General features: G+C 32.0%; 18 protein-coding genes, 1 long non-coding RNA gene and 4 pseudogenes across 31 annotated transcripts in view; 8 read left to right on the top strand and 15 right to left on the bottom strand.

Moving 5' to 3' along the window:
* Positions 1-5713: 5713 nt before the first annotated feature.
* LOC114383243 (xyloglucan endotransglucosylase/hydrolase protein A) lies at positions 5714-7486 on the top strand. The gene is made up of 4 exons (XM_028342872.1): positions 5714-5937; positions 6045-6145; positions 6249-6442; positions 6718-7486. The coding sequence occupies exons 1-4, from the start codon at positions 5754-5756 to the stop codon at positions 7115-7117; spliced, it is 879 nt and encodes a 292-aa protein (XP_028198673.1). The 5' UTR covers positions 5714-5753; the 3' UTR covers positions 7118-7486.
* A 4120-nt stretch (positions 7487-11606) lies between these two features.
* LOC114383237 lies at positions 11607-16669 on the bottom strand. The gene is made up of 5 exons (XR_003660435.1): positions 16466-16669; positions 16174-16296; positions 14926-15232; positions 14156-14382; positions 11607-11957 (listed from the first exon to the last, which is right to left on the bottom strand). It is a non-coding gene; the product is annotated as an uncharacterized LOC114383237 (long non-coding RNA).
* Positions 16670-19450: 2781 nt separating this feature from the next.
* On the top strand, positions 19451-20357 carry LOC114369902 (heavy metal-associated isoprenylated plant protein 29-like). The gene is made up of 3 exons (XM_028327181.1): positions 19451-19474; positions 19601-19664; positions 19768-20357. The coding sequence occupies exons 1-3, from the start codon at positions 19451-19453 to the stop codon at positions 20355-20357; spliced, it is 678 nt and encodes a 225-aa protein (XP_028182982.1).
* Positions 20358-24941: 4584 nt separating this feature from the next.
* On the bottom strand, positions 24942-27902 carry LOC114383227 (INO80 complex subunit D-like). Its single transcript, XM_028342855.1, has 2 exons — positions 27373-27902; positions 24942-25434 (listed from the first exon to the last, which is right to left on the bottom strand). Exons 1-2 carry the CDS (start codon positions 27795-27797, stop codon positions 25158-25160), a joined length of 702 nt encoding a protein of 233 aa, XP_028198656.1. The 5' UTR covers positions 27798-27902; the 3' UTR covers positions 24942-25157.
* A 983-nt stretch (positions 27903-28885) lies between these two features.
* Positions 28886-33205, top strand: LOC114383212 (eukaryotic peptide chain release factor subunit 1-3). 2 transcript variants are annotated; one of them, XM_028342845.1, is made up of 3 exons: positions 28932-29042; positions 29554-29582; positions 31532-33205. In XM_028342845.1, the coding sequence occupies exon 3, from the start codon at positions 31557-31559 to the stop codon at positions 32868-32870; it is 1314 nt and encodes a 437-aa protein (XP_028198646.1). In that variant the 5' UTR covers positions 28932-29042; positions 29554-29582; positions 31532-31556; the 3' UTR covers positions 32871-33205. The 2 variants fall into 2 exon arrangements, with proteins under 2 accessions (XP_028198641.1, XP_028198646.1); XM_028342840.1 differs by lacking the exon at positions 29554-29582 and having other exon boundaries at positions 28886-29042.
* A 3534-nt stretch (positions 33206-36739) lies between these two features.
* LOC114383202 (INO80 complex subunit D-like) lies at positions 36740-39652 on the top strand. Its single transcript, XM_028342829.1, has 2 exons — positions 36740-37265; positions 39164-39652. The coding sequence occupies exons 1-2, from the start codon at positions 36841-36843 to the stop codon at positions 39438-39440; spliced, it is 702 nt and encodes a 233-aa protein (XP_028198630.1). The 5' UTR covers positions 36740-36840; the 3' UTR covers positions 39441-39652.
* Positions 39653-42301: 2649 nt separating this feature from the next.
* On the bottom strand, positions 42302-45373 carry LOC114383189 (DEAD-box ATP-dependent RNA helicase 41-like). 2 transcript variants are annotated; one of them, XM_028342817.1, is made up of 3 exons: positions 45134-45187; positions 44432-44485; positions 42302-44358 (listed from the first exon to the last, which is right to left on the bottom strand). In XM_028342817.1, exon 3 carries the CDS (start codon positions 44229-44231, stop codon positions 42963-42965), a length of 1269 nt encoding a protein of 422 aa, XP_028198618.1. In that variant the 5' UTR covers positions 44232-44358; positions 44432-44485; positions 45134-45187; the 3' UTR covers positions 42302-42962. The 2 variants fall into 2 exon arrangements, with proteins under 2 accessions (XP_028198618.1, XP_028198610.1); XM_028342809.1 differs by having other exon boundaries at positions 42302-44485; positions 45134-45373.
* A 3620-nt stretch (positions 45374-48993) lies between these two features.
* LOC114383181 (nonsense-mediated mRNA decay protein 2-like) lies at positions 48994-50701 on the bottom strand. Its single transcript, XM_028342797.1, has one exon. It carries the CDS (start codon positions 50096-50098, stop codon positions 49343-49345), a length of 756 nt encoding a protein of 251 aa, XP_028198598.1. The 5' UTR covers positions 50099-50701; the 3' UTR covers positions 48994-49342.
* A 6199-nt stretch (positions 50702-56900) lies between these two features.
* LOC114383173 lies at positions 56901-58083 on the top strand. The gene has a single exon (XM_028342786.1). The coding sequence runs from the start codon at positions 57165-57167 to the stop codon at positions 57804-57806; it is 642 nt and encodes a 213-aa protein (XP_028198587.1). The 5' UTR covers positions 56901-57164; the 3' UTR covers positions 57807-58083.
* Positions 58084-61963: 3880 nt separating this feature from the next.
* LOC114383157 (probable magnesium transporter NIPA8) lies at positions 61964-68131 on the bottom strand. Of its 2 annotated transcripts, none has more exons than XM_028342769.1 (15): positions 67987-68131; positions 67820-67878; positions 67187-67448; positions 66665-66749; positions 66507-66568; positions 66225-66310; positions 66050-66123; positions 65604-65706; positions 65396-65524; positions 65220-65319; positions 64969-65088; positions 63087-63177; positions 62927-62999; positions 62523-62619; positions 61964-62424 (listed from the first exon to the last, which is right to left on the bottom strand). In XM_028342769.1, exons 3-15 carry the CDS (start codon positions 67277-67279, stop codon positions 62206-62208), a joined length of 1332 nt encoding a protein of 443 aa, XP_028198570.1. In that variant the 5' UTR covers positions 67280-67448; positions 67820-67878; positions 67987-68131; the 3' UTR covers positions 61964-62205. The 2 variants fall into 2 exon arrangements, with proteins under 2 accessions (XP_028198570.1, XP_028198575.1); XM_028342774.1 differs by having other exon boundaries at positions 62927-62993.
* Positions 68132-69414: 1283 nt separating this feature from the next.
* Positions 69415-71976, top strand: LOC114369894 (annotated as a pseudogene).
* A 471-nt stretch (positions 71977-72447) lies between these two features.
* On the bottom strand, positions 72448-73995 carry LOC114369886 (annotated as a pseudogene).
* LOC114369876 lies at positions 72966-75149 on the bottom strand (annotated as a pseudogene).
* Positions 75150-77431: 2282 nt separating this feature from the next.
* On the bottom strand, positions 77432-81908 carry LOC114369869 (annotated as a pseudogene).
* A 1069-nt stretch (positions 81909-82977) lies between these two features.
* LOC114383152 (ethylene-responsive transcription factor LEP-like) lies at positions 82978-84190 on the bottom strand. Its single transcript, XM_028342755.1, has one exon. It carries the CDS (start codon positions 84004-84006, stop codon positions 83182-83184), a length of 825 nt encoding a protein of 274 aa, XP_028198556.1. The 5' UTR covers positions 84007-84190; the 3' UTR covers positions 82978-83181.
* Positions 84191-91402: 7212 nt separating this feature from the next.
* Positions 91403-95656, bottom strand: LOC114383135 (nudix hydrolase 12, mitochondrial-like). 2 transcript variants are annotated; one of them, XM_028342739.1, is made up of 7 exons: positions 95497-95656; positions 95331-95373; positions 95117-95191; positions 93100-93214; positions 92918-93001; positions 92016-92165; positions 91403-91865 (listed from the first exon to the last, which is right to left on the bottom strand). In XM_028342739.1, the coding sequence occupies exons 1-7, from the start codon at positions 95540-95542 to the stop codon at positions 91590-91592; spliced, it is 789 nt and encodes a 262-aa protein (XP_028198540.1). In that variant the 5' UTR covers positions 95543-95656; the 3' UTR covers positions 91403-91589. The 2 variants fall into 2 exon arrangements, with proteins under 2 accessions (XP_028198540.1, XP_028198546.1); XM_028342745.1 differs by having other exon boundaries at positions 95331-95378; positions 95497-95650.
* A 5115-nt stretch (positions 95657-100771) lies between these two features.
* LOC114383125 (40S ribosomal protein S27-2) lies at positions 100772-101920 on the bottom strand. Its single transcript, XM_028342728.1, has 4 exons — positions 101801-101920; positions 101385-101486; positions 101237-101265; positions 100772-101138 (listed from the first exon to the last, which is right to left on the bottom strand). The coding sequence occupies exons 1-4, from the start codon at positions 101801-101803 to the stop codon at positions 101012-101014; spliced, it is 261 nt and encodes an 86-aa protein (XP_028198529.1). The 5' UTR covers positions 101804-101920; the 3' UTR covers positions 100772-101011.
* Positions 101921-103883: 1963 nt separating this feature from the next.
* LOC114383119 (40S ribosomal protein S27-2) lies at positions 103884-104873 on the bottom strand. Its single transcript, XM_028342716.1, has 4 exons — positions 104792-104873; positions 104500-104601; positions 104386-104414; positions 103884-104281 (listed from the first exon to the last, which is right to left on the bottom strand). The coding sequence occupies exons 1-4, from the start codon at positions 104792-104794 to the stop codon at positions 104155-104157; spliced, it is 261 nt and encodes an 86-aa protein (XP_028198517.1). The 5' UTR covers positions 104795-104873; the 3' UTR covers positions 103884-104154.
* A 1316-nt stretch (positions 104874-106189) lies between these two features.
* On the top strand, positions 106190-107539 carry LOC114369859 (spermidine hydroxycinnamoyl transferase-like). The gene is made up of 2 exons (XM_028327130.1): positions 106190-106469; positions 106971-107539. Exons 1-2 carry the CDS (start codon positions 106190-106192, stop codon positions 107537-107539), a joined length of 849 nt encoding a protein of 282 aa, XP_028182931.1.
* A 2030-nt stretch (positions 107540-109569) lies between these two features.
* LOC114383103 (calcium-binding mitochondrial carrier protein SCaMC-3-like) lies at positions 109570-113205 on the bottom strand. 2 transcript variants are annotated; one of them, XM_028342698.1, is made up of 4 exons: positions 112342-113203; positions 110368-111156; positions 110199-110289; positions 109570-110098 (listed from the first exon to the last, which is right to left on the bottom strand). In XM_028342698.1, exons 1-4 carry the CDS (start codon positions 112733-112735, stop codon positions 109921-109923), a joined length of 1452 nt encoding a protein of 483 aa, XP_028198499.1. In that variant the 5' UTR covers positions 112736-113203; the 3' UTR covers positions 109570-109920. The 2 variants fall into 2 exon arrangements, with proteins under 2 accessions (XP_028198499.1, XP_028198506.1); XM_028342705.1 differs by having other exon boundaries at positions 109916-110091; positions 112342-113205.
* Positions 113206-115513: 2308 nt separating this feature from the next.
* Positions 115514-120209, top strand: LOC114383080. Of its 3 annotated transcripts, none has more exons than XM_028342684.1 (7): positions 115514-115640; positions 116155-116402; positions 117020-117347; positions 118878-118962; positions 119148-119234; positions 119332-119577; positions 119960-120209. In XM_028342684.1, exons 2-7 carry the CDS (start codon positions 116227-116229, stop codon positions 120019-120021), a joined length of 984 nt encoding a protein of 327 aa, XP_028198485.1. In that variant the 5' UTR covers positions 115514-115640; positions 116155-116226; the 3' UTR covers positions 120022-120209. The 3 variants fall into 3 exon arrangements, with proteins under 3 accessions (XP_028198485.1, XP_028198477.1, XP_028198492.1); XM_028342676.1 differs by having other exon boundaries at positions 115518-115640; positions 116150-116402; XM_028342691.1 differs by having other exon boundaries at positions 115522-115640; positions 116181-116402.
* A 5650-nt stretch (positions 120210-125859) lies between these two features.
* Positions 125860-133384, bottom strand: LOC114383060. Of its 3 annotated transcripts, none has more exons than XM_028342651.1 (16): positions 133196-133384; positions 132751-133057; positions 132063-132157; positions 131859-131972; positions 130785-130889; positions 130580-130651; positions 130147-130259; positions 129747-129884; positions 129105-129173; positions 128603-128690; positions 128424-128495; positions 128232-128332; positions 127411-127528; positions 126954-127013; positions 126718-126828; positions 125860-126160 (listed from the first exon to the last, which is right to left on the bottom strand). In XM_028342651.1, exons 2-16 carry the CDS (start codon positions 132872-132874, stop codon positions 126047-126049), a joined length of 1494 nt encoding a protein of 497 aa, XP_028198452.1. In that variant the 5' UTR covers positions 132875-133057; positions 133196-133384; the 3' UTR covers positions 125860-126046. The 3 variants fall into 3 exon arrangements, with proteins under 3 accessions (XP_028198452.1, XP_028198467.1, XP_028198460.1); XM_028342666.1 differs by having other exon boundaries at positions 133214-133384; XM_028342659.1 differs by having other exon boundaries at positions 132751-133384.
* Positions 133385-134963: 1579 nt separating this feature from the next.
* Positions 134964-142524, bottom strand: part of LOC114383041 (intracellular protein transport protein USO1-like) — a 9755-nt gene continuing 2194 nt past the window's right edge. For 2 of the 4 annotated variants that reach the window (XM_028342623.1, XM_028342630.1), the window contains 9 exons: positions 141996-142409; positions 141624-141760; positions 140572-140685; positions 140411-140494; positions 139434-139607; positions 138011-138167; positions 137422-137582; positions 137188-137314; positions 134964-137011 (listed from right to left, as the gene is read on the bottom strand). In XM_028342623.1, the coding sequence (XP_028198424.1) occupies positions 135401-137011; positions 137188-137314; positions 137422-137582; positions 138011-138167; positions 139434-139607; positions 140411-140494; positions 140572-140685; positions 141624-141760; positions 141996-142313 (2883 nt within the window). In that variant the 5' untranslated portion in view covers positions 142314-142409 and the 3' untranslated portion in view covers positions 134964-135400. The remainder of the gene's footprint in view (positions 137012-137187; positions 137315-137421; positions 137583-138010; positions 138168-139433; positions 139608-140410; positions 140495-140571; positions 140686-141623; positions 141761-141995; positions 142410-142524) is intronic. The other 2 variants (XM_028342634.1, XM_028342642.1) reach the window with 2 other exon arrangements.

Raw genomic sequence — 142524 nt, 5'->3', positions numbered from 1 at the left:
GAGTTTTTTTAGAGTAAGAATATTGAGTTCTATTTTTCAATATTTAGGTAATTAGGCATGAAAAGAGAAAGACCAACAAAGAAACTCACGGATTGCAACTTTAATTCAAGGCTAAGGGCTTTCCTGTATCATGCTAGTTGGAAAGGTAATTTACTTTCTATAATGGGGAGAGTGCAGCTAGTCAAGTTGGTTATCTCAGGAATGGATGCTTAGAGATTTAGTGTTTATTGTTGGCCAAAGAATATGTTGAAAGATCTTGACACTTGGATTAAAAAAATTATCTCAGGAAAATAGTAACGGTCCCTTGGAATGTGGTTTGTATGCCGTTGAAGCTTGGCTTAAAGATCTTTCAGCATCTGTTTTGCTTGGAAAGTTTTATCTTTGAACGCTCCCTGAAAAATAGGTTAACCAGGAACCTTTGGGAGCCAATTTATAGGAACTTTGCCATGCATCTATCTTGGTATTCCTTCATCTCTTGCATCGGCTAATGGCTTGAAACAGATTCAGAGTTGGTCACTAAAGCTTTCAAAAGTAGCCAAATATTCTGAGACAGTTTAATTTCAAGGTCATTCACATATATATACAGAGAAGGTAATCAATGTAGATTTACGTACGTGCTAATTTTGCTGTTACCCCCCATATTTTGCGCTCAGATTCATCTCTCATTAGCATGGGTTTTGGTTTTGTCTCCCCCTAGCCTTTTTATTATCAATGAATTTTGGCGGGTCAGTGGGTCCCTACATAGTTGGGATGCTCCACCATTCCTTGATGCCTCTTTCTCTGCCTTTCATAAAAAATAAAAAAATTTGATCTTTCTATCATTCATGTTTGAATCACTTAAGACAAATATGAATAATAAAATTATTTTTCTCAATACTTAAACTTTAAATTTAAAATCGGTTATTAAACTAAAACAACTAATCTTAGACCAATTTAATTATCTACAAACTTTGTGATTGAGTTGTATTATTATAATGCAATAACAAATCTCGCAAACCTTGACACGTATCGTAACTTCATATATTCTGGATTTGATTCCTGATTTAGTATTTCCCCACAAGAGGGTCTTATCAGAGCACAGCCCTACACCCCCACGATCATTAACGAAAAAGGTGAGGGTTGGTCCTTTCAATTTGTATAACAACTAATAATTCGTATAATTATTGCATAAACATGGCTTATCTTATACCAAATAATCATGTGATCTTGTTTTTCTACGTTCCACCAACTAGCTATTCCCGAATAACTGAGTCGCATCTTTGTATCCAACTTATGCAGCCACATGCAGTGCTTTTTCAGTTTCAATTTTGTTTTTTTGAGACGTTAGATATGATTTATCTGTCAGGTTTCAAATACCATGCATATGGACAACCTAAGGACTTGTTATGCTGGCGATGAGTAATCTTACTCCTAAGTACAATTCTTCGATTCACAAATGAATTGTACGAATTCTATTTCATTAGATAAGAGTTGGTTTATATATATATATATATATATAGAGAGAGAGAGAGAGAGAGAGAGAGGTGTGCTCTAAAATGACAAAGTTTTTAATTAAGAGAATAAAATTACATGTATTATTGGCTTAAATTAAAGTACCTTGTAATCTTAACTAATTTTAAATTATTGATAAATAATTTTATTTTTGCTGAACTAATGCGGCTAGCCAGCCCAAAAAACAAAACTACAAAGATTAGCCAATAAATTTGTATCTTCTTACTTTAAAGGTTTATTTATTTTAGGAAAACAAAACTTAGAAGTTTAAATTGATATATCTCAAATATTAAAACTTCAGGTAATAATTTAAATAAAGTTTTAAGTATAATCGAGTAGCTTATGACTTGACGTTTATTAAATGATAATGATAATTTAGTTAAATATTTGTATAATTGAATCAACTTTATAGTCTTTATGCATACCTTATGCATAATAAATAGTTCATATCTTAAAATTTTATGATAAACATTACATGTAAAGGAACTATTAGCAGCTTTAATCAGGTTGAAATATATATATTTTATTTAATTAAACATGGTGGTGACCTCGTCAAAATGAACGAACGTCTTGAAATGGAAGAAAACCAGGCTTGCTCGATTAGACTGATTTGAATTGGGTCCGTTCGGTGTGACATTCATTGGTCATATCAAACCTATGCAGAGTGGGGTCTATAAAATGTCAATCCAAATTGAAAATTATTTTGAGTCTGAAAAACAAGCCCTACCATATAAAAGTGCATGCAATGTTAATTTTAATAATCCACGAAAATGTTACAAATTGTTGAATAGGAGATGAAAATGAAAAATCATCTACATAAATGTTACAAATTGTTGCATGGGAGATGAGAATGAAAAATCATCTACATAAATGTTACAAAATTGTTGCGCAGGTGATGAGAATGCTAATAAGGCTTTTAATTTATTTAACAAAATAAATAGTACTTTGTTTAATTGAAATTAGTTTAGAACTATTTTTTCTAACATTTTTAATTGATAATATCATCAATAAATTTAACATTTCTAGAAACATTGCTATTTTCTAATATATTAATGTTAATTTTATGTCAGTCAAAGTAATAATACAATTTTTTAAAATGATTTATAGGTAATATACGTACTTTTTTTTTTACCATTATATAACTTTTATTTAGACCAAAAGTATATCCATTAGAGTCAAAGTCAAGTTAAAATTAAAAGTAATAAATTTTTTGGGATATGAAGCTAAGACTTCGATGGCTTACGCTTTTGCCAGCCTTGCGAAAAACGGCCCCATGTTTCCAGTAAGCTATAAATATATATGCATGCTGTATTATCTTTTTTTGGTACAAATATGCATATTTTGTATTGAAAAATTGCATTTATTAACAGAAAAAGTTTTAAATATTAAGATCTGTTATTATATCTTATTTAAAATAAGATAAATTATTAATACGAAAATTGTGGGTTTATATTAATAATACAATATATTAATTAATATTCGACGTATTATATACTAAGCCAACTTCCTAAATCAATTCATCTTATTGTGTTAGGGATTGAAATCTGGATGTTATATTAAATTTTCAGACTAAAATGGATGTGATATTAAATAGATGGGATTAATATCTTACAAAGAGGTAAATTATGATTTGTATCTTTTAGAAAGTGATACCTTTATTTAATATGCAATTTCATGCGTATATTCATCAAAACATTTTGTACCATTTGGTTCTTCTGGTTTTGTTGAAGGATTTATAATTGTTTCATAATATTTATCAATATAATTATGTTTGGATAAATCTATGACTTTATGCCTATTACTCCAACTCTCCACTATTACTATTAAATTAACCGTAACGGGTTAAAAAAATCAATTTACTATACTCTCTTATTTTCTTTTTAATATAAAATTTAAAAAGATTATCCAATAAAACCAACGTTTGTTTACACAACCACTATACAACTATTATTTAGACCAAAGTTATATCCATTAGAGTTAAAGATAAGTTGGTCTGAATCATATATAATTATTATAATATTTTTTATTCAAATATCTAAATTGGAACAATATCACGCAATTGATACATACATTCGATAATATATATATATATATATATATATATATATATATATATATATATATATATGTTTTTTTATAAAAGGTTTTAATATTGTTTATTTAACTATTTTATTTTAATGGGATTGCCGTTGAAATCAAGTATATGTGGATTTAATAGTAAGTGAAACCTAAAATGAAACTTAAAAAAAATACTTCTTTTACTTTAAATATAAATCTAAAGTTTAAATTTTAATTGTTTTATAACTGGGGATGAGGAGCGATAGGGCGAATTACTATATAAAGAAGAGTCCTAAACTATAGGACTTGTTGTTGATTAGGAAGATTTTGATAGACGATTTGATTAAAATAGGAGAAATGATTCTTTGTAGTGACATTATAACTGCATAAGATTCTGGTCATTAAAAGAAATTTCATAGCATAATACATATTTATTTTAAAATTGAGCTTTGAGAAATGGTTAGATCTTAACACTTTAGATCTTGTTGAAATGGTGAACACGTACATTACTTATCCGTTCTAGAGACATAAATCCGTAGTAAGCACTTGGCAAACAGTGTCTCCTAATTTTGAAATACCATTTAATATTTTTTTACAAAGGACATATTGTGTGTCATGTTAATAGCCAAAGCCAAACCAAACACCACGCACGGGGCCCTTGTACTGACAATTGCTACCTCCCAATCCCACCTTATATATTCTCTAATATTTTTCGCTGCAAATTATATTTGATCCCTAAATGGAAATAGTAACTTCAATAGCTAGCTGTTATAAAAAAAAAAAAAAAAATCTGTCTTGAGTTTGAGGAATACAATTCCAAAACTGAATATAATATTGTGAGCTTGTTTTCTTTTTCCGACATATATATATACACTCGTTCCTATGGAATATTAAAAACACTTCTAAAACTTCTTGATACTTGCTATGTGGCAACTAGCATGATGAGTTTACTTTTAATGTGGAAATGTATAAAACACTTGTTGATGTTGAAAACTTTTTTTCCTATGTGGAGAATGATCCGTCCTCTAATGGTGTGCCAAGTTAATTTTTCCTAAACAGGGAAGCAATGTTTCGCAATGAGGAAGTATATCCAAAATCAACTCTCAAAGTTACAATTTTGATCCTGATAACCAGTATCCTGAGATATAAAGATTTCGTTGGGAATTATATGGGAGAACATTTTAAATTCATAGGAATGCATATTTTTCTGTATCTCAATAAAAAAATTGTTTATTCTTTTTTAATCGATGTCATTAAGATACTAATTAATATTTGCCTTACTATTTTTCCGATTAATATGCAAAAGGATTTCAGAAACTCGTAAAAGAAAATAATGTTAGAAACATCATTTTCTTTAATTGCACGGTAAGGATAATCTTCCACTCTATTGGGAGATGATACGTTGGCCTAATACATTTATGAGAAATAATTCTCATGTGTGTTAGCTCAATTTCTGCAACCTTATCGCTAAACAAGCTAACAAGAATTATGTCGTATACTAATCCGTCTCAAAATAAATATTGTATTTAAAAGAAAAAAATTTCATATAAGTATCGTATTTAATATTTTAATATAACATTAATTACTCTTTTTTATTAATACTTCTAATCAATATCACTTTAATTTTTTGAATTTAATATAAATAATACTATTTTATTTCATCTATTTAATAAAATTATTACTCTTTTATTTATTTATTTATTAATTCTTGTTTATTTTGTAAAGTAAATTAAGATTACACTTATTTCAGGACACACTTTCAGACAAAAGAAAAATAAAAAATCAGGCCTCAAATACAATGAATATTATAATAATTTAAATAAAAGTCATTGATGACAAGCCTGCAGCGAATGCTAGCCATAAGCGCGTTATGTATTACAAATTATTAAAATTAATCTGTCATTATTAATATCAACCAAGTAAAATAATACGCAACAATAACTGATTAATCTTATATTGTTAAAACAATAAATACATTAATATAAATTTATTTTATCTATAAGAAAAAGAGGAATACATAAAATTTATAGTAACTCATGCATAATTATGATTTTGATACTAATAATTACAAATTAATCTAATAATCTGTAGTATTATGTCCTTACATTAAAGAGGTCCAAGCAGGGTCTTTGTGCCTATATATACCCGTTGGAATGCACAAGAAGGACGTATCACAACACAAGTTGAAACACAAAGAAGAAAAAATGGGTTCCTCTTTGTGGACTTGTCTGATTTTGTTATCACTTGCTTCTGCTTCCTTCGCCGCCAACCCAAGAACACCAATTGATGTGCCATTTGGCAGAAACTATGTGCCTACTTGGGCCTTTGATCACATCAAATACCTCAATGGTGGTTCTGAGATTCAGCTTCATCTTGATAAGTACACTGGTATGTAACTATATATGTGTGCTAATGCTATGCTAATATGATATGATATATAAAGTAATTGAGACTGTTATAAAAAAAAATCATAATACTCATGCAATTTTGAGCAGGTACTGGCTTCCAATCCAAAGGATCCTACCTGTTTGGTCACTTCAGCATGTACATAAAATTGGTTCCTGGTGATTCAGCTGGCACAGTCACTGCTTTCTATGTAAGAAAAACAATTCTCTATTTTGTTTTCAAGTTTCTCTACCAATTTGTTTTCCCAGTTTTGTTATGTGACCCTTTCTTTGGCTGTGATTGGCACTATGCAGTTATCATCCACAAACTCAGAACATGATGAAATAGACTTTGAGTTCTTGGGAAACAGAACCGGGCAACCTTACATTTTGCAAACTAATGTGTTCACTGGTGGCAAGGGTGACAGAGAACAAAGAATCTACCTTTGGTTTGACCCTACAAGAGAATACCACAGATACTCAGTGCTATGGAACATGTACCAGATTGTGTAAGTATATATTGACTTCTTCACTCAACAAGTAACAAACTCACCTTCCTTTTTCACCACCATCTTGTTCCCCCAATACACAGAAATCATATTCAAGAAAAATTCAAATAAGTAATGAAACAATTTATATATAACTACTAAAATTCGTTACTAAATTTTTGTGGTATCAATGAAGATATTTTTACCACTAAATTTGAGTCTCTTTTTATTTTTGGAAATTTGTCTACATAACATTATTATTACTACTAAAAGAAATCCAAATGTGGGGTGTGCAGTTTCTATGTGGATGACTACCCAATAAGGGTATTCAAGAACAGCAATGACTTGGGAGTGAAGTTCCCATTTAACCAACCAATGAAGATATACAACAGTTTGTGGAATGCTGATGACTGGGCCACAAGGGGTGGTTTGGAGAAAACAGATTGGTCCAAAGCCCCCTTCGTAGCCTCCTACAAGGGCTTCCACATTGATGGTTGTGAGGCCTCAGTGAATGCCAAGTTCTGTGACACACAAGGCAAGAGGTGGTGGGATCAACCAGAGTTCCGTGACCTTGATGCTGCTCAGTGGCAAAAACTCACCTGGGTTCGCCAGAAATACACCATCTACAACTACTGCTCCGACCGCAAACGCTACCCTCAAGTCTCTCCAGAGTGCGCCAGAGACCGAGACATTTAATTTGGCTCATCAAGATATTGGTGGTGTCAATTATCCACTGACTTTGCTCATGAGTAATCTTTCTGTCCCCATACATATAATTTAATATAAGCTTCCATATCCTATTTTTATTACCACTACCATAAAGTTCCCATCTACTTGATTTCATGAAGGCCACACCTAAGTGCTGATACAAAATTCAATTTGGGTTTATTGCTTGTATTGCTGATAATTTATATCATCATTTATTGCTGCTGCTAATGCTATGGTATGTATACCTGTTTGAGCTATGTAACAAAAGAAATGGCAATGTGCCTTAATTTGTATCTGTAATTCAATCAAAATATACCACTGTTACTAGCAAGTATATGTGTTATGTTATTATTGTTATTCTTGCTCTATCATTTTTGTTCTGTGCTAGCATGGGGCCTTTTCTGGCTAATGAGTTGTAATGCATTTGCATATATATCCGTATTCGTGTTCTCATCCTGTAAGGAAAAGACACCGACAAGGGTATTAAATGGAAAAAATATTGAAAAAAGTGGAAAGTGTGGTGGTGATACTGAAAACAGAGACAAAAACATTGAACGAGTCTTGTAGTACGTGGCTCCAGTGAACACTTCCGCACGTGACAGTAGAGAGGTTGCAGTGGATAATAACAAATTGAAAACTGTGCTTTGGACCATTAAAATTTTAACATGCTTTGGCATGACTCAAAATCTCAAATTAGGAAACTTAGTTCATAAACACTAACATGTAGTTCATTGTTTGATCGTATAATTAGTCTACATGTTATTTTTCCAATAATTGCATTCAAATTTTATTTTTGTTTTTATAGTTTTAAATCTATCAATTTGATTCTTATACTTTAAAAAGCTAGATATATTTAGTCACGATACACTGAAAATTGACAGGTTAATGTTATGTTGGGTAATATATTTTTGTTAATTTTTAATATGTTTTACTAGTTGAGAAGCTTAATTAGTTGTTCCATAAATAATTTTTTAGAAATTTTTAATTTTTTTTAAAATGATACTTGAATTAATATTTTTTAAATGTCAGTTCCTATTTTTTTTTTACTTTTATTTTTGATATATTTATTTATTTTCTTTATTATATTTTTAAATAAATCAATATCATATACTTTTTAGTTACTTCAACCATTAGTCTTATTGAATATTTTTAATTTAATAAGATAACTTTTTAACTTTTAACTTCTAACTAATTTTTTAACTTTCAACTAACCTTTTCATATAGTTTTGTTAAATATATAATATATAAAGACTAAATCTAATAATTTACCTATATTTTAAATTAAAGTATAGGATTTAAAACTTGTTAAACATATAGTATATAAAGACTAAATCTAATAGTTTACTTATATTTTAAATTAAAGTATAGGATTTTTTTTTTCAGTCATAGTACTAGTTGATATGCAATCTTTCACACATGTTTATATAAAAGTTAAATAACAATAAAATTAATATGTCCCATATTGTCAATTATTTGAATTTAATTAGATTAAAATCCAAGACCTGCTTGGACAATGGACCACCTTTTGACATGCATGTCTACGTAGTGATGAGACGATAAGCCAAAGAGGTAGTAATGCAGAATTAGAAAGGGATGAATCGTGATGGTCTCATTGATCACTTACTTACTCCATCGTTGAACTTTCCACATAACCAGGTCATCAACGTTGGGTTGATTGAGAAATATGGATTCAGTAAGATGTCAAATAACACGTGCCTTGATGAGGTACATGGTTGGTTGCATTATTTCAATGTGGAAAATAACACTATTTGGATTTTACGCGGTTAAATTACTAGAGCAACATGATCATTTTTTTTTGGTAGAGTACTCCTTTGGAAAGTAAAGACTAGGTCTTCGACCAGTTAGTGAGACCACACTGAGACTTTTTAAGAAATTGACTTCTTCTAACACTTATACATAAGTTTAAAAATATTAAAGTCTTAATTATATATTTCAAGAACAAAGTTCTTTACTGTGACATGCATGAATCATTAAACAAATGAATATAGAATTGGAAAATACATTCGAGTAAGTTGTGATCTCTCTTTTCTTTCTGTTATAAAAGGAAGCATTATGGGAGCTAGGGGTGGTCAAACTAGATTAATCAAACCTAAACATTATAGAAATGGACTGAATTGTAAAAGCGGTTTGGTTGAACCCAACCGAATTCGTAAAAATTCGAGTAAATTGAAATTGTGTAACGGTTTAAGCGAAACAAACTTTGCCTGTAACAATTCACTGATTCAAATGAATTGAGTTGAACCATGCTGCTGCTTACTACTAAATGAATCATTCAACAAAGAATCAATGACATTGAGATGACATCGAAAATCATTGAGAAAAAGAAAAGATGACATTAATGCACTAAAAAAAACTTAACAGTGAAGAAATAACTTACATGTGATTTTTTAAAAATTGTCGCTGAAATTTTAATTATGTAAGTGTTAGTGACAAACATTGTTATTAATTAGTATAAAAAATTTAAAACCTTATTACTAATGCATTGATTTCCTGTAGTGATGCAACATCTACGATCATGGAGATCACACTCAACAAAGTTGTCTTTTAATATTTTTTTTCCAAGTACAGAGAGTTACTAGCTAGCTAGTATTAACTTGTTTTTTTATTCAAAAATAGCTAGTATCATTTTAAGTCTTAATATTCAGGGAGTTGCTTTGTGTGGAGGATCATTGCTCACGCAGTAATATTACATCTTCTTATAAATCTTTTTGAATTTTTATTATTTCGTAAAAAAAATATTAAAAAATAAATACATTTAACATATTAGTTTAAAAATATAAAATAAATTCAAATACTTAAAGAAATATTATAAAATGATTTAATATTGTTCTTACTCTATTTGCCCATGTTACGTTATCCTATTTTCCAGGCAAAAACAAGCAGTGTGGACCATTGTTTGACTCCATAATCAATCATAATCTATGCCGCCATAACTTTTTTGACTTTTATTGGAAAAAATAATTAAACAATAAAGTATGAAAATATGGTGGGTCACCAAAAAAAAAATGTATATGGTTCCATCATCCACGAGGTAAATTATGTGATTTTCGTTGAAGTTATTTAGTCTGTCGGCGCATTATTTTTGCTGTGTATATGCTTTAACTTTGAAGAGAATTGCTGTGGTTATTTTTTGCTATTCTGTCTGGTGTACTTGTGTGTTTGTGTAAGTGCGTGTAAGTAGATTTTATTTTTATGTAGTAATTTCTTTGTCTCGATTTAGAGACTTGAATGTTCTAGGACGTGTGTGAAGCACTATCATCCATTATTCCATGGTAAAGCTATGCTACAAGGCTCTAATTAACTCCTTCAGCTCTGATGTTTGCAAAGACAGATTTTGAGACTTACATAATGCTATAGAGTAATATTTAAAAGGAACGTGCATGTAACATTTTTTTAATAAAAAATGAAGATATCATTGAGCTTTATAAATTTTTTGGAGTAGCTATTAGGAAGAAGCTTTGGCCACTAAGATTACTTTCGAATTATCATCGAACCTAGCTACAATATTTTAAAGAGTAATTAAACTCAATAAAGCTTTTGATGGAACCTATGCATCATATTTAATTATAAGATATTGACATAATAAAACAAAAAGCATTAATACAATAAAGTATTTTTTTACTGGAACAGACTAATTTTATTTCCTTCAACAAAAGGTCAACAATACAATCAGGAATACTAGTAAGAGGTTACAAGGGTCAGCTTGGAATTCAGTTGCCCTAGAGTGTTAACTACTGAATTCTCTTGTCTTTACAAAATAAATTTTATAGTTTGATAGATCCAAACAAACTTTGCTTGCTTCCTTCGTCTCGAACACAAGGTTCCCGAAGGAGGGGGAGACCATTGAAAGGTTGTTTGTAAGTCTAGCACATTGGCCTATCTATTTATAATATATAAATTTTAAAGTGTGAATCGTAACATCACCATTTAAGCAATATTTAACAACATAATTTTACCAAAGTCTTAAAAATTAAACACATTCCGAAAAATACTTTTTGATAAGAAAGGATGAACAAAACACTTGGGGGACCAAACCAAACCCAAGAAGAACTTAAACTATTTGAATTTGTAAGAAGGTAAACCCTTTATATACCTAAGAAGATCCAGAGATATAAAAGCAGGTGGTGAATCCCACCAAAAGTAATCTAAGTTATGTGCACCAAAGTTTATCCAAGGACTAACCGGAAGAGACCATCAAACCTGCTTTATGTTATCAGCCTTTCTCGGATGACCAATAATTGAAAATTGCTTTAAAGTATTGAAATCTGAAAGCGAGTAATTTCTTCTTGACCATATGCGGTAGAAGGAGAAAGTGATTGCTGCAATGATAACGTCTTGAACTTGAGAATCTCCATTTAGATCAGAAATAGAGATGAGACTATGCAAAGACGAATAATCAATAGCGCAATTGAGCTTACTAAATAGCCAATTCCAGATTTGCCTGGCAAAGGGACAATGAAGAAACAAATGCTCAATTGTCTCATTGATTTCCACAATTATTACAAACAGAAACAACAATGATCCCTCTCTTTCTCAGGGGGAATGCATTTGTTCCATATCAACTTTCACCATTTTATAACCACAAAACTAGGGAACATAAAAAGATAAGAATCCTTTAGGGAGAGGTCCCCAGAGATGGACTCTTTCCAAACTAGTTTATCGCAATTGTGCACAACAGGGATAGAGATTTCTTCAATCAAAGCAACAATGTGGGGGAAATTATAAACCAGAAACAGTGGAGGACTCCATTTACCACTCACCACTGCTTGAAGCTTAGGACGAATGTGATCAAGAATGTGCAAACGATCTGCAATGTTAGGAAAAATCCAGTTATCTCTCTAGAAACTGACTTTTCCACTGTCAAGAACAAGATTAAAGCAAACAAAATTTCTTATCCACTTGTCAATTGTACGTTTTGAGTACAGATTTAGGCCATAGGTAGACATGGAAGTTGTAGGCTAACATGCTATGAATGATATTAATTTAATATTCCAAGACCCCAATTTCAGCTTTATTCTATCCGCTATAGACTGCAAATGAATTCTTCTTGGTTTCCCTTGAAAAAGCGGAACACCAAGGTAAGTAAAAGGTAAAGAACCATGCCGAAAGCCAATGAGTGTCCCTGTGCCCTTAAAGGCAATTGGTGTCCCTGTGCTCCCTTTTCTTGAAAATTGGCTTTTGGAAAATACTTTCTCCAAATGTGTTAAAATTTTAACTCATTTTGAAAATTCATTTCTAATATATATATATATATATATATATATATATATATATATATATATATATATATATATATATATATATATATATATAAATAAATAAAGCTAGGAGGTATAGATAACAATTTGCCTTGATTTTATTACTTTGAAGGGCCTAATACTAAATTCAAACAAAAATTATATTCTACAATCGACATGTTAGTTTGTTTTCTATATTTTTTATATTATATATAGATAAAAAAAAAAGTCCCCTAGATGAAATTTGGATTGGTAGATTTTGTAATAGATCCCTTGGTTATATTTTTAGGATATATTTCCTCTATTTCTTTTCAGTTATCAGATTTTAAGAAAAAAATTATTCTTATTTATAGATCACATTAATTATATTTTTTTTATTTTCTTATTTTTAATTAATTTACACATATATTTATTATAAAAAGAGAAATGAGTGAAATAAAAATTTCACAATTATTTTATTGAAATCAAGAAAATTTATTGTATTTCTTGATTTTTACAAAATAACCTTAAAAACAGATAAAAGGAACGAAGGTAGTACTTGCTTGGATTTTTTTCCATCAATATATTATTACTTGGATTGAAAGTCAACAAGTGAAACATATGATGATAAAATTTAACTCTTATTTTTCATCAATATTCCGTAGAATTTTTCAATTTCAGTTCTGTTACAAAAGTGTGTTTGGAACTAGTAGCTGTAATCAGTACATATGTTGACTTATACATCTGGGAAAGAAAACCGGGTCACCTGCGCGAGGCACCTCAAATTTGGATGTCCATTCCACGATTTTACTATAGCTAAAGCTCAAGAACAATTTAGTTTGCAAGATGCATTTCTGGAGGCCTAGTATCCACATTCATATTTAATGTCATCATTGCACATCAATGAGAAGCAAGGAAAGTGATTGTTCTATCTCTCGGTACAAGTATAGAAAGAAAAACGAAAACGAGGCAAGAAATGTTGTAATTAGATAAAACTATACTATATAATAGCATCATAGTTATAAAAAAAAAATGGGGTAGGCTCACTTCCAATTGTTGGCAAGAATGTCAGCCAAATCCACAATCCTTAACCCCACTCATTGTCCTACCATGTCATCTCCCATGACCACGGTCAACGATGAGTCAACAGTTGATGACACATCAGAGCATCTAAAATCTACAGAGACAAGGGGCTCATCAAACACAGAGAGAATGCCCTTGAGCTCATTCTCTGCACTTTCTCTGAAAGCAGCGTTTACTTCCTCAGCAAAGGTCTTTTTTGTGACTTGAACAACGAGGTCCCTTGAGGGTTGGGAGGACAAGGGCCACAGCCTTTGCTGCTCCTGATGAGGTTGGCACTATGTTAAGGACGGCTGCCCTTGCGTGCCTTAGGTTACGGTGGCTCACATCAAGAAGCCGTTGGTCACCGTAGGAGTGGGTTGTGTTAGGAAGTCTCATATCTCTTGTCTCAATTCTTGGGACACAACTTATATATCCAATGTACAACTTCACTTGATAGCAATTGATTTTAAGTTAAAATCTAACATGATATGAGTCTATAACCTAGTTCTCGCCTGTTCTAGTAGGCTTTTCTATAGTCCAACTTATATATCAGTTGTCATGGTACCCTTGATAATACCAGTCATGTGGTGGCTCAGTGAGAATATGGACCATATAATAATTTTGCACGCAAATTTGAGACCAAAGTTTCCTTAATAAAATAATGACACATGAATGTAGAGATGGGTAATAAGTTTGATTAAAAAAATGTAGGGATAAGATGAATTACCGAATTTCTGATCAAGGACCTTGACGAAGGGTACTAGAAGCATTGCTGATGATGGGTTCATCTGGGTCGTAAATACCAGCATTGACACCAACCACGTAGGTAGGAATATCTCCCTTGCCAGGAGCTGTGATCAAAATCTTCTTTGCTCCGGCTTGAATGTGCTTTCCTGCACCGTCTCTGTCCACAAATACTCCAGTTCCTTCAATCAAAAGTCGATTTCCAAGTCCCTGTAAAGAGATAATATTGTTTCATTTCATCAAATTGCTTCAGAAATCAAGAAGACATTGATTATTTTTTAGTTAAATGACAAGTTTTGTTGCTTTGTTTCTTGAAAGCTTTTGTTCTTAAGAATCTTCTTTTAACATATGAAATTGTTTACATTTACAAATTGACTATTTGGTAGGTTAAATTTGTAAGTAAGCTAGCACTTGGGGCACCAAGTACTTACTTTGAAGAAACAAGGCAGTGTTACACTTTGAAGGCCTAAACAGTCTATTCATTTATCTTTTCCATTTTTTTTCCTTTTTCTCTCAGTATTTCTGGATCATAGAACATCAAGATGAAATAATTGTGTTAAAATGTGTTAGAGAATATGCTGCTAACACTCTTTTTGTGTTTATTTTGAAATGGGGTGAGCATTTAGTTTCTTCAAACCACAGCAAACTAGTACAGCTAAATGACATTAGATAGGTTCAAACTTATGTGTGGTAACTTATAGAAGAGGGAGAAAAAAGTTACAAAGTAGCAATGATGAAGAAGAATGAGCATACTTCCAAGGAAGGTTGATAGGGTTGCGGTCAGAGACAACCCTGATGACCTTTCCATTGTCACCAACAGGCTTGACATCAGCATCAAAGATTCCAAGGGTGGAATCATACTTGAGAAAGTGAGGCTTGAGAGGCTTGTTTGACACCTCCAGTAGTGTCGTTGATCGCAATGATGTGTAAAGGAGAGTCTTTGCGACCGTTCCAGCATCTCAAGAAGTTTCTTCCAATCCTCCCAAATCCGTTTATGGCTACCTTTAGTTTTGCTTCTACTACGCCTTTTGTGTTTCCTTCTCTGCCTCCAACCTTCAAACTAAAGTAAATACATTAACACAATGTTGTAAAACATGTCTAATTGGGTTTTATTTTCCTCTTATTTGAGCTTCTTGAATGTCATCAAGTGCAATTGCCAACTCAGTTGTTGGCTGTTCACCCTTCTGGTGTCTCCTCCTTTGTATATTCATTAGATAAAACTTGAATCATATTTATCAATGATACCTAATATAATAAAATGCTGCAATGTTTTATTTAAGTGGGCCTATACTTGATAAGAAACAATTGCTTGGGTGAGCAATAACTGCTTTCTGATTACATACAAATTAACTCACTCTAGTGATGCAATTGGTTAAGATACACTGAAGCTACTGCCTTCAAAACATCTCTTAGATCAAGTTGTTATATCCTAATGATCAAGTTTTCCAATGACGACATGTAAATGTATTTTAAAATTCTATAACACATAATTAATGAAAGTTATTTAATATTTAAAAAATCCTCATATTATATCATTGGAGAACTTAATGACAAGGATATAACAAACTATTAAGTTCTGTTTTACATTTATTCACATGGCATGGGTTGGTTTCAACTATGATACAATGCCATAGCCATAGGAGAAAAACACACCTACGAGCGTGCAAATACACAAAATATGTACAAAGGGTGCATTTTTGTTCAGACACATGATCTGACATTTCTTAGTGCGTATAAAAACTATTTGATGAATCAAAATATGAATCTTATAGGGCATAATTCTAGTGTTGAAAGAATATTGAACAACCATATATCATATATGCATGGCAAATGTGAATCATGGCAAAGATAGCTCATAGAGTCCGAGAGAAGCTTTTAACTAGTTAGCCATTGAATTCGGTGATTATAATAACTTATTGTATGTACATTTTCTACTTAGCAAGTGTCATTATTTATTTTACAATAAAGTTGCCACACACATTGCGTGCAAATTATACTTACTGCTGAAGTCTGGAAGGCAATGACTGAATGGAAGTCCTCAGAACTTTTTCTAGAAGAAAAGGAAAGGTAACCTATTGATGAGTTGCGAAGGCCAGAGAATTCAGAGAAGCCCTTCCCATTTGCCTGCATAGACCAAGTAACAATGATCAAGTTACATCATAGTAATTTATAGACATCTAGTTCTAGTTTTTGAATAAAATGACACTAGTCACACTACTATTATGGCTTTCATAATGTAATATTCATGCAAATTAATTAATGTTACATAGTAAAAAACAATAACTTGATGAACCTGAAGAAAGAGTGGCCGAAGTCATTATTCAGCAAACAATGGAGAGTGACATTTTCTTATGAAGCAGAGGAGTGGACTTTTTAGAGCAAGCAAAAAAGGTTTGAATCAAAAGTATTTTTCAGGTTCAATAATATGTCTCATTAATTTTAATATGATATGATGCAACGGTGGATGGATGTGTGGTTGTGATTCATGAAGCCAAGTGAGGATGAGATTACAGATAGCTTGTTGTGCTTGTGAATCATCTGGCTTCTCCCACTGTTGACAGTCTTAATTGATGATTGGGCTTCAGCATCAGATCTTCAGTGGGCCCTTTTATGTGTTCTTCATTTGTATTGGTGGATGATAAAAAGTGAAAAATGTTATTAAGATGCTTTTTAACGCACAATTTTTTATTTTATTATTAGTTGAAATTTATTAAAAATCATAGGAAGTTTTACTTATTATTTAATGAACCTCTTGCAATTTTTAAGAAATTTTAATTAATAATAAAATATGATTAAAGAGGGCATTGCTAGTCCACTTCTTTAAAATTTTAGCATATATTACACTTTTTTTTTCCGGATTCAGCCAAAAAAAAATTAAAAACAGATGAAAGAGAAGTTAGGATAGAATTTTACTCAGAAGCAACAAAATTTTACTTAATTTAAATATTTTTAAAATAAATTATGAATAATTAATAATAAAAATGTATTATAATATAAATTATTTCTCATAATCTAAAATAAAATTTATATTTTAAAAGTATTTGTCTATTACAAATTATAATTATAATTATAATATAATTTATATATTATAAATTATAAATTTTAGTTGTATAAAATAAATATATATTATGTGTAACACACAAGCTAAAGTACTAGTAAAATATCAAGATACACATACTAGTTTAGTTGGTTAAATGAAATGTGGGAATTATTTTAATTTAAATATTTTGATACTTGTTTTTGTGTTGGATTCTTAGGAATAAAAAAATAATAATAAAATATAATTTAGTATAAAAATGAAATCTTTTGAAAGGTTGAGATTTATGGAGAAACTCAATCTACACTTAAAAGATGGACTTAAAATTTTCGTTATGGAAGATTTTGATTACATGCTTATTTATTTAGTTAGTTAAAAACAAAATTGGTTCATCACAAGACACAAAGCACTACCCTATATTAATAATTAGTTACAGTGGAGTCCTCTGGACGAAGAATGTCATTTAGTGGGCAATGAGAAAGCAACGCAAACGTCACATACTGGACCTGATACTGCTAATCGACAAATGGTGAAGCTTGTGGCCATTCTTTACTTTGTGTTCAATATTTGGCCACAAATCCAAATGATGGTACGGTTTCTTCATAAGACAATCAATGCCCCTTTCAAGAAGCTAATAAAGGCTTGTGATTGATCAGATTTGATGGGAGTTCAAAGCCATTGTAGGGATGCCTAGAACATTTGTGCCGAGACCCTTGATGGACATGTGGAATAAATCTAAATCCCCTTTTGTTTAGCTTTGGTGGTTATTATTGCTAATCTTTCTATGCCTATGCTCACCCACACCCACCTCAATTCATTCTAGATTTACTTAACCCTAAAATCCTTAATAATTTAATCAATATTATATCATAATCAAACTAGTTTTGACAGGAGAATGGGGTTGGAGACTTGGAGTGCATCTTTGCTTTCTCTGCTCACTTTAAACTATCAATCCAGTCCACGTGTACGGTCCTCAATGTTTTCTAATATGGTAAAGAGACTGTCTAGTTGTTTCAAAAGTTGTGTTTTTATATTAGCAACGAAAAGAAAGGAGATGTGTGTATTTTGATACGTGAGAGGTGACTTGATGATACTAATTAAAAAATTTGTAAAGCTAAAAGGAGCAATTAAAAGCATATATTATGGTGCATGAAGCCTTAACCTGTTTTCCGAGTACTGGGTCCTTGTTGGCATCATCCCAAGTGTTCAATCAAACAGAATAAAACAAATAGAGTAAAGCAAATTAAGGTGCCCTACAAAGATTGGCTTTATTCTTAGGGGAGATGCATTTTTTTTATATTGGTGCTGCTCTTGCTCATGAATTCAGCCTATGATCTAGTTTAGTTAGTTGCCTTTTTCAGTTTAGCTTATTGAGTTATCTTAATTTTATTTTTGTTGTACTCCTAATAAATTTTTACTATTTCTAAACCGTTTCTTTACAACTTTGTTTAAACATTTGGATCAATTTCCTCTGAATCAGCATTATCTGCTTTTCCTTTCTCACTATTGAGCATCTCAATAACTTCATCTACAGGTGGATCTCCACTCTCCAGGTCTCCGAAAAAATTCCTTCAACTGATGACATGATATGAGTATGACACCATATCAACAGAAAGCATCATAAACTAATGCACACAAAATTTATTATGTTCATGTTAGAACAAAAAAGAATTTTCGCTAATAAACTTGTAACGCCTTCATATGGAACAAAATAGACTTCTCACTCTTAACAGTGAAAACGTCTCTCATAATCATTTTTTGAGTTTGAAATCTACAAAATATATCTATATTTAGAATTTCAAAAATAATTTTATTTTACCATTCAGATAAAGTTAATTCTTTCAAAATTATATTTTATTTACAATTATACTTTTGTTGATGAATCCACAAAATCATGTTTGTAAAAAATATTTCTTAGAAACCTCCAAAAAAAATGTTTCTTAGAGAGTTAAATTATGCGGCGAATTGCGCAAAAGCAACGGCTTAGAAGGGAGATTGTGAAAGCTGTCGCCAAATGCTTTTTCGTTGTAACAGCAATAAGAGTTACATTGACATTACCATATAATATTAGATTTTTTTTTAAAAAAAAAAAAACAGAGACGCATAATATAGATGTAATGTATTGCAATATTCTTTCTCTATATATAGAGGCCACAAGTTCAACAATTGGGCTGCAAAAAAGAACTGTTTCATACATTTGACATTTCTCACTTTCAATTTGCGTCCTTCTAGACCAGATACATGGCAAATGAAGTGGACTTCAAGGTCCTTCTATATGATTTTCACTTTTGTTTTTTCTTTGTGATTTTCTTTTCTTTCATTTTGACACCATAATGGTTGAACTGAGATGAAATTCCATTTATTTATTTTTTCTACAAGATTGAATTGAAGGTGTCAGCTAATTGCTGCGAAGGATGCAAGAGGAAAGTCAAGAAGGCTTTAAGAAACCTTGAAGGTACTAAATACTACTACAAAACAACCCTTTCGAAAAAAAATTCACTTTTTATTTCTTTCTTGATCTTCTACTACTAATGACCATGGTTGGATCACCTTGTTAGGTGTTTTGAGCATAGACATAGACCCCATGGAGCCCAAAATAACAGTATTAGGAAACGTGAATCCACACATTTTGATTAAAAAGCTTCACAAGGTCGGAAAGCGAGCCGTACTGTGGAGCTATGAGGAAGTTGAAGAAGAAACAACAAAACAGGACACAATGTGGGAACAAGAGAAACAGCCTCATCCATGTGACATTAAAATTGAGAAAACTAAGGATGTCACAAGAAAGAAAAAAACTTCAAAAGAAGACAAGAAGATGAGTTACAATTCTTGTAGTACTCAAGAAATGAAGAAAGAAGAACATTATGTGCCTCATCAAGAAGGGAATTTCATGGTTCATGGTCATCCTAGCATGATGAACCCATATTATAGTAACAGCATCAAAACTCATCCTCAGTGTTGTTACATTGCTCAGCCTTGTGCAGTTGCAGTACCCTATTATGCAATTCCTTCTTCATATTCAGCTCCTCCTCAAGCTTGTGTTGAAGACCACATTCCAAGATTTTTTCAGCCTCCATTCTTGAGACCAACAGAGCGAGTAGGGGACTATTTCAGTGATGAAAACACCATGGGATGCCTTGTCATGTGATGTGAACCTAATTAAGATAGGCTTAACATAGAACAAGAGGAAATTAACAGTACCAAATATATATCCTACTAGCCAGTTCCAAATTTTGTCACATTGTTCTCGTAGGAAACTGGATTAATATCAGAGAAATGCTAAAAACTATTGCAAATTTTTTTATGTCTCATTTGTTAGTACTAACCTCAGATAATATGTTAAGAGGAGCGTACCCTTCCATGTCTTGAATATAAGTAAAAAAAACATAATAATTCACCCTGATTAAAAAATTGGTTAACATCATTTAATTGTATCAAGAATCAACATTATTTAAAAATAGTTCTTTTCTTTTTTTTACGGTTTAGGGTTGATTATTTGCTTAATATCTTTGGTTCAAACTTAATATCAACAATAAAAAAAAGTCAATAGAAATAAAATATTAATTTAATGAATAATATTTTAAGGATAATTTTATTAAATAAAATAAAATCATTTGAAATTTGCTTTTTATGGTATAGTCGAATGGATTCTTTTTATTTCAAAACCATGATGGACTCTTTTTATTTATATTTGGAAAAGAAATGAGTATTAGACTCTTAACACTCCTCTTAATCTTTCTAGTAGGTATTACAAGTGATAAATTGTAGCTTTCCGGACACAAAGTCGAATGGCTTATCATAATTTTGTTATTTTATCCTTGGTTATTTATTTGGTTTTAACTCTAGATTCATTAGGGAAAAGAGATCTAGACTAATTTAAAATTTGATCGGAATGTAATTAAAATTTGATAAATAATTATTTTCTCCAAAAAATAAAATCAAATATTATCTAAATGATTCAACTTTAATTTCAATATATTAATCATTTATGTTTAATTACTTAATTACGTTCTATTTTCTCGTTTAACTCAAACTAGTGCCCATATGAGAATAGAGGTATCTATCAAAAGTGAATACCATGGTTTTTGATAAGTTTATTTAGTTTTCATGGGTTCAAAGAACCCATCTAATCGAATATCTTATGAAAGTGATTGATAAGAAGATTGTTTCATGCTTTTTTTAAAAAAAGTTTGGAATGCTAATTTCTCTCGTCTGCTGGTTTTTTTAAAATCACTTATAAAAAATTAACATTCTCAAGCATTTTTTTACTATATTTCTCAACTAAATATTGCTATGAGAAACATGATAAAATTCTCAAGAATATTTTAAATATACCAAATGCATTTGTAACATTTTGAAAAATTTATGATTCTCGCACAGCATATTCTTGATAAACATAATTAATTATCATAAATAAAAAGAATTCTACGTATTAAATACATGATAAACTCAATACTATAAAACAATACCACTACACTTAATTTGGTGCAAATAGATACATATTTCCTTTAAAATAAGTCAAAATTTATATATTTTGATTAATAACGTTTACATAATTTATATATTTTTTTTTCCCGACGCGAGTATTTCTCAATCGACAACTAGGAATCAATTTTTCAAGATATGAAGATTTATTTAAAAGACTAATATCTTTTTTTGGGTAAAAGACTAATATATAGCAAATGTTCTTCTAAACAAATAAATTTGACAAATAAATTCCTAAACATATGCTTAAGGAGTTTGCTTATTTGTCAACTATATACGACACCATTTTGGTATTTGTTTATTGATTTAACTCTTACGATTAAGTTTTTATTTTACAAGACACATAATACGTACGAAGGCCAGCTCTATGCGATGTATACAACTAAATGGCTATAACCATTTACGTATGATTTTTTTTCATTTTCGTGTGGATGCTACTCTCTGCACATGATCCAATTTGTTGCCTAATTTTTAAATTGGCTTACGTCTACATTTTAGGTAATAAACTAAAAAATTAGATATATTATAGATACATATTTAAGACAATATTATTTGACTTGTTTTTGTCTTGAACTTTAATTTATTGAAATTTTAAGCCTCTAATATCCACAAAGATTCACCATTTGCCTCCGTATAGTGTATTTGTGAAAGCGTTGAAGCGAACGCAATGCAGAACCCGAATTGCTTTGCCTTTTTTGCATCGGAATGTCAAATTTTTCCATTGAACATGGTTGCAATGTGTTTCCAAACACAGATATAGTAAGGAATTACCGAATTAATGATGGGGTTTAACCATATAGCTAGCCTCTTTAAATTTTTGTCTATACCTACCGATCTTTACTTCTTATTTTCAAAGGAAATAAAAACCTCTTATCCAATATATTGTTAAATGAATGACTCTTTTAAAATTAAAAATCCGCTTAGAAAAGGTGAAAGGTTATAATCAAGCATTATTAACAGAAAAATTATAAGATGTATAATAAATTATAAAATTATTTGTCATTTTTTTATCCAGTCCTCGACTCCTTTAAAATGCAATAGTAACTGTTAATTGAGAAATTAATTGTTGAAATTATATTAAATATATGCACATGTAAAATCACCCATAGATTTATTAAAATCTCGAGCATTGATATTCTACCCATTTTTATTATCAAAAGTATATAATAAGTACAACTTACCACTCTTGCTTTTCTTTATAAAGTAAGAATTCACTTAGTCGAGTCAAAATCCTTACCTGAATAGGTAGCCTCTTGAATTGTATGTCATCTTTTACAAATAGGTGCGATTAATTTAGGTCAATAAAATATTATAGAAAAAATCTATAATTTCAGTGTATTTTTTAGGATGGACCCGGTCCATACAATTTTTAGTTTCTTCGAACGAAAAACCTAGATCATGATCTACTTTTATGGACTGATGATACAAACTTACAATCCACTTAAATAACTAGAATTTATTTTCTCTCCACGAATGACTGGAAATAACCTTTGAGATACTTTTGAAAGGCGAACAAAATGACAATGTAATCTTTAATTTAATAAAGTCATGTAACATCATGTAACAGAAGAAGTTACATGACAACGAGTATATTTGAATCATTTTATGTTGTTAAATAACATGATATATGATCAATTGGTCATCCTAGAGAGACACAATTTTTTTATCAAATATAATTAGTGTCTTTTGTCTCTCCAACATGACAATGTCATGTCACTCAACAACATATTCACAATGAATAACTTGCACAAATCAATATCGGTTCAAAATCAACATCTGAAAATACATGACTGATTGAGATACATAGCTGTTAGGAGTTAGGGTTGGGTCCCTTGGCAATGCAAGAAAATAAAAACTAGCGTGTCCATAACATGCAGTTAGTCAAAAAAGAGTTTTGATAATTCTAATTCCCAATTCTATTGGTATTTTCACTTTAATCAAAATCTTCTTACATGTGTGAGCAAATAAATATTGCGAAAACAGACAAAATTAAAATAGATTATATATAATTTGTATATTCATTCCTTTATACAAACCAATAATCCTAAGTAAGATTTAGTGAGTTATGTTGGAAAATTAAGTTTTAAAGAGGGGGTGAATTAAGTGGTCTCAATAACTTAAAGAGGGCTGAATTAAGTTTTAAAATTTTTCTACTAACAAATTTTAACTCCCTTTTAAATTATATATGATAGACTCAGACTCAGACTCAGACTCAGACTGCAAAAGAAGAATAAACAATCAATTTAATAATGTTCTTTTAAAAGTGCAAGACAAAGGTAAATTGCAATAAAACAACTGTGATAAAAGAAGAGAGAAATGCAAACTCGATTTATACTAATTCGGCCACTTCCCGTACCTACGTTCAGTCCTCAAGCAATCAACTTGAGATTTTCTACTATTTCTATAAATCTTTATGGTCATTGAACACACCTTGAGATCCCTCACCCTTGTGTGTGTTCAAGATTCTCACAAGCGAAGAGACAAATAGTCTCTTGATTACAACTAAGTATATGAGATGAATAGAAAGATTTTTCTCATTTAGAGTAAATGATACAAATTGAAGTTCCTAAAAGAATTCTTATTATATTTGGACCAATAGTTGTTTAGAGAGAATTTGACAATTAAGTTCTATGAATCATTTCTCTTTTTCTTTTCGAAATCAGACACACTATAGACCCATTGTACCTTTTCAAAATAATTTGAATAGATGTATCTTTTCAAAAAGTTTTTCCTGAAATTTTCTCATTGATAATCGATTACACAGTTATATTTTGAAGGGTCATATGATCTTTCAAAGTATTTTTTTAAAGTGTCGTTACAGGTAATCAATTACAGACATTTGGTAATTGATTACAAGATTTAAAATTCAAATTTCAAAACCTTTTTGAAAAATCCATCAGTGTGAGATTCTTTTAACAAATAAACTAAGGCCTTATTTTTTTTCTTGATCTTGTTTGTTTGACTTTGAATTAATCTTGAAGCAATATTTGTTTGCTTAACCTTGAATGTTTTTTGAAACAATCTTGTTTGCTTATACTTTGGCATCATCAAAAATCTTTATACATTCATTCACATTCTCTCCATTTTTTATGATGATAATCATTATCAAGTAAATTCTTTTTTTACATCATCAAAATATCTATGATTCACAAGTTAGGCATGATATGATCTCCAAAATCAAAATTTTACCATCAAGACTCCATGCAAAAAGGCTATTGAAGTATATACAAATTCTTACTCGAAGAACAAAACAAAAATTGAATATATTGTGATGCTGCTCATTGAATATGACTAAGAAAGCGATAGTGACAAAAGAATTACAAACATGCATGTGTAGAAGGTACTGTTTTTTCCTTGGCATCTAATAATGCTTCAATTAAATCATAATCCTATTTTTCAGATTATGAAAATATTCATTCTATATACTGCAAAATCTTTAGGAATTCAATATTATATTCTAAAATCAGCAGATAAGTTTTGTTTCTTGTTCAGTCTCAACTTTAGGAGCAGTTTTCTTCAATGCAAGCTTTCGTTTATTTTGAATTTGGCGGACAAATTCAGAAGCTATTACATGTAGCTTCACATTAGGCTTACGAGTAGTGGCGATAGCAGTCCCTAACCCTGCCCTTCTCAATGCACGAGCTAAACACCTTTCACCAAATTGAAAATGAGAGGGGCATGCAGGAGGAACCATGGACCTCAATACTGGCTTATTACAAAAAGAAGGTCCTGTTGGCAAACTGAATAAAGCCAAGAACTTTGTCAGTGAAGTTGTCTATTCTATATAGATATTGTAAGTATTGCACATAAAAAAATAAAATGTAAGAAATGTCTCGTGTGTGATAAATATATATGATTCAAATAATTAAATGAAGGTACAAAGCTCTAATAATTGAACAAAGGAGCATGCCTTCTGACAAGAATCTCTTAAGTTAATTTCTTATTAAAAGGCAATGATCCATATTGAAAGAAAATGAGTAAGTCACTGTCTCCATAGGTAAAGTATGTACCTTGATTTCCATCAAATATAGAGAGCAAGACACAAAAAAACAAAGAGATATAAGAGATTATATTCTTCACAACAATTTCTAGTTTTTTACAAGTTTTAAGGCATCACTCTTTTACAATGGATACTGGTTAGTATTCCTACTCATTCTTATTTCTGAGAACTATGAATTCTCAAGATCCATATTCTAGATGTTTGAAACATGAATAGGTTTACATTAAATGGAAACAAACAGAAAGATTGATTTACTTACCCGTTGAGGGTATGAAGACTAGTATTCAGTACGGAACACGTATTCAATAGCTTAAACCGGAAAAATAGGCTAAAAAATCCAAGTTTTTATTTACAAGAAAGATCTTCCATATAGAACCTAAAAATGATATACTGCAACATGATTTATTGATTTAGTAAGTGTTGAAATGAACACTATTTCACAAGCACACTACTATGGTAGCATTCCTGTAAGTAATATAACATGCCAATCTCTAAAAGACATGTTGATTGGTAAAGTGCAGTGTGCTGAAAACTCAAGAATTTGAATCAAATTACTCTTTAAGACAACAAAATCTGACCAGTTCTGAATCATCCTTGAACTCGAAATGGATTCATTCTTTGTAAAACATAAGCAACTTTCATTTGACATCATTAGTCACAAGCCTTTTCTAATAATTAGATTTTGAGCAACTAAATTATGTACGCATTTTCAAACAGGAGGAACCACTCATTCTAAATTTTCAGAAACCACAACCTTTAAGTTGCAATTTGCATGAAGGCTCTCTTGCAATAACAAAATGGATTCACTGTTGCCATTCTTCTGCTTCATAGACTCAAGAAAGGTTTGAGTTGGCCATAAAAGGATTAATGTCACACATAAAGATGAATAGTGAGCCTCAAAAGAGCACAGAAGTTGAAAGTTTAAACACAAATTACATGGTTGTTATTTCTCTTAAAAATTCAATTAGAAAAGCATAGAAACGATCCAGAAGCAACACTGACTCTACAATCCATAGTTCTATACACATTACACGCTGGATCAAATTAGAATTAACCAAGCTTTTAACATAGGGAACATTATACAGTAAACCGAAGCACAATAAAGTGGTCAATTTTTCCACAGCCAAACAACCAATTTTGAGAAACAAAGAAAATCACGCCCTTTTTCTTCTTCCAGGAACATAATTAACCCCAGAAGCACACTATTCGAGCAAACAACCGAACCAATCTATACACATTTAATCGTTAAATTAGTCTTAGTGCGTGTTTGGCTTCACATCGGAGAAGTAATTCCGAATTCATAATTGATTTTGGATAAATTTTCACATGTTATGTTTCACCTTGGAAAAAAGTTCAAAAATTGGTTTTTGGGTAGGATAAAAAAATTTGTCGTGAGCTGTACACTTAACTTGGTTTTATAATAAACACATTCAAACATAGATCACACCACATCACTTCAAAATCAATTTCACCATTGCAGATCCAGACACGCACTTAAACAGTAGAATTAGTATTCGAAAAAAATTTGCAAGACAAGACTAACATTTGGGACTAAAAAAAAGAAGAAAATAGGACAACAAACTGAAAAGGTGTAATTTTCATCATTCACTTCACACTATCTTCAATTTCAATTTCAACAAGCACAAACCTACTTTCAATTGAAAAGAAAAAAACTTACTTTTTGGCAACGGCTTTGCATCCCTGGTAAAGCTTCTGTTTTGAATCGCCCAATATATGCGCATGACAGTAATTCGTCAAAGCCATGGCCTTGGTCTTGCAACCGCTAAAACGACACCGGACGATATCGTCACCACCAGAAACGACGCCGTTTTGGTCGTTGTTGTTGTTGTTGTCATCGTGATCCTCCTTGAAGGGGCTTTTGCCATAGGTCCAGCAGTAGTCTCTGTACTTTGACCTCAGCTCCTCCATCAGGGCCCAGTAGTGGGCCCGGTAGCACCGCCCCAGCTGCCTCACTCGCCGGAGCCGCCGCCGGAGCACCTCCTCCCGCGTCAGCACCCGCGACTTCGACAACGCCGCGTCGCACTCGCCGCCCTCGATTGTCACCGGCCGCGTTGGAGAGGAGGCTGAACCCGACTCGTCCATCGGTGCTGAGTCGCCCAACTCGGAACTCGGAAGGAAGAGTTCGTTACGGTTTTTGATTTTTTTGAGTTTGCTTTGACACTGCCAGCTATCGATTGCGACTCAAAGGAACAAATAGGAGTAGTGTTTGTTTTGTTAGTCTTCTAAAATATTAACTTTTTTTTTCTGCCTCTCAAAAATAAATATTAATTTTTTGCAATGTGCATAAAATTGTCATTGAAAGAGAATTAGAAAATCATTTAAGAAAGATAACCTTAATTTGCGCTCTTGGAAATAATTTAAAATATTATACAAATAAGTTTTTTTTATAACAATTATACAAATAAGTTAAGAAGTTGACTAAATATATTTTAATATTTTCCAAAAGAGTTTTTTTACCAGAAAATAAATTTATAATAGTATAAAGTTTTTTTTATTTTATTATCTCATTATATTATTTTTTTAATAATTGCTTTAAAAATAAACTAAATTGTAATTTTGTTATTCCTATAATTTTAATTTTCTTATTTTTAAATTAATCATTATGATTTCTTTTTAAAATTATACAATTTAAGTCCCTGGTTAGAATCGAAGTTTCTTTTATTTTCCTTTATCACTTAAACTAGTAAATTATTCTATTGTTTGAGTATGTTACATATATACCTTACTGTATGAATTAGATATTCTTAAAATATTTATTTGATGTCAAATATTATTTATACATAATAAAATTATTTTAAATAACTATATATAAATTTTTTTCACTTACCGATATGTAATTTGTTTACACTCAATATTTTTCAGTTTTTGAACTCTACATTAAAAACTCTTTAATTTTAGAATTTTGTTACATGGATCCTCTCTCAGGGATAAATGGTTACATTCACCTCCTTTTAAGTGTGAAAAGTGTTGTTACAGCGACCTCCTTAGGAGACGAAATCAAAGTAATGTTAAAAATGAAGACTTATGAAGTCAGTGTAATTTACTGTAAACTAAACTATATTACATATATATTTAACTTTTTAATATATAAAATAAAAAAAAAAACAAGGGGAAGTGAAAAAAGATTAAAAAATTGTGGAGACGGAGCATCACCGTTTCAATACAACATGCCGGTGGTGGGTCCACACAACGCTATTATTATTATTCAAAAAAACAATAAAAAAAAATAGAGGTTGAAGAAGCAACACAAGCACCAGTGTGAATACCCTAAATCGGAGTTTCAGTTTCACCCCTCTTTTCTCATCTCTAACATCATAGTCCTCAGAGGTACGGTCCCTTCCTCTAACCCCCCTTTTTTTCCTCGTAAATCTGAAATCTCACTTGTTGGATTCAAGTCCTTAGATGGAACCATCTGTTTTCGATTTGCAATATGTTTGTTGTTTTCTTGTTTCTCTTCTTTTCGGGTTTGGTTTGGTAAGTGGGTTTTGGTTACTCACTCCAAAAGTTTCCATCTTGGGTTGATTTGATTTGTAAACTGCATCTGGGTGTGTTAGTTGGTTGATGTGTTAATTTGCTATTTGAGTTGGGTTCTTTCATTTCATGTGTTGACTAGAAAGTTGAATCTGTGTTGACTGTTATTGACATGTTACTTTTTTTTTCTTTCTGATTTTGAAGCACTTTTCAATTACGGGTCTAACAAATTTTCGATTTCCAGAATAAAATGATTTTTTTTTTGGCGAGAATTTGTGTGGTTACTTATTGAATTCGTTTCTATCCTTTGGATTGATTCGTTTCCACTTAAATCTCATTTTTTGTTGTTGTGGAATTTGCATTTCAGGCTGATTGGTGCATACTAATTGTAGACAGGTTAAACTTTTCCTTTCTTATCATTGCTGTATTTTCAGTTTTGAGTCTAGATTTTTTAAACAAAAAAAAATAATTTGAATGGACTTATACTATGATCCAATTACAGATTATCATTTATGAAATGTATATTAACTTTTATAATAGTTTATTTTTTTTATAGGAGCTTTTATAATAGTTAAGTCATACTTGAGATGATTTTTTATTGGTTGAGAGTGTAAAAATCTTTACACTGACCATACTGGAAAATTATTTTTTTTTTCATCGAAAAGATATATTTTTCAGATTCTTTTTATTTACTGAATGCATGCTTATTGTAGTATTTTTTTTAAAAAAAAATATTATGATATGAAGGAACAACCTTTATTATAATGTTTTGGGAAATGCTTTTGGAGCTGTTGTTAAACATTTGATTTTCTGCATTGTGTATGGTTACAATTTTGGAATTTTGCAAACTTTCCCCTGCAGCACATATTGCAAACACTGTGTGTGGAATGCTTGCTTATTCACTTTACTCATGAAACATTGCATGATGGAAATTTTATTTATGTAAGAAAATGAAAAACTAACCACTGTTTCTTTTTCTTTTCTTTCTTTTTTCCATAGTCCAGAAATTCAACTTTGTTTGAGCCATTGTATGCAAATAAAATCTTTCAGTGTTATTCCATCAGTCTCTCTCGTGCATGTCTTGCGCAGTTTTTTGCTTGCCGCTTCTTTGTTATTTTATTTTTCATTACCAAATATGATGCCATCTTAGCTTGTGGGGATCTCAAGAATAATACTATAATTCTATGATTGTCTACCAACTCTGGGAAGACATTGCATATATAAGGACGCCAGCTACCAAGGTGTTATTTATAATGCACTGATATCTCTAAACATTGTTCAAGATGTGCCATTTATATGTAAAGTATAACCGTTAACAAGTAGTTTCACTCTCCATGTATGGCACACCACCATCATCTATTCATCTGTGTATTGATTTTAATGGGCTAAGTTTACTATTCCGATTCCATCATTGGTTCAGTAGGGGATCACCAGACATATCCAGTAAGATTTAACATGAAATCATGAATCGAATCCTCAACTACTCACTGTGCCTCCTTCATAGCCTAAACCCTGCCACTATTGTCTAAGTTCTGAACATTTCCCTCTCTTCCCATTTGCACTTGTCATTGTTGCCATTATCAATGTTTGTTACTCCTTGCTGCCCTTTCCCAATTTTTCTGCTGCACTCCACCATCAATCTCCTTCTTGGTAGATTTGTTTTCCTATCCTGTAAATAGTTTTTGAGTTTTCACACTTATTATTGTTGATTGAATGCCCATAAACTTGGGAGACTTTTGGGTTGGTGTTATTTCCTTGTTTGATGAAATCATCCATGGTGAAGTTTACCTCTTTGTGTTCTTAAACTTTGCTGTTATATAACTGAGCTGTTATCAATTTGTGGACACATAGGCTTCTTCTTTCTTAATCAACCTGGGTTAGTGGGTACTATAGTTGTGTTTTTTAATAGTGACAGGGGAGGAGAGTGAGTGTGCATCTGAAAAACAAAGGATGATAAAACTACGAACAGATATGTTGGATATCATTCATAAAAAAATGTTAATGGATGAATTGAATATTTATCAATTTAAGCAGGTCATGGCCTCATGGGTAGACTGGATATTTGAAAATTTACTTGATGGATCTTAAATGGGCTTTTCCCCGTCACTATAATCCAATCCAAAATACATCCACTCCATTTGTTTGCCACCACTAAACACCACCAATAGGCTTTGTTATTTTTAAGTCATGTCTTTTGTTTTAACAGATGCATCATTGCATATTAACTTGTTTATAAAAAAAGAATTCAATCACGATTCAATACCCATTAGAGGCTAAAATAGATTAAGATCTATATGGTGGCTAACTGGTTAAGTTGCTGTTTGCTGAATTTGTTATGTTTATAGGCTAGTCTTCCTATTATCACAAACAATGTCTGACAGTCAAGAATCTGACAAGAACATTGAGATATGGAAGATCAAGAAATTGATCAAGGCTCTGGAAGCTGCTCGAGGTAATGGTACCAGCATGATTTCTCTGATAATGCCTCCACGCGATCAAATTTCCCGGGTCACTAAGATGTTGGGAGATGAATTTGGAACTGCTTCAAACATCAAAAGTAGGGTGAACCGACAGTCTGTGTTGGGAGCCATTACTTCTGCTCAGCAGAGGTTGAAACTATATAACAAGGTCCCTCCAAATGGTTTGGTTCTTTACACTGGAACCATCGTCACTGAAGATGGCAAGGAAAAGAAGGTGACAATTGATTTTGAGCCTTTCAAACCTATCAATGCATCACTGTACCTCTGTGATAACAAGTTTCACACAGAAGCACTGAATGAACTTTTAGAATCTGATGACAAGTTTGGTTTCATTGTGATGGATGGAAATGGCACCCTTTTTGGGACTTTAAGTGGAAACACTCGTGAGGTGCTTCACAAATTTACTGTTGATCTACCAAAGAAGCATGGTAGAGGAGGTCAATCAGCTTTGCGTTTTGCTCGACTTAGGATGGAAAAGCGGCACAACTATGTTAGGAAAACTGCAGAACTTGCTACTCAGTTTTTCATCAATCCTGCCACCAGTCAACCTAATGTTTCTGGACTTATACTTGCTGGTTCTGCTGACTTCAAGACTGAGTTGAGTCAGTCAGATATGTTTGACCCTCGATTGCAAGCAAAAATATTGAATGTGGTAGATGTTTCTTATGGTGGGGAAAATGGATTCAATCAAGCTATTGAGCTATCTGCAGAGATTTTATCAAATGTGAAGTTCATTCAAGAGAAACGCTTGATAGGGAAATATTTTGAAGAGATCAGCCAGGACACTGGGAAATATGTCTTTGGGGTTGAGGACACTTTGAAGGCACTGGAGATGGGTGCTGTGGAAACACTCATTGTATGGGAAAATTTGGATATTAATAGGTATGTGCTGAAAAATGGTATCACTGGTGAGATTGTCATTAAGCACTTGAACAAGGAACAAGAGGCTAATCAAAGCAACTTCCGTGATTTGGCCACTTCTGCAGAGTTGGAAGTTCAGGAGAAGATGCCCTTGCTCGAGTGGTTTGCCAATGAGTACAAAAAATTTGGATGCTCCCTGGAATTTGTGACCAACAAATCTCAAGAGGGCTCCCAATTCTGCAGAGGGTTTGGTGGCATTGGTGGAATTCTTCGTTACCAGCTTGACATCAGATCATTTGATGAGTTATCTGATGATGGAGAAGTGTATGAGGATTCTGATTAAGTTCCTGTTACTGCAGAACCCTTACTTTGTTTTGGAAGATTGGGGCCTTCAAAAATGATTTGGATATTATTGATTATGGTTCTAAGACTTAGACTTTGCCCTTTGGTTTTTGATCCATAAGATGTGTATCATTCACTTTTTCCCTTTCCTATGCTTCATACATTTTGCATTTTTGCTATTAGTCCATGTATGCATATGGCAACTCTGCCAGATTGTGCGCTGATTCTTCAAGAAATAGCTCTCAGGAGGTCATGATTCGAAGTGTTTTATTCTAGATGAAGGTGGCATCTGGATTTTATACTATTTCTTGGTTACATGATTGATGATTCAAATAACTCGTGTTGCAGTCTTGTTAAGAGTTTTTAAAAAGTAATTATTTACTAATGTTTCTTCGCTTGTTGTGTAGTGTCAGTTGCATAATGAAGGGGAAACTAATATTTTCAATATACAACCAGAGGGAGTATTTGGACGTTGGAAGACTTCATTAAATAAATGTTTTATTAAGCTATTTATTTAAGTGCATCATTAATCTCGAAAGCTAACAATAATGAATTAACATTTCCCCTCTTATCTCTTTTGCTTGGTCACCAAAATTTGTAGCTTGTAGGAAATTTAATTAACCTTTTGCTACATTTGGTTAGCGAGCAAATGTTGAGGAAATTTAGAAGAGTAAACTTTTCGGGATTTAGGTATGTTAGGTTAACCAAGTAAAGGATAATTAAAAAATATATAAAAAGAAACATTTTTTTGCCTTCTTTCATTGTAATTTTTTCTCCCTCTTCATTACTCTTTTACCATTTCATGAGGTTAGGATTTTCCCTTATTTATACACTCTTTTCACGCGTTTAATACTTTTTGGACATATCTTTTTAGAAGTTGAGTTTAGACCTAACTCAACCCTAAAAGATAACTCATGAGTTGAAGGTTGTCCCTCCCTTATATATTTTATATTGGCTTTATCTCTAGTCGATGTGGAACTTAAATTTTTTTCAATTTAGTGAAACTATCCTTAAAATATTTTTTTATTTAATTAAAGATGAGTTTTAATCAAACTATCTCAAATGTAACAACACTGAGGATGAGTTTTGATGCTGTTACTATAATATGAGTTCATCATGCTTGGATAACCATGAAATTCACTTCTTGATGAGGCACGTAATGTTCTTCTTTCTTCATTTCTTGACTACTACAAGCATTGTAACTCATCCTTTTGTCATCTTTTGAAGCTTTTGTGACATCCTTAGTTTTCTCAATTTTGAAGTCATGTGAATGAGGCTGTTTCTCTTGCTCCCATAGTGTCCTGTTTTGTTATTTCTTCTTCTTTCTCTTCAACTTGAATTTCTTTGAATATAGTCATATTTTTATCCATAGAAATAAAGTATAGGGATCAAAAAGTTTTTTAATAATTTACTTAGCATGTCAATCAATTGAGTTAAACTTCCTTAATATTATTAAATAGTCATCTAATCAAACATTAGTATATATAATATTAATTTCACTTAAAAAACAAATTTATTCATTTTTATAATTTTTTTTTTAAAATAATTTATGATTAATTGATAATGTAATCTTCTTTGCATATGTATAAAAATTAAATGCTTATTTTTACAATAATTTTGTCAATCATTGTTCTCAATAAATAAAATATTTTTATAAAAAGTTAAATTAATTTACAAGTTCTTGAACTATGTGACAATTTTTAATTAGGTCCATGCATTTCCTTTTTTTTCAATTAATTAAGTCTCTAAACTTGTATTGAGTTTTTAATAACAGGATAACTTTTTCATATTATAAATATAATAATAATATTTTTAACCTTATGATATTTTTAATAATATTAATTTATACATAAATTATAATACAACTATTTTACATTCATTAATAGAAATAGAACATTTTCAAAAAGTGTCCATAAAGTTATCGAATTTTACATGGACTTTATTTAATTTCAAGAGAAAAGATTTTTAAGAATTGTTTTCTTTCTTATTAAACTGCACAATCTTTGTTATAATAAGTATTCATGTTTAATCATACATTTTTATTCTTTTAAAAAATATTACTTATTATTTAACTAATTACAAACAACATCTGGAAGCCTAAAACAACCAATAACATAAGAGGAGATAGTCTGAACAACAACTTTGATCAAGGTTTTCCTACCAGCCAAAGATAAACTTCTCCTTCCATCCTTTAAATTTCTTCCACACCCTATCCTTATCCACTTGAGATTTGGGTCTTCCAATAATAATAGGAAGACCCAAATAAATTGTGTTACTTTCCATAGCCTTTAAATCAAGGAGGCTTTGGAGCTATCTCTGTCAGGAACTAGAAACATTTTAGTTACAAGAAAGTTCTGGCTTGTTTAGGTTATCTTTCTGACCCGAAGCCTTCTCATACTTCATTAGGATATGGGCAGAATATGAAATTTCCTCAACAAAAATGATGTGGGAAATAACAGGTCCTCTTGGAGAAATCTTTAAACTACAGTTGAAAGAGTTTCAGCACACAATATGAATAAATAGAGAAAGAAAGCGTCTCCCTGTCTCAAGTCTCTTTGAGAACATGAGGTGACACAGTTAAGAAAAGCCATATCAAGCTTGAGAGCCATAAAGCCCTTCTTGTCCCTTTTCTTTTTTGATATCCGTAGTGAAAAGCGTCAAAAGCTACTTGAATTGTTTCATTCTATTGGCAATGGCTTTTGTGATAATTTTGAACACCACATTACATAAACTTATGGGTCTAAACTTAGTAGCTTGAGTTAGCATTTTGCACTTAGGAATGGAGACAATAAAAGTTTTGTTCATACCAATACTTTTGCTTAACTTGCTCAACTTCTAGTTCTTGTTTCGCTTGAGGGTTTCACTCTACCTTGAACAAGGTTAGCCACTTATTCCATATCTACTGGATTGGAAGTAGAGAAGAGGTTTTGAAAGTAGCTTGTCAAGACCATTCCCTATCCTTTCTTTCCCTCTGCCAAGATCGTCAACAATATGCTGTATAGAAATACTACTAATTGAAACTAATTCTATTCGCTTTGTGCAAAATCTATTCTCCTATCTTTCATACCAAAATATATTCGTAACCAGAATTACCTTAAAAATTGTTACAGAAAAGTATATTTTTAATTAAATAATAATTTATAATATTAAAATAAGTTATATAAATTAGTGACGAGGTTAAATATAGAAAAAATAAGATAAAAAATATACGAAAGACAAAAAGTGATTGTATGAAAACTATAAATAAATAGTAAATTATATAATTTATTTATTAAATATTTTAATTTTTATATTTATTAGATAAATTTATTGTGTATAAATAAAATTTAATATTAAATAAATATATTTTTTTAAAATTAACTCATACGGTAATGTATATATGTAATATACTCAAACAAATAGAATAATTTATTAGTTTAAGTGGTAAAAAAAAATAAAAGAAACTTTGGTTCTAACGACTAACGAGGAACCATATTTGCATAATTGAGAAATCAAAATTATGAGAAATATAGAAGTATCAAAATTATAATTGGATTTAATTTTAAATTAATAATTAAAAAATTATTTGAACCAAACAAAAAATTATAATGAGATAATAATATATAAAAAAAATTTATATTATAAATATATTTTATGGTAAAAAACAACTCATTTGTATAATTGTTGAAAAAAAAATTTATTTGTATAATATTTTAAATTATTTCCAAGAGCGCAAATTAAGGTTATCTTTCTTAAATGATTTTCTAATTCTCTTTCAATGACAATTTTATGCACATTGCAAAAAATTAATATTTATTTTTGAGAGGCAGAAAAAAAAAGTTAATATTTTAGAAGACTAACAAAACAAACACTACTCCTATTTGTTCCTTTGAGTCGCAATCGATAGCTGGCAGTGTCAAAGCAAACTCAAAAAAATCAAAAACCGTAACGAACTCTTCCTTCCGAGTTCCGAGTTGGGCGACTCAGCACCGATGGACGAGTCGGGTTCAGCCTCCTCTCCAACGCGGCCGGTGACAATCGAGGGCGGCGAGTGCGACGCGGCGTTGGCGAAGTCGCGGGTGCTGACGCGGGAGGAGGTGCTCCGGCGGCGGCTCCGGCGAGTGAGGCAGCTGGGGCGGTGCTACCGGGCCCACTACTGGGCCCTGATGGAGGAGCTGAGGTCAAAGTACAGAGACTACTGCTGGACCTATGGCAAAAGCCCCTTCAAGGAGGATCACGATGACAACAACAACAACAACGACCAAAACGGCGTCGTTTCTGGTGGTGACGATATCGTCCGGTGTCGTTTTAGCGGTTGCAAGACCAAGGCCATGGCTTTGACGAATTACTGTCATGCGCATATATTGGGCGATTCAAAACAGAAGCTTTACCAGGGATGCAAAGCCGTTGCCAAAAAGTAAGTTTTTTTCTTTTCAATTGAAAGTAGGTTTGTGCTTGTTGAAATTGAAATTGAAGATAGTGTGAAGTGAATGATGAAAATTACACCTTTTCAGTTTGTTGTCCTATTTTTTTCTTTTTTTTAGTCCCAAATGTTAGTCTTGTCTTGCAATTTTTTTTAGAATACTAATTCTACTGTTTAAGTGCGTGTCTGGATCTGCAATGGTGAAATTGATTTTGAAGTGATGTGGTGTGATCTATGTTTGAATGTATTTATTATAAAACCAGGTTAAGTGTACAGCTCACGACAAATTTTTTTATCCTACCCAAAAACCAATTTTTGAACTTTTTTCCAAGGTGAAACATAACATGTGAAAATTTATCCGAAATCAATTATGAATTCGGAATTACTTCTCCGATGTGAAGCCAAACACGCACTAAGACTAATTTAACGATTAAATGTGTATAGATTGGTTCGGTTGTTTGCTCGAATAGTGTGCTTCTGGGGTTAATTATATTCCTAGAAGAAGAAAAAGGGCGTGATTTTCTTTGTTTCTCAAAATTGGTTGTTTGGCTGTGGAAAAATTGACCACTTTATTGTGCTTCACTTTACTGTATAATGTTCCCTATGTTAAAAGCTTGGTTAATTCTAATTTGATCCAGCGTGTAATGTGTATAGAACTATGGATTCTAGAGTCAGTGTTGCTTCTGGGTCGTTTCTATGCTTTTCTAATTGAATTTTTAAGAGAAATAACAAGCATGTAATATGTGTTTAAACTTTCAACTTCTGTGCTCTTTTGAGGCTCACTATTCATCTTTATGTGTGACATTAATCCTTTTATGGCCAACTCAAACCTTTCTTGAGTCTATGAAGCAGAAGAATGGCAACAGTGAATCCATTTTGTTATTGCAAGAGAGCCTTCATGCAAATTGCAACTTAAAGGTTGTGGGTTCTGAAAATTTAGAATGAGTGGTTCCTCCTGTTTGAAAATGCGTACATAATTTAGTTGCTCAAAATCTAATTATTAGAAAAGGCTTGTGACTAATGATGTCAAATGAAAGATGCTTATGTTTTACAAAGAATGAATCCATTTCGAGTTCAAGGATGATTCAGAACTGGTCAGATTTTGTTGTCTTAAAGAGTAATTTGATTCAAATTCTTGTGTTTTCAGCACACTGCACTTTACCAATCAACATATCTTTTAGAGATTGACATGTTATGTTATTCACAGGAATGCTACCATAGTAGTGTGCTTGTGAAATAGTGTTCATTTCAACACTTACTAAATCATAAATCATGTTATCATTTTTAGGTTCCATATGGAAGATCTTTCTTGTGAATAAAAACTTAAATTTTTTAGCCTATTTTGCCAGATTAAGCTATTGAATACATGTTCTGTACTGAATACTAGTCTTCATATCCACAACTGGTAAATCAATCTCTCTGTCTGTTTCCATCATCTAGAATAAGCATCATGAGAATTCATAGTTCTCAGTAATAAGAATGAGTAGCAATACTAACCATTATCCATTGTAAAAGAGTGATACCTTAAAACTTGTAGAAAACTAGAAATTGCTACGAAGAATATAATCATATCTCTTTGCTTTTTTTTATGTCTTGCTCTCTATATTTGATGGAAATCAAGATACATTCTTTACCAGTGGAGACAGTGACTTACTCATTTTCTTTCAATATGGATCATTGCCTTTTAACAAGCAATTAACTTAAGAGATTCTTTCTCAGAAGGCATGCTCCTTTGTTCAATTATTAGAGCTTTGTCCCTTCATTTAGTTATTTGAATCATATATATTTGTCACACACGAGACATTTCTTACATTTTATTTTTTTATTTGTAATACTTACAATATCTAGATAGAGTAGACAACTTCACTGACAAAGTTCTTGGCTTTATTCAGTTTGCCAACAGGACCTTCTTTTTGTAATAAGCCAGTATTGAGGTCCATGGTTCCTCCTGCATGCCCCTCTCATTTTCAATTTGGTGAAAGGTGTTTAGCTCGTGCATTGAGAAGGGCAGGGTTAGGGACTGCTATCGCCACTACTCGTAAGCCTAATGTGAAGCTACATGTAATAGCTTCTGAATTTGTCCGCCAAATTCAAAATAAACGAAAGCTTGCATTGAAGAAAACTGCTCCTAAAGTTGAGACTGAACAAGAAACAAAACTTATCTGCTGATTTTAGAATATAATATTGAATTCCTAAAGATTTTGCAGTGTATAGAATGAATATTTTCATAATCTGAAAAATAGGATTATGATTTTATTGAAGCATTAGATGCTAAGAAAAAAAAAGTACCTCCTACACATGTATGTTTGTAAAAAAAATTGTCGTTATCACTTTCTTAGTCATTCAATGAGCAGCATCACAATATTTTCAATTGTTGTTTTGTTCTTCGAGTAAGAATTTGTATATACTTCAATAGCCTTTTTGCATGGAGTCTCGATCCTTTAACAATATGTTGGATAAGGCGTTTTTATTTCCCTTGAAAATAAGAAGTAAAGCCTGGATAAAATAATGTTAAACCTGGCGAGTATTTTCAGCTGGCCTTGACCTGGCAAGTTTACGTTTCCATCCCTAAGGTTTACTTTGAAAGGTGCGAAGTAAAATATATATCTCTAGCCTCTAAGCTGTCCATTGCCAAGCCTTGGACCTTTTGCGAGACAAACTTCATACAACGTTTTTTGAATGAAATGAGTGGTGCCCTGAAGACACGGGGGAAAGAGTACTGACGACAGATTTAGATGATTAAGAGCGTGTTTGAATTGTTGGTATTAACCTCCATTTTCAAGAAGTATCATCTTCCTTGCTTCTATGTTAAAGTTGTCTCTTACCTTTTGCTGTAGCAAAATTGCTAAAGATGCAAACACGTACTAAGTTACCTTGGTATAAACTGTCTAAGTAAAAAACACGTCAAAGACTAGTAAGTATAGCCAAAAATTTAAAGAGGCTGCATGGTTAAACCACATCATTAATTCTTTAATATATCTGTGTTTAGAAACACGTTGCAACTGTGTTCAACGGAAAAAATTGACATTCTGATGCAAAAAAGTCAAAGCATTTTGGTTGTTGCTTCTGCATTATGTTCGCTTCAACTCTTTCACAAACACACAATATGTAGCCAAATGATGAATCTTTGTGGATGTTAGAGGCTTAGAATTTCAATAGATTAAAGTTCAAGACAAAAAAAGTCATATAATATGAGTTACTCATGTTTAAATATCTTCGCTCTTTTACTTTTATAATTTTGATACTCTAATTTATTAGTAAAGTTTTATTTGATAGTATCAAAGATAAGATACTCAGCCTACTTAACATCTATTTGAAGATATGATTAAATTATCTCTCTATGTAAAAATATAAGGTTGACTTGATGATAAAGAGTGGAAGGAGAGAGATATATATATATCATGAATTTGAATTCTCCTGCTAACAAAAATAAATTAATTAACGACTAATATTTATTGATAAAAAAAAACTCTATGTAATTATTGATGGATCTAATGCAATACTCAACGTACGATTTCATTTTCGTCTTTAAATTCTCTATTGTGAATATGATCTTTTGGATTCTCATTTTACACATCTTGATTAGTTGTTAATCGGAAGTTTAAATTTCAATTCATTTTTTAAATTAGAATACTAATTTTGAAGAAGAGAAGTTTGATAGACAAGTATGAGATGAATATACAAATTTGTTGGAGATGCCTGAGAATTAGTCATACAAAAAGCAAAATCCAATTGCCTTATAAATGGATCATTGAGGTTTAATGTATTTGCCTATAGCCGTTACTCCAAGGAACAAACATCAAATTGAAACGACTTTATAAGTCACACTTAACTTATAATTGTGTGTATTAGTATTAACGCCATAATTCTATCAAAAACTTTCATTAAGAACTCTAGGTCAAAATATATTGTCATTGGCTATTATTTAATTTGGGATCATGTAACCTTAACAAATGTAAGCATAAAGTGATTGATGTTGACCGTCATTAATGGACTACAATAGTGTGCATAGACCCAAAACTCAGACTATCAAAATAAAACTAATAAAGCCGGATAAAGCTAAAAGAAAATATAAGAAATAATATCATAAATAAGTTTGAATATATGACATCCATTAGTTGTTATAGTATATAAAAGCTGGAATTTAAATTATATATAGTGTGGATACCTTAACAGTGATTTTTTGGTGGCGGATCTAGGATACTAACTTAGTGGAAACAATTTATTTTCAAAAAATAAATTAAAATAATAATAAATATTATTATCACGGAATGGAATAAAATTTGTAGCTAAATAAATTGTATAGTATACATAGTGCTAAAAATGGAACGAAACATAAGAAATAAGTTAGTCAATAAATTAACTTTAAAAAAAAGTTAGTCAATAAAAAATAAAAATTTACAAGAAAGTGAGAAATTGGAGATAATGGGTTCAAAAATATAAAAATAAGGGGCAAAATACAAAAACTTTAGATATTTATTTATAATTTTCTCAAAGTGAGGGAGTGTATTTGTACAACCTCACTTCTACATAATTATGTTACCATTGATGCCTTTTTTCCATTTTAGTACCTTTGATATATTGTTAACTTCGAAATTAATCTTCACTTTGACACTACCAAGATTGTATGTCGTGTTTGAGAGGATAACTAGCCAAGTTTTCTATAATTTATATCATTAATTGAAATCCGAGCTTTGAAAGAATGTATATTATAATCGACTAATTTAATCAAATTTCTTAATATTTACGAATTAGTTAATTAAATCTTATATTTTCTTTATCTTAAAATAAGTATCGTTTTAGTTTGTTTTACATATAACAAGAAACACTAATAAATAAATGAAAAAAATAATAATTTTACAAAATTAAAATTAATCTCATTAAATAGATAAAATAAATAGTATTAATATTAGATTTAAAAACTAAAGTGATTGGTAAAAAAACAATTAATATTACATTAAAAAGATAAATGCAATACTTATTTCGACAAATTTTTTTCTCAATTACGAGACTTATTTTAAAACGTGAAGTAATAAGGAACGAAGGAAGTAGTACTCCGTTCATCTATCTCATGTTTATATACATTTAATGAGCATGAGCATTAGCATCTAGGAAGTTGTACTTAATTAATAGTAGCTTAGGGAATGATCTCCTCCAAGTCTAATACGAGACTATAATAATATGGATGACATGCAAAGCCAATGCACTACTACATTCTCTTGAATAAGAAGCTGTTTCATTCTACGAGTTCTCTCTTTCTCTCAAAATTCACCCCTTTAAAGTGCTGCCTCCTGTCCTAGGAAATATAACTGCAACTGTAAGCCTACCTGTTAGACAAAAAATGGTGTACAGAGACCACTGCCAGAAAACATTACATTGTTGAAGCCAACTTTAACAAGAAAGGACAGACAAGAGGCCACTCCCACTCCCACTCTTTTTGCCGTTTTTCTTCTCAAGCTTTGAACAACAGAGAAACAATATAATCCCAAGAATATATCATCATTTTCTCCAAACTTTAATGTTATTGATAGTGAGTGATGTCACAAAACCTCCAGATTTGAATGTGTGATATACTTTAGTATGAATTTTTTTTTATCCTTCAAAAGTACAACATATACATGTATCTTCTAGTGCAATTTTCAAAGCTGACTACATCAAGAATGGCTGGATTGAAGCAAGTAATAAGAAACTTCATCCTGTATGCTTTCTCTTCTTTGAACCCTTGCCACCAGAGAAAACTCCTGTGGCATACCGTGAATTGGCAAGCTCCCGAGGCACAGCTGCTCCACCAGATTTCAGAACTTCAATTAATTCTGAAAATATATTCTTATTCTCCTCATTCACAAAAACTATGCCTTGACCTTCCTCTCCCATTCTAGATGCCCTTCCAATCTGATGTACATACTCCTTAATGTTATTAGGCATGTCAAATACAATCACCTGCCTTACACCAAGCAGATCAACCCCCCTACCCAAAACTCCAGTAGCCACAACCACGGGGACCTCCCCCACCAAAAGGGACTGCATTGTTTCTCTCCTTTCCTTCATAGACTTCTCCCCATGAATGGAAACTGCTTTAATTCCTGTGGAAACTGTAATTGCATTAGCCAGGAGATCTGCCCCAAGTCTGGAGCCAACATATACTACAACAGGTGGCTTAAAATGCTTCTTACTTTCCAAAATTTCAAACAGCTTCTGCTTCTTTTCCTTTGACTCTACCCAAATAGCTAGCTGCTTCACAGCCTTATTCGGTGTATTAGGTTCTCCAACAGAGATAACCACCGTACCTTTCGCCAGAGTGTTAATCATCTTCTCTAAATCATTAGACATTGTAGCAGAATACATCAAGACCTGAGGTTGTGACAGAGCCCTATATATCTGCATGACCTGATCTCTAAAGCCCCTTTGCAGCATACAGTCCACCTCATCCACAACGAAAGTCATCACATCATCTAAGTCAATCTCATGCTTCGTTAAAAGATCAACAAGCCTTCCTGGGGTTCCTACAATCAATTCCACCCCTTGTTGAATGCGATGGAGTTGTCCAGCCATGGCATCACCGCCAACCACAAGAGCGGTTTTGAAAGGCATACCCTTTCCAAGCAACTTAGCATGCTCTTCAACCTGCATACAGAGCTCTCTGGTAGGAGTTAACACCAAAGCTAAAGGATTCTTCTTATCTGAAACATATTGTCGACGATGAATCGCACAACGAGAAACTATTGGAATAAGAAACGAAGCAGACTTCCCAGATCCTGTATCGGCCAAAAGGAGCATGCTTTTTCCCGTCAAAGCAGCTGGGATTGCTTGCATCTGGACAGGTGTAGGCATTTCATATCCTGCTGCTTCTATATTGTGAAGAAGCTTGTCAGGGAGGTTACAGGCAGAGAATGACAAAACCGGTGCCACTACATCACCCTTCACATGAATGTCAAGTTTCTTTCTAAGATCACTAGCCATAGATGCAGTCCCCGATTCGTAATCAGCATCTTTAACATAAAAGCACTCATCAGCTGCAGGAATCCTTTTAGGTGGTGGAGACGACGATTTGGCAATCCTGCAAAGCAGTGCTTGTTTGCACTCCAAACTGCAAACATCATCATCAGTTTCATCACATATGTATTCACCGTAGCGGCCGCATATAATACACTTGGGCTCACCTGGCAGAGCCAGTCTTTGGTCCCTAGACCTCAACTTGACCTCATCTTCAGCATCTAAAATCACAAACAGAAAAAATGAACTCAATTGGTTTGGTATTTTCCGAATTCCAAAAACACGCCTCTTGAAGGCGTAACATTCTAGATCAAGGCATCAAAAGTAATAAAAAAAATTCTTTAAAATGAAAATATCACAAAGATTATTCAATAAACCCTGAATTCCACCCATGAAGTATTACCCTCTCTTCTAAATGGTTCATAAAGTAAGAAAATTACATAAGTAATCCCCTAAATAATAGAAATCATGTTAAGTAATCCCCTAAATAATAGAAATCATGTTAAGTAATCCCCCAAATATTGAGAAACCCTTTAAATTAGTGCCTGAACGTTAGTAAAATATATCAACTTAGGAACTAAACTGATAGGTATTCCATTCTTAAGAGATTACTTATATAATTTTAGTCCTTCAGAGACAACTTACTAGAGAAAATAATACTTGAGGGACCAAATTAGAAGTTTATTCTCAATATACTGAACAAGCAGTGAGTCTAACAAAAGTATTTATCCCACTACGCGGATTAAACTCACAATTTTGTTTTGTGAAAAACCAAATTCTCTAATAACGTTGATGGATGAGAAAAAAAGAAAAGTGCATAAATTGAAGCATGTAAATCAAAATTAAGGCGAATAACTAAGAAGCATTACCATTGGGTGCATCGGTATCGGTAGCGAGAGATGGGTCATTGTGATTGGCGTCAGAATCGGTCATGGTGGAAAAAGGATGCAGAAGAAGAAGAAGGAGAAGAATAAGAGGGTAAGTTCGGTTAATCTACGTTAGGGGGTTATGAAAATAAAGAGTGCCCCTTTGCAGCTGTGCGCAATGCTTCAATTGCTCAAAGAACTGAAGTTGAAATTGGATTCCGAATGATTCAGGGACACTAATAACACTCCTGCATAGGGGAAATGGGAACAGAAAAAACATAAGAATAAATAATATTTTTGTTTTTAAATATATAATTTATCGATAAATATATTTATAAAAGATAAAAATATAAAATTTAGAATAATTTACTAACGATAAATTGCTATTTACTCAAAAAATAACTTATTAAAGAAGGTGATTTTTCCTAAAACGACACTAACATTTGAATTGAGTTTAATGTCATGCATTTGAACTCACACAATAACAATTTTATATTATTATTTAATCATAAATGATGATGATTTTATAATTTAATGATTTTTAATATATAATTATTTTTCTCTTGAATTATTAGTATAATGACTAATAATACTAAATTTGAGAATATAAATATAAATTTTAATGACAATTTCTTAAGATTTTGATGATATATATCATTATTTTATAATTCTTAATAATTTAGATTGGTTATAAAACAAATTTAAATATCAATACACTTGTTGATCATAAAAAATATAATTCAATTACATCTGAATATTAAAATCAAACCTTCAAGATCAATAAAAATGAAACTCAAAGTCAAAAACATAAACCAACATCATTGTATTATAGCACAAAAAATATTTTACAAATTCTAACAACTAAAAAATATAACTTTTTTGTGTTGATTTCAATTTTTAATTTAAAAAACTAGAAAAAATTTTATCCCAACTTTAAAGGATGAAAAATATATTTGAGTATTTTTTATAAAATGCCAAATCATTTGTCAATTTTTACGGGGACAATATTTTGAAAAATAAGTTCAGGTCCACGTTGTATCATGTGTGCTATGTGGGTGCGAGCCCTTTTTATGGAAAAATTATTTATTTTCTTTTTATAATTATTGAAATCTTATCTTTTAATCTCTTTATAAAAAACATTCATTTTAATCATTTAGCTCCTCTGAAAGCACTTTTAGTTTTTTTTTGGATCATGGTGTTACAAAATGACCAAAATTAAAAGATAAAATTTATGTAACGACAAAAATCAAATAGAATTTAAAAGTATTTATATAAGAATTAAAATGAATGATTTTCAAGTGTATAAACTAAATGGTTATATAAATATTGAGACCAAAGTAATTTTTCCTTTTTTTAAAAAAAAAAAAGAACATGTGATTTGTTTCGCTAGTCCAGTCCACATGACAATGTTTGAGTTGAGTGATATAAAAAGGACTCAAATTGATACATAATTTTAGAAAAATCCATTTTTAATAAATAATTTATAATTCTACTACTCTTTACCCATTATTTCATAAAATTATGTATCCGAGAAAAAAATTACTTAATAAAATGGGTACTAAAATAACATCGACTTGACAGTTGACATAGAGATTGCATTCTATTTCTTTCGTTACTGATTTCAACACAAAAATGCAGCAATTATCAAATCTCCACTTAAAACCTTAATCTTAGTTATTTCCAAATGTCCTCGAATAAAACACAGCTCACCCTCTCAATTATACACACAGAATCACAGTCTTCTATCATAAAAACGTAGTCACCAATGGATCTAGTCGATCAGAGTCATGTGGCAATTTTTTTTTATTTTACTTTTATCAAGTAGTTTTTCCACCTTTTACTCTTTTTTCAAAAGAAGCGTTTAAATTAAACCCGACGTGTCCAAAGACAGATAAAGAACGTGTACCTGTAATTATAAAAAAAAAAAAAAAAGAAGTACGTATACCTGTACAGTAAAAAGTGCTTATGCAAATCATAATGATTTGGGTCCCGTAGGATTTCTTTTCAAATTTTAATAGTGACACCATATTTCCTTCTTGCACAATCCCACCAAATTGGCCTTAACAAATAGCCTGTGTGAGCATTACTTTGCAAATCATTGATACACCCAGCATAAGATAGACAATTTTAATAACTATTGAAATTGTCCATCTTATGTTTGGAGATGTACCGTAATTTGTTAGGTGAGTAAATCAATGCCTATAGCTTGTGTATTTGGTCCACACTTAATATTCAATTCACAACCATTCAACTCTTAAACTTTTCAATTGTCTATTTCACTTATCAATATTTCTATCTAATCACTTACACTCATTTGTCATATCTGTTTTCACTTACATTTAGCTGTCTATTTCACTCCCCATCAGTCATATCTGTTCACGATGGTTCAAAAGATGAAAATAGAGACAAGGTTGGTAGACGAACAACCTCTATCTAACGTCCAACCAAATGACATTAGCAGAGCAAGATCAACCCATTATAGGCCAATCATAGCAGAATTACGCATCGAGCAATTTTACCTAGTAAGAATCCTCATGCACTCTAGGTTAAAATTTTTAATGCTATGTCACAAACCCAAGATGATGTTAGGGTTTTTAACTTGAAGCAAAAAATTGATACTTTCAAAATAGGAAATCATTCTTGATTTTTCAAAATGGGTATATGCATTGTGTCTTGCAATGTACTAGACCAATCTCATATCTCTTGATTTACTACTACTAAGTAAACATGCATATTTATTTTATTACATTTAGTTTTCATTTACTTCTTTTCAAGGATGACTTATATTTTATTTTTAGAATTTTTACAACTTTAAATAATAAGTTGTATTATGTATGATTACGGTTGATTTTCAACTCAGTTGATTGGTTCATAAATATTTAATAAAATGTGTATATTTTGTTTTTTTTATTTTAGAGGTTTTAGTTCCAACATTTCTTAATAATCTTATATTAATTTTAATTCTCATTAATTAAATTCTATAGCATTAGAACTAAATCTATATAATTATATTATACATTTAATTTTACCAATTATACGTATAACGAACTAGATTTTCAAAAGAAGCGTTTAAATTAAACCCGACGTGTCTAAAGACAGATAAAGAACGTGTACCTGTCATTATAAAAAAAAGTACGTATATCTGTACAGTAAAAAGTGTTTATGCAAATCATTATTCGTTGACTAATGATTTGGTTCCCGTGGGATTTCTTTTCAAATTTTAATTAATAGTGACATTATATTTCCGTTACCCTCGTGGTTGTGTCGCTGACTCGCTGCAGTGTAGTACGTTTTTTAATTTGAAATAAACAAAAAAAAAAAAAAAAGTTGTAAAGCGTTTCTTGAATAATTGTTAAATTTAGATTAGGAATCGACACTCATTCCATTCAAAATGTGGGGCTGAAAATCCATGTATTACATTTGTTGAATATGGAGCTTAAATGGCCAGCAGTCGTGGCTTTAGTGGTATGTCTAAGGGTTTTTTTCATTGTTTAAGGGTATGTTTGAACTTTGAATATGTGTTGAAATTTTGTTCAATGCAAAAGCTTCAATTCTGTGCAATCACGTTTAGTGTTTGAAAATGTGTAATATCCCGTTCAGCATAGGTACAAACGCCTAAAACAAACACATACTAAGCTATAATGGCTCTAGATTCAGGTTGAAGCACCAATAAAACAATGAATACATGTACAGTACTACCACAACAACTATAAGGCCATGCCTCCAACATGTTTGTTATTGTTAAAAACTACTACTAGATACTATTATTTTTTATGTTTGACTAAATGAGTCTTATAACATATTCTTTATATTTTATCACACTATTCTAATTAAGTACTTTTTCTAATATTATTGTAATATAATTAAGCTCCGTAAGTGATGCTTAATAAGCATAAGCTTCAATGTAAAAAACTCATTAAGCAACTATATACTTAATAAGTAGAAGCAAAGCAAAATAAACACCTCTGTTGAAGGTGCCCCCAACATCTTCTATTTTATTATTTTTGAACAGAGCCACTTCTCATTCATGACTTGTTCTTGTACAAACAAAGCACCGGAATCCTAAACAAACAACAAGCCATGCCTATGTTTCTCCCATATTCTTTAAAGCATTGATAAAGGGAGAGATGAAGTTTGAACCTTTATGAACTAAACAAACCCCAACAAGTACTAAAAATTGGTAAATATAATAGGTTTCAACTTTCAAGCACCTTATTGGATTTGCATCTCGTTCCTCTTCAAAGAATCTTGCTTCTGCAGCATGATTTGCCTGCGGAATTTCCTGATGAAAAGATCAGCCATGTGATCAATCTCATCCTCCATCTTGAACTCTTGCCCTGCCTCTTCTTTTGAACTCTTCACCAAATCAATCACTGACCCTCCAATTTCCAAATCGTCTGACTCAAACATTGTGTGTGTAAGATCCGGGTACTTATTGCCACCACCACCACCACCATCATCATCATCATCATCATCATCATCATCATCATCACCATACGTGTAGAAACATTCACATCCATCATCATCATCAGCACCATCATTGTCCTCCACTACCATTTGGGTCTCACTAGGATTAACATTGGACACTGCTTTTCTGGTATGTCCAAAAATCTCACATCGCTCAGAAGTCGAGACTATAGATGACCCTATCGATGCTTGTAGACTTGAGGTCGAAACAAAATCCTCATGCAAGTGTGCATTGTCATTGATCACCACAGTGCACTTGTCCTCCACACTATCATTACCATCTTCCACTTCTTTGAGATGTGAATGGTGATGCCCCAGAAGAGATTGGAACTTGTCAGAAATGGTGCTCATCACATACCTCTTGTTCATCACAAGTGAGAATATAACCAACCGAGCCTTGATGGCGTTCGTTTTGGACTTTAGAGCCAAAGATTTTGACTTTGCCATTGACCTCAGTGCAGCTATCAACTTCAAAATCCCAGATGCTCTATTATTCTTCATCTTGTAACTAGCTAGTGAGAAGTAACTAAAGTCTAACTGTGTCTATACACAAAGCAAAAAAGAAAAAAAAAGGGATTTTTCAATTTTGAAGCTTGATTCAAAAGGGGTGAGAAAACTTGTAGCAAGTTACAAAAAGAAAAAAAAAGAAAGAAACTCTGTTTAGCAATGTTTGTGTGTTGTGTGAGAGAGTGTGAAGATGGAAATTCCAGATGCTCTAATATTCTTCAAGCTGTCCTAAGCTAGTGAAGTAACTAAAATCAAATTGTGTCTACAAACAAAGCAAAAAACACATGGGATTTTTCAATTTTGCAGCTTGATTCAAAAGGAATGACAAAACTAGTACCAAGTTTCAAAAAGAAAAGAAGCTCTATCAATTGTGTGAGAGATTGTGAAGAGGATAAGTGCTATTATATAATTGAACCGATCAGTTTGTGGCAAAAGAAGTGTTTTGGACACGAGAGAGTACAAGGAAGGTACATGTGTTTATAAATGACAAGGGGTAGATCTAGCAAGTGACAACTGGATTTGTCTGAGAGAGTGAAACAAGGTAAAGGAAAGAGTGGTGGTTAAGAAAAGGGGTGAAAGGGGAAATTTCTCGTCAAAGGGAAAGGTGTTGAAAGAATAATAGAATATTTAACGTTATGGGACTCGTGGCCTTCTTTTATAGGTCTTTTGTGAGTAATGGTTGGTTTAGTGTGTGTGAAGAAACAAAAATTTTGTGGGTGTTGTACCAAAACAAACAACTTTGGTGGGTTAAAGAGCCGGGCATAATTAGTGGGGTTCGTTGGAGAGTGGGAATACTCTTTTTGGTGCTTTTAAATTTAAAGTGTGTTTATTCTCTCAAATATCTTTTTTAGAGATTTTTTTTAATTTAAACAATATTGAGGACAAAATACATAATATCTTTATAATACAAATTGTTTAGTAATGTTTAATAAATAAATAATTATTATGAAGGATTTTGAATTAATAAATACAAAAATTTGAAAATAGAAAACAAATTGAATATAATATGACAATTTTGTAATTAAAAAGTAAAAAAAAAATGTAAGTAAATGCGTCGTTTTTTTTTTGTGAACACCCTCCAAATCTTTCAAGGTATGAGGATTTATTTAACAAATGATATTTTTTAACTGGTGTTTTTCAAATATACGAATATGAGAATTGAACTTCTAATCTAAAACTGTATATTTAAACAATGTATTTATATACGTCAATGGTTGGTGGAATATTTATATTATGATAGTACTTACTTATATGTTTACAACTAAACCATTGCTAGAGTTTTTAATAGTTGTATCCATTAATAAATATATCAATTATGATTTTTAACTCTTTATCTCAAGCCTTTCTCAATTATATAAACTCTAACTACCCCCTTTTTCTCTGCGTCTACCCTCTTCATCTTCCTTTTAGTATTTTCTTTCTAACTTTTGAGCTCTTGTTACTACTTTACTATAGAATATAGATTGTCATCGTCTAGAATACGCGATCACAAGGGAGTTGTAGAGTTATGGAAGTCTTTCAATATTTGAAGCATACCTCCAATTTCTTCCGTAGAAGCAACATAATAAAGAAGAGGGTTACTAACTAACTTTCGCGAAATTAAATTTTTTCAATGAATAATAACATGTGATTTTCAATTGAACAATCTATTCATATTATCTATTAATGAATATCTAATTTATGTAATTACAAAATTTTGATAGATAATTACACAATTCAAAACTAAAAAAAAAAATAAAAAGTCAATTCACTATATTAAATATGTTAAGTTTTTTTTTTTTAACTCGTTAGATATGTTAAGCTTAAAATATATTTTGCATGTTAAAATTTCTATACACGACTCTGTGTAAGGCTAAAGTATTTGCATGTTAAAGTGCAACAAACCTCATTTAAAACTCATTAAGTATCTAAAGGAACAAAATGAATCATACACAAAGTTTGAAAAAAGAAACTATGGTCTTTTGACCTTAGCCATTTTAGTTTGGCGCTTCAAATTATTTATTTGACCATTTGTTTGAAGTTTGTGGGAATCTTTAGAAATTAGAAGGTTTCCAACAAGAAAAAAGGGAATCAACAGGCAAACCAAACGCACTAGTCGCGACATCCAAATACTATTTTCAAGATCAACTTTAACCTTTAGCTCAGTGTGTTTTCTCCCTTTAATTTAATGAAGCAAATTATGGTATTTGACCGGTTTAATTTTAATCAAATTTGATTAGATTTTAATTTAATTTAAAAATTGGATTTTCTTTTCTTTAAAGACGCTAAAGAAAATCTAACAAAGATAATAAATATAACAAACATTATTCAAAATAGTATATATTTCATTAGTCATGACATATGTCAATTTCTACAGGTATGAAGGTTGATATAACCTTTCATAACTTTTTTGTTTAAGCCACTCTAATAGCCCCTTTCATTTTTGAATCACTGAAAATAAATTTATATAATGCTATAACTAATATTTTTAAATGAGAAAAAAAATTATATACTAACAATATAAAATAATTTTACCTACTCATTTAATCACAACATCATCTATGATAAAATTTATAATTTAATATAAAAACTATCTAACATTGTTTTAACTTAAAATTAATTATGGTCCAAAAATTAATTTTTTAATATGAAATTAAACATGTACAAATTCACTTAAAAAAATTTAAATGAACTAATATTTTAACATGATTTTCAAGAATCTAACCTGAAACTAAAGACTCAGAAGTATCCAAAATAATTACTACATAAGAACCTGATAAGCTTATTTTCTTTTTAGAAAAAGATAAAAGTGGTCATAACTGTAATGACATTGACACAAAATAAAATTTAGTTGACCATCCTCATGATGTAGATCATCTGTACGATTTCTCTTTTTCAAGGAGAATTTATCGAATATTAATTCTATTAAAATTACTTAACCATATATAATACTGACTAAAATATATATGTTCTTCTCAAAGTATTAAAATATTTGAAATTCTGCAAATTATTTAGTATTTTTGTTCTCATAAAATCAAAATTTAATATTTTTTTAAAAGTTTATGTATATGAATTTTTATATCGGTTATATATATAATAAATATAAAAAATATCATATTTTTCATTATAATTGATATAAAAAATTATTATCATAAATTCATATTTATTTAATTTTAGCTTCAAACTTAAAAAAAATACATTTCAATTTTGAGAGTAAAAAGTATATTAAATTTTTTGAACGAATTTTAAAAAATTTTATATTTATGAGCTATAGTATTATGAAAATGATAAACAATTATATCAACACTCATAAAATGAATAATAATTATCTTGTAAAATATATTCATGTGGATCTTATTTACTTGCCCAATTGAAATTCTTGTGAATTTGCTTAATGCAATAATCTTTGAACAGATTTGAATGCAGCAAAGCAACGCCAACAGGTTTGGAGGCGTAGAGGGAGGAAGGGTTGTATTGTATACTCTCAATCATTACTCTGTGATATTTTCTTTTTCAAAGCTTAACCACTAAGATTTCTCAGTGGCCTCACTTTTCTTTTTCCCTTCTTTTTGTCCCACCTCTTCAGTTTCAAGCGCCCCATGCTTTCGTGCAATACTAGATTATGCATGTTTGGATAAATTTTGTAAGGCTACATGATTATCTTGGTTTCTGAATTTGTAAATTGGTTATAATTTAATAATTTTTTAAAGAATTTGTAAGGGTAGATGATTATGCTTTGGGATGTAATAAAATGTGGATATATAAGTGTATTATGTATCATTGGTTACTTTTGTTTTACTTTTTTTTTAAAATTATTTTGAGATTTGTAATAAATTTAATTTTTTTACCATTGACATAATTTACACAAATTCGATTTAAACCAACCCCAAATTCGATCCAACTTGACTAATGAACATTCTCAATATATATATATATATATATATATATTAATTAAAATATACAACATTATGGCAAAAATTATTCTTCTAATTTATAGTTTATTTAAATAATTTATTGTAATCAATGTTTCAGTTTATTATTATTAAAATCAATAATATATAAATTATCAATATTTTCTTGGTGAGCTTATGAATGAAAATAAAATACATGAAAGGTAATTATATTAAAACAATATATTAAATAATTCATTACAAATTTTATTTTAATGTAAGTTTACATATTTCTCTTCCTGCTCAGTAATTAAAATTTTCAACTCTCCTAATAATATCAACTTTTTTTTAGAGGAAATAGTATCACTCTTGAGAATACAAAATATGTCAAAATACAAGTCATCTTATTAATTTTTTGGTTAATTAATATCATTTGAAAATTTGTATGTTTCATTGATCAATCAATTTTTTCAATATTATAATGACTGATCTCATCAACAATATCGTATGTAAAAGTGAGCATTGGTTGATCTTTCTCTTAAAGATATTTTTTTTTATCTCACATTTGTTATTGAAATTTTTTAAGTATTCTATAAACAAACTGTTTAATCAAATTAATTTTTAAATTAAGTAGATATTAAATTATTTTTCTTATTAATGTTGAAATATGTTCTATTTAAATTTATGTAATAAAGTATTTATTTCACTTTATGATGCTATATTGATTTTCATGTGTTACTATTTTCTTATTGATTTATTTTTTTAGACAGTATAACCAATATCTCATAAAAAATACATTATAGCCATTATTGTCATATTATTTTTGGTGAACATCTAACAATTGTCTGAATGGCCTATCAAGAATTTTAAGTTTAAACTTTTTCTCCATTGGTCAAATTGAACCTACATCAGAATTATATGACAATCATGTATTCGTGCATAAACTAAACCACCTAGGAGAGCAATCCAGCCATTGTCACTCACAATGGAACAAAATTTTCAACATATAGCAATCAATTCAAGCAAACAATTTCCAACATATGCCTCTTTTCCCTTTCACAAGTCACAATGAAGAAGTTTCAGTCCTTAGATCATTTTGGGTGATTGATTAAAAAATCCACTTGTTGGGTTGGATTCACAACACATGGCCTCTTTTCTCATTAAAGCCCTGTTAAAGAAAAACGAGAGAAAGTTACTATTGGCACCGCCAAATTACTATTAAAACCCAAAAAGACATTGTTAATATTTATTTTGACAAAAATGTTTTCTTACAACGGAAAGATGCTTTTAGTATGTATCTAGGAGACATACTCAACGGAAACAATGTATTATCATTTTTCACCCGTGCTATATAATTGAAACTTGTTTTCAATATCATACAACACAAAATAAACAAGTTTATGTTGTGTATATAGTGCACATACACAATGAAAAATTGTTTCTGTTGTGTATTAATTAGGGTGGACACACACAACGGAAATAAGTTGTCATTGTGGAATTTGGAAAATATTTAATCGTGTGATTTGGTATTTTATTTTTTAAAAGTAGTTTAATAAAAAATACAATTTCTTAAATTACTTCTAAAAAATAACTTGATAAATATAGGTGATACAAGAATACAGAAGAAACCATACTAAAACTATGCATAGACACATAACGTGGCATTCAATAACAAAATATAGGCTAAATTAAGATTTCAATCCCCTTTTAATTTTTAATATATGATTTTGGTATCTATATTTTTTATGAGATTTTAGTCCTAATATTTTTAAAAAATTGTAATTATGGTCTAATCGCATTAAAGAATACTCAAAACATAAACATACATACTAACAAAAAAACCTTGTATGATGATTGAATAATGAAAGGAAAAATGTTTCCTTAGTGTAAAAACTGGATATGGCCTTAATTAATTATTCGAGGTAAACTAGAAAATAAAACTTTAATTCTCTCTTGCAAACTTAACTTATCAAAGAATTTATACCCATTTTTCTTATAATGAGGAGTATTTAATTAGCATATTATTGAGGACAAGCAAGCTATCATATCCTTGAATTGGGTGTCAAGTTCCTTTATTGCCGCAAGATATTTCGAGCTAAACCAAAGGTGCAAGAACCACTTGAGAATCTTCCATTTTTAATCAAAAGGTACGATTGCATTTGTAGGGGACCATTTTTAAACTCAACAAAGGGATAAGTGTGAATCAAGCTTCCTTCATTTTGGCTAATAAATAAATAAATTTCCAATCCATTGAATTAATATTTACACAGCAAATGGGTCCCCCATTGTCTGTCTAGCCTTTGAGCCAGATCATATTAGAGCCGTTAAGTCCTTTTTCCCCTCACACCGACCAAAACCATGCATGCTACAGCCTACAAACTATTACAATTGCCCCTTTTATTTTCTATTAACCACACCCCACACGGTCACTTTATTACTTAACGCGTTCAAACACTTTCATTTTTATATTATATATAATTATTTTAATTTTAAAAATCTTTTTTTTATATATATGACAAAAATGCATTGATTAATATAAGAAGATTTATGCAGTCAAGTAATACAAAATTATCTTTATGATATTTATGGTGATTATTATAAAAGTAAATAAATTTATTAGTTTCTAATCAGATAAAAATATATTTTAATTAAATTCTAAAACATATTCTCTTAAAATTAAAAAAGGACAGCAAAAGTTGTTCTACTTTTATTGAAAGAAAAAAGCATTTTCCGACACTGAAATAATGCTATCAATTGTTGTTTCAATATTATCTCATTTATTGTTTATTTAAATTACATTTTTGAAACGGATAGTTGCTTTCTGTGTTTTCTTTTCTTAAAAATGTTGTGTGGAAGGAGCGGTTGTTGGGTCCATTTTTTGAAAACGCACTTTTATTCATATGGCTTCTCCATCACTTCATCATGCCCTCTCCAATTCCTATAAAACCCTCATCCCTTTCCTTCCATTTTTTCTCATCAGGTTTTCTTGTTTCTGCGAGGCTTAAGAAACCTCGCAGAACCAAAGAAAACTCACTCTCACACACTTTGGTTCACAAAAACCTTTCACTTCTATTTTCAATCTTTCTAGTTCCTTCTCCCATATTATAGTACCCTTTTATCCCAAGTTACTTAAATTTAAAACCTTTATTACTGCTCATACTTGTTTTTCGCTTTGTTAAGTTTTAAGAAAAATGGAGGCACATTCTCCAGTTATAGCCAAGAAGCTATGGAATGTGTTGAGGATCACCTTCTTCATGATCAGGAAGGGCTTGGTGTCAAAGAGGAAGCTGATTATGGACATGAATTTGATGATGAAGAAAGGGAAATTGCTCAGAAAATCTATGAGCAATTTCATGTCATCTCATCACCATCATCATTATTCAAAGAGTTTGGCACGTGGTTATGGCATGCAGGAATATGAATTCTCATGCAGCAACAGTCCAAATCCTGTTTTTTTCCATGTGCCAAAGAGGAAGCATCATTTCAACTTCCCTTGCATGAACACCCCAGAGGTTGTTGAAGAGCCTAATAATAGGCCTGTGGTTTTGGTGCCTAATAATATGACACCTGAATACACTTTCAACCTTAGGTTTGATAATATTAATGCATCTGATTTTGCCCCTGGGGAGAGGAAGAGCCCCCTCCTCTCATCATCATCACCCTTCTCCGTGAGGATCTCCAACTACTCATCTGAGGATGAAGAAAATGAAGAACAAGAGGGTGGAAATGGAAATGGCCATGTTGATGATCAGGCTGAGGATTTCATCAGAAGGTTCTATGAACAGCTGAGAATGCAAAGCCGCATGCAGTTGCTGGAGTATCAAGAGATGTGATTGTAAAGAAAAAAATGACTTTTGTGCTTGTGCTCCTCAACTTGATGATGATCAACAAGTTTAGCTAGCCATTCCTGGGATTAATATTTAATTTGCTTTTGTTGATCTTTCAAGTTTCAACTTCATTGTTTTTTCCCAGGGAAATTTGGCTGTCCTGTTTGTGGTCCTTGAAATATATTTGATACATGCTGTAAGGATTTTGAGCAATGGATATACTTCCATTGTGATTCTATTGGTTTTCATAATATAAAATTCAATCTTTATGTTTTCCTAGTAACAGGTATGTGGTATAGTATATATAAATTTTTATCGGTAAATGTAAAGTTTTATAAAAATATGAAATCAAATTTGTGATTTTTTTTTTCCTCTTAATCATTCAACCCACCTTACATCATCAATATAATATAATCTTGTGTGTGATAATAAAAAAATAGGATAATTAGAACGTTGGCCTGTACCTTTCTCCATTCTGCTTTGGTGTTACATCATTGTAGGTGTGGTGGTGGACCTGGTGATGGACCCTTTGGAATCATAATGCTTTTGCATTTTTGCCTTTTTGAGATATATATTAGTTTAGGTTTTCTGAACTCACCCACCAGCACCCACGTTCTCAACTACCATTAGCACTTTTATTATTTTGGGGTGTGTAAAACACTATTTTGCACTCTTAAACAATTTGACACCATAAGTACGTCCTCATTTATTCACCCCAATATTCAAATTAATATGCAATCCCTCTTCTTTTTAAAATTTTAGTTATATTCAGAGTTCAAAATCGGTTTATTATAGAGGATGATATGTATGTATGAGAAAAACATGCTGAATAATGTGAAAACTAGTTTACAATTTCAGAGTATGCGTTATATTGTCTGCCAGTTTGGTTTTATTTGGACGTCTCAGTAGAGGACAAATAAGTCACAGACTGATCGATAATTTAAAGTTTCAAAGATATTAATGGGCTCTGCATTGATCGATCTCTTGTTAAGCTTAGACCAAACCGTATAGTTTATCAATTCAACTCGAGATTTGAAAAAAACATCCAAATTTCAATGTTTCCCCAATGTTGATACAGAATAACAGAGATACTCTTTTTAATATACAGAGAGGGACATGCTATGATACGGCAATGATATAAGAGAATATGGCAAATTGCAACTTATAAATTAATTTAAAATTAAGTTTAATCATCATGCACTCACAAGTTTAATGGTCAATCAATCATAAATCTTTATTAATATATAACTTTTAAGGTATAATCTATTTTCTCTTTAAAATTAATTTATTTCCTTTTTAAAAATAAATTAAAATAAAAGTTCAGATTAAAAGAGAATTCATATTCTAGAAATGAACATAAGTCAATATATACATAAAAATGTTAAAACTTATATAATTAGTATGAGATTCTAATTTATATTGGTATAAAAGTTAAAAAAGTAAAAGTAGAAAATTATGAAAATAACATAAAAGTATCCATACGGCACTTTTTGACAAAGATACATAAAAATATGATTACCACATGATATTTAAAAGTTTTTATCCCCTTGATCTCATAGTTTGTTCTCTCTCTTCCTTTAATGTGTGTTTGGTAGTGGATAAATATGAGAAAAAAGAAGATTTTTTTTAAAAAAAATAGTATGAATTCCACATTTCTTGTGTTCTACTTTAATTTAAATATTTGTTTTAATTTTCTTTGGGTGCAACCAAACTCACCCTTAATTTTTTTTCTAATTTTTGTTGTTTGTCATCTACTTGGTTGGTACACGTCAAATTAGACCTAGACACAGTGGTCACTTCTATCAAGAGAAGTGGAAAAATGAATTCTTAACTTCTGTGCTTCTACAGTTCTACTTTCAGTTACACACGTACTCTTTTTACATGAAAATCTAGTATGTGAGGACTATAAAAGACAAAACAAACTACCTTGCCTAACCCTTAGCTATGGAAATATGGAAGTGAGTCCTTTCCTTAGGTCAACACATGCACTGGACAGTGTTTTGAATGATTAATATATTAACCTAATTTATCCATGTGGATTCCAGGTAGATTTAAATTGTGGCTGCTACATGTCCACTCCATCCTCACTTTAGATAAGCAATGCCTATGCTTTTCTGAGAATGACATTTTGTTTTTGGAGCTTCACATTTTAGACACATTCCATTCCTTGCATTCGAATGCTTTAATTCCTATTGTAGCAAAGCTAGAGAGCTTTGATCTAGGGAGCTATCTCTTTTATTTTGTTTAGGGAACGGTGAGCATTTTGCCTATGCTAAATACTATGGATAGGACAAACAGAAGAATGCCATTGATTTCTGTGAAGCAGTATCCTAAACATTGGTAAAGCAATTAATAAGCCAAACACATCATTAGACAAAGTGGGGGCAAGAACCATAAATTTGGCACCTAACAAGAGTTTCACAAAAGCATATATAGAGGTTATTCTTTGACAATATATCTTAGGCATACTGAATTACAATTTATTACCTCATCAAGTAGGGTTTAAAGATAAAACTCATGTAGTTCCTTAAATATTTTTCATGTTGTTTTTCAATTAGAATTAGAGTTTTTACATAATATATACTAATCTCTATTACAAACTTGTAGACTAAAGTGTTACTTTGATCTCTTTTTTCATTTGTTAGCTTTAGTTTGGTTTCCTAAATTTAAAAAGTTTCTACTTTGATTCCTTTAAGTGTTTCTATTAGATCGAATTAGACAATTCATTAATTTATCACATTTATTTGGTCAATTAGTCACATGATAAATATTGTGAAAGATGATTAATTTTAAAAATATAAGAACTAAATTTAACTTTTTAAAACATTAAAAAATCAAATTAAATATAATAAAAAAAAACATAAAACACTAAAAGTAATTTAGTCAATTAAACTAAGTTAAACTTATACTCAATTTGTTTGAGTCATGTTAGTCTGATTTAAAGCTTTAGTTACACTTTAAGGGAGGAGGGAGTGTTTATTTCACAAAATCTTAAACAAATCTTGAAAATATTATGAAAACAGGACTATGTTTTCTCATGTTTGTTATAAGTTTTTAAAAAGTATTTCTAGTTATTATTGATTCTTAGGAATGTTATAATTTCCTTTTATATCATGTTTTCTTATATTTATATTTTCATTAGGATGGATGAAGAAGTAATATTCCCATAGGAATGTGAAATAATACATAAGTAACTTTTCTTTTTTATTTACATTATTTTAAATTTTTAAAATTATTTTCAGGAATATTAAAATATAACTAAATATATTTTTTTTAAAAATACCCAGAATGATATTCTGATATTATATTCCCGAAAATAATATTTCTGAAAAAGTAAAAGATTCCGTAAAACTAGCCTGTCCTAAGTTCCTATGATCCCTTTCCTTCCTCTCAATATAATTCCTTCCATTTTTTTTAATTTATTTTTGGTCTTAGGAATCATTCTAAATTTTCAATGCCTTTCTTTTACTTGAAGTCCAAACTTAATTAGGAATCCCATATACATTAGGATCTTTTAGATTTTTGGTTCAACGTGAGCACCGACAAAAACTCATTTTTTTAGCTCCACTATTAAAACTCGTATGAATTGATCCAAAACCCTTAAAATTACCCCTGGAAATACAAAAGAAAATCATAAAACGCATAAAAAAGAGATAATAAATATTAAATACTAAAAATCCAAATAAAACTTATCCAAATTAAATGTTTCAAATAATTAAAATCTATAATCTGTTCGATTGGGCGACAAGTCATCAAGTGTACTAAAATTCAGAGACAGGTTGTCTTGTGTTTGAAACATTCTCTGAAGGTTCGCTTTCCTTTCCTTTCTTTCTTTTTTTTTTTTTTTTCTAATTTGGAATGTGCTTTCTATTTATGGCGAAGATTGTACCAACTCAGCTCCAACCAAACAATTGTACCTCTGTTTGCTGTGTTTCTAGCCTGTGTAAGGTGATTGCTTTGGTGATCCTGAGTTTTGGATATTGATGCCTCTTTATTTAACCAATAAAATTATGGTAATGTAATATTTTATATTCCAAACACTTCAACAAAAGTGTGATGCCGTATGATATTTCTAAAAATTTAGCAGTACAAATTCTATTTTTCGTTGAACATAAAGTTGGATCAATATCATGTAAAAGAAAGGAAAAAAAATTATGCAAATAAGACAAGATAGGATTTTTTTTTCCTTTCAAATTTCAATTGTGCAAGTAAAAATTTACAATATGTATATACAATATACAACAATTTTTTTATCCTCTTTTTCCCAATAACATGATGCTAACAAAGCAAATAAATTTGAATTGTGGCGGTTTCATATCTCAGCTACTCCAATCATTAAAAAAATGGGAAATCAAGGGGTAAAAAATGATACCGTGGGACATTCCTATGACACTATCAACCACTATTAAGGGCTAGGAGGAACAACCGAACTAGTTTCAAGCAATTTCCCAGCATCTTCATCCATTGGGATCTTTCTCCAACCATTTCTCATGGACAAAATTCTTGCTCTCTCAAGCCCATTACCTCTGAATCCAGTCATTCTCGATGACATCATTGGCATCACAAGAACTGATGATGCATTGATGGTATCCTCCCCAAAACCAAGAGACAATGCACAAGTAGTCTGCAAAGAGATAGAAAGAAGCAAGCTTGAATTGTCAATTTATCATCATAACAAGTGGCACCATTTGCGACGAATGTTAATGCAACTAGTAATAATACCTTTGCCTTTACCAACAAATCTGTAATCTTTATTAGTATTGCTTTAACTAATGATCTCGTATCTTTGTTTTGTGCTTCTTCAGGAGACACTACCAGCCTATACAAGATAAACAGTATAGGCATCAGTGAAAGTCACCAACATTAACATGAGCATGTGTAACACGCATGAAGAAATAAAGGAAACCAAAAACAGGAAAATACAAACCATATATAATTCTGTCAACAAATTTTAAGAGAACTGTGGCTGGTTTAGAAGGTCAATGCAGAAGTTAAAATGTGATGATACAATGAACACAATGAACTAGTACTCATTTCAATTCCCTTCAGTGATGTTTCATATAGTTAACTATAGGGGCTACAAGTTCTTCACTTTATGTAAGTCATACAAAGGGTTCATACTGTACCTGTTAGCTTCTGTAGATATGGCAGAAGACACCATGGAATCCAAAGAACTATCTTTAGTCTCAGGACCTGAAACTTCTCAAAAGCAAAGTTTCGTATTATCCTCTGCAATGCATACCTTGAATTATATAAAACCATAAAATAATTATCAAATTATAGTACCTTTTGATTCATCAGGTGCCAGCAAAGAAATGCCAATAAACACACACATCATTCCAAGCATAAACATTGTTGTCCTTAATGCATCAAATACCTGCTTTCAGGAAGGTAAGTATTACATCACACCTAAACTCATTATCAAAACATATTCAGCATTCATCAATGTAATGATTCAAACATTCACCATACAAAAACAAACAAAACAAAAATACTAGAGATACAAGCATCAAAGCCTGACAAACATTTACTTCTAGATTCTAGAAGATGCTGGATGACTGTCTACTTGCCATAGACCAAAGATCAAATAAATTAGTGAAGGCAAGCAGCAATTATTAGCAGCATATCTCACCATTGGGTAGAAATTTTTGCAAGAAAATAGTCAAATTTATATTTACAATTTTTACCCCTATTCAATTAAAAAAAAGTAAAAATAATAAAAGCACCTGGTTCCAACATATTGAAAAGAAAAAAAAAATTAGAAATGTTCCAATCAAAGTTGAATTTAAGGGAAAGGTAGGCGAGGAAAACCAAGGGAATCATTCAAACCAAATAACACCCTGAATCTGATGATAAAAGAATGAAACAATTTTGGATCCATCAGGCATGGTTCAGCAACAATCCATATTTTGCACTTGCCCAAAATTTTCAAAACTATGATCCTAGTTAATTCAATGATGTCAAGGGGACCAATCAATCTCTATATATGAAAGATAAGACTTTTCTTGAGAGTAGAGTCATTCCTTCCCAGCTATTCTCTTCTATCTAACATGCATCTCCTTCAGTTAGACACTTAGCACATTTTGAATTTTGAAATAAACATTTCTTTTGTCATTCTATGTAGTTCAGTTTCTATGAATTTTGTGATGCTCTGCAATATTTATATTTCCTGTTTGAACATTTTGTATTTTGTTCATATTGAACATTTTAAATCTATTGGATGGAGACAAATGGTCTTACAAGGAATTTCTAAATCTACAATGGCTTTGCTCTTTATATGGTCTATAAATTCCTTCATCTTGGACAAGAGAGTTACACTACTAAATTGACTGAGATCACAGGGCAAGTTCATAGGATTGCTGGGATCTTGTAACCTCAGCACACCTGAAGTCCATTGTTAGGTTTTTGACCAGCAGCCTGTTTTGCAACATGAAATATCCAGGTAGTTCTGAATCCTAAATTTGCAAAATTTACCCCCATTTTCAGCCATTTTAAAGCTGAAAGCACTGCTGCATGCTATCTTCTTCTCCTCCATTGTTCCTGTGATTTGTGGTCTTAACTCCCTTCCCAATCCTTAAGTAAAATCTCGATTTTAACTACCATGCAATATCTTCCTTATTAGTTTCTATTTTATTTAATTTGTTTAGATTTGCTTGCATTCTCTGCAGTAATATCAGAACTTAGAAGTTCATATTGTTCCCCAGCAGTAAGCAATGACCCATGGCTCAAAGCTCCACTGGTAAAAACAGAAGATTAATTTCTTGTTTGAGAAAATTTTATAACCAGAATGGGAAATTTCAGTAGGTCAAGACCTTGCAGAAAAAACAGTTGATAGATGTCACCAGAGAATGAACCTAACAAGCAGTTACACTATAATATACCACATCTTGGTAACTTGGCAAATGTACATAGAAGCAAGATTAAGTCATTTATCTGAGTTTGACTTACATTATCTAGGCTAGGTCTGGTTTTGTATGTTGAACCCATGCCCCATGGTGTTTCTAAATGATGTAACGGATTTGATTTTCTGAAATATATACTCAAGTGACTCCATTCCATCAAAGTAGTTGATATTTAATTAGTTTTCTTCAATAATATGATTAAATCTTCTTAGAGTGCCCATGAAAGGCAAAGGCTACCTGTGTGTATCAAGTTAAAGAGGAAGTACCTGATATTCTTGAAAATATATAAATCCTGTACATATTGAGAACAAAGTCCATGCTATCTGAAACATGGGAACAATAAGAATTGCATCAAACAATGACAGTCCTTCATTCAACCTGGTCATCTGCACAATTGGAAAAGGCTTCGTTAGCATTCACATTTGTCAAAAATTAACTTCAAAAAGTTACCTCATCAAAACATTAGCACAAATTGATAAAGCCCAACAAAGAATCTTTACCCAAGAAAAAGCCTTACCCAAAATCCAGCAGTACTAAGAAATAAAAGAAGCATGGAATACGTGAACCAGCTGTGCAACTGATAACCATTGGACAAAGCCAGTCGTAATAGGTTAGAACTGCCAAAAAGTTGACATTAGGCACAATGGCTATTGTATCATGAAGCATGGCAACATGTTGGAGTAGCTGACTTACAGTGATTTAGCAAACAACACTGAGCATGAACCTACAGCCCCTGAAACTACAGCATATGAGAAGGGCAGTAGCATGCTCCAATAGGGTCTGAGGTCATGTCCTGATACTCCAAGCAGAAGTTCTCCCCTCCTGCATATTCCACATGTTAATCATAAAGAAGAAAAATAGCTTGATTAGACTCAACAAATAATTAAATCCTACTAATTACTTGTAGATGGAGTGATGCAAGGCAACAATTGAGACCAAAGCTAGAAGGTATAGAAGGAATGAAATATTGGTATATTTCTCTGTCAACTGCTCTGGCGTATAAACTGAAACACAAGTAGTTAACCACATATAAGTTTGCATTGGCAACATTGAAATCAATGATTGAACTGTTTAACAGCAATGAATCATAATATTCAGTAAGCATAAAGAATATATTAAACAACAAATCAAATTAAGTTTACAGAAGAGGCAGTACAAAATGCTCCCTCCTATCTCTAACATATAAAAGCCTAGCATACTTAAGTTGTAGTTCACCAAATTAGCAGTTTAGTCATTTGATTGCAGACAATACTTGATACTGTATGCACATCTATCAGATTAATTAACATTGTTTTTGCAAGAAAGACTAGAAGCAAATTTAATTGAACTGGGCAAAATGTTACATACCAGGCGATTGGTGATTGCCAAAAGCAACTAGAAAAACATTCCCAAGAACAATGAAAGCTGTGGCAACCAGTACCCTGATCAAATGCCATCAATTAAGCTACAAGAATTACAGCTAGAACAGAGTTGTGAAAACAAACAAAAATGAAACGGTAATCTCAGTTCAAATTTAGCATACTTGACTGTCACCATTTTGTTCAAGACAAAGTAAGCGAAAGCAATGTTAGATACAAACTGAACAGATCCCAGCGCTGCAAGAAGTGACTGCACAGCACACAGAAGAATAAGTAATCAGAACAAATGAAAATACATCCATTAAATCAATCATAAGAAATCGCATATTTCACCGAATATATGCCAACCAAATAAAAAAATGCAAAACTACTACATACTATCATAATTTACAGTTTACACCATATATTATTGAACAAAAAATCCCAATTAAATAGGGGAAACATACCTGAGCAGCGTACCCAAAGGAAATGAAATTAAGGCAATTTCCAAGAAAGAAAAATACAATGCCTGCATATCAAGAATTATGCAATGAAAGCAAAAAATCAGGAATCATCCACCTAGATAATATGCACAAACCCACATATAAATGCAATTAGACTATACCAATTCTCCAACTCTGGAAATATATAATAGGCTTCAGATTCATCTTTCCATTTACCCCATCACTTCCAAGTAAATGTCTTTCTCTCTGCCAAAAAAAAACTAACTCAGTTTTCCCAAATAATTTGATACTAAAAGTTGCAACTTTCAAGAAATAGTAGCACATTGCAGGTTAATATTGACCCTCAAAGATGTAATATGCCATGAACCTAAATAAATCTGAAACTCAGAGTCAGATGTAATTAAGTGTAAGGAAGTTTCAGCACTTCACTTTAATAGCATAAGTCCCTAATCCAAAGCATCATGTAGACAATGCCTAATGCAATTATGTAAAAAAATACAGTTGTGTACAGAAACAGTACATTGACCCATTGATGAAGTCAAGATTTACCATGTCAGCTGAAATCTGAAAAAAATTATAACAGCAAAGCCAATTTCTGTACCACAACACAAAAAAGAGAGAAACATATATACAAAAATGTACTTTACAAATAGTTCCAACCAGAAAAAAGAATTTGGCCATACCTCATTATGCCCTAGTTTGAGAAGATTGGTCCCAAAGTTTATTGCAATACTACCAAAGAGGTTGATGAAAGCTCCAACAATCCACTCCCCCATTAATGAAATGATGTGGCACCACCAAGGAGACACCACATGCAGCAGAAAAAAAATCCGATGGCTCTGTCTATCAGAAGTTAGTTCTCAAACTCTTGTACACAATGCAAAACACGGATAGAAAGGAAAATAGCCCTTCTTCTGGACACCAAGTGTCAGAACAACAATACTCCTGTGTCACCACCAAACACAAATCAAACCATCAAATCAAAGTTCACAACTTCAACAATGTTATTACCTACTAAAACCTAGGAGATCTATGAGTAAAATAAATGAAGCTGATAAAGGGGGCTATAACAAGAAATAGAAAACATTCAATATGAAAACACAAACCCAATTGGCTCAATTTCGAACCAGAAAAAAGTAAGACTAATCAATTTGTGCACCAAAAATCATTTTTTTTTATAAAAAAAAATTAACAAGGGGACACAAAAAGTCTAATTAATTGATGGAATAAACAACACAATATAACTCTTTCAATCTTCTGATCTTTCAACATTTAATTAAGACAAAACAAAACAAAAAAAGAGGCAGGTTTCTAACCTTGAAGAACCCAGATCTGCTATGTTTGAAAGTAAATTGAACCCGCAAGACCGATCCAACTAAACCATTGCAAAAATAAAAAAATTTAGAAAAAGGAAATTAAAACCCAAAATGCATTGTGGTGAAATGGGAACAACCGTGCAAGCTTGAAAAAGGTACTCGATTACCTGAGAGACAATCAATCAATTCCCCTCTTCTATTGCTACAGAAAAAAAAAATTGAAATTGCGAGGTTGGACGCGTGCGTGGGTTGTATAAAGAAAGAAAGGTGGATTCAGAGGGAAGGGAAATATTATGAAAAAGGGTTTTAAGAAAAAAAAAACTATAAAAACAGAAATTGTGGATAAAAACCAAAAACGGTATAACAAAGTAGTATACATAAATAAATAAATAAGAAAACCAAAAATTCCCCCCTAAAAAACAAGGATAATATGATAATTTTAAACAAAAACAATTAAACTTATATATCTGATTTTTTTTACTGGAATATCTCCGATTTAAATCATGGGGAGTTATCTTATAAATAATAATTTAGGTAACTTTTATCTAATCTAAAAAAAGGTAACTTTTATAAATAATGGCTAATCGACGTGGGTCATTAAATCAGAGATTTGAATATTTTTATTATTATTAAAAAAAAATAAGAAGGAGTGTGGGACTTTTCTTTTCTTGGTCCAAAATGAACGGAGGATTTGTCATAGATTCGAGAAGCAAAGAAAAGAGGAGAGAGAGGAGAAAAAAAAAAAGATTAGTCTTGTGTTTGGATGAAAGATTTGAAAATATTTAAAAAATTTAAATATATAATATTTTAATTTTCTTGATTTAAATTATTTTTATTTTATAAATATTTTGTTTGGATAAAATAATTCAATCTTTTGTATTTTAATTTTTTAGTTTGGATAAAGTAATTCAATTTTATGAAATTCAAAATTTCATTTTAAAATATTTATTTAAAAATTAAAATTTCAATATTAAATAAAAATAAATAATAGTCTTTTAAAATATTTAAATAATTAAAATAATTTTATTGAAAAGGGATGACTTTGCATTGGGGTATGAATTATAGCATTGCTTTTTCTTTTTGTTTCAAAGCAATAGTTGTACGTTGTGAGTTATGACATGTATGTGTTTGGCCGGATAAAGACGACACTGGAAACATTTAGGTTGAGATGAGAGACCACTGGCCAGAAAAGGACCGGATCATCCTTTTACTCAACGAAAACTTTGAAATTTGATTTGATTTGACTTATATTTAGAGGTGTTGTTTATGGGGAGATATTTCTATGGTTTTCTCTCCTACCTCATCCATTCTCATTCCATCTGTTGTTCCTACGAGAGAGAGAGAGAGAGAGAGAGAGAGAGAGAATGTCGAAGGAAATGAGCCAGTAGAGGAAGGATTATGTAGACCCTCCATTAGCGCCCCTCATTGACTTGGCTAAGATTAAGCTCTAGTCCTTCTACAAAGCCCTCATTGTCGAGTTTGTCGTCACACTTCTCTTCCTCTACGACACCATCGCCATCGTCATTGGTCACAAAAAAAAAACCGGACCATGTGACGGCATTGGCCTTCTCGGCATCGCACAGGCCTTCGATGGCATGATCTTTGTCCTTGTCTACTGCACTGCCAACATTTCTGGTAGCCCTCTGTTGCGACAACAACTAGAAGCGCCCCAACGTCACTGCTATCTTCATCTACGTCATCCTCACGGTCTTCACACCTGTGTCACGAGTTCTCGCCGCCGCAACATTTACTTCACCGCTTTGGATTTGGATCCTCGTTCATGCAATTACCTCCGGTGCGAAAGTGTATCTGATGACATTGTCCATGATTTTCGTGTGGAAGAGAGAGAGAACGAAGGTATGTGCATGAGAGGAGACAATTTGAAATTTTTACCAATTAAGTGAAATTTTAATTCCTACTGTTTTAGTTTATTAAAATTCTTTTAAAAATTGATGTAAATGTAAATTCTTTAAAATTTTGTATCCAAACAACTAAATTATGATAAAAGTATTTCAAATTCACTTAAAAAATGAATTACCTTATTTAAATCCTTCATTCAAAGGCAAGATAAACAATTTGAAACTTGAGTGGCAACTATTACAGCTAATTTCTATTTTTAGTTTAGATGAGAGGATTAAAAGATTTCACTATACACTTGGCGTTGAAATTAACTTGTAAGTGTTAACATATTATTTTTCATTTGTGAAAAATAATTAATTTAGTTGATAATAATAAATTTATCTTATTTTTATTATTAATATGATTTTTTTTAATTATTTAATTATTGATACATTATTTATTTTTTAATAAAAAATATTTTTAATCTAAAAATAATTAATACAAATAATATTATAAATTATATCTTTTAAAAAACAACCAACACAATTTGAAAGTTGAGTGTTGTGAATAAAAGGGAGTGAATGTGATTTCGACGTTACTCACTAATTTCAACCAATGCTGGTTCATACTAGCTTCATACTATTGTTGCAGCAAACACATGATCTTGCAATTATTGCCTTGCCTGGCACCTTCCCTTCTCAACTGGATCTCTACGCCTTTGCCTAAGCTCATACAAATCCATACATATATACATACTTAATATATACTTTTACTTGGCAAATGGGTAGTGAAATTGATATGGCCGATGTCACAGTTAATGCAATAAGTTTTAGTTTTAGTTGGGCAGTGGACAGTGCCATAAGGAGCGATGAGAGTGAGACTGCATCAAATCTGGGAGCATCCCCTGCCCATAGTTTTGGTTCGGTACTGGACAGTGCAATTAGAAGTAGTAGTGCTAGTGATGAAGATTTGGGAACATCACCTTAGCGGGTTTTTACTTTCCTATCAAAGTCTTTTTTACATGTACAGCCAGCGAATGAAACTTCTGTCAGCATGATTATCAACTGTGCTGAACTTTGTTGGTGATGTAGGAACTGTTGCTGCACAATTATTCTCCCTGACTGAGCTTAAAGCGGCCACCGACAATTTCTCATTTCACAACAGGATTTTAAGGGCTGGAAGCATCGGTGATGTGTCTAGTGGCAAACCCATCGATGGTCGTGAGGTGGCTATCAAGAGGGTTGCATGAACCAACTGGTCAACCAGCGAGTCACATGGGAGAGGAGTTTCAAGAGGAAATTAAGTATTTATTGACCCTCTTGCCCCGCCTACACCACATGCACTTGGTTGGGCTAATTGGGGTATGCAGGAGTCTTGTTTGTATGAGTACATGAAGAATGGGGCGTTGTTTGATCATTTGCATGACAAGAAGAATGTGGACAAGGGTAGCCGTGTGTTGAATTATTGAAGAATTTTACCCCATTAATTTGAGTCTAACTCAATCCCAAAAATTAGCTCAAGAAATAAGAATTGTTTCTTACTTTTCACGTCTAATATTTATGGGTTTGGTGCATGGATAACATGATGGGTGATACTTTGAATGAATTTTTGATAGACTTTGATATGATTTTAAATTGTAAGTTTGAGTTTAACTTAATTTTAAAAGTTAGGTGAAAGGGTGAAGGTTATTTCTCACTTATATATTATATCTTAATTTTATCTTTGACCGATATTAGACTTGGGTTTTTTCTATAGAAAATGAGGATCAAAATTGCTTTGGATGCTTATCGGGGAATAGAATACCTTCATAATAATTATGTGGTTCCATCTATTATTCATAGAAATATCAAGTCTTCCAATATTCTTCTTGACGCTACTTGGACAGCAAAAGTACCTGATTTTGAATCCTCGTCCATTAGTCTAGAAACTGATCGTGTTTACGATGATATGGTACGACTGGGAACCTTGGGATCCTTTGATCCTGGGTACTTGTGTACAAGTTTGTTCAAAGCAAAGAGTGATGTGTATGGTCTTGGAATTGTACTTGAAATTTTAACGGGAAAACCAACTATATTCAAGTATGGGAAACATGGAAGCACCAATATGGTGAACTTTGCACGACGTGCTATTTCGGCTGGAGAAATGTTGAAAATTCTGGATCCAAAGGGTTGGACCACTGGGTGTGAATGAAGCCAAGGCAGTAGAATTAGTGGCCCAAACTGCTATCCATTGTATCGATTTGAAAAGGAATGATAGACCCAACCATGGCTGACATTGTGGTCAATTTGGAGAGGGCTTTGGCTATTTGTGATAGTTAATTAGCCCATATAATAGTATTTTCAGTAAGTTGTTTTGAAAAAATTATTAGATGACACTGAAACACTACTTTTTTATGATCTTGATTAATTTTTATGTAATATATATTTGAGTTATTTAATTTATAAAAAAATTCATTACACAATTAATTACGTATCATGTAGAGATGGATCAAAATCATAATTAAATAATTGTCTCAAACTATCTAATAATTTTTGTATGTTAATTTTGTGTGTATGGTTGAAGTGAAGTCAATTCTAAAGCTTCCTTTCTACCTAACAAATAAAGTTAAAAAAAGTAACAATAAATATGTACAAAATGAGATAATTTTATAGTCTTAAATTTTATTGAATAATATTTTTTGTACTTTATTCAATAACAGTGTTGCTTTGAAATATAAAAAAATGATAAAATGCAAAACTAAATACATATATATAAAAATATTCAACAATATCATACCGTGTGTGCGTGCAATTTTAATAGCACTAGCTGTTAGAAAACATTCTTGATGGCCAGTGATGGACACATTTGGCACATAGCTTCTAAATGAATTTTTTTTGACACAGTAATTTCTTCTCCGAGTCATATCAATTTCTTCTTCACTAATCTTTTTCCACTCAAAATATTGAATTAATAAGGCTGGAGTTAAGCCCATTGTGCGTTGTGCCAAGCTTCCTCCAGCGCAAGCCCTTCTCCCTAACCCAAATGAAAGTAGCTTGCTTGATTCACTTTCCTTCTCAAACCTCTCAGGCTTAAAATGTGTAGGGTCTCTCTAAAGTTTAGGATCTCTATGAATAGCACAAACATTCACTAATAAAATTGTATTTTTTGGGACGTTATATTTTCATATGGTGCAATCTTTTGAAGATGAACAAGGTACCAACAATGGAGCAGCAGGATGCAAACAAAGTGTCTCAAAGATACTATTTTGGAGATAATGGATTTTTGGAATGTCATGTTCATCTACTAGGAGATCCTGTCCTATATAAGTGTGTAATTTAACTTTTGCCTTCTTCAACATTTCGGGATGATTTAATAAATTAGGCATTGTCCATTATAAAGTCACTGTTGACGTGTCCGTTCCTGCAAGCAGTATAACCAAGTCTTAATAAATTGGAGGGTGAATAGTATACCAATTAAGTTTGGACAAAAGTTAGGGCAAGGCCCACAAATGCAGCATTGAATGCAATGATGGTCCAAGGGTTGCTGAAATAGGTATGATACCCTAGAGCCAACCAAGTCTTACCCTTATCACTGTAATGCTTCTCAATTTCACTTCTACATCAGCTTATTTTCCCATGTCAGGCACCAAGTCAGTGCTTATGGTATTGAAGAGGTTGGCCACTTTCTCATCACTACCTAACGAATTGAGCAAAATTTGTTCTGACCTCAATGCCTTCACGTCATCTGGGTGGTCAATGAGTGAGTCCAAGAAGGACACATAAGAGCAAATCCCATAGTCGTTCTCAAAATCAGGACACATCTCATATGCTATTAGGTTTAGCACAGTAGCAGCTGTTGTGTCATCCACAACGATCTCAGGAAGCTTCAATTTCGAACGGATTCAACCACAGGAGAATGATACGTCTCTTGGCCTACGTGTCTTGCTTGACTCCAATCCAATTCCTGCTTCTTTTAACTCCTTTAAGTTCCTGTACAATTGAGACATACAAATCATACTATTGATGAAAGATTAAGAATAATAATTTGTCAATGTTTTGTATATATTCATTCATAATAATCATTTTAAAGTATCTAATATTTTTTTTTAATTTGTCAATGCTTTGTATTCATTCATAATAATTATTTGTCAATGTTAGTTGGTAATGTATGAAGAGTAACTCACCTTTAATTAAATGAGAAAGAGTAACTATTTTAAGTTATTCTTGAAATAACTTAACGTTTCGTCTATATATATATATGAAAAATAATAAGTCTTGATAGAGTACTACACAGAAGAAGATCAAAATGTTCTGATATCATACCTGTATGTTGTCATGTCGTGGGATCGGAGTTTTCATTTGAATAATCCTTTCCTTTTAATTTTGATAGGCAAAGCCTACTACTATTAATAACAGTCCAACATTGGGTTTCCCTTCTTAGGTTCATAGAGGATGATAGAGCGTTGGAGATCAAGAAGATGAGTAGGTTCTGGGAACTCCGTTACTACGTTCACGTACCTTGTCTTCTTCTTTGGTGGCCCAATGATGACACCGAAGAAAATTTCTCATTTTTCCCATCAACACGCGTTCGGTGTCTCTCCACAGCAGCTGCAGCAACGGGAACGGAAGCTGGTTCTTCAACAAGAGCACGTCTCCCATCATCCAGCAAATATTTTCTTCTATGGTTGCAACGCCTTGCTTCTGGTACCTGAAAAGACACCACCGCCCCAAGGGTAAGACAATCAAAGTTCAAATTTTCAACTTACCTACCATGGCATGATTAGTATATAATCTTGTCGTCTAAACATGTGATCAAAGATTGAAACTTCCCCATGTATGAGAAAATATATGTTAAAATTTTTTAGAAGTTAACATCTTAAATGAATTTTAAGTATCTAAAAACATTAATTAGTCTGCACTCCTGGCCAAAAGATATCCAAGTTCACCCAAAAACAAAATTAGACCTACTCATAAAAAAACATTTATTTTTTATTTTTATAAATAAAAAGTCATATATATCAAAATATATTAAGAAGTCTTTCGTCCAAGTGATATTAGATTGAGTTCCGTTAAGTAAAATTTAAAGAAAGACTTAATTAAAGATGATGAAATATTTTATACCAATAATATGATAATGAAAAAAAAAAAACCATATAATCTCACTTACTCTTGGGCAGAGGCTGTTAAAAGGTCATCGTCAAACAAGTTGTTAAGGTTTCCAATATCCTTCAGAACCTTATTGTGTAGGTCTTGTGGGGTTTGTCCAGTGGTGTCGATGTACCTCGCTGCCCACCTTTGCTTGTACTGCACTCCCAGCTTCAGTTTAGGAGCACCATGATGGATGGGACCCAAAATGATGTCAGTTTCGGCTCGTAACGCTTGGTGAAATGCTTTCGGTCTCGGAGATGATGTGCTACACGTTGGATTTTGCATGGCCTTTTTGGGTGGTTGGGGTTGTGCTTCTTCTTTTGCTTTTTGCAGCTGCTCGAGCCTTTGTTCAATGGTGAAGTTTGAAGTCATTGTGAGATAATAATGCTTGAAGGAGGAGGGATTGGTGGGTTGGTGTTTGACTCTTCGGGTGTAGTTGGCAGAGGCCTGGTCAGTAATAAGGCTTTAATTTGCTCAAGTAAATGGATAAGATTTGTGTATTATATTGGCTTAGTTTTTGACTCTGAATAAACTTTACTTCCTCACGTACCATGATTAAATTGCAGGCAAGGAATAAAGATCCCTTCACTTTCACTGTTCTAATATTTTATATAATTAAAAGGTGAAGGCTTACTTAGCATGACCCAGTAACAAAGTAAGTGATTCATGATTGACCACTTTATTATTACAACCGTTTGATATATTAATTATTTAAGGTTAACCATGTAATTTAGTTTATATATATGTTGCAAAAAAATAGTTTTTATAAGTGAAAAATTATTAAATTAGAGTCATATGAAACAATACTATATTTAAGCATTTTTAATTTAGTATTTATACATATAACATATTTTTAATTTAATTCTCATATGTGCTATATATTCTTAATTTAATCTTTATAGCTGTAACACATTCTTAAATTAAATTAAAATATTAAGTATGCAATTATATTAAAAATGAAAAGTTTTATTTCTCATAATAATACTATCAGGACTTGAGCAAAATTATCACTCATAAATAATACATCTAGTTTATACGGAAAAAAAATAAGTAATCCAGATGAAAGATAAATGATCTGTTATAGAGTATTGTCTTCATGGAGACAGGGGACAAAACTTCACCAAACCCCCTTTCTTTGAATGTATGGACTTTTGAGAATGAAAGTAGCTTCACCTGTCCTACTGTCATATTACCCGTGGCTTCTTCCTAATTAACTCTGAGTCACACATTCAAATGCTTCCACAAAATAAACAACAAAGGCCAAAAGGGTCGTTCAACCAGTTGGCTATAAGTATGATCACCAAACTCATAATTAACTATCACTTTCAAATCAATTTTTCTCCCTCTCTAGTTAATTGTTACTCTTCATTCTTATTTCTTCTCATATAAATATTACGCATGCATAATAGCACTAAGGGCATAGATAGACTATAACCATCACCAAGAATGAAAATGGAAACCATGTTGAGGGCACTTTGCTGCATTGCATTCCTTGTCCTATTAGCATGTATCCCAAGAAGAAGTGCTCAAGATAGCTCTTGCTTGAACAAGCTTTCACCTTGCCTAAACTACCTCAATGGCACTGAAGACCCACCTGATAGTTGCTGTGAACCACTTAAATCTGTTATTGAATCAGATGCAGAATGCCTGTGTAGCTTGGTAAGCAACAGAGGCACAAGGCGCTAAGCAGAACAAGCTGGCATTAATATCAATGAGGCTCAGCAATTTCCTGGTAGATGTGGCCAACATGTTAATCCATTGTCTTGCCTCACAAGTATGTTTCCCTTCTACTACTTTTGCATATTGTGAAAAATACTAATAATACATTTTTTACTATACTCTTTTAAATACACTTGATATTATTTGCCAAAATTCAATAAAAACCTACAAATTTGTGTGAGTTCTCACTCAAAATTTCGTAAATTCTAATAAATTTTAACTGAAATTATCTTTTACCTATAATTATTGACATTTAAAATTAATGCATACAGATTAAGGAGTATTTTAAAAATGCTTGTAATCCTCTAGTGATCCTATGTTGTAATCCTCTAGACAAACTGACACTTCCAACATGTTATTAGCGTCCTTCGCGATTGTATTGGGATGTCACCCCATTCTATCACATTTATCAGAAAAACAAAAAAAATATATTCTTAATATATTAACAAAGGATTTTCTAGTGAAATCAATGATGTCCGTATGTCTTATTTCAGGTTCACCTGGTCCGACGAACTCAGCAACCAAATTGGTGCACGTGTCTAGTGGAATTGACATGATGATCTTAGTTTCCTCAATTTTTGCACATTCGTGGCAGAGATCACCAATGGAGCAGATTGATTTTCTTTTCACCGTTTTTCTTTTTGTTATACCGAGTGTGGATTATAGATTGTTGATTGTTGAAATATACATCTATTTATTTGTAGTGTTCTGAAATTTGGTACGAGACGAATGATTATGAATTCTTAAAGGATTTGGATTATCACATGTTAGTAACATGAGAGACAGAATGACACATAGTTGATGATGCCTACACAAATCATAAGGATTGGGTTCTTTGGCGTTGAATTTTCAACCGCAAGAAATCTTCACCATCAAAAACAATTTACATGCATTAAATAATGAAACAAAATGTAACTTGAAAATATGCACTTGTTGTTCTTGTTGAACTGTTGGTGATCTTGACTAATTAATTATAAGTCCTACTATGATTACATCCACCAACTACACATAATATATCATTCCAACTTCAATGAGACTGATGTGAGGAATGTTAAGAGCCACAGCTGGACCCCTGCCTCCATAGTTTGAGCTAAATCAAGAAGCTCTTGCTTAACTTCATGATCCAATACAGGATCATTAGGTACCCGAAAACTTATGTGGCGCCTTCTTGAATGTGGGTTTTCTTCGTTATAAGTGGAAAGGGGTCGTCGTACGGAGAAAGATCTACCACTAGCATTGTTCTTGTCCACACCAACATCTTCATTCTCAGACACTTTCCAACTTGAAACTGATTCTAAGCTTCTAACACTTATAATAGCCGTCCCTCCATCGAATGAGGAAGTTTCAGAAAATGAGAGTTGTAATTCCTGTGCCTCCATTTGGATAAACTCGGCTATACATCGTATGATATGGTTGTCAAAATCTCTATCATCCCTTCTAATATGCTTGTATCCATATCTGACAGTGCAACTATACATTTGACATGGTCTCCGACAAACTCGCCAAATTAGGTAACGTTCTTCGTGTGAGACATGTGGAACAGGAACTGTTTTCAAACAAACAAAGAACAACACCATGTGAAATGCAGGGAGGTTAGTTACAAAGTGGGAAAATATTGCAGGTATTCCTGTTGCAAGTTCTGTGTAGATGAGGCTATAGGGCCCAAAGCCAGTAACCATTTCAATGAAACTTTGTTGCATAGGTCGTAATTGTACTTGATACAAGTGCCATAATGCCACACATACATTACAAGCATAAAGATGAAAGATGAGACAAGAGGAACCCATCCTCCTTGAAACACTTTTACCAATGCTGCAGATAGATATACACCCTCTATCACCCAAAAGAACAAAAGGAATATTATAGCTATCAGAATGCTTTTCTGCCAGACAAACATTATGACTAGTGCCATCAGAAATGTAGTCACAAACATAACCGTCATATAAGCAAGGCCTGTAAACCAAATATGAAAAAACAAAAACATTAACAAATAAGATAAATAGAACACTGTCGTTCTAATGCAAGTTAGAGAAACCCTCTATTTGTTGTTGCCTTTATTGAAACACAAATATATGTGCCACAGGCAATGTTACCAGCCCAGTACCATAGTTTTAAAAGATGCATATTCGTTCTCTCTAGTCTAAATTGGAAAATTCATAGATAAGAAGTCTGAGCACTTGTAAGTGTGCGCACATACCAATGCAAAACTAACATTCAAACTGCCATTTCTCAAAACCATTAACAGGAAAAGAAAAACATATTTTAAGTTGGATTTACCAAAACAGAAATCTCAGGTGTAATACATACTTGATTAAACGAAGTTTTCTTTTATGAACCATTAGTTTTCTTTATTTTTATCTGCCTACTTTCACACCCTCAAGCTAGTTCATGTACTTGAAAATCATTAAGCGTCTGTTTTGGCATTTGATTGATTTGAACTATTGATCAAATTACACAATTTAAGAGACTCAATGCACTCATTCAAATTAAAGTCCAAATTGTCTCCAAAATAGTACAAACCAATGCTACACACATACACATAAGCACGAACACACAGTCTGTTTCAAAAAATTAATAAATTACCATAAGCATTTCCAATTAAGGTTGTGTCCTGAAATCCAATGGTTACAGCAAGGGTCAAGATCATAAGTATCCAGTTGATTTCAGGGATGTAGGTTTGTCCAAACATATGCTTTGAGGTGTGTACGATTTTGACTAGTGAAAGCAACCAAGTACATGGCACTGCTTGATGATGGAGAAAGTGGCAGTAATAACAGCTTGACTTCCAACAATAGATGTAAGGGTGGCAATAACAAAAACCGGCCAAAGTATAGGTTCTGTTGGACAAGCAAAAACACTAACAAATTAAACCAAATTACTTAAGTTGAAAAACTATGATCAGTATGAAGACGTCAGAGACTCAGAAGAACTAACCAGTAGAGTCATAAAAACTATTATGAACAGAGTTAAGGTTTTTTGACAAAAAAGCTGCTTGGTCCATGTATTGCACTACCAAACAAGGGTATATAACAAAGGAAAATGCAAGCTGTGCATGGAAGAAAAATGTTATGAAATCCCATGTAAACACAATTGCAATAGTAGTACAATAATGATTATTATCTTCCTAGAAAATAATAATAATAGTTACCAAGACTAGGATAAATCTGATGCACAATTTAGTCAAGCTATAAGCTCACCCTTATTGACACTGTAGTAAAATGACCAATATCCGCAAACATAGCTTCAGTTCCTGGTGAGACACAACTGTCAGAATTATTCAACTTTGTATTTTGTAGTTAAAATCTCAACTTTTAGTTAGTCAAAGCTCAATTAAATTTATAAAATAGAAAATGGAGCATCCTAATCAACTTATAAGATAACTTCTGGTAGGTGCAGAGCTGACTTACCAGTAATGCACAGAAGCATCCCTCCAAGAGAAATCCAACCTTCTTTCCCGGTCTTGATGAAGAACTTGATTAAGTAGTACGGGGATATAGCACAGAATTTTTTTGGATTCCAACGTATTATATTGTAAAGTCCGATAGAAAAAATGGATACAAGCCATATGATTACTACAGGTGCAAAGACAAATACAACTTTGTGTGTGCCATAGCGTTGGAGAGCAAATAGGCCAACCAATATGACACATGCTATCAGGACAACTTCACCTGGAAACAACATGAAACTTCTTTGGTAATATAATATTAAGGCCCTTAGGATTGCACAAGCTATGAGTACTAAGAACTGCAGTATTTTTAACAAATGAAAATTGGCTCACCATCAGTGAATTTTGTTTTGGTAGTTCGTAGTCCTGATACTGATGCTAGAACTGCAGGGTAAGTGGCTAGGTAACAATTTCTTATTAGAAGCAAGGGAATTCTCTTTTAAAAAGTTCAAAAATTGATGATATTACTTGAGTTTTAATTTGGTTCAGCCCAGCAACAATAAACAAACCAAAGAAGTTGTGTATTATTCTACTAAAGAATATGGTGAAATATTCCCGCATGAGTGGAAAAATCCTAAATCAATTTTACTATATTAGATTTTAGTTCTTTCACAAAATCAAAAGGTTGAGAGGTTAACTTCTTGCATGAATACCCAGGATCCAGACACACTCAAATTTCGAATATAATAATAGCAAACAATGCAAAAAAAAAGATAATTAAAGGCTCTTCAATGAGATTATAACATGCATGAAAAATTCTAAATTTAATTTTTCTAGCTCAGCTTCTAACTCTTTCAACAAAACATAGAGGAGTATCGGTAAATTGCACAAAGTTATATTTGAATTGAACACTAGGATTACTCTAAAATGGCTTACTAAAAAGATCGACACACTCCTAATTTTCAATTACAAAATTATGTTACTTGAAATTGCTGGAGAAAACACACCATCACCTATGACCATGCAAGCACCAAGCAACATCATAACAAGCAGGGCTGTTTTTAAACTTCTATGATTCTCCAAAAACCTCTTCAACGAAGATGATGCCGCAGCCTCCAATGAGGGACCATTTTTGTAGCATGACAGTTCCTCATCAGCTGCTTGTTGATTAGGGAGTAAGCTAAAGTTTGCGTGCCTACAGAGCAGCGAATAAAGAGCAAATGTCCCACCTAACAACAGTGTATAGTTTGATAACATTTCACTAGAAATTAAACAAATTAATATGTTGAAAGTTGAAAAATAGATGTTGTTGGAATGAATACCTTCACCATTATCATCAACATTTAATATGATGACTGCATATTTAAGCAACGGTATTAATGTGAGTGTCCAGAAAATCAACGAAAAAATCCCAAAGATAACTTCTTCATGACGGTGATTTTGTAACTTTCCAGATAATGTGCTTGTATAAACATAGAGAGGTGATGTGCTTAGATCTCCATACACTACACCAAAGCTTTGATATGCTAACAGTAAATATTTTGATAAGTTTACCCATGACAACTACAAGCATAAAAAAAATTGATGTAAGTCATTAAATCATCACTAATCAAGTCATTATTGTGGTTGTGTATAGATGAAAGTAAAACATTGAGAGAAAGTGTAGCAAAAACTAATGTCAGAAAATGATTGACTATATTGCAATTCACAAAAAAGAAAATAGAAAAATGGGTTTAAAATAAAACTAGAAAAAAAAATCATAAACGCAATTGAAAGAACGTTATTTTGATCACCTTAGAGGGATTCTTCTGAGATGTTGAAACTCCAGATTCGAGTTCCATTAAGTGAATGAGAGAAATCATATGCCTCTCTCTCTCTCTCTCTCTCTCTCTCTCTCTCTCTCTCTCTCTCTCTCTCTCTCATTCCATTCATTACCTTCGATCTCGCTGATCTCGTGCAGGATGCAGCACCACGTGTTGATTTCAGAAGGATGTTTGCGACTTACAATATCTGCATGCATGCATGGGTTGTTTGAGAACCCAAACAAAAGAAACAATATGATATAGGTAAAAGGAATATCGAGTTTCTTTTTTTATTTGGTCTGTTGAACTTTTTTTTAAAAAAAATAATCAGTCAATTATTTGGAAATTTTTATTTAGGTTTCTAAATTAAAAAAAATGCAATTGGGTCATTCATATACTAAAAATTTTAATTAAAAAAATTAATCAGTCAATTTTTTTATATTGATAATACATACCTATTTAAAATTTTTTATTTCTAATCCAAGTGGAGCATGCATTAGTTTGGGTTCTGAACTTGGTACCATATATAAATATTAGAAGAAAAAACACCAATATGATCCTTGAAGTTGACATAACTTATCAATTTAGTGATGTTTAGATTGCATTTAGAAGAGGTAAAACGTATTTTTATTTTGAAAGTAATAGTTAATTTCTTCTTCATTTTTGTGTAGTAAAAGTAAAAAAAAAATAATAATTACATTAAAAAGAATTCTAACTTTTATCCAAATATAGCTGTAGTTATTTAAATTATAAAAATAATGGCTACTTTAAGAATTATTTTTCCATGACCTTTACTTCATCGAAATTAATCTTATGATAGTTTTTTCTCTTACATTGACAGTTCTATCTGCCTATCAGTATTTATTATATCACACCTTAATCCAGTCGATTTATACTCTCAATGAAAATACTAATTGTTAGAATTTAAATACAAGAAAAAAAGTTTAAATGTGACATTTTTATGGCCTATGTACTTCTTCTGAACTCAAAAAGAAAAGAAAAAACTCAAGGTGGACTAAAATATAAGAAAAATTATAAATTCAGATCTGATCACCATCACCAATATATATGAATAAGGGGAGTTTAGAAAATATAGTTCTTTTTTGAATGAAATCAATAAAATTAAATTAACTCAACTATTATTGTTAATCAGTATAAAATTTAAATTATCTTTACTTATATGAGTGTATAGAGAGAGTTTCAAGTCCAAAAAAGAGTGTGGCATGATTGGATGTTTGTAAGCAACAAGTGAGGCATGATTGCAAATAATCCGAATGGAGCAAATTGTTACGGAAAAGAAGTCAACATTGCAAAGAAAAAGGCCCGTAAGAGAGGGCCCCATTACAAGCCTCTACTCCCCAAAGCCCAAGAACACCTTCCTCAGAAAACACATAATAAGCACAAAGTCACACTCACAAAACACACAAATTAACCACGAAATTGCAGCATGCGAATTCCAAATCCGCAATGCACGTTCCCTCATTCTTAACTTCAGAAGAAAAAAGAAGAGCTTGCCAAATCAAAACCCTCACGGCCCGTTGAAACATTATCTGACACTGGTGGCATTGCGCCAAAGAGTGGACTATGCACCACGTAATCACCGGATCCAAATCCCGAATATGGGTAACCTGACCCGGTAGCATTAGCGCCGAAACTTGGATCCGAAAACCCGGCATCGTTTCCATAAAACCCATTACCCATTTCATAGCCCATGGAGCTTGTGATATCCGGTGGCAATGGTGGAAGCTCCGTTTCACCATCGTCAAAGAGCTTAAAATGTGAACTCTCCATGCTGGGTCCTCCTTCAGTGTATCCATAATTATAGCTATAGCCACCGGATGGGGCAATTTCTTCGGTGGCAGAAAATGTAGGAGTGTTCGTGACACCCGAATACCCGCATAAGGAAAAATGCGGGTTTGGGTCGGGTTGTGCAAACGGGTTCGGATTGAATAGAGAGGAGAGCTCTTCTTGGGCCTGGTGGATTTGGGTTTGGGTTTGCTCGTCCGGAGAAAGGATGGAGGTGACGGAGGAACCCGGAGGAGTGTCCGGATAGACAAAGTTGGTTCGAGCACGTGAGCCCCGCATGGAGCGGGCCGCCCTATCGTATGCTAGGGCGGCCTCTTCTGCGGTATCAAACGTGCCTAACCAATGTCTTTCCTTGGTGGAAGGGTCACGGATTTCAGCTGCATACCTTCCCCATGGCCTCCTCCTCACCCCAAGGTACCTTCCTCCCCATGCTGTTTCATGATCTTGTTGTGTTGTTGTTTGCTTCTTTTTGGACCTGGAGGACGATGGTGATGATGTGTAGGGTTTCATGCTCAAGTTTTGGACGCGAATGAAAGTGAAACAATTTGTTGTGGTAAGTAAGATAGTAAGAAGATAGAGAGGAGTGGATAGAAGGGAAAGAAGTTAACAAAGAATGAAATTAGGACTTGGCATGCAAGGTTGGTTTTCTGTGACTCTCTTGATGTTTCTTTCTCCTATGGTTTCAGTTTTGTTTTGGTGTGAGGAATCAACGAGTGAGTACACGGTTTAAATAAGGTTTGTCTCTCCAAAACCCTCATTGTCCTTCTAACAATATTGTATTTTACATCTATGCCCTCCTTTGTTATGAATAAGTGCCAAGCAGCATGCCAGCACGTGCCCTTTTTTATTTTTTCTTTTTTCTTTTTCTCTTTGAAAGCTTTATCCATACATCTAAAAGCTCTTCTACGGTGGATTTGATGTTATATTATGTCACAATTGAACAATCTAATCAATGAGAGATAAAAATAAACTAATAATAAGTTGGTAATGATCAAAGGATACCAATTAAGGGCAACAATTTCCATCACTTACTCTCTACGGGTCCTGGCATACTTCAAAACTCTGTTACAAATGAGTTTCAAATGATGGGAGGAAGACCAGAGCATGATTGATGAGAATTATATAATTAGTGGGTGATATAATTAGAAATCTAAATGGTCCATGATGAGCATGTTCTCATAGATACCCCATTTCATGATTATTCCCCAATTAAATTAGTTGTGCTTTTTGATCTGTTTTGAGTTTTGCAAAAGTTGAGTTTAATTTGATATATTGTATCCAATAACTCGAATAGCCTCCCTTGGGATAGTCCAAAGTTGCTGCATGTGACCTTTCTATCAAATCATGAGATTGTACATGAACAAGGAACTAATCATATTAGAGACCGTCCAAAGTCCTCATACAATCTAATATGATATATTTTTAGAGTCGCTATATAATTTTATTTCTAAGTTTCCTCGTTAATGATCGCATCAGCCCAAACTAGGGGAAGAAAAAGAAAGTCATGAGTTGCACAATTGCACATTTCTAATTATCATTGCAGGTGGGAGGAATTCCGTTTCCTTTTTGATGATTTTTAGGTCCCATTAGAAGTGCATCGAAGCTAAGATCGTTTCGAATAAACTACTTGGATTTATCATTAGTAATTATGTGCGGGCTATGATCAATATCTACTCATCCTACATTTGGCTGCATGTTTATAGGCAACATTCTTTGTCCTCCTGCTCAAATGATTTCATTTAATGGAGAGAAAAAAATCTCACCTTTTGTTTTAATGGAAATCATTTTTTGGTCATGCGTGTTTTGTTAATTTTGAATGCAAAATTAAGTTGAGTTAAAATAAATTTTAAAGTGACGTGATATATATATATATATAATGATTATTTTTATCATAAAATCAACTTAAAAGTAAAATTTAATATATTTTTTTTATCTAACCCAAAGTTATTTAAAATTATTTTAACATAGAATTATTTAGAACTCAGAATAAATTATGATTTTTTCTCCAATATAAAGTTAAACATATAAAAAGAAAAAAGTATTATACTTTTTAAGGTGAAATCAAACACGTACTTAAAATAAAACTGAACTTAGTTATTTCACCGGAATTAGATACTAAGTATTCGTGAATATATAATTACTTCTATTTTTCCATAGGTTTTTTTTTCATGAATATATAATAACTTTAACCTAAGAAAATTTAATTAGAATATGGTTATTAACGGTGATCTATAATTGGAATGGTATGTTTTTTTAGAGGAGTTGGAATGGAATGCTGAGGAGGTTAATTAATGAATTTCAAGCGGATTATTATATTATTACCGGATTCTAACTTATATGACGTTTTTATTTATATATAATTATAGGGTGTTTAAGAATATCATTGGTGAACCCATGTGCAACCAATTTGAGTCATAAACTCAATGATAAGTTCCACAGTCTTCCCTTCTTTTTATCTAGCACCAAAGTTAACTTTTCAAGTGTTCATATTTTATTGGTAATATTTTCTATGATAACTTTGTAAAGTTCGGAGATAGCATGCATATCCTATTTTATTCGTTTACGTTAACAAATAGAACGGAAACCAAATCAAAGGAAGTCATGTTGGGGAGCATGTGAGAAAGACACATAGGCATACCTTTTTGAGGAAAACAATGACTAGCCAATTTTTAATTAGCGACAACTAATTGCAAAACATGGTAGTGCAACTTTGACTAAATGTCCATCTCTGGCAATATTGCTCATGGATTAATTGGAACATTTTCTGGAAGTTAAAGAGGAGAAAGAAGAAGCTAATTAAGAGATTGAATTTTACAAATAGAATTTACAAGTTCGGAGATTGAATTTGCGATGAAATATTTTGCGAAAATGTGACTAAAGGATAATGTCAAAAAATTTCACATCACAAATAATGAAAATTAATTTGACAGATCATTTTAGCTTATAGTATAAGTTATTGAAATAGGTTATGAAAAATAATTTAATTTATAAGTTATTGATTTTATTTCTTCTCAATTTTATCTTTTTAACTAATTTATTTAAAAAATTTATCATTTTATTCAATGAAAAAACTCTTTTATCTAAATGTTGTTAATTTATTATGAAAAACTAGACACTAGATATTTATTTTCTTTCTTATTATGAAACTTGAAATTATTTTTTTAATTATTTTGTTTAAAGTCAAACATTTTATTCTAAATAATTTTTACCTTTTTTATTTTTATTTAAAATATTTGGTCACTAAATAAAAGCTGATAAAATAAAATAAAATTATTATTTGTATTTTAAAATAATATTATTAATAAATTACTTTAAAATTAATTTTTTATTATTTAAAAAAATATTATCTTATTAAACAATTTATTTCAAACAATATGAGTAAAATTACCAAATCTTTATCATTCTTTTATAATAAATTTTTTAAAATTATTGTCTTACTTTTTAAGATGATAAGTTATTAAATATAAATTCAAATAATAAAAAATTAAGTATGTCCTTAATCAGTTAACTTATTAGTTCATCTTCTCAAATGATTTCAATTAAATCAACTACATTATAAACTTATTAGTTCATCTTCTCAATAGTTTTTGTAGTCTTTAAATTATAACTTTTAAGTTTTTAACTAACTTATATTGTAAATTAATTTTGTTAAATATAGACTTGAGTAAGAAGGTTCAAGATAACTTTTGGTAGAGTTACTATCTTCAATAACTTTTTTTATAGATTAAATGTTATTAATCTAACTTTTGAATATTTTGATAATAACTTGATATGCATAAATACCAAATATTAGATAAATTGTACAATTATAATTATGTAATCTCACTGTCCATGTGCACTTATATTTATTAGTAAATAAATACATTATACATTAAATATAATTTATTTAGTGAAGTATCAATATTAAACATTTAAAATAATATAATTCAAAATTTAAAATTTTAAAAATAATTTTAAACAATGATTTTATTCAATTAAATTTTACTATTTTTCTTAAAAAAAAAATTTTATTTAAAACAATATAATTTTATTAAAAAAATTAAATTTAAACAATACGAGTAAAAATTATCAAATCTTTATCATTCTTTAATAATATAAAATTAATAAAAAAAACATTGTCATACTTTTTAAAATGATAAAATTTTGTTGTTGCCATATTATTAATTGAGAGTATCCATCAATTTTATTGATAATTGATGTTTATCAGAAAATTTTATTAATCACTTCAATTATATTTTTTTCTTTCAGTTATATTTTTTTCATCTAACACTGACGCTAACCCTTCTTAATTAATGATTTGAAAAATATTACACCATATTTTTCAATAAAGAAGATTGCTATAAATGTTTAAAAAAAAAGTTTGTATAATTTTACAAAATATTAGAGGAATTTATTCTAAAAACAAAAACAGAAAAACAAAGAAGGTGTAGGAATTAGGATACTGAGGAAGTAAAGGATATCCAAGGTGACTGGCATATGGCTATGAAATTCTGATTTGTCCAAGATACATATAGGTCAAAGAATCTACAGAGCCTGAAGAGGAGACAAGTTAAGATAATCTATTCTACTTTTTGCGTAACCAAGTTGATGAAAAAAAGGGTAAGTGAATAAGTGATACTTACATGGGGATTTGGATTAATTGGGTCTGATTCTGTTCAACTCGCTATTTTAGGTATCCGAATGCAACAAGGTCAACTTTTGTTTTCTTCAATGGCTTGTAGTTTTGCGTGTCCTAAAGCATCTTAGTCACGCATCCACCAAATAAGAACGCCACTCAATCATTTTTAAGATATTAGTTTAAAAATACTTTTTTTTAAAAGCAAAATATTCCTAAAACTACCCTTTCAGGTGAAAAATCACTAAAGTAAGTTTTATTTCTTTCAATAAAATCTTTTTTATTTGCATGATAAAAAAATTGAAATTCTGACCAAATATTTAAAGAATTTAATCATTTATCAACTACATTGGATCTAATTAATAAAATAAATATCTTATTTTAGTTTTTCATAAAAGTTAACTATTGATAGTATTACTTTAGGTCAACATAAAAATATACTAAACCTATATAAGGGGTGTGCTTAAAAAAACATTTCAGAAAACAAGGATATATTACCTTTTTATCCTTAAATTTTTCAGAATTTTTATTTTAGTCTTTAAATTTTATCTATCTATTTTTAATCCTTTAATTTTTTTTTTTGTCCTTATATATTTTTAGTTCAAAATTTAAAGACTAAAAACAAAAATTCTAAAAAAAAAATTAGAAACTAAAAAAACAATTAATCCATATTAAAATTATTAAGTTGTCACAGCAGTCCCCATGACAATAACAACGACTGCATAGTATTTTGATAATTTGCCTTTCTGTTAATATTTCTTTTCATTACATGCACGTTAGTGTTCTTTTAGCGGGTTCTGATTAATTGGATTGAGTTTAACATTTCTATTGAAAATCATGTTTACTCCGTATTATAATTTTTGTTTCTATTTAACATGTGCTTTATATCTGGTTAAGAGTGGAAGAAAAAGCAGGTCTAAAGTTGCTCTATCTGACAGGACTTACGAAGCCAACGCTAATCTAAAATAGAAAATATAGATTATCAATGATAACTATGCTAATTTATCGGAATGATCGATCATGAGATGAGTGAGCTGAGAATTAATCATGACTAAAACATAAAATTCTTCAAATTGTGAATAAAAAACTCTAACTATTATATCATCAATAGTTTTATATAAGATATGATTTTTTGTTAAACTGTTAACTTATAATTATATATTACCTTTATAATTTATATCAAATTTGAATGACCGTAAAAAAGTTTATCAAATTATTCATATATTTATATATTTTAAAATTACATATTACACCAGTTTTAATGTACATGCATGAATGAGATATTTAATATTTTTGGTCATCATAATTTTGAATTAATACTAGTTTTTAAAGATACAATCTCCTTTTTGGTTTTATATATGTCTTAAAATTCAAGAATGTGGATTAGAATTCCCAAAAAATGTAACTTATGTGCTAGTTTGTTTAAACTTAAAGGAAAGTTATATTTATAAGAGTGCTTGTTTCACGATATAATTTTACATTTTTTACAATCAATTCATACAACTTGTAAGTTATAAATATTTAACAGTTTGTAATAGATAATTATGCAAAAATTCTTTAAATTGTCAAGTCATACACTATTTATTCTCTTTTTTTTTTCAGGCATACACTACTTATTGTTATTTTATATTAATACAATGTGCAAACTAAAAAGGTTTGAGTTATATACTATACTTAGATAACTTTTCTATTATACAATATTAGACTCACTAAGCACTAAATACCGTGGCTAGCTATTTTTTTTTTTCAATTACGAAGGTATAAGAACACATAGTGAGGTAATTGCACAAGAAAAAAAAAACAATATTGTGTTCGATACTTCAATTCATAGATTAATGTAAACAAATTAAAGTGATGAATAGAGCTTAATATATCGAGGTGTAGTCATATATAATATTCTTCCTTGGAACCTAAGTATAACACAATATGGACAATCCTATTCATTCTCTTTTGTCCTTGAGTGGTTACATACTAAGAGGGAATGCTCACGGTTTTGTTTTCTGGGGAGACACACATCTCTTAGAACATGAATCTATGCTCGTGGAGTTGCTTTTTCTTCATGTGCGGCTATAGTGGGTAGTGGTGGGTACCATTTTATTGTTCAACAAAGAAACCCATTTGATTGATACTTGAAATATAAATTATTAATAATTTGCTTCTATCAAATCAGCAACAGTAAAACATGAAATAGAGAGATATTTATTTAAGTGATGATATAATTGATAAAGGTTGAAACAGTTAATTTTGATGTGCTCAACTTAATTAAGTGATCATCTCGAGGGAGGGGACCCTCCTATGTAGTATATAATTAAATTAAATAAATTATTATAACAAAACATGCGACCAAGCATGGCTCTCACTAGTCACTATTCTTCCAGGTGTTTACCGGAATATGTGAATCCTATGGGAATGATATTTCCTCTTATGAACATCATTCTTAACTATATAATATTTATTGCTTTTATGAAAGGTTATCATGCCATATGTCTTATGACATTGACCTCTCTGCTTGCAACTTGTGTATTGATGTATCCAATAAAAATAAATAGACGGTCCTTTTACCAGTTCAGAATGTAAAACGTAATATGTTAGAACTTAGAAACCTCTGATCTGATTCTCTCTTCTTTTTTTCTTCATTTTTAATCACTTTTTATACACAATAAGTTATAAAAAAAATTGTAGTTGATCGTCGTCACATATATTGTTCATTCTAGATTAATTCTGGTTGTCAAAGCTTACAATATATATCTACATATCACACAAATAAGAAAATCTCTTATTAGACTGCGAAATGAACCTAATCTGTTTTAAAAGTGAATAGATGTTTTCTTAGGTTAGTTTACCTTCAAATCTTTCTTTATATTGATGTCTCCCAATTTTGATTCTTGCATTCTTACTCTTTGCTCTTGATTTTTGTTATTCTCTCTCCTGTTATCTAATTAAATTGTGGTCAATTGATAATTACAAAACACGGTCCCTTTAAACATGATACTATTATATTACTTGACAATAATTATATTTTTTATTCACAAATGTTAACAATTAGTATGTTACATGAGATTTAAATTTATGATTTCATTATCAATTCAATCCTTTTGTCTCTTCTCCCATTACCAAATCACCTTATTATGCCCACTTGATAACAATCGTATACTTGCAGTTTTTCCTATCATTTGGTTAAAAACAACCAAAAGTAGTTGTATCCTTAAAAATACCACCGAATAAAAACTAAAAAATTGTAACTTTTGTGCTGGATTAAAAAGTTTATGCCAAAATTTATTACAAGCCTACTTTTAACATAAATCAGTTTACTTCAAGATCAATTTTTAGCCAAAACTCACTTTTACAAAATTAAAATTACCTTAAATTAAGTTTGCAAGTGTTCAAGCAAACTAACGGTGACAGTGTCATTACATTTTTTTTTCCAAAATGGAAGAAGTTACTGTGCCACATAAAGAAGCACACTGCAAGAGTAGTGTCAATAACCAAAATACATAGCTATCTCCTGGGAAGCATGGGCCAGGATATTGGTTCTTGATGGCATACCATGGTGTTTTGTAGTAGAGGTTCTTTTATAGTATTTGGATGACATATTTTGATTTTCTGACCCATCTGGCACTGAAATTGAAGCAGACTCAACATTATTTTCCTCATTCTTTAGTGTTCTGTCCTCTGCCATAACTCTTAAAAACACCTCCAATGCCTTGCACATCCAGTCATATCGGCTTAGTCTGAATGCCTCTTTTATGTTTACCTAAGAAGAAAAAATATCATGTTCATGTAAAATTCCAACATTCAAGTACATGTTGCATTGTACATATTTATATCTTGTACTTGGTACTTCTATAATGTCGTGAATTTGTGATTAATGTAATTCTTCTAAGAATTTATTCAGAACACATACCCATTGGCGATTATGGTCTTTCTGCTCTGGCCAAGTCTCAAGTTCTTCAGTCACCTCCAAGGCAAACATGTACCCTCTACACCATCCTTCCTGGCTACATGAATCATTACTGCTTTTGCTTCTGAACTCCCATCTTCCCAAGGGAATTTCCTGAAAATTAATGTCCACCATTTAGCTAGTGAAGATTTCTCAAATTTGATACCATATAGATCATATGAATAAGAAATAGCATTGTCTTAATCACAACAGGATGGGAAAATGGAAGAATCATCTCCAATTTTTCTCAATTATTTTTTAGTGACATGATAAAATGAGATAGTGGTAATATGTTGTTATCACAAATTTCACTCAGTTATATCAACAGGTAATGTTTTTTGGCATTGCAGCAGGTTTCGCTTTGTTGACTTTACCATATTTTTGCTGAACAGGAAAAAGGGTAGATTTAGCCATTTAGGGGAATAAACTTGGTGTACATTAATTTCTATCATAATGGAGTTTCTATTGAGTCCAATTCAAGACTAAATTCCAACTTTTTTCCCATACACAATGGAATTTCTCATGTCAAACCACTTCAAAGAGTTTGCCACCAGAATGGTATATTTTGAGAATTTGTTAACACTATCAATCGTATATGGTTATCATTTCAAAATTGAAGTTATTCAAATGCATATAGAAAAATTAATAATGGGACCTCACATATAAGGGGAGGTTTATTGACATGTTTTTCCAAAAGTGCTTGAATAATATCATGATTATGGACTATGAAATAATGTACATCAATCTATAACTATGAAATAAGGGGATGATGATTTACAATTGGTTGACAATGTGAACATTGTCAGTTCATGATTATTAAACTCATCGAATTGGTTGAACATTCAATGATGAACATCATAGCCTACCCTTATAATCCCTTTGACTCCAGCTTCCTCTAGAGCTTCACGGCAAGCAGCTTCTGTGACAGTCTCATCATCCTCCCATCCACCCTGGAAAGAGAACAAAATGATGATGCTTTGCAATACAATACAAACTACAAATTCATGCTGATGAAGTGAGTTGGTTCAGACAATACTACATCAAGTACCTTTGGAAACAAAAGGTCATCACGTTTTGGTGAAGAAATCATAAGTACTTCTATTATCTCCTCTGTATCTCCCATTTGATCTGCTTTTCCCTTTTTCCATCTATAGGGAATGCATCTGTTACAATGGATCAATAAGAAATTTTAATTATAATTGTTAACAAGATTCTGTTGCAGGTCTCATCAAATATTAGTCATCACCGCTTTCCTAGCAAATTATATATGCTTGAAAGGGCTTCAATTACTTATGTTAAAAATCTATTTCTATTTGAAAGTTGATACTTCCAAATAGAACTGTTGTGAGCTCTATCTGAATACTCATCTAGTGTCACCAGTATATGATTCATCTTTTCTTTGAACAGAGATTAACCCTGTTTGGGGTCTCTTGTAGCTTAGATTTTTAGTCCTTTAAAAATCACTGTTTTGAGAGCCTTTTCAACAAAAGGTTTCCTTTAGGCTACTCTTGCATAAATCCCTATACTAGAAGGTACTAAAGTTGTGCTCTTATGCTATTTTTCAATCAAATTCGTGACTAAAAAATTAACCAAAAAGAAATATTAAAACAAGCATGGAAAATGTATTTGTGCAATAAGTCAATAACAAATTAAATCTTGCAACACAACTAAATTGTACAGAGAAACTTACCATGACTAAACATCGCTCAATTAAATTATACACATTTTTCTTCTTACATGTTATCTTGAATGAGTAAAATGAGAATCTACAAATAGCAGACATTATTCTAATTTTATCATTTTATATAACTGCCAAAATTGATTTTATATATGTTCGGGTCAAACTGAATGATAAGGCCCACTATAAAATACAGTTAAATATTTTAATGTCGATCCACAAGATAAGAAAATTTATATAATAACACCATTTTTTTAAGTTGCCCTTCTCCTTTCATCATAATTCATTAATATATATATATATATATATATATATATATATATATATATATATGTTCTTGATTTCGATTTCATTAACTTGCTCAGAAAAGGGAGGGGAAAATACGAAGTAACAGAGAAGATAAACTGAAACCACATTGAATAATTAAGAACTGAATTTTTTTCTGAATATATGATGATTTTTATTCTAATTTTTATTAAAAATTATTCATTCCTAATATATATTTTGCAATATAATCTAAGGATTTAAAACATGTTTAACCATATTATTTTGATAAATAAATGGCTAAAAAAGTTATAAGAACGAACTAAATTTAAAATGAGTTAATAATTTTTATAAATTGTAAGAGTGTGAAATTTTTACATTGAGAACTTATGGTGGTTATTGATTTTAAGGTAATTATTATAAAAATAAATAAATTTATCATATGTGATAATTAGATAAAAATAAAGTTTGTGTTTGAACAAGTGTGGACAAAATTGATAATATGAAAAAACTTTAGAAGTGTTAGTATAATTTACTTAATTGGTTTTGAAGTAGTATAATTTATGTTTTCATGTTTTTGATATAAAAATAACTTTGTAGTAAAAATTAGTATAATTTTTTTATTTAACACAAGTTAATATTGCTTGGATTCAATCAAGTTTAGACCTATAATTAATTCTTTAACCTAAAATTAAACATATGAAAATTTACTTAAAATCACGTAAACCAATATTTCAACATGATTATGGATTCGATCGATGTGAAATCAAATAGGCACAAACTTGTAAAAAAATCTTTACAATGTTAAAACTCAAAGGGTTTACTTATGAAAAATTGTAATGTCTTTTAGGACATATGATCAAGAGAAATCATGAGACCATGCATCCTATGTCAGTTTCAATCAAGCTCTATATAACACGTAAATGAATTTTATTAATTAAATCTTTTATGTAGTAAATTGAAGAACTTGAGTACTATTAGTAAACATTTGCCGAGACCATAAATAGTTATTTATCATGATCACATACCATAAGTGTCAAAAATTGGACATAGACATGATATTGTGGCAGAGAAACTGAAAACTAAGAACTAAGAAGGCATGGCATCAGACAGAAAGACTTACCCAGAAACGAGTCGCATGTTGTCTTCATAACGCTGTCGTTGTCGCCCAGTACGTGCTGCCACACACGACATGATTCTAGAACAACACAGAAAAGAAGAGTAACAATCAAGACCAAGATATATAGAGGAATGTCACAAAATAAAACATTAATTTTGAAGAGTGCAGTGGATGCATGTATCATATATAATACACAACCATGTGCAAACATACATACCCGAGGTAACGTTTTTCCTTGGTTTTAATGCCACAGCGAGAAACTTTCCTAGGCAAAAGAGCCAAAAAAAAAAAACAGCTTCTGAATATGTGACAAGAGAGAAATTACCACAAGAAGAAATGGTGATGATGTCAAAGATACATATTGCTTTGGGTTAAATAATTGCCTGAACGAAGGTTCTGAGTGTATGTTTTGCATGGAAACTCGATCATGCTAATGGTTTCATTTCATCAAAGATTTGGAATCTTCTATTGTATGTTTAGAAGAAAAAAACGAAGGAAAAAAAAACAGAAAGAAAGACGAAGACAGCTTTTCAGAGAGGGCATAGACTTTCCTGAAGTTGCATTTGTTTATATAGTAACCAAATTTCCAGTCTTCCAAATTCAGAGCGTTACGGTTGATTTTTTTGCGTTGACTTTTGATTAGACTAAATGTTTTCATATTTGTGATATGATATCATTGCTTTCATATCTTTGTTAGAATAAATAATAATAATTGTGTAATTGGATTTCTTTATGGCCAAATCCTTGTCATCAACTTTCTTATTAAGGTTTCTTTTTTTTCAATATTCAATTGCATTGTGTTGTAAAATGTTTAAAATATATATCCATGCTTTATTTTTAAATTTGAAAATTTTATGATAGATATTTAATTTAAGGTGTTTAAAATAACATAATTTATGAATGCCATATATTTTTATGCATAGTTTAAATGGATGTGCACAAATTGAATGGGGTGATCGTGATTAATGTTAGAAACCCTTCTGATTTTCTTCCTTAAATATGGTCCTGCCTACTGTAAAGAAGTTTTTCGTTCCTTCAAAGAAAGGGCAAGTTTTGATAAAACAAGAAATGGTAATTGTGAGATCCACAGGTTTCTATTAGGGCTACTGTAAATTCGGTCAGTTCAGCGTATTTGAACATGTTCATCATGAGCTAGCTAGTATATTTTTTGGTTGAGTCAATTTATGGTTTTACATCCAGAGAGAATGGATCGGTGCGTATCAAGTTGAAGCCATCAAGCAACCCAATGCTGCTTTTGCGTTAATTGCCCTCTTTTGACATGAGGCTAAAGCTTCCTTTACCCCCATAAAAATCAACAATACTTCTTTTATATTTTGGAAAGTCCAACTAGGATGTAATTCTACATTTTAGATTGGACAATTTAGAATATAAAAGATGTATTTAGTGACTTTTATAGGAGACAAAAGAAATGCCATTGACATGAATTTGAGAGAATTTTTGTTAGTCCAATATAATTTTTGATGGATCATAAGTAAAGTTATCAAGTAGGCTTAATGACCTACCAAAGCAGGCCGAATTGGATTATAAAATTAATGACAAAAAAAAATGAATAAATTTGATTTAGGTCAAACAATTCAAGCTAAACGTGTAAATTCTTGGCTCAAATACTATTGAACTTATTTGGCCTGCCATTTTTCTTTCTTTTAAAAGTAGTATAAATTTAAGAAGAAGAAAAAAAGTAAATGGGTCAATTTGGCAGCCGAAAGCATTAAGGCTTCAAAGACCATTACAACAATTGCGGTACAATAGAGTTGTAATTTACTACTGCTTTCCAAATCTGAAAAAAAAAACCCAAAGATTGTGTTGATTTGTAATCCTCAGAACCCTTCCCCTACATCCCATTCAATATTTCTTAGCCAACTATTGGCCAAACCACCTGAGCACTAGGTCCAATATGAGTAGGATCACTCACTCATGCCTCATAATTGGAAAAACGAGTACCATGAAAATACATGTTCCTAAGCCAAAGAAAGATGATAGAGAGTCGACTGAAATGGACATAAATATTTTTTTGAAAAATCTCCTCTAAATCATTTAAAATAATCTAGGAATCAAACTGATAATTAAACCTAAAAATAATCAATAGAAGATGAGGGAAGGACTGACGTATCTTCTTCCACAGAAAGTGTTACCTAATACATGTGTTTGGGCCGTTTGGCAAATAAAGTTGACATTAAATATAATTATACATGTATTGTAGATTAATATTTTTATTTTATTTTATTTTATTTTCTCTAACGCTAAAACTCTCTTAACCTAATTGTTAAAATTTAGAATTAGTATTTTATCTTCTGAATTTTTATATTTGAATATTCAATTAATTTATAGAAATTTGATTTATTGTTTCGTTTTTTGGGGTTTTATCATATTCTATGATCATGAACTGAACAACAACTACAAGAACAGTGAAGGTTGGGATGAGGCAAATATAATAAACCTCACATAATAAATGTGATAATGACATTATGATTTAACAGCATAGTCGACGTGCATGCCGACATTGTTTATTTTTTAATTTCTTGTTCATGATCAGACTACATTGTTTCTATTTTCTTGTTCATACGTGCATAAATTAATAGCTTTGATAGCATGCTATGGACATACATTACATGTTCTGTATTTAATGTGGTAATAAATTATGGGACTCAAGTGATGAGAATCAAGTAGTTGACTATTTATATGCCTTCAGTGTTTGACCATTATAGGATATGATATGGTCAGATTTGCGAAATTAAGTTGGGGAAGAAACTTGGAAGTTGAGATTCTGCGTTAACCGTGGTTGTGGTGGTTCAAAACACCCATCCATGCATGTGCTCGCTCTTTGTTTATTTAAATTCAACTGGCATAATTGATTCGCCTATACGAAGATAATGTTTTTGGAAAAAATATTTTTCAAGAAATCATTAGTCTGATTGGAATAGAGTTTGATCTTCTTAAATAAGATTGATTTATCACTTATAGATAGAAAAAATGAAGTTAAAAATAGAGATCTTATTAAAAGTAATCAGTCACATTCTAAGACATAGATTACTTATCAATAAAATTAATAAATATTTCACAATTATTTGGTTTATGTCTAGCAACCAACAAAGAAAAGTAAAAGAGAACGCGGACACAGTTTCAGCCTTTTTGCAGGCAGGCATGCAAACCACTTCCTGACCATAAGAGTGGGAGTATCTTCATAGATACTTACTCTTACATTTTCCTTTACAACGGAGAAGCTTCTTCACAAGGAACTCCAATCAGCAACTTAAAAGTTCTACTTCCAATCCTACAATAGTTAACTTTTATTTCATATAAAATTGTCTAAGTTATAGAAAGACTACAAAATCTTGGAACATTTTTTCGGGTAAACGTGAAAATTGCTCCATAACAAGGCTTGATAGGTCTAAAAGTTTAAAATTGTGGACTCTTCCAAGTTAAACCCAAATCAACCTAAGTGTTTAGAATTGTATTATGTCTATCAACTCAACTAGATTCCTTAATTTTTAAGCGACTCGTGCATCAAACATTATTTTGAATCCCCAAATAATTTAAACATCTCATTTAACATTTTAATTTGATTTGAGACTAAGTTAGAGAAATGACTTGACAACTTTTTGTTTTTTTTTTTTAAATCACAGGAGAATGATCAAGGAGGTACATGAGACAAGAACCTGACTTAAACTCTTTTAAACATACAATTCCAATCGAAACCTCAAGCTAGAATTTTACTCATGTATCAGATTTTAACTTTTTTAAGACCATGGACTAAAATTTATTTGTAGTGTTTTTTAAAGTGTATAACTTACTATTTAAAAATCGCATTTGGTCTTGAATAATTTAAAATTTTTCAATTGAACAAACATTCCCGTGCAAATTCTTATTTTTTCCACTAGAAAATGTAATCGATACAGTATGTCGGTATATAATTAACTATAAGTTTGAACAAGAAAATGGAAAACCGTAGTGAACTGCGTAATACTCAGAATTGAATAGATTCTCAAGAGTAATAATATACACGAAATTTATTTAAAATAAAAATGGCAGAAAAAATATTCGATAGCTTTCTTCTCCTTGTAAAAACCACAGCTCTGCTCCTCTAATACTGGTTTAGCCTAAATCTTAACACATACTATTTCAGAACCAACTATCGCACTAAATATGACATCCCAGAAGGAATAAAAGGTAAAAACTTTTTCATTTTTCCAAAAGAAAATGTCTTATGATTAATGTGGCAATGTGCATTTAAATGTAACAACAAAAAAAAGTGCATTTAAATGGTCAAATTGACACTGGCTGAGTTTCCGAGTCTCGTATATTTTTTGTCTACACTGGTGAAAGACAATATTTAAAAGATTTCCGTGTCAAAAATTACCACTTAAACAATGAAATGAAAATACTCCTAAAATTTTCGAGTCACAATTCTCAATAGCTTAATTCATCCAAATCTCAAATTTAATGCATTCAATACTATACCACACAATATTAGCTTATATCTTAAGGTTACAATTCTGAAAACCCCATACTCATTAGTAATTCCATTGCGGTATTTTTTAACTAAAACTCGTACAACCAATACAAAAGATAGTATATACTTAAGTAATTTTGGCACATCACTCATTTCCGTTCCAAATTTCTGTTTTACTCCAACCCATATTCTGTGGCAATTACATGAATTCGTAGATAACATGATTTTGAAACATTTTTAATGTTTAGTGGTTGAACCTCACCTAAGACCAAATAGCGAACTACCACCTGCTCTTAGTAAAATGCATTTATTCTAAAATGCAATTGATAAAAACATATTTGGTGTCTTGACTCTTGAGCCATATTCTGATTAGAAAACAAAACACCTAAACAGTTAACAAAAAACAATTTTGAAACAAAACAGAAAAACATAAGATCAAACAATTGGGATCCGTCTATTTCTTTAAAAAGTGATTTAAGTGCATAACCCAAACATTAATGACCTGAATCTGAACAACCCAATCACCCTCACCACCACCTAAGCAACAAGCCTTGTGGACAGAAATTTGCAATGATGTAGGGAAAACCCTCTCGCTTAAACTGCTAAAACTAAAGCAGGAAAGCAGCCAAGGAACCCTTTATTGAATTGATTTGCGCCTACGCACCTTAAAAAGAGTGCGCCACAAAGAATACCCTCTCTCGTGGAATACCACGCCACCCCTCACTAAAGAGAGAAGCGCTCGGCCTAAGGCGCACTAAAAAGCAAAAAAGTTAACAAAAACATGAAAAATCCAAAGGCAATCAATACTAAAGAAATCCAAGGAGTCCAACCAACCAGTAAGGAAATTATATTCCAACTGAATGAAAGGATACCAATAACAGACAGAGACTGAAACAAAGAAAACTAATATTCTGCAACTACTTAAATGTTGCATAGAATCAATAGGCACAGGATCTACACAACAAGCAGAAAGTTTCTTGGGAAAAGAAAGGCATCCTAACACACCAAACAAACAATTCCCAATAACAATTGCTGTTAGCCAAGATGATAGCAAAACTGATAGCGAACAATACCACAAAGCACGTAGAGTTATGGCCTATTTTGTGGAATGTATATTGCTGCTATCACAATTCACGTGTACATTATTAACACTAACACATCATCTGAGCATACAGAAACATGTACTGTAAAAATAACCATCAAACTAAACCATATCGATTTCAGTAAAATTAAATATCCAACAAAACCACATCCACTTCAATAAAGAGAAATTCAACATTGGCTACTATGCCTTGTGGAAGGCTGAGAGATATTGTCTTACAATTTAACAAAATTAATATACCATAACTGAAATTGATTCCATCTCAAAAACCTAACAACCGAAAATGTCAAATCATTGACAAAGAAAAGTCTGGTTAACAAACCATTCAATCTCCCTTCTTCCTAAATGAGCAACCTTCGGTTAACCTCGCCCGTCCCCCTGTTGGTTGGCACAAAACAGTCTGGCAGTTTCCGCACACCACAACAGTTTGAGAGTGGCTAAACACAGTTGTTCTGCATTCAAATTAAAAATTACCCAACCAAATTCACATCACTGATTAAAAAATCATCATAATTATAATCAAATTTTTATAAGAAGGAAATCTACTTACATGTTGAAGCATCCCTGGCACTTAACATCCTGCAACAAATAATCAAAACTTAAGAAAAGCTTCAAATAGGATTTTTATTATAAAAAAAATTGATATCAATAGTAGTGCACTGATATGATTTTCTATTTCAAATAATAAGATTTCATACCATGAAGAAAGAGTTTGGTGACTGAACAAGACGCTTGAGTTTGTGCTTTCTCTTCTCCAACTCAGCTGGAGGATTCAGCAAATCAATATCATTCTGAAGAACCTACACTCCCACAAAAAAAAAAACCGAATTTCATTCAGAAAACCTTAGTCACATAAATGATATCCCATCGTTCAATCTTCTAAACTATAGTAACAGAGAACGGTCGTCTCAAAAACTAAAATTGATATAAAAAAAAACTACGATACTTCTCTCTATCGTATTTTTGGTCATTTATAGGTGGAAAATTGCACACAGGACTAGAAGCATAGAAATAGTGAGTGAAAGATTGGAGAAACAATTTCAGATCTAATACGAGAATTAAGAGAGAGGGAGAGAGAGAGAGAGAGAGAGAGAGAGAGAGAGATGAAAGCCACCATTGTGAGAAAGAAGCGCTGAAAACCTCAAAAAAAGGCCCAACCCTAAGTTTTGCAACAGCAGCACAAAGCGGCGAGGAAGGAGATGAAGACGAGAATTAGTAGGTTTATAAAGCTCTTGTCACAAAAAAAAAGGGGAGGGGGGGTTTAGTAAATTTGTTATCTGGGCCGGCCCAGAGCAGACGACGAGGTTTGGTGGTCTTTTGGGCCAATAAATAGATTTCAACAAAAAATATATAAAGTTACATTGTTTTCATTCTTCAAAAAATGTTTATAATAAAAAATTATTCCAATTTTATAAACTTTGATCATCGTCTTGAATACAAGTTCTTTTAAAAGTTACATTACTTATTTTAATCTTATGCATTAAGTATCTCATTTTTTTTATCGTTTATTCCATTTAAAATAAATATTAATTATTTTTTAAACTTAATTTAATTAAAAATTTATATCCTAATATATTGCATCAAATTGAAGATTTTAAACTATTTCTAACTTGAAAAATGAAGCTACCAGTCTCTCTACTATCTCAATAGATATTTTCCCACGCTTTCTTTATAAATAGCCAAAAAATTCCTTTCTCTTACATCTGAAATTGGTAGAGGTGTTTGCATTGAGTCAATCGAGTATGAACATTTAAATTTATTTTGAGCTGTCTAAAATATTAGCATCAAAACTAAATTTGAAATAAGGATAGAGAAAAAGATCGTAGGAATTATCTTGAATTTGATTACTTTGACGTTGAACGTATGCAGTATTATATTCTCATTATTTATAAAATCACATTTTACTACTTTAGGAGACTCACAAATTGGATTCCATATACTAATAAATAGAGTTTGGCACTCTAGTGATTGTTTAACAATTCTCCTTAGTTTCAATAGAGTTATGTTTGTCTAGTAGGTCTAACACAGTTAAACATGATATACAAGTTTTTGTAAATCCTCTTATACTGTCTTTAATTCTTACATACTAAAAAAAAGTTATGATTTTATAACAGGTTAAAATAAGAAATTTTTCATCTTAAAAATTTTATTCCACCCCTTGCATCCCAAATTGTGGGAGAATAATTGAAGTAAACAATCAAATGGGATATAGTTGGGTCCATCCCCTTCCATTTTGATCTATTCGTATTCTTACAAAATAACCAATGAAACATTAAATATTAATTGGCATTAGTAAAGTAAACTATATGACATGTAGACTTAACAAGGAATTTTAACCGGTGATAGAGAAGATAACTATATCAAAATTACAGTCCAACCCACATTTGGTGGTAATTGCAAGAAATCACAGGCAATGGAATTTAGAAATATTTTATAATTTACATTTCTTTATAATTTATATTGGTTTGTTATAACAAATATACACAAGGAGCTTGGCTTTTGATAATCGCTTAACAAATATTCACGTGTTGTCTTAACCAAAAGCACCTAAACAATTATCAAATACAGACAGTTCAAATTTACAACCATAGCTTACAAGTTTAGAACAACACAATAACCATAAATCAAACTACAGTACCAGGTTTCTGTTTCTTCTAAAACATAACCATTCACCCTCACCATCTCAACTACACTTAAGCCCTCTTGGTTAGAAATTTAGAGCAACTGTGTAATGATGTAGGGAAAATCCCTTGTTTATAAACTGCTAAAACTAAAGCATGAATATGGCCAAGGAAGGAAGAGCCCGGCCTTAGGAGCCTTAAAAAGCAAATCCACTATGGTTACAAAAGCAAGAGAAAACCAATGAAATCATTATTGAAGGAGTCCAAGGAGTTAACCCAACCAATGCTCAAAACTACTCAGGAAATTTCATTCAAACAGAATGAAAAGACACAAAAATAAACTGTCACTGAAACAAAGAAAACTAATACTCAGTAACTGCATGCGTTTAATAATAGGCACATAGGATCTACATAACAAGCAGAAAATTTTCTATCAAAAACCAACACATCCCTAATACACCACAGTTCCCAATTACAATTGCTGCCTGCCAAGACTATGACTAAAAGATTGCAGACACAGAACAGAATTAAGAAGAATGTAGAATGACAACATATTTTGTGGAATGCATTCACACATACATCAACAACAACAAAAGTAGCCCATATCCACTCCAGTGAAGAAAATTGTTGCAAAAATAAATATCCATTATCCAACAAAACCACATCATCATCTTCACTAAAGAGAAACTCAAGATTGGGAGATACAGTCTCACAATTTAACAAAATTTTATATGTCATAACTAAAATTGATTTCATAACTAAAATTGATTCCATATCAAAAACCTAACAACCAAAACTCTTCAATCATGGACAAAGAAAAAGTCTGGTTACTACTATACTACACCATTCAATCTCCCTTCTTCCTAAAAGAGCACCCTTCGGTTAACCTCGCCCGTCCACCCGTTGGTTGGCACAACACAGTCTGGCAGTTACCACATACTACAACTGTCTGGGAGTGGCTAAACACAGTTGTTCTGCATCCAAATTAAAAAAAAAGGCACATAACCAAATTAACGTCACTTACATAAATTATCATTATAATCACATTAAAACAAATAAAAAGAAAGATCCTACTTACATGTTGAAGCAGCCCTGGCACTTGACATCCTACAACAAATAATTAAAACATACGAAATGCTTCAAATAAGAACTTCTATTTCAAATAATAACAATTAGAAGAACGTTTTTATACCATGAAGAACGAATTTGGTGATTGAACAAGACGCTTAAGCTTGTGCTTTCTCTTCTCCAATTCAGCAGGAGGATTCAGCAAATCAATATCGTTTTGAAGCACCTATTTCACACACAAAGCAGAAAAACGATTTTCATTCAGAAAACCATAGGCATGTAAATGGTACTCCATTGATAAATCTTATAAACTATAGTAACACTATAGTAACAGAGAACAATGATCTAAAAATATAAAAATTAAAAAAGAAGATTGAAGAAACGATTTCAGATCTAATGCGAGAAATAAAACTCACCATTGTGACAAAAAGCCGCTGAAAACCTCAGTAAAAAGGCTTAAGCGTAGCTTTTGCAGCAGCACAAGGAAAGAGTTGAGTGGAAGAATGAGCAAGATTATAAATATAAACCTGTTATTATCTGGGCCGGCCCAAGTGGGCCTAATCACGTTTTTTTTCTTCTTTTGACCAAAAAGTGAATTTCAACAAAAAAAAAACAATTAAAACTAAACAAAGTAAAAGAAAAACAATCTCATTATTATTTCATTGTTAAATAAAGAAACATATTTCTAATAAAAAAATATTTTAATTAATTTTCTTAATTCGAAAAACAATAAAGTTAAATCTTTAGGATGGATCTGGCTCTCTTATTTTAAAGGATAAAATAAAATATACAGTTTCAGTTTAATTGATTCTGTTTTTTTTTTTTTTTGAGGGACCGGTATTACTTGTTTTAGAGAAGCCAGATCCTGTCAATTTTAAGGTAACTTTTGACTTCTTTATTATTTTCAACACTTGTTATATTTTTTTTTATTAAACTTTAAAGAACCAACTAGTAACTTGTGCAATGTTAGGGATTCCCGAAGGCTACCATTCATATTTAGAAAATTAGGAATTGAATAACGAAGATTAAGGAAAAAATGATCCTTTAATAAAATATTAAATTAAAAATATAAATATAAAATTTGTTATAAGATTATCAAGTTTAAATGGTCTCTCTAAGCGGTGACTAATCAGGATTTCATATTTAAAGATTAATTAGGACTCAAATCTTAAACCACTTGATTGAACAATACAAGTCACTATCACTTATCTCGATTATTATTAATTATATAATTTGCATAATGTTTTGTGATTGTAATATACATGTATAATACACAACAATGAAATAATAACATTATTTTAATGCTAATTGTTGGAAATAAATTTGTATGTTCATGATTCACATCATAATCAATTCTAATTTTAATAATAAAATATTATTTTATTTTTATTGTCATATTTCTCTATTTGATTAAATAATTTTGATAATGTTCATGATTAAAATTAAATACTCATTATCATAATGGAGATTATGATAACGAGAAATAAATTCTTTTTTAACTTTAATTTAAATTATTTTTTATCATAAAATTATTATAAATAAGACATCAATAATTCAAATAAATTAATATAAGTGTAATAATATTTATTAGATAAATATTAATAAATCTCATTTATTAATTTATATATATAGATAAATCACATCTGTTATCTGTTTTAATATAATTTAGATGTAAACTAGATTATTTTTTATGCTGATGTTTGTGTTTTAAACACCATTTTTCCTTCAACGAGTGATAACAACTCAAAAAAAAATGTGATGGCATTATTTAATACTGTATAATTATAACCCAGTGATGCTATTATATAGGGTGGATGGATGGACTAGCTAGCAGGAGTGACACTATTGTGGAACAACACATGGTAAGCATTTTATCTTCTTACACAGTGATTCCCAGCGAGGCTACACCAAATTTGTTACCTGAGAGTGAGCAAATCAATGCTCCCACTCATTCACTTACCATCTACGTCTACAAGCCAAATTGTCCCAACAAAATTATCCCCATTCCCAACATGGTTGACACAATGAGAGACTCTCTTGCCAAGATCTTAGTTCACTATTACCCACTAACTGGCCGGCTACGCTTGACAAAAGGTTAAAGGTGACTTGTGATGTATGAATAATATTTAATCTTATGAAATGTAGTTTAGAGTGAGTAATTATTTAAAGTTTTTGAAGATTAGTTTTTTCTTCTTTATTTCTTACAATAAGTTTAATGTTATTAGGTCAATTATCCTTCGACACTTATTGGTATGTGACTTCAATTAACTAATCGACATATGAGTATCTAAAAAAAATTGTTATACGTGAGAAACCATGAATAAAAAAGATATTGTCAGTAATTAATAGAGAGAGATAAAATAAAAGTTGGCCAGAGAGTATAAAACGTGTATTTAAAATTTGGAATCTATTAATACCAACAACAACAACAAAAACATTGGAATCTATTTTAATGAGTATCTTTTACTCTTTATGATTGCCTTTTAGGTTTTATTTTTGAGTAATGATGGATTGGGATGGAAATAAGAAAAAAATAGAAAGAGGAAGTAATAAGATAGAAAAATGATAAAGTGTTTGATGTAAGAGTATGGGAAGTGGAGTGTAATGCAAAGGGCGTGCTATTGTTGGAAGCTGAATCCATAAGAGCACTTGATGACTACGGTGACTTTGAACCCAACGACACCATCAAAGACCTTATTCCCAAAGTTGACTACACCGAACCCATTGAGAATTCGCCATTGCTTCTGGTGCAATTAACAAGATTTTCCAGCAGCGGTGGCTTCTGTGTTGGCATTGCCATTTCCAATGTCATTGTTGATGGAATTTCCGATACTCACTTCATCAACTCATGGGCAACGCTGGCTCGAGGAGGCACCTTAGAGGAACACGACATGCCACTTCTGAGCAAAGTGGTTCTAAGTTCGGACACGAAACCATGTTTTGACCACAAAGAATTCAAGCTATTGCCACTTGTGCTAGGTCACGCTGACACCACTGAGGAGGGTAACAAGGAAACAACACTTGCAATGTTGAAACTAACAAGACAAATGGTCGACAAGCTGAAGAAGAAAGCCAATGAGGGCAACGAAGGTCGAGCTTATAGTATATACGAGACCATTTCAGCTCATATATGGCGATGTGTCGGTCAGTATTACAAAAACTAAACAAAAGTAATTTATTAGTGTTTATTAGTACTTTTGAATTAAAAGTAATTTTGGAAGGAATTCAAACTGCCATATAAACACAGGCTAACTCCTCGGTAACCAACTCCAATTAATTAACTGCGTCAACCTACTTATATCTATAAATAAAGAGTATTATCATTGAGTCATTAATTGGAGCATCTCTGACCCAAAAATTCAATTTGAATTCATAATATTTTTTGCGGATATCTTATTCAAATATTGCTTCTCTAGTTCTTTGGATCCATGCTCAAACAGGAATTAGTGTCTCCCACTACAGAACCTGATCTGTTTCTTCGATCAGCCTTAACTTCAACATCCCTTGCTAGGATCTTTCAAGTCCTGCATTCTTGGAATTCTACTGTAATCATGATCATTTCCTTCTTTTACATTTTATTTGGAAAATGGCAAAAGAAAAGGTGGTGTTGTGTACTTTGTGTCCATTCTTGACTATCTGACAATGAAGATTCCTGAACTGATTGGGAAGGATTAATGCAAGCAAAGATCTAAAGGTGAAGAGAATAACACCGAGGCATTTATATATAGCTGCCTATCAGGGGGAGATAGGAGCTGAACACCGTGATTAAAGGGACTATTGTTAAGGTGATATATCATTCCTCATATTTACAATTCCTTGATCATCAAAACCTTCACAAGGAGTGAGATGTTGCTTCTGATTTCAATGTGGTGGTTTACCAAAATTTTGTTGTATTTTCTCTCTGTGTCTGTGTAGAACCAAGATGCTAGTATTTTTTTATAGAGAAATATTAATTATTAGTTTATTAATTTTATTAATAACAAGATGAAATTTGTGATTTTTTTTTAATCATCCACTCAATCTTATATTTCCATGATAGTATGTAAATATTCTAATTCTAATATGATGCTTTTACTAGCTTAATTGATTTATCGTAGAGTTGTCTCGACGATAAACTTTTAGATAATACTTTTATATATAATTAATGATATTGTTTTTATTGACAATTTGATCCCTACCCATACTGAAGTACAGTCATCGGGGATATCTTAATAAGCAAATTATTAATCCAAATTACTACCTCCTTTAATACTCTTTTGAAAAATCTACTTGTCTCTTTTCATAAGACTATTTATCTTATATTAATTTATTTTTTTTACCAAAATATCTATAATTACTGTGTAACCTTTTGTATTTAATAAACAATAAATATTATAGATTAATAAAAAAAATTATTCTTTTTCTTACAAAGATTAGAAAGATGTTAGCAGTGATTCCCTTAAGTTTGAGATTAAGGGAAGTCTCCAAGAGTAATAAAGGAAATAACAAATTTAAGTTTGAATATTCTATATTTTATTTAATGTTTCTTGATATTTAAAGGTCTATCAAATATGTATAATAACCGCAATCTCACCGCAATAACCGCTACAATAACCATCACAATAATAACAGATTGTCTAAATATTCTACATTTTATTTAGTGTTTCTTGATATTTAAAGACCTATCAAATATGTATAATAACCGCAATTCAACCGCAATAATCGCTACAATAACCACCACAATAACTTATTCTAGAATGATAACTACTCCTATGACAGATTTTCATGATAGAACATCTTCTTCCTAACAAAAGATGACTGGAACAATTAATTAATTAGGTAATAGATAATTAAATGGTAAGAGATAAATTAATGACAAGAATCTTAAAGAGTGATTTTGAAAAAATAGCACAAATTCTTAAAAAGTTTATAATGCTACTTACTGTATTAACTAATTTTCATAATTGATATAATTAATTCAAAAAGCCTTGTATCGAAGCTTTTAACTTCCAACCCCAAAATTCCCATAGAAGAGATTTGAATTCTCTAAAGTAATTAATTGATTTCTTTAAAAGGATAAAGTAAATATTCTGGTTGATGAAAAAAGAAACTGTCAATGTCATGTATTCATGCATAAGAAATATTCATTTATTTTTACACTGAAATATTCAGCAGTCTCCACAAACACCCTGCTCCAGACAAACAAAAGAGGGAATGGGAAGTCAAACAGATAGAAAAACCAATTGTTAGAGAATATGATTAGCAATCGGAGCCATTACATGTTACAAAATCGGATCCTAACTGTGTTTTTTAGCATACAACAAAATCTGCTCATGGATATGAAGCTTCATACATATTAGTTTAATGAAGCAGCATCCAGGACAAGCCAATTTCGTCCTCCAAGAATTGAGGTGATGTTATTTAACAATGACTGTAAACAATTGTCATAAAATCAATTAGGGACTTTATTCTTGTCATTAATATCTCAATGCAGAAACCATTCCTGTAGTTGCCAATGGTCAGCCATGTCAATTAGAGTAATTATCAAACGAAGCAGCAAAGTTCTTCAATCCAAATCCAAGCCCTTCTTCATATTCTCATAGACCAAATAAGTGATACTAGCAGATGGAACAACTTTTAGCAGGTTAGGAAATAGTCCTTTGTAGAATCCCCTAAACCCTTCATGTTTAAAAGTTATCCTGAATACATCAGCCATCCCCATATAAGCACGTTGAGCCTGCATTCTAAAATCAACAACCATGTCACTCTCTAATTTCTATAGAAATGAAATTAAGTTGTTAGATGTTAAGCTACAACTTAGACATTACACAGCCAAAAGCTTACCTTGTTCTAACAACCTGCAATGGGTAAACACAGGTTGCTCCAAGGGCACCTGATACCGTCCCACATCCTAATTGTACAAGAGGACCAGGTTCTACAGAAAACCTCAGAATTTCAACACACAACTATAGCACATCTGGTACAGAACATGACAAACAAATAAGTCCATTACCTTCATCAAGAAGAATATATTTCTTGGACATGTCTTTCAACGTTTCATATGCAGCTAGGTCTATGCCAGCATATGGGACAATCCCCAGAATAGAAGGAATCAAGCCCTTATAAAATGCGCGGGGTCCTTCCTTAACCCATATATCTTTTGAGAGAGTTCCAAGACTGGGAAGTCTTCCACCTTCACAAGCATAAGTTTGTATTCTAGTTTTAACAAGATCCAGAGGATATATTGCAGTCTGAGCTACAGCACCAGCCATACCACCCGCTAGAAGCCGCCCCATAGTACCAACATCAGCCTTTGCTCCTTCTCCTTTAGCATTCCCTATGAATGCCTTTAGCATCTCATAGGTGTAAAATCTAATAGCACTCTCTGGGGCCACCTTAAGAACATTTAAGCCATTGCCTCGAAAAAAACCTAAGCAACCACCTTCTTTCCATATATCTTTTATTGCAGGCATTACATGAGCTCGTGTTGTTTGGACTTGCAACACAACCTTTAATCGATCAAGGGGTGCGGTTGTTGTACGTGATGCAGCACCTGCTACTCCTCCAGCAATCAGATAGCTACTTGCATGGATGTGCTTGCTAATGCCTGCAGGAATAACAGTTTGTTCCCCAATATCAATCAAGCATACCCGCTCCAAGTAATGGTAAATATTTTCAATGGTTGCCTCATGAGGATACAGCAGCAGAAAATCCCTCCATTCTCCAAATGTTATAACCCCATTATGATCCTTGTCTACACGCTCAACAAATCGGGCAAGTTCCTCATCATCAATCTGAATCCCTACAAAAGAGAAACTAGTGTGGCTTATAGAATGAAATAACCACCAAAGTACATCACAATATCAAGAATTACCTAACTACACAGACAAGAATACACTAAATAAATTACACAATGACTTTTAGCTCTGACATTTGCAATCAGTATAGAAATAAAACTGTTTATAATGTACAATTTGGCAATCAGACAGACACTAGCTATTCTTGGGATTTATGATTTCCAAGCATGGAAAAAATTTACTTCTATCAAAAACCTCCCAAAAGGCATAAAGTCTTTAAATTTGGTTTGGGGCCTAACTTAACCTCAAAAGCTAACTCATTAGATAACATTATCCCCCACTTATACATACTATTTTGGTCATATCATTAGTGTGAGATCTCCACACCCTCTCCTCACACCGAGAATTATCGGGCGCGGAATTTGCAAGGCTGGACATCTATTGAGGGTGGAATAACAGTTGACCTAGTATGCCCAACAAACAACCACTACAATAGACTATGAAATTATCTTAGTTTTTGGGTTTAAGCGTAACTCAACTTCCAAAATCTGCTAATCTAGCTCATGAGGAGGGTTCTCCTCTACTTATATACCATCACTAGGCAATGTGAAATTTCCAACATCCCCTCAAGCTGAATTTTCGGCCGTCCAATAACTATCCATTATCCAATAACTGATGGCTTAATGTGCGTAACAACAATCACTACTAGGATAAGCTTTAATATCATTTTAAAATTTGGGTTTTTGTCATAACTGAACCTCAAACTAATTCATATAGTGAGAATTAACCCTACATATATACTATTTTAGTCATCATGTTACTAGTAAACAACGTGAGATTTCTATCACATAGAGATAAAAGGGTTAATACTGTGAATTTGTCAATTAACGAGTAAGTCACTCGTAAGAATCTTCCTATTAATTCCTGTTTAACATATTCCCATAAGTTTCACAATGAAACTAATCAAAATAAACTATAAGCTCTCATGTCATAAAAAGCGTATTTAATAAATAAATCCTTGTCATTATTCAAGAGGTTACTCATAAACGTTGACTTAAGCGGTTACTAAAAAGAGTCAAAATTATTTTAATAAACAAGCAAACCAGTGAAACGCGGGTCGTTGCTTGAACAGACGCAAAACGACAAGCCAAAAAATCAAGCCATAGCGTTAGCATTCAGCGAGTGTTCACCTGCTCTAACAAGCGCGTGCGAGAGCTCCTCGGGCGAAATACACCCACTGTGCTCAACATCAATCGCCTGAAAAATCCGATACAGCTCGAGCTCCTTATCATCCATGTACCTCTTGAACTCCTCGTAGTCCACGCGCCCGTCTTTGTTTGCATCGCACGCGCCGAACAGGTCCTGCGCGTAGTTGCAGCACTCCGAGTCCGAGGGCATTCGCAGCGCCGAGAGCCCGCTCTCGATCGCGGAGCAGTCCAAGAATCCGCAATTCTCCGCGTCGAAGAAGGCGAAGAGAGCGCGAATCCGCGTTTCCCTCTCTTCCGCGCTTTCTCCCGACGCTAGCAGCGCGTGATCCAGCGTCGTTGCCGGGTGGTCCTCGCTCTTCCTCCGGTTCGACCCCATGCGGTTACGCTACGTGGAGTGGTGGATCGGATTCGGAAAGGGGACAAGGAATGTGGTGGAAAAAGGAATAAGTGCGAGCATCAAATTGGGAAAAGAAAAAAAAAAGGAATGGAAGTGGTGGCGATTATTTTTTGGGGAAGGAATATTCTGACTTCTGAGAGAAAGACGCGAGGGTGGTGGTGGTGGCGGCGGCGATGAGGGGTGTTATGGTTATGGTTATGGTTATGGCCGGCGGGGATGAGGGGTCACCGGCGGCCACGCGAGAGTGGTCATTGGGAAGCAGCTTTTTGGATTGTGGCAAGTGGTGATTGGCTGAGACTTGAGATGAAAAACAGAAAATAGAATAGTAAGAAGAATAAAGGGGGGAAAAAAGAAGAAGGAATGTGATGGACTGGTGGCTGGAGTGTATCGGACACCGCAATCTGCAGCTAAAAAGTTTTAAGTTTAAACTTTTAACTGAATAGAGGGAATGGTCACTGGTCACCCTTTAAGTCAACCTATATAAATTCAATTAAAAAAAACCTTATCATATCGTTGGTATTTATTGATATGTTAATTTTTTTATATAAATTTAAAGTGTCATTAATATGTACCGACTATTCTTAAAATTTTGTGAAATTACATTAACTTTTCTTACTTTTATCTGCTATTACATTAATTTTCTTAATTATTTTTTTAAAAAAAAACATACACAAACCTTATATATTAAATTAATATTCTTTGTTTATGTTTTTCATTCACGCAAATAAAAGATTTAACGGGTGACTTATATTTAAAAAATAAAATTATTTATTAATTATGTTACATCATAATCATAAAATAAATCAACGAAACAATTAACTAAATAATTTTATTAAAGTTAATTATCACGTTATTATTATTATTATTATTATTATTATTATTATTATTATTATTATTATTATTATTATTATTATTATTATTATTATTGGAATATGATCTGTTTATATCTATAACATAACATTAAATAAAGGAAATATTTTTTTTGTGTTCACTTTTACTTAATCGGTTTTCCGCCTAAATTAATCAAGAAATTACCACATTATTAAAGATATGGGGGTAACAACAATATAATCATGTCCTGACTACAATATTTATACCCACACACTTCATTATTTATATTGTTTCTTTTAGGTTAACATTTTGTCTATCTTTTCATCTCTCTCACTCAATCCTTTTCTTCACTTCATTTTTATTTTATTTTATTTCCATAACATCATCTGCAGTCATTCTAATTAATTTTTTTTTTCAATTCATAAAGGTTTTTCATGCTAAATTCTAGAATAAAGATCCTATGTAACCATTATTATAGCCATGTCAATATCTCCCTAATTTTGCTACTCCTTTTCTTCCATAGTTCTATTGCATGTTATCAAGGTGCTTAACATTATCAAACTTTATATGAAAAACCCTCATGTTTGAATAAGGTATTCACATGAAGCTTATACCTTGACTTTTATATTCTCCTTTGTGTGTACATGGTATTTAAGTATGAAATCTGCAAACATAAAGCTTATATGTTCTACTATATTACATATTACACATTCATGTTCATCATTTTCAATTGAACTAAAGTTTTAGGGAGGGTTTATTTATTAAATATGATCTTTAGATTCACTGTTTATTTACGTTATTAGGCTTTCTATATCTTATTGCTTACTAATCTTTTATTTTGTTTATGTGAACTATCAATTTTTCCAGTTAAGTGTGTCGTTTCGTTTCCCCTTGACCTGACTCTCTATTTATAGCTGCTGAAGTGGACTTTAGGCCTTCGTAGGCTCGCTTAGCACGACCTCCCTCGCTTAACACGTGTAGATCGCGCGCTTAGCGAGCTCCTCTCGCTTAGCGTGTGTTGCGCGCTGAGCGCGAGTACCAACTCTTGTGCTTAATGCTTCACTTAGTGCTTGTGTCTCCTGTCTTGCTTAATGCAAACTGTGCGCTTAGCAAGACACTAGACTAGACCTTGTTGCTAATTCTTCATTTCTGTATTATCAAAGTACAATTATTTAATCGTTATTATGCAATCTCAACATTTGCTCCACAAATGCGAACACCAAAATCATCGCGACACACGCACACTCATGAATAAACAGGCAAAAGAATAAGCTTACGTTAATAAATCATTGGAATGTGAGCACAATAAACATATATACTTAAAAACAGGCAACATAACAACAGTATATTTATCCATAATAGCAAATTTCATACAACAAGACATATGGCATCACATAGACATCATAAAAATTAAGTTGGTTTAGTTTGGGTAGCATTTAAAAAAAAAATCCGAACCAATCCAATCCAACATTAATTAATTGGTTTGAATTTCTAAATACCCAAAACCCTATTAAACTTATCAATTACACCACTATTTTTATTTTTATGTTATTGAAAAAGAAAAAAAAAGAAAATAATACTCTTGTAATGTTATATTTTTTAAATATATTGCAGGAGAATGAAAAATATACTCATTATAAATTATTAATTACATGAATATGTATTTTTTTGAAACAAAATATTATCAATTGTCAATAAACCTTCTTCTAATATTTTTTTTATCATGTGTGAAAGACTACAAGTATTATTTAATCCATTAGTGATTAATTTTACTCGAGATATATCACTATTATTGGTACAAAATAATTTTTCATAATTGTTGTTTCCTATGCAATATGATCTTATACAAGTAAGGCAATCCTATTATTTTCTTTTAATATAGTATGATATAATAAATATAATTTTTTTGTATGATAATTAAAAATTTCATTTTAAAGTCATATCTGTAAAAATTTCATCGTACGATCGTTAATTTCCTCTCTTTCAGCTCACCCTCTCACTCTCAGCCACCGCCGCGACCACCTCGACCACGCCGCCGCCTGCGGCAGCTACTGTGAGCATTTTCCCCCTTTACGTTGTGGATGTGACCAAAATTTCATAAAAAAAGGGAATTTTCGGAGGATTTGATTGAATGGTTTTGCTGTTTCTTTTTTTTTTTTGGCGGGGTTTGATTAAATGGTTTTGCCGATTTCTGAGTTCGTTGGATTTTTGGTGTTGAGTTTCTGGAGGGAAGTTTTGAGTTGCATCACTTTAGTGAAATATATATATGGGTTTCGTAGATTTTTTTATTTTTCCTTTTTATTTTTTTTTCTAAATAGGAGGGTGAGTTTATAATTATGGTCTTGTATTTCTATTGTATTTGGCCAATTTAAGTAATTTTGATACCATTATGAGCTATGAGTAAGCTAATCAAATTTTCTAATACTGATTTCATATCCAATTTTGTATTCTTCTTCACATTTGTCTGTGCAGTTGGATTAAGCATCATTCTCACCCATTTTGTTTTGTGTGAAACTATGAATTGATTACATTCTCAGTGTTTATTTATTTATTAAAATTTAGGTCAGTTTTCACTTGTAATTTGTCAACTCAGCATAAACGGGGTGGGTTAGGATTTGCAACCATTGGAAGTTCCAACAATGGCAGGCATAGCTATACTGTTAGATCTATGGAGGAAAAATCAAAACTTGAGCTCTGGATTGCACTCTTCTCACGCCTTTCAGTCTTCCAGTGCCTTCTGTTCTGCCTCTGCTGCCACTGCCGCTGCAGCGTCTTTAGCTGCGGGAACCGGTTTTGCCTCAAGGGCATTGTTTGGGTATGCTCTGCCTCCATTTTTCTATACATGCATTGTTGTTAGTGTTTTAGGTTGTTGAAGGATTTTAATCTAGGCTAGGATATACAATTTGACAAAATATGATTGGTTTGGTTTGGAATATTTTGGTATGGCTGTGGATTACTATACATTCTACTTTTAAAGTTTATCTGGATGGTGAAAATTTGGGTTCTGTTTTTGGATATATGGGTTGTTGATAGTTTTATTGTGTGCTGCTTATTAGGATTTAGGACATAATTTGGTTCGTTGGTATAAATTGGAATCCATTCAACACTTACGTTTATTTGTGAAATAGTTAAAAATTCTTTAATGTGGTAAAACAGTTTGTTATTTATTTATTTGTTTTGTGTGTGTGTGTGTGTAAGGGGATTTAGTATCATATTTGAAGGAGTTACCAACTTACCATTGACCACCCAATTGTAGCAATTTGGAGGAATGACAGAAGGAAAACCTATGAACATTTGTGATGTTTGTAGACGTGTTCTGAGTTGTAGTATATTGTCCTACTTTGGTTTAACCATGTGCAATGAGCATATATTTACTTTTTTTTGAAAGGCAGCATATATTTACTTTTAACTCTCACACTACTTTAATTTCAGGTCATCAGTTGCATATTGTGATGCTGGTGCAGTATTACCAGAAGACTACATTTCTAATATACAAAGTTCTTTTGAAAGGAATTATAAATATGATGCTGTAAGATATAGTACCAAGCAGTATAATGTGGAACTTAAGCCTCTCTTCTCTGCTTTTGAATTAAGGGCATTTGCGTTGACTTCCTTAAGGTCATTCTTGATGTTCTATTTGCCACTTTTGGAGCCCCGTGTGGAAATGGAAGATGATGAGAATTTCCAGGAGGAGGATCAAGAGCACCATGTTGATCTGGTTGTTCCCTTTAAAAAATCAGTCAAGCAAATCATGCGTGAGGTTAGATTTTATCTTATTCTATTCTTGGTTGAGTAAAATTTATATCCTGCAATATATTGACCATTTATGAAATTGCTTTGAGTGATTTGTTATTTAGTATCAGTGACAGTGCTGTTATGCTGCTATATGTATCTTGTATTTCAGGAAACCCTGTGTCTAATTCATAAATAGCTCCTCTTCATTTCAGACGCAGATAGATAGACATGTCAATTGAGGAGGACAGCTATTTCTATTTATTAAACCAAGCTTTTGTTTTGACATGTGGAATTTAATGAACCTACAACCTACTCTGCACTCAACAATAACAACTGTCATATTATTAGGTCATACTTAATGTAGGGTGATGGCCAATTGGCCATAGAAACAAAATTGTTTCTTTCAAGAAAAAATAGGGAGAGAAAATATTGGGCACGGTGATCTATGCATAAAGATGTCATGCCTTCTGGTTAACAGCCTGGTACCATTGAAGAATTGGTATATATAGAAAATTCTGAACACTCATGTACAGGCTACCAGCCATTAAACATCTTTATACAAGTTACTGTTATGGTTCATATCAACCTTGGTCTAACAACTAGGGAATATACAAGAAACTCCTAATATTTTAGAAAACAGAGTGCCGTTATTATAACTGTTAACCTCTTAATATATCGAATTTAAGTAAAAACCAATTCTAACCCAAAGAATTCACTTAATCCTAGCCGTCTAAAGTAATTTGAACAAAGAGAAAATAAGAGAAATAAAAATAACTTGCATTAAAGTTGCATGAATATTACTTTCACTATGTGAACATTGACAACAACAGAAGAAGCAACTCGACATTTAGTAGTCCTCCATCAATGCAGACCAGTCTAGCATGTTGCTATGTCCTTATTTCTAAACTACATTCAAATTGACGCTGATGAAGTTAATCTAATTAACCGAGCATTTAATAATATCTGGGAATAAAATTGACAGGATTAATGTGGTCAAATTGTTGTATGCTTCTAAGGTCCCTGTCGGTTATAATGCATCTGTTATGTGTAGGAATAATTTACATCTACTCATTATCAGGAGTACCCTTACCAAAAGCTACACAAAGTTCAACTGTGATAAAAGGATGAAATAATTTACTATTATATTTGTTATATTACACAATTGCACTTATCAATCTATCTTAACCCATGCTACCAATCTATTATTCTCCCAGATATTGGATGTTTGAGAGAGATGTATCTATATGCTGCTAGGAATTTGTTCAATTTTCAGAATTGACCATCTTCATATGAAATCTTCCTTCATATAAAGCTTTTACTTTTGATGCTCTATATTTCTGCCGAACCTTGTTTTTGTTGATTCAGTAATAAGCAAATTGGTACTATGCTTCCTTTCTGTGTTTCCTTTTATTTAGTAATTACCTAGTAAATTAGTTTGATTCCTTAACTTCTGCTCTATGATATGTGGATCAACATCATGCATATTTCATTGTGTTTCTCTGTATTCTTATGATGTTTAAAACTTATGTTAAATGACTCGTGGATGCCATCACAGACAACCGTTGTGACCACTAGAAGGATTTTAGAAAGAATTGTTGTGCATTATGTTTCACAAAGAATGGCATGGAAGCTTCTTAAAGGTATATTTTCTCTAAAATTGTTTTTGAATTCAGCAAAATTAATTAGATGCCCTTACTTACTTACATGAAGTAGTTATTATTTACCACTAGCAAAGTTAATTAAAATTTTACGAGATGGTTGTTTTATATTCTGAGCTCTCCTAGAGATCTTACAAATAGTTGGTTTTTTTGGATTTCTCGAACAGATATCCCTAGATCAGCAACTCGCAAGGCTGGAAGGAGCATGCCTACTTTGGTTTACGTCTACTGTGTGAGCAGAACAACATTCAGAGGTCAAAGCAATCCATGAATTATTTGTTCATTATGAGATTCCCTGAGGTTTTGACTTCATCAACTATCTTATGCTGACTTTCTTTTTGTTATGTATAGGACATATGCTTGGAGTTGCAGCATCATGGCTTGTCCAAGTAGGCATTGATTTATATCGATTCTTTTCCTCCACATTCCAGGGCCAGTACGAGGATAATGATGTTGATCAAACAAATCAAGTTGGAGTTCTTGGACAGAAGGTTGTCATTGCTACTGTTAGATGTACTTCATCTTTAATCTTTGCCTCCATAGGAGCAGGAATTGGTGCAACCTTTATTCGTCGTCCATGGCTCGGCCAGTGGGTTGGTAAGATTGTAAACAACACATTCAGAGAATTACAAGATTGTTGCATATTACTTGAATTTTGTGATTTTAAGGTATTGTGTGAATAAACTTTTTCATGAGCTCTTAAAGAAAATAAAATAGAAAGGTAAAATGAAATAAACTTCTCTCATAAATTAAAATTAGCTTATACATGAGCTAATATACAGCTCTCTCATTTAGCTTCTTGCAAAACTGGTTTTAACTTATGCATCAGCCAATTTAACTTATGAGAGAAGTTTAATTTATATTACCTTTTTTATTTTCTTCTATAATTGTTTATTTAAAAGTTTATTTAAACAAAACCTTGAGCTGATTCTTGTTTGTTTCACTTCGATAGGCTTAATCGTTTTTTTTTTCTCTTCAGGGTGTGCTATTGGTGATTTGGGCGGTCCCATCATTGTAGCATTTTGTGCTGACAGATTTTGAAAGATTTGAAAGCAAGTTATATTTTCTGACAGATTTTTTACCCGCTTCAAATAACGGGGGTATATTATGAATTTTGCTGTTTTTGCTAGCCATATCTGATTGAGTCACCAGAAGTTGGTGGACCTTCTTTTAGCTGAAAGAATTCTAACATTTTTCTCCCATGATAGATAATTTGTTATTGTTTACCCTTTCCAAGCTATTATGATAGTATTTTCCCTTTGTAACAAAAAAAAAAAAAAAACAAACAATAACATGCATTGGTGTGACGCAAAAAAACCACATCCCAATGATAAAAAAACGTGGAAGCTACAAAGCAAAGCTTCAGGAGAGACATGGCTATTCACGTCAGAGTTGAGTAACCAAACACAGGATACCAATCATATAAACTCTCCCCCAGTAAATGAATATAAAAGAAAAAATATATATCGTAGCATAAGAGGTAAGAGAGAAATTTGATATGGTAAAAAAAAATTGTCCACATGAATTGCAAAGTTCTCTCTCGAGTCTTGACCGTAAATAAGGGTAATTAATTCCAAGGAGTACCGTGTTCATGATTGGTACAATCACCTCAAGCTAGATAATAATGTTTGAAGACGAAATATAGACTTGACAGAACACTTAATTAATACTCTTATTATTTCTGGGCACAAAAGTTCTGTTTTTTCTTCATTACTAGAAGAGACATATCTGTTTTCCTATCTTGTGCTAAGAGAACTTGTAATGTAGTTGCAGACGCTTAAGCTAAGCTAGCCTTCTTCACAAATTTGGTTATAAAAATCTTCCATTGCCAATAGAACCATGCCTTGAAAGAATATGTCAGCCATATCTACAGCACTATATAATCTGTCTTAGTTATTTTTAATTCATTGAAGAAATAACAGCACTTGACTTTATATGGGTAGGGGAGATGCATGGCTCGATAATAGGAGTGCAGGGGACAATGGCGCAGGGTTTGAGAACCAATGCTTGGATATTTCATAATAGGTACTTCTTTTACCTATTAATGAAATTCGTTTGGCTTATAAGAAAAAACAGAGGTGGATAAACCAGATAGTTCCTGGAAGTAGTTCCTATTGATTATGTTTGCATTATTCTGAAACTGGTGTTGGGGACACTCCTTATGCTATAACCTACTGGTTTAATATAAACAGGGGAGTGTATTTTTAAGAGGTTGTGGCAAATCAAAACTCCACATAAGGTGACCTTGTTGATTTGGAGAGTGATATTGGATAGGCTACATACTAAAGTGAAACTTCACAGGAGGCAAATCCAAATCCAACAAGGTGACCACTTGTGTGTATTTTGCAACGAGGTGGTTGAAGATGCATCACGTTTGTTCTTCTCTTGTAAACATGCACAGCAGATTTGGTGGCGATGGTATAATTTATTGGGAATTACTTCGGTACTACCTAATTCTGCTCCAGAGCATTTCTCTCAGAATTCGTCTGGACTACGTGTAATATGGTTTTGAGGGTATTGACTGTCATGCTAGTCTGCTGCCTTCATTCATGTAATTTTCTGCACTTGTGCCATTAACAAAAAAAAAGGAAGTGTATTTTTTGAAATAGGACATATTTGAAAAACAAATTAAAAAGGGAAGTGTCTAAGCAAAGAGGGAGAGTGAATATAGCAATTGCCCAAGATAATTGTATAAAAAAGCATATGTAATTTCACCCCCTTACCTTCGGCCAGTAATTAGTTATATTCTTTTTTTTTCTTTTGATTTTTACCTTCATAAGGAAATTTTTTAAAACACTAATGATGGTTGATATGGTTAAAATTATGAGTTTTTCATGTTCCTCTGGTCCACATGATTCCATTTCATTAATGTCCTACATTTAGTAGTTGTATTTTACTGATGATCTCAAATTAAAACTACGTACCCTCTTCTTTAGTTTCTTACATTTTCTTCTTTCTGCATAAAACAATCATCAATTTTATCACTACTCTTTCTTTGGAGGGGAGGGTATATTTTTTTCTTGACAATATTAATGATCTTTGGTGGAAGTTGTGGACGGTGCAACTTCAACTTTAAGTCTTATATAAAGAACCAATCCCAATAAAAAAAAAATTATGAATATCTTAAATTAACCTATTTTTATTTTTAAGCAAAAGTGAAAATCCAAACAAGGATTATAATCTTGAATTGACATTTGAGTAAATTCACCTAAACAGTGATAGTGAGTATGGGAAAAATCATTGTCCAATTGACTACTTTGGATCCACCTAACTGCCACTACAATGAGGCAAACATCAAACAAGTTCTTCCAATGGGGTTTGCGGCAGATAAGCATCGAAAATAGTGGGCAACATGTCTCGGAATGGGATAACTTTCCTCTTTTTAAATTATACTAGTATTTAGATTCAATAATATACTCGTATAAATTAAAAGTAATATCGTCTTATATACAGAAGTTAATGGCAGTAAAATGTTTTTCAGGAACTTGCTTTTCAATAATTTGCAATGTATTAATTCATTTAGGTTTTCATTTTAAATATATTTTTTATAATGTAACAATCAAATTCAGGTACTCTCATTTTGAATAATTGATTGTGCAAGTGTGGCAAAAACATAGAAAGAAAAATTTTCTGCTTAATGTGTGATTTTAGATAATTATCTTGATTTTTATGAATAATTAAAAATTACATAGTTTTCCAAGCATCAAGTCAATAGTAATTAAGAAAAATGTACTTTTCTTCCATTTGACATAAAAATGAAGAAAAATAAATATAAAAAACACGTGTTTAAATACATTCTTAGACAACTATCTAAAGATATAAGTTGTCTTCAAAAGAAAAAGAAAAAAAAGCATGTCGAAGAAGATATAAGATATAAGAATATAAATCATCCATATATATAAGTACAAATTTTCATACAAACATTTAATAAAAAATTCACTTTACTATCAAACATACCATATCAATAAATAAATGTTGAAAATGCGTGTTTAAACTTAGGTATTTGTCTAATATGATATATAGATATATGTTGTCTTCAAAAGAAAAAGAAACTTGTCTAAGTAGATATAAGGGGATAAATCATACATACATAAGTATAAATTTTTATACAAACATCTAATAAAAAAATCATTTTATACTGTTGGAAATTCCTCCATAATTAAGAATCGTTCATATTCAAGTAAACATGCAAATTTAAATACATGAAAAATTGAAAAATACATTCCAAGACATGCATAAGAAGTTGTGGAGCACTTTCCCATGATTTAAAATTGATTTCTTTGACCTTGAGACTTACACACTCCACTTTGAAAATTAGAGATTAGAGTTATAAGAAATTTTGTAAATGTAACTCATTTATTGACATTCACCACTCACTCTTAAAGGAAGTCACATTGTGCTCCAATAAATAAAGAAACTTGTAAAGAGTTGGAGTATCACATCTCATCCAAAGAGAAACAAAACCAGAGTAATAATGAAAAAAAAAGTTCTAATTTTCACTACTTAATAAGAGTTGAAAGAAATTATAAATCATTTTTATTAAGTGAAGTTGAAAGAAATTATAAATCATTCTTATTAGGTGAGATTCAGATATATCTTTTTGTATTGAGAAATTGTAATCCCAAACCCCTCCCAAAGGTAATTCTTATCTTTTTTTTTTCACTCTTTCCGTCACAAACATAAACGCTGCGTTTCACAGAGGACACTCCCGGCATCTCTCGCGAGTACAACCTCGCCGTTCACATCACCTCCTACACCGACATTCGCTCCAACATCGAAGCCCAACTCCACCATCTTAACCCCACCCGCGACCGTGTCCAAGAAGCCCTAGCCCTAACCCTAACCCCAATCCCCACGCGCCTCATGCGCCTCATTTCAACTTTCTTCGACCACACCGAAACCGCCTCCAACCTCTGCCTCCACTTCCACCACTGCCTCCTCCGCGCGCTTGACCTCCACGCTCCCCTCCTCGACTTCTTCCAAACCCTAAACCCTACCAACCCCACCCAAAACGACTGCGTTCGCGCCGTCCGCCTCTTCCATGCCCTCCAGAACCCCATCCCCGACTCCACACCTTCTCCGTCACCTGCTCCAACCCCTCCAACGTCAAAACGCAGCTCGATCGCCGCATCGCGAAATTGCTGTCGTGACTCTGCCTCTCTCGGCGCGTCGTCCGCGGCTCCACCATATCTCTCTCCGCCGTCGTAATTGCCGTGGTGGCAGCCACCGTCGTGGTCACCGTGTACGCTGTGGCCGCTCTAGCTGCTGCCGCTGGTGCCGTGTCGGTCTGTGCCTTTGAGAAGAAGGAACTTGCGGCATTGAGGCAGCTTGATGTTGCTGCGAAATGTGCCTATGTGTTGAGCAACGATCTCCCGATGATAAGGTGCTGGTGAGGCTTAGGCTGGAGAGGGGGAATGAGAGGTACCTTGTGGAGGAAGTTATCAAGCAGCTGTGAAAGAGTCATAAGGGGTTTTTGGAACAGGTTGAGGATCTTGAGGAGCATATATTCCTCTGCTTTTATAATATCATCAAGGCTAGATTTTTAGTCCTTCAAGAGATTACCAGTAATCCGGCTTAGTTCTTGTTACTAACAACTAGTCAAGTTTTTAAATTGCGATTACGGTTGCATCAGCATTGGCTGTTGTCATGGCCAATGAAGTCCGCATTGAGGTTTTACATTGTGGTGGCAGCCACGGTTGCAGTTTTGTTGTGATCTTTTGATATTGCAGAAAAGTATGGATAAATGTGATTGATGCGACAAATTGCAGTTGCAGAAACTTGCAGGCCGGTTTTTAAAACTTGGTATGCAGGGTTTAAATTGCAATCAACAGTTGCAATTGTGGCCGCATTTGTCCACAATATAAAGGTTTGAGGTTTTTGCACTGTGACTGTAATTTAAAACCTTGGTGATCATGACACACTTAGTCCTCGGTTTCGATCGTTACAGCTAATTATAATCACTACTAGTTCAAGGTGATGCTGTCTGTTTAGACTAGCTAGCTGCCTTACTGTTTGATTTAAGATCTTGACCAATTTTTGGGCATTGTCACCTTGTGTTCACTGTTCAATTCATTCATAGTAGAAAGCACCTTGCTACCTAGTAACCTTTTACTTGCCATGGAATTTTGTAAATTTGGTTGTTCAGGTGTTGATGTCTGAGACAGAAATTAGGGCTCTATTATATGACTAATGTTTGCATGTTAAATCATTAATTATTGTGGAATCATGATGCACTTCCTAATGTTAATGTAGACTTGTGATGTTATCAATTGTTATTTACTTTGTTTTGCCTAAAATTTATGTCTACCATGGTAGCTTTTTGAGTTCCTCTGAGTGATTATACTCATGAATCATGATATTATGCACTTTCTTATGCTGTTTTCTCATTTCAGAGTTTGTTTTGTCCAATGATCTTTGGAAAGGTGTAGATTCCAGTCATGATGCGATTTAATGTTGGGGTTACAGTTTTTATGATAATAAGGCTCATCTTGTACCAATACTGTTTTGAATATCCAAATCGAACCGTGTTTCAAATGTACATTACAGCCTGCATTCTTGGTTTTATATATATATATATTATTTACAAGCAATTGGGGTTTGGGGTAAATCTTATTTCCCTACTGATAATGTCAATACATTATATTGATGAAAATAATGAATGAAATTGGCCTAGAGTGATGGACGATGCTTTATTCCTCAAATGGTCATGGTTAAAGACCAGAGAGAAAAACTTTAGTATTTCTTTCAATCAATGGTCTTCTAACCTTGTGGAATATTTTTGTTAATATGGGCTGGGTATATTTATCCTATGTAGTGGGATTAATGTTGGGTATTTGTTTAAGTTGGAAGGCGACACACTAAGTGTCTTGTATTCATGTATACTTCACCAGTACCCCTGGTACTGCTATGATTCATATTAATAATATATATATTTTTGCCTTCCAAAAAAAAAATTGGCCTAGAATTTCAGGTGAAGGTTGTACAAACATTGCAAATATTTTTAAAAAGAATAAAAAATGAGACAGTGTGAGTCTGAAATTATGAGGCAGAATATTTCAGAACACCATTAAGGAGTGATGCTTCCCCCCTGTCTTGCCTTAAGGACAAGTTCTTCAGTGGTGGTGCCTATTATCTCATTAGCCCGTTTGAGCCCAACGCATTGATACCGCCCAATGATATCCTGAATTCCAAGGAAAGCTTCCAGTCAACTAAACATTCTTAATCTTCAGAGCAACTTGTCTTAGCTAACAACAATGAAAATTATTTCCTACTTGTTGTATCAGCATATTTACTCAAGATAAACCTCACAGCAATGGAAAAAGATGTCTAAAGTTCTGATTATCATTTAATATACCCATGCAAATATAAAGAGTTTAATTTTTATGTACTTTTACTATTAGTAGTAATTAACATCCATTTAGCTGATTTTTAAAATAGTTACAGTAAAAGTTAACAAATTCATTATTCATGATAATCTGGGGATGATAGTGACAGTGCATTCTAATTAAATTTTGCACTAAAATATATAAAATGGACATAACTGATGCATGAGAGGAAATAAAATGATTCGTCCAATTGGTAAAAACAGGGCCTTCAAAAATCAACAATATATCCTCAACTGCTTTACAATCAAAGTTACCGAACTTAGTGACAACATAAAGTATTAAACAAGTCATGGAAAAATTGCGATATTACATATTTTTAACCAAACATAGTCACTTTAGAAGGGAATCTCACCTTTGTGACAATTCCGAACTTCTCTAATTTTTGAACTGCATCATCCACGTCAAAATTACAGCTCTCCCCAAACTCTTCTCTGATTAACTCCTCACACCATTGATCGAGCTCCTGATTCGCATTACCATATATAGCTTATATGAATGAGTAAATGTGACAAACGTTTCCTAACCATAAGTTAGAATTGCAAAATTATAAAGGAAACAATATTCCTCAATTGATATTGATGTACATACTTGTCTATTAGCTTTTCCCTGCTCCATCAGAATGAAAAATGATATTATTACCTCTTTAACCTGCACATTAAGAGTTTGGGTAGTGTGACTTTTAGATGTTTGGCTGGTGCATAGCTACATACAGCAAAATCTGGCCTAAAACTTAAAAGGGGTGGCAGCTGATCTTCCAACAATATATTCACATACTTTTCAATCTTGGAGGCTATACCTTGCTAGTACAATAGATCATTGCATATGAATAGCATAAAAGAAATGTTGATACATATATTAAGTTTTCAATTACATTTTGTAAAGTACAAATAAATTTGACAGTTCATTCCATTAGAACCGGCTAGCCCTATCTTGTTTTCATATAATGGCAAAACAAGTTAACAGAAATTATCACTATTGATTTATTGGAAAAAATTAAAAAACAAAACAAATGTAATGACACAAAGCACATCATGCTAGCACTTACTTCCTGTTGAATGACATCATCACATAAATGGAGAAGTGTACCCTTTCCACTGTCCAGTTGTTTGTCATACATTGACCGTGTAATCAAATTTTGGTATTGGACCAAGTTTTGTTGGAACCTATGAGAAGTTAAATATTAGTATCCACATTGGATACATAGATTCATTAAACACAAACTTGCGGAATGTTTAAAATTATATATAGGGATTAATTCTATTTGTTGATACCAGGGCCAAACTCAAAATATATATAAAATTCAGTATGCATGATCATTAGGATAATATAACATGATTCAAAAGGTTGACTGATAAAATTTAACTTCTGTAAAAAGTAATTAAAGGTGTTATTTTATCAAATTTGACATCTGATCTGACCAAGAATCTTTCAAGTTCCAAAAATACATGATCTGACTAACTTTCGATGTTAACCACCCTCTTTGAATGCCATTACAAAGAGGATCAAATTGTAGAGTTAGCTAATGAAATGCAGGTGAAAAACTCAAACTGATAAATGCAAAGTATATGTGCATGTTTGGTTTACAGTTGAAATTGTTGCGATGCGTGTTCCAATGCAGATTCAACGGATAAAAGCAAAAGCAAAGGTTCATGATCCTTTGACCGAATTACTTTTGTCTCAAAAGTCATTTCCAAGGAAAAGAGGTGCACTTGCACCCCCTCATTTTTAAAAATTTATCAAATTTGTAAATAAAATTTTATATTTTGGTATTTTATTTTATCTATATTTATATAATTGAATCCATTGATTTTATTTTTTTATAATTTGCCCCCACTAACTTAGGGTCTTGGATCCGCCACTGCTTACGTGAAGTATGTCTTGGCCAAGTATCCAAGTACTGTGGAGAGAACGGCACCAATGACCCTCAAATCAGCTGTATTCACATCAAGAGAACTAGCTACAGCAACCTGTGAAGTAAAACATATTCAATGCATTAATACATGATGGCAAAGAACAATAACATGGTAGAAAAACTCAACTTGTAATTGAAAAACTAACCAGCCCAACTATAGCAGATGCAAGAAACTTGACCCAATCCATTGGAGTCAATCCAGGATTTCTCTTTTCTGGCTGTCAAGTAAAAAGTTGTTACCAGGTCATCACTTATGGTCATTGGGGAAAAGGGTAATTACGTAATCACACGGACATTGGAATGTTTCCTAAATGAGGTAACTCACAAGAACTATTTCCATATCAGCCATTGGAATGCTCTTGAAATGCTTCACAAAAATTCCTCTTTCTTTTTTTGAATTGGAACTAGCTGGCCTGAAGAAAAAATTTCCAACTTAGACTTCAATAGAATAAAATTACTCATGGATTTTCCACAGCATACTTACATGAACCAAAGCCCTCTGAAGATAGCTCAAATTCCTTATTTTTCATGACTTATATGAGATTTTTCAGAATAGCCTTTTAGTATTTCTTTGGAAGATAAACAAGTTTATAATTATCAGTCTTTTCTTAGATGGAAGAATTTTATTCTGACAAACTAGCATGCATAGAGATCAAATACAAGAAAAGATTGATAATTATATACCAAGAGATTTTTCAGAACGACCTTTTTAGTATTTCTTTAGAAGATAAACAAATAGGTTTATAATTATCAGTCTATTCTTTAATGAAAGAATTTTATTCTAACAAACTAGCACGGTAGATATTAGCCATACAATGGAGCACTACCTGTACACAACAATTATCCTATCAAATGTAGGTTCTTGGATTGTGTTCTTGTTCAGCAAACTACCGAAACTGGAAATTAGCAAACAATTTTCATGAGTGACAAGATAATCAAACATTCAAGATTTATACAGTTTACATGCATGAGCTCAGCAGTTTTGATGAGATAAAACAGCATGCATTTATCAGACAAATGATCAGTTGGATTTCTAGATGGAACATTGGGCTTTAATAAATAAGAATCATTTTCTGAATCTTCGCAAAAATCTATATTCAAACTTTCTACAGGTGGACTACTAGTTTGAGAATGTTCATTTGTAAAAATTTTCCAAGGCCATACTGCTGTAATTGTGATGATTCCAGAGTAAATAGTCTTTATTCCACATTAGTCAAATGGTGATAATTCAAATATTTGATTAAAGGGAAACTGCTGACATTCAGGATTTACATTAGACAGGTATTAGCAGAATGAGTCAAAGTGAGTGGTGAATGCTATTTCAAGAAGACGCAGCCATAAGCATACAAGGAAGAATGTTTACGTAAATGAAGTATGAAAAGTATCACTCCAGAAAGAAAAGAAAATAACAACAGCAGCTGAAGCTACAACAACACAACACGCAGACACACACACTGATTCAGCAAGACCTTATTGGCATCTTTTCAAGGCGTATCCGTTCATATAAATCATCCTGAAAATCTTCCAACTCTGAGTTAATTTCATCATCCTTCTTGGGATCCTTCCTATGATGCCTTTTTTCCCTTCTGGATAAAAAATTTTCCAACCTGCAATCACCATGTGTCAAAGTTTTCTATGAAACATGTTATGGCACATTCACAGGTAAGTAAGTAGCCATTATATAGATTCTTTGATAAGGCCTTTCACTGTGAAGACAGGAATGATGATACTGAATCATTCAAACATTTTAGATTGGCATTTTAAGGGAGTCAAAAGTTCCAACATTTACAGAAATCATGACTTGTCATGACGGATTCTTCATTAACATCAATTAAAAGAAATTCAATTCCCAGGGTGAGTGTTCCTTACCTGGTTATTCTTAACATATATGACCAAAAACGTGCTATGAGCATGTCCACTTTCTCCATGACAAAGTAATCGGTCGTTCGATCAATTCCAATGCCACGCCGAAAAATAATATACTAAAATAACAGGATGTGTTAGATTGCCACTTCACAAACAGATTAAAATCGAGTTTTAAAAAAAAAACATTCTGATTGTTGTCCCAATCTATGCAGGTCCATCCTGCATGTTTCAGTTAATTAAAAGTTGTTCTGGTCCAACAAAATAAAAATGCACAAGTCTCTAGTGTGTATGCATGCATGTGTGTTTGGTTTAACACATCTCATTCAACCTTCAATGCCAAACAAATTCAAGAACTTCCTAACACAAAATAATGAACACTACTGCATCATAAGTTCCTTGCTGGATAAGTACCCTTAGTACATAAATTAAAAGGTACCTTATCATAGAAATCTGGAAGGTTATCTTGAGGATGTGCTTCAAAATATTTTTTCAAAAGAACCTTGTCAAGCTACATTTGGTAAAACACAGAGATCAGCAACTGATAACAGCACAACCAAGCATCCAAAGTGACCTGTGCCATTAAAGGCACATATATTATGCATGTACATAATGAGTTACAAGACAGAAACATGGTTGCTAACCTTAGATTCATTTACTGTAATGGGAAGATTTAGAAGATACTGTCCAGAAAGTGCAATATCAATCTCTTCTTGAGTAGCAATCTTGAAGTTGCTTTTTTTCATGACCTGTATAAAGAATCAAATCATCTTAAGATACCATAAGAAACACAAAAACAGATATTTAAACTGTTGTAGTGCTATAGTGCTACTTCTTTCAATCAGTCCCTGAATATGTAATTCTAAATCTTATTCACCATTTACATCTAGGCTAATAAACATGGACACTTCTAAATAGTGGCTGTGTCGTGTCATAACCATGTCAGATATGAGATATGTATCCATGTCGAATACTGCATGGACAGTTCAAATGTTTGTAATTGTATTTTTACAATTTTTATACTTTTAATTTTTTAACTTTTGTACCAATAGTGATTACAATAATTAGATTTTTTTTTTGTATTTTAGTATGTTTATTATGACTTATGCTCATACTTGAAACATGAATTCTTTCTTGTAATTTAAAATTTTTATTTAAATTAAACTTTTTAGATTAATTTTATATATTTTATCATAGCCATGTGGTTTCTTATAAATTTTATGTTTACTCCACAAACTAAAGCGTTTAATCACTTTACTTGTGTCACATAAAAGAGTAGCTAATTAACCTTATCATTCTAATAACAGAACACTGAAACTCAATGAAGCCGTAGTCCCAACCCCTATACTTCCTCACCCTTCAATTCTTAGACAAGGCTAAATTATTGTTCAATTAGTCTTTTATTTGAAGGAAGCTTAATTCTTTGAGGCAGAGTCAGAGGCGAGAAATGAAGCATTTTAAAAATGATTAAATTAAAACAGAAGTTTGGTTTTGGTAGCTTCCATTTGACTGTCATATCATGATATACACAATAAAGTTGTAAATCTATTGATAACACATTTTATCAACAACAATCATTATCAAGATAAATTATATAAAGTTGATTTAATTTCTCAATTAAATCATCATTGTTATAAGTTAATTAAAGTCTATAATAAATAAATGAAATGTCCCAATATAACTGTAGACAATGTAAATTCATGAAGTCTCCAAAATACCTCAAATAGGTAAGTCAAGAAATTCTGTTCAAGAACATCAATTTCTTCACGAGGTAACTTCTGGTGTTCCAACTTCTGCGTCCCGGATACAGGATCAAAGAGAGAATAGAGTTGCTTAAGGAACAAAAAAAGAAAAGAAAAAATCAGGCTCCAACCATATCACTAAGCTATTTGTATCACAAAATGGTGAAGAAAAAAGAATACCATCATGTCCTCAAACTGTAGAAGATACCAAGCTCGAATTGTATACTCTATTCTTTTGCAGAGCTTCAAAAATTCAACTCGGTCAGCACTATGTTCTGCACATAGTACCCAAACGACTCAAGTCTACAAAGAAAATAGTAGCTTTGGAAGAGGGAGTGGGGAGAAAGCTGTTTCTATGCTATATCATCTAAGTCAAAACTGCAAAATTCTATCACCATAACTGCGCCAAATCATTAATAAGGATTTAATTAGATTGCACCTAAAGATTTATATTGTTATCCAATGGATTGTCATCTTTGATACAGTTGTTAACTTTTGTAGTAATTCCTAGGTGCAGAATTGTACATCACATATGTATTAGATTTCATCTTAAAATCAATTGATATTAGTGAAGTTCAACAGATATATTCCACTTGTTCTCGAATATTAGAAAAAAAAAATGTTACGCTAACTAAGAAAATTATTTACGCAGAACAAACAAACTTACTAGAATAAGTTATTTAACAAGATGATCTATAGGTTCTGATATCACGTTAAATTTCATCTTAAAATCTTAAAATCAGTTAACATTAAGTAAAGTGATCTAATAAATATATAACTTACACTCAAGAATCAAGACAAGCCATATGGGACTTTCCGATAACATTTGTACTTGAGAGAAACAAAAAGTTTCAGAAGAAACACATACTAATAAGGTTGGCCAATGTCATGATGAGCTGAGGCTTCAAAACTGGAATAACTGATTCACGCTCTACCCGAATCACTTCCTTCTTCTTCTGGTTGCCCATTTCTTCGAAACCCGAATGTGCCATTCAACCCACCAAACTAGTCCCAAAGATTGAAATACGAACCAAAGGGTGCTCAAAGGAACCTTAACTTATATGTGACACGTTCAAAAGGATATGTGAAAGACGAAACAAAGTGTTTCTTGGCAACACATTATGGAATTAGATTCATGCTTCGCAAACTAGGCATAAGATGCTTCACGTACGGTGCTGCAACAACCACACACAAACCAAAAATTAAAAAGAAAACCATTTAATAAATAGAAATAGAAATAAAAATGCAAGTTCTTGTTTAAGTGATGAAACTAATTAACCACCACAGGCGTGTTGGTCGGTCACATAACTAACGTTGTTTAGAAAACACACACAGATGTTCGGTTTCTTCGGAAGGGGAATTCACGTGCATGGCCAAGCGATTGTTCATCGTTCAGAAAAGAGAAATTATTATGGTGCGTACGTGTGAAATTGATTCATTCAAACTTTCTCTTATATTCTCAAAATAGATTCATTGATGTTTTTCATAGTATTTTCCCCTTGTCCATATTTTTTATTTATTTAAATTTTCATTGTCTGAAAAGCACAATAGAGGCAGAGCACTATATCAAGTGAAAAAGGTGAAAAAGAAAAAAAGTACACGTGTTTGTTTCTCATTAAATTTCTCTCTAAATCGATAAATTTGTTGAGTGAAAAAGTATACGTGTAAATTTTCTTATTAAATTTCTCCCGTAAAATTATACATTTTTTGTTCTTAGAGAGAGAGAGTACCCATATAGAGAAGTTATGTTCATAAAAAGAATATAGATTAGCACTAAAAATTGTAGATTTATATTCTTTTGTTAGGAAGTTAGCTAAAGAATTACATATTCATTATCAAAAATTATTAGTAAGGAAGTCCAGTTGAATTAATTCATGTATAAGTGTTATAAATTCTATTGTGTTTGATTCTTAACATATAAAAAAATATGTTATAGACTCGTAATTTGTTATGACAACATTATTGTAAAAAAGAGATATAAAAGAACGAAAGTTAACCCATTCTTTGTTACTAAAGTTAAATATCATTCACATAAACGCTATCTGTTTTATTGGAGTATGCCAAGAAGAGGACTCCCGTCAATGTCAAGCAAGACAAAAGAAATGGATCATTTCTTTGGTACACGATAAATCAGGTTCACTAATTTGTTTCACATATTTCTCACTCCAAAACACGTTTTCATAAAAATTGGAAATCAAGATATATATTATTTAACCTTCTAAAACCTTTTTTTTTATGTAATCACCCAACATTTTACGAATTCTCTCAAACGACTACAAGGATAAATATATAAACAAAAGTCATGTGTCATTCCTTTCTTTGATTTTTTGTGACCCAAGACGGCAACACAATGGCATTTAACATTTGAATCCGTTACTAACCGCTAGACAAATTTAACAAACTTTCTGACACGATTTTAAGATTGTTAATTTAATTTAATTTACAGTTTTAATTAAGTTGTTTTAAGATTGACAATAATAACATTTTTCTTTTGTAAAACAACCGATTTGAATATCACACCCAATTATTGCCTTGTACCGTTGCACCTCCCACAAAACAAAATGTACAATTTTATTTTTTAAAAAATAGATGATAGTGTGAAAAGTTAATACATAAAACAAATGTATAACTTTTAACTGAAGGCCTAGATATATATTTTTTATCGACATTGATGTAGAATATCAATTAATTTTATAAATTTAATTTAATTGTTAAGGCCTAGATATATTTACTTCTCCTCGAGAGGTTTTTTTTTGTTAAGTTTAGTGGAAATATTTCTTAAATTAACGAGTTAAGTGCCTGTTTGTAACTACCTAACACTTAAGATTCACTCATCCAAAGATTGACTGTAATGAACTACGGAACAGTTATACTTTACACCAATAACATAATAACCCTTTTATTATTAAAAAAAAAAAAACCTATCATCACGAAGGGCAACCTCAAGGAATTCTGATTAGAGACTTCGGAGTCCTATTGACCCAGGAAACCCATCTATGCTTATCTCTAGATGTTAACAAAAAGGTTATGCTCGTGTACTATAACCTTATATTGAACAAAAAGGTTGCTACTATAACCAACGAGAAAAAACATTTTTTTAGCATTTGATATATTGACCAAAACTATGAAAAAGAACCCAGAATAAAGGTAACTCAAAATTCAAAAAGTGGCACCAGCCCCCAGCATTTCTTATCTTCCAAAATTATTAAAGAATGTCTCTCTAGAAGCAAAGGAAAAAAAATAATAAATATGTAATTTACCTAATAACCTGAAATTCTTGAAGTTTATCTTAATCACTTGGTTTCTTTCCTGCCATCTAATATCTAGATATGTACATGGTGTTGAGTTGGCCTCGGTATAGGTATGTACAGAAACCTATCTCTCTCGTCTCAGGGTATGTATACCCCAGCTTCTGTGGATCTTGTTTAAGTCAAAATTCTATCACATGGACAAATTTGCATTTCTTCTCACGGTCTTTGCAGTCAAGATTACCTCGCTAATATTGGGTAAAACGTTCATTACCGGTTCCATGACCTTAAGTATGGCTTTCCGATTTGATCATGTAATGAAGAATTCTGATGTGGCGGCAAGCTCATCCATACCGTATCATCAGGCACCAGGCCACTAGGTGCTTCACGTCTGGTGAAGTAATCTAATGGATGAGAAGCCGGTGGTGCAACCGTGTTTACCCTTGGTGTACCTGCATCTGCTAATCCATAAGTTCTCGGTGCAAGAAACTGGTTAGTATTTCTAACTGAATCATAAGGGCTACCTGAATGCAATTGGTCACACTCTGACAGAATACTAAATAAACTCTGATCAGCGCTTGCTCCAGTGCCAAGACTTTGACTTGAAAGACCACCACCATCAGATCCATTCCAGCCACCACCACGAACTTGATGATCAGCAGGGAACCAATGATGATCAATAAAATCTCCAGTGTTCAAGTGAGATTGGGAAGGCCCTGCTATGCGAGCATTATTAGCAGCCCAATCAGTCATATTTACCGCAGTCAAAGGATCTTGCCTGGGGATCAAATACCTTCCTCCATCCGAATAAATATTCTCTGACATGTTTTCTGGCATGTAAACCTCAGTAGCTCTCCTTCGCCCCTGATCCAGTGTCAGCGAAGTTTGCAATGGCTCCTTTAAATGACTGGAAAATTGGCCACCCCCCATCATAACATTGTTTGAAGTTTGGAAATCTAACTCAGCTACTTTCTGATCATGATGATAAGGTAACAACCCCTCTCCTTTGAAGAGTGATTCAAGTAAGACACTTCGATCCTGGCTTTGGTATGAACTGAAGGTCCCATTATCTAATTGCCTACTTAACAACTCTTTGCCTGTCTCTTCTCGACGCAAATCAGCTTCAAGATCAATCATACGAGTTGGCTGCTCTTGACTGACTTGAGGATTAGCCAGTGATAACCCACTGGCTGCATACTCGTGGGTCACAGCAGAATCATAGTATGAATGTGGCATTTCAACTCCTTGCCAGACATCACCACTGGAAGTGAAAGGTGCTTCTTCATCAATAGAAACATCCCGAGTGTTCATATTCCTTGAATACTCATCTTCATTCAATGAAGTATTATTTGATTTTGATAAAAGAAGATTCTTTTCTGAATCCACATTCATTCGGTTGAACTCATGATCACCACTAATCGATGAAGTATTATTTGATTTTGATAAAAGAATATTCCTTTCTGAATCTACACTCATTCGGTTGAACTCATCATCACCACTAACATAAGAATTGTGCTGGGACTGGTTCTCGGGGGACCTAGAAAAAGAATCCTCATCTTCTTTCAAGTCAGACTGATCATTCAGACCTCCATCATTCACCTGATCCTGAAGCTCATCACCCGAGTTGACATTATCCTCACCCTGATCCTGAAGTTCGCTCCCTGAGGTCACATTATCCTCATTCTGCTCCTGAGGCTCACATTCTGAACTCATGTTATCCTCATTCTTATCCTTTAGCTTGTCCCCTGAGCCAAGGTTGTCCTCATCCTGATCCTGAAGTTCACTCCCTGAGTTCACCTCATCGTGATCCTGTAGTTCACTCCCTGAGTTCACACCATCCTGATCCTTAAGTTCACTCCCTGTGTCCACACCATCCTCTTCCTGAAGGACAAATTATAATTGGACATATCTTAAGTAACAGAGTATTGTGAAAAAATGCCCATGATACGGAACCAACTGATCAAGGGTCTTCTAGGAATTTGAGAAACTAAATCAAGATATGCAACTCAATACTAGGAAATTATAGAAGACCCTAACAAAGAAACACAACTACAAACCTCCATGAATGGATTTGATTTATCCTTCATCTCTGCAACCAATGAATTTCTCACAGCATGTCTCTGTATCCGTCTCTCTGTCCAATTTAGATATGCCGCAGGGAGGTCTTTGTTTACTAATAGCAACCTATGCAAATGAAATATTCAAATGAGAAATAATGAACAAAATTTTCAAAATGTATCTGTTCAATGACATATTGGCATAAAAGATAGCACTGTGAACATCTCACTAACCAATGCTCCTGCAACTTCTTCTGTTCTTCTTTGACAAATGTATTGTATGGTTGCACATGAATTTTTTCAAGGTTACCCAAAACACGGTTAAGGGACCTAGATTGGATGCTTTTACCAGCCTGCTTCATATTCTTAACAAGTTCATGCTGCTGCTTGCTAATCTGAAATGCATAAAGGAAACAATTAGCAAATGCCCTAACTCAAATATTCATGGCAAAGATGAAAATTTTTGCTGGGTTTCTTCACCTTAAAGGAAAAAATATCTTTAAAAATACCACTCTTATGTTATTATTAAATCCATATAACTATATTCAATAGAATTAGTAAAACCACACTAAAAGCTCTAACCACAACAAATTTTAAGGAAACTAAAAAAATAGCAGTTTGACTTCAAAGGAACAAATAAATCAGCTGAAGTTTAAATACTTACAAGTTAAAATGTGATAATTAATTTCACATAATTGAGCGACTACTATTATCCTTCTAATTATTGACACTAAAGAGATAACTGATCCAGCAACAATATTGTTTCTCTGCCAATTCAGTATCGCTCAAATAAATAAAATAAATAAAAAGTGGAGAGCCTAACCTTGATACATGACATGTATTTATCACTATCGCTAGAATGAATGCTATGCTTGGGCAGTTTGTCTCCTGTCTTGGGCTTTTCTCCCACGTTAGGCATATTGTCCAAAGAATCCATCAAATTTCTGGATTTACCTTTAACAATGCATTTTTCAAGCACCCTGCCAAACATTATTTCAAAAACGCTTACATTAAACATTAAAAAAGTAAAGGTATATTTGAATTGAGAAATAAAGAAAGCTTAAAACATGTGTAAACATACAGCAGGAGATATAAATCAAAGTAATGCCAAATAAAGGATACAATTAAAAGGAAAAAAAATACAAAACCAGAGAAAGAAATTTGCCCCCAAATGACCTGGTTTCATATTCCAGTTACTAGTCAGGTACTATCAGTTATATGATAACAACAAAACAGGTACTAAAACTTTGATGCAAGAAGTTGAATGAATTATTGATTGCATAGTAGATCATTGTACAATGGAAATATTTACTAATAATTCCTTAGTAATTTTCTAAAAAATCTAGGGTGATCTAAAGTAGGTGAACTTAAGTACAAAGTGAGATGCTTTATTCAATATTATCATCATTCATCAGCCCAACAAACATCAAAAAAGAATATGTAAAACTGGACTAGGAACTTTAGCGTTGTTGTCTGATGTTCCAAAATAACAAAACCAGTCCCCAAATTTCAAGACAAGCATGCCAATGGATTTTGTATCCAAAATGTCTTTTTTGCATCAAATTCCCACAAGCTAAATCGAAGGCTTGAGTATATAGATTAAGATTGATTCCAGAATAAGAATTGTTCATGGTTATTTTGTTTAACCCAACCTAATGAGACAAGGCTAGGATGTTTTTTTGTTACAACTGCACAGATGGTAAGAACCTAAATATAACTAACAAAAAAACAAAAGAATAAAAAAATCCACATCTTTAGGTACAGTACAATATAATATCAATAATGAAGGGGAACAAAAAGCAGGTCTAAAAAAAAAGAGAATATGTCAATGACAAAACAATAGTAATAACAACGACCATGAGCAATAAATAACTGATTAATGGTGATGATATTGAACTAATTATACAGATGGCATTAAACAGTAAAATGTGAAAAAGTTCTCTTCTGTTTGGATGGCATCAGTAATCAATCTTAAAATGTGGAAAATATATTCCGTAGGAAGTTCACTAATTCAAGAAGAAATTCTATTAATCCTATTAAGCAATCTTGACCCATATACAGATATCTTAAATTTCTATTTCACAGCTTTACCAGAAAGATCTTATACTCTGCTAAAGAGATGGCAAATGGAAGCATTCATAAAATATTTCAAATTCACCAAGTTAGTAATTCAATTTTGACAGATATTGCAGAGTTAAGAGACCTTGCAAGTACTAAATATTGCTGACTACAAATTAATTAGTTACCTTCTTTGAAGTTTATCGTCTTTTCTCAGTGAGGAAATTTGGTTGTCGCTACTACATGCTTTCTCCTCTGCATCCCAGGAGCATGACTCAGATGTCCCTGTAACATTCCCATTATGATCATAGCCTCTAGATTCAATCACTTTGGAGAGCATTCTTTTCTCTACATGCTTTGTCCTGCATAATCCAACAACTATATAATGATTATAACTAGAAAGTAGAAATTCCAAAACTAAAGGAGCAGAAACTCATAAAATTCAAGTTCAATAATCACTGAGTACCCAACAAAAGATCACATGTAGCTTGCATTGCTGCAACAGAAGTACTTACACATCAACAAAACTACAAACTAGCACTCATCATAATCACTATCTCAACCATAAATTAATATTTAAAATGGAGTACACATCAACAAGAGAAGTGAATCAATATTAACTACAAGTTGGTATTTAATAAGTAAGTCAACTATCGTCCATTTGGCATCCAAAAATAAAATTGGTCCAATCTGTTTCACCAACAGTTATCAAAGGATTTCATTTTGAGTACCAAATAAAAGTTTAATATCAAAATTGAAACAAAAACAGTGATGCTTAAATAATAAGACTTTCTATCAGTAGACATGCAAAACAGATAAATGCACATTAACAGACTCATCATCAACTGGTGAAGACAGTAGTGAAGCAGATAATATGAAGGGAAAGTCCCATTCGATCAGATACATCAGAGAAGATTTTCAGGATTTTACCATCTCTGATTTGAAGTAACATAACATCTTAAACTATTAAAAAATAATCATAGGAAAGATAATATGCATTCCAGATGCATTCACCCAGTTTGTGCAACAGTAAGCTATTGAAAACACAGAGCAAAGAAGGTATCCTTTTAATAATAGGAACTATGGAATATGTCCTGTCCTAATTTTGAATTTGGTCAGGTGTGCATTGTATGTAGACAGCAATACAAAGAAAGTAAGTGACAACCTCCATATCTTTTGCACAATCTCCTTTTCTGGATCTTTACAGCTTTGCCAGCTCTTCTTCAACTTTGATAGAAATCCTATCATACTGCCAAATAGAATAATTACAATACTGCATTAAATACTATGCCAAAAAGATACATGTTGAGGATGTACAATGCTTACTCATTGTGATAATTATGAATGTGTGAGTAGTATTCTCTCCTCTCTGTCTTAAGATGCTGTTCCTGGTCAACAATCATATCTGGATGAAGACTGCCTAAACATAGCGAAGCACCCCTGCAAATATATATTTTAAGACATTTGTGACTCTGAAAAAGAAGATCTTCATGAATGATTAGCAAACTAAACAAATACCTTCACATGTCTTAATGATATTTTGCTCACAAAATAGGCAAAACAGAAGGATCTTAATGAGATTGCAATATGATATTGCCATAACAAACAATATCGATAAACAATCACTACCCAAATGAGCATAGAGATGGTTGTTGTTAAATATATATTGTAGACAGCTGTATTGTGTAGACAGCTGTGTAGGTAAAAGGCTGTTTTGAGTGTGTGTGTGTGAGGTTGAGTGTGTATTAAGCTTTATGTGTTGTCATGTTGAGTGTGTGGGAAGCTGAGTGTCTAATCCTTATCCAAAGGCAGCTTTCCCCCTTCTGTCTCTCTCTTTCTCTGTACTATATATATGTGTTAATAAAAAGCTAAGAGCAGAGAGTGATAATTTTTCTCCAGTGTGTATCTCAAATCTTTCAGAAATGTAGTCCTATATTTTCAACAGTTGTCAAATGAACATAAACGAAAAAAATGTAAGCATAGGAACAATGAAGAACAAAACAGAATTTCAACCAAACAAAATCCCTTCAAGTTACAAAATTGAGAAAATTGTCTGCAGCAAAAGGAAGACCATAGAAAACTGGTCAATAGGCTGTAAGATATGATAAAATCTAGATTGAATTTCGAAGTAAGCACCAAACAGAATTTATAGCTGAAATATGCAATTGGTAATGCTGGTAAACTCAACTCAAAGGCCAATAATAAAACCAATTACACAACATTACATCAATAACTAATCCACTCATTCACTGAAATTTAAAAGTAAGAAATTGTCACATGCAGCATGTACTTATGAGCAAGAATAGATAAACTGCAAAATACAGCAGAGTGAGCAGATAATTTATCTACAGAGAAAAATACAAATAAAGAGATCTTACCATTTCGAGAAAGGATTTCCAAAGTTAAAGTTAATCCCACCAAGTAGTTCTTCCACAACTTGATGTGACTCAAAGCCACTAGGGAGAAAATTCATAAGAAGGTTTCTCTCATTTTCTGAAAGATGGGTCTTCCAAACCTGCCAATTGCCAAAAGTTCAACAGAAGATTCTTTAGGCATAATTCCTAAAAACTAACATACCCCCGTAGTGCCTGGAGGCTCCTCACAATGCAAAGGTATGGACGAGGGTCATTTGTACGCAACCTTACCCTTGCATATGCAAAGAGGTTGTTTCCGGATCCAAACAAATGACCATCCGGTCACCTAGGCACAACTTCCTATGTTATAGAAACATACCACAACATGATACTTACCTCATACGAAAGAACTTCACTTAAATTATCCAATTCAAAAATTTCTTGAGGCACTGCGAACACATCTGCCAAGATTTTGTGATCATTAGAAACCAAATTGATAAATGGTTTCATTTGTCTCCAACTGATGCCAATCTGTTCCCACTTAGCAACAACCTTTTTGTGATTACCATCCCACTCAACAGAGATGTGAGGCCTCATGTTCAAATCATTTTGAACTAATCCCAAATTCTTTCTTTTGATCCTGTGTTGCTCTCTAGAACCATAACCAGCAATGTTTGCACCATTTACTCGTTTTCTCCTCTGATCAGCAGCCATGGACACAGGGGAGTAATTCTTCAAAAAAACACTACCAATTTATAGCAAAATGCCACCTTGTTGACTTCTAATGAACATCTTTCATCCATAAGTGACCTGCCAAGAACCATTTGAAAACAATGTCAACTATATCATAATTTTCCGAGTTCAAGTTCAATATCCAGACAAGTTAAACATTATTTTCTCTATGCAAAATGTAAAACTGCTTCAC

This window comes from Glycine soja, chromosome 2 (genome assembly GCF_004193775.1).
Source record: "Glycine soja cultivar W05 chromosome 2, ASM419377v2, whole genome shotgun sequence".
In the NCBI taxonomy this organism is placed as follows: domain Eukaryota; kingdom Viridiplantae; phylum Streptophyta; class Magnoliopsida; order Fabales; family Fabaceae; genus Glycine; species Glycine soja.
This window is presented reverse-complemented; position numbering and strand designations above follow the sequence as displayed.

Coding starts and splice junctions, on each gene's coding strand:
- LOC114383243 (XM_028342872.1), top strand. CDS start 5,754: ATGGGTTCCTCTTTGTGGACTTGTCTGATTTTGTTATCACTTGCTTCT. Junction 6,146..6,248: donor GCACAGTCACTGCTTTCTAT/GTAAGAAAAACA, acceptor GGCACTATGCAG/TTATCATCCACAAACTCAGA. Junction 6,443..6,717: donor TGGAACATGTACCAGATTGT/GTAAGTATATAT, acceptor TGGGGTGTGCAG/TTTCTATGTGGATGACTACC.
- LOC114369902 (XM_028327181.1), top strand. CDS start 19,451: ATGGCAAATGAAGTGGACTTCAAG. Junction 19,475..19,600: donor CAAATGAAGTGGACTTCAAG/GTCCTTCTATAT, acceptor ATTGAATTGAAG/GTGTCAGCTAATTGCTGCGA. Junction 19,665..19,767: donor GGCTTTAAGAAACCTTGAAG/GTACTAAATACT, acceptor TCACCTTGTTAG/GTGTTTTGAGCATAGACATA.
- LOC114383227 (XM_028342855.1), bottom strand. CDS start 27,797: ATGGACGAGTCGGGTTCAGCCTCCTCTCCAACGCGGCCGGTGACAATC. Junction 25,435..27,372: donor TGCAAAGCCGTTGCCAAAAA/GTAAGTTTTTTT, acceptor GGCTTTATTCAG/TTTGCCAACAGGACCTTCTT.
- LOC114383212 (XM_028342840.1), top strand. CDS start 31,557: ATGTCTGACAGTCAAGAATCTGACAAGAACATTGAGATATGGAAGATC.
- LOC114383202 (XM_028342829.1), top strand. CDS start 36,841: ATGGACGAGTCGGGTTCAGCCTCCTCTCCAACGCGGCCGGTGACAATC. Junction 37,266..39,163: donor TGCAAAGCCGTTGCCAAAAA/GTAAGTTTTTTT, acceptor GGCTTTATTCAG/TTTGCCAACAGGACCTTCTT.
- LOC114383189 (XM_028342809.1), bottom strand. CDS start 45,197: ATGACCGATTCTGACGCCAATCACAATGACCCATCTCTCGCTACCGAT. Junction 44,486..45,133: donor CGATACCGATGCACCCAATG/GTAATGCTTCTT, acceptor TTGTGATTTTAG/ATGCTGAAGATGAGGTCAAG.
- LOC114383181 (XM_028342797.1), bottom strand. CDS start 50,098: ATGAAGAATAATAGAGCATCTGGGATTTTGAAGTTGATAGCTGCACTG.
- LOC114383173 (XM_028342786.1), top strand. CDS start 57,165: ATGGAGGCACATTCTCCAGTTATAGCCAAGAAGCTATGGAATGTGTTG.
- LOC114383157 (XM_028342769.1), bottom strand. CDS start 67,279: ATGGGGGAGTGGATTGTTGGAGCTTTCATCAACCTCTTTGGTAGTATT. Junction 63,000..63,086: donor GGCACCTGATGAATCAAAAG/GTACTATAATTT, acceptor GCTTTTGAGAAG/TTTCAGGTCCTGAGACTAAA. Junction 62,620..62,926: donor ATATCTACAGAAGCTAACAG/GTACAGTATGAA, acceptor TATCTTGTATAG/GCTGGTAGTGTCTCCTGAAG.
- LOC114383152 (XM_028342755.1), bottom strand. CDS start 84,006: ATGAAACCCTACACATCATCACCATCGTCCTCCAGGTCCAAAAAGAAG.
- LOC114383135 (XM_028342739.1), bottom strand. CDS start 95,542: ATGATCGAGTTTCCATGCAAAACATACACTCAGAACCTTCGTTCAG. Junction 92,166..92,917: donor GAGTCAAAGGGATTATAAGG/GTAGGCTATGAT, acceptor ATTAATTTTCAG/GAAATTCCCTTGGGAAGATG. Junction 91,866..92,015: donor AAGACCATAATCGCCAATGG/GTATGTGTTCTG, acceptor TTTTCTTCTTAG/GTAAACATAAAAGAGGCATT.
- LOC114383125 (XM_028342728.1), bottom strand. Junction 101,266..101,384: donor CACCAAACTCTTTCTTCATG/GTATGAAATCTT, acceptor TATTTGTTGCAG/GATGTTAAGTGCCAGGGATG. Junction 101,139..101,236: donor TGCCAGGGATGCTTCAACAT/GTAAGTAGATTT, acceptor ATTTGAATGCAG/AACAACTGTGTTTAGCCACT.
- LOC114383119 (XM_028342716.1), bottom strand. Junction 104,415..104,499: donor CACCAAATTCGTTCTTCATG/GTATAAAAACGT, acceptor TATTTGTTGTAG/GATGTCAAGTGCCAGGGCTG. Junction 104,282..104,385: donor TGCCAGGGCTGCTTCAACAT/GTAAGTAGGATC, acceptor ATTTGGATGCAG/AACAACTGTGTTTAGCCACT.
- LOC114369859 (XM_028327130.1), top strand. CDS start 106,190: ATGGATGGACTAGCTAGCAGGAGTGACACTATTGTGGAACAACACATG. Junction 106,470..106,970: donor CCGGCTACGCTTGACAAAAG/GTTAAAGGTGAC, acceptor GAGTATGGGAAG/TGGAGTGTAATGCAAAGGGC.
- LOC114383103 (XM_028342698.1), bottom strand. CDS start 112,735: ATGGGGTCGAACCGGAGGAAGAGCGAGGACCACCCGGCAACGACGCTG. Junction 111,157..112,341: donor GCACGCGCTTGTTAGAGCAG/GTGAACACTCGC, acceptor TCTCTTTTGTAG/GGATTCAGATTGATGATGAG. Junction 110,099..110,198: donor TTGCAGGTTGTTAGAACAAG/GTAAGCTTTTGG, acceptor TGTTGATTTTAG/AATGCAGGCTCAACGTGCTT.
- LOC114383080 (XM_028342684.1), top strand. CDS start 116,227: ATGGCAGGCATAGCTATACTGTTAGATCTATGGAGGAAAAATCAAAAC. Junction 119,235..119,331: donor GAGCAGAACAACATTCAGAG/GTCAAAGCAATC, acceptor TGTTATGTATAG/GACATATGCTTGGAGTTGCA. Junction 119,578..119,959: donor ATGGCTCGGCCAGTGGGTTG/GTAAGATTGTAA, acceptor TTTTCTCTTCAG/GGTGTGCTATTGGTGATTTG.
- LOC114383060 (XM_028342659.1), bottom strand. CDS start 132,874: ATGGCACATTCGGGTTTCGAAGAAATGGGCAACCAGAAGAAGAAGGAA. Junction 128,496..128,602: donor CTGATATGGAAATAGTTCTT/GTGAGTTACCTC, acceptor TTTACTTGACAG/CCAGAAAAGAGAAATCCTGG. Junction 126,161..126,717: donor AGTTCGGAATTGTCACAAAG/GTGAGATTCCCT, acceptor CTTGGAATTCAG/GATATCATTGGGCGGTATCA.